Source organism: Hyaena hyaena, unplaced genomic scaffold (assembly GCF_003009895.1).
Source record: "Hyaena hyaena isolate Hyena2069 unplaced genomic scaffold, ASM300989v1 scaffold_98, whole genome shotgun sequence".
Taxonomy (NCBI): Eukaryota; Metazoa; Chordata; class Mammalia; order Carnivora; family Hyaenidae; genus Hyaena; species Hyaena hyaena.
Window position 1 is genome coordinate 734,372 of NW_024080730.1, and position 121,896 is coordinate 856,267.

General features: G+C 55.2%; 5 protein-coding genes across 22 annotated transcripts; 3 read left to right on the plus strand and 2 right to left on the minus strand.

Annotated features, from left to right (window-relative positions):
• Positions 1-5,076: 5,076 nt before the first annotated feature.
• UNC93B1 (unc-93 homolog B1, TLR signaling regulator) lies at positions 5,077-14,971 on the minus strand. 2 transcript variants are annotated; one of them, XM_039235490.1, is made up of 11 exons: positions 14,811-14,971; positions 14,511-14,652; positions 13,812-13,965; positions 11,480-11,641; positions 11,170-11,302; positions 10,751-10,844; positions 10,048-10,172; positions 8,950-9,132; positions 8,367-8,640; positions 6,423-6,541; positions 5,077-5,731 (listed from the first exon to the last, which is right to left on the minus strand). In XM_039235490.1, the coding sequence occupies exons 1-11, from the start codon at positions 14,904-14,906 to the stop codon at positions 5,384-5,386; spliced, it is 1,830 nt and encodes a 609-aa protein (XP_039091421.1). In that variant the 5' UTR covers positions 14,907-14,971; the 3' UTR covers positions 5,077-5,383. The 2 variants fall into 2 exon arrangements, with proteins under 2 accessions (XP_039091421.1, XP_039091419.1); XM_039235488.1 differs by having other exon boundaries at positions 14,784-14,971.
• Positions 14,972-22,042: 7,071 nt separating this feature from the next.
• On the plus strand, positions 22,043-38,917 carry ALDH3B1 (aldehyde dehydrogenase 3 family member B1). 9 transcript variants are annotated; one of them, XM_039235440.1, is made up of 12 exons: positions 23,691-25,541; positions 25,958-26,511; positions 27,465-27,627; positions 29,961-30,035; positions 30,537-30,647; positions 30,769-30,889; positions 31,153-31,238; positions 31,630-31,711; positions 33,219-33,605; positions 33,888-34,054; positions 36,517-36,616; positions 38,215-38,917. In XM_039235440.1, exons 2-12 carry the CDS (start codon positions 26,444-26,446, stop codon positions 38,403-38,405), a joined length of 1,551 nt encoding a protein of 516 aa, XP_039091371.1. In that variant the 5' UTR covers positions 23,691-25,541; positions 25,958-26,443; the 3' UTR covers positions 38,406-38,917. The 9 variants fall into 9 exon arrangements, with proteins under 9 accessions (XP_039091364.1, XP_039091367.1, XP_039091363.1 ...); XM_039235436.1 differs by lacking the exons at positions 25,958-26,511; positions 29,961-30,035 and adding an exon at positions 22,103-22,229 and having other exon boundaries at positions 25,406-25,541; XM_039235437.1 differs by lacking the exons at positions 25,958-26,511; positions 29,961-30,035 and adding an exon at positions 23,235-23,277 and having other exon boundaries at positions 25,406-25,541.
• A 1,216-nt stretch (positions 38,918-40,133) lies between these two features.
• NDUFS8 (NADH:ubiquinone oxidoreductase core subunit S8) lies at positions 40,134-44,132 on the plus strand. 3 transcript variants are annotated; one of them, XM_039235518.1, is made up of 7 exons: positions 40,134-40,220; positions 41,293-41,350; positions 41,442-41,492; positions 42,319-42,408; positions 42,502-42,674; positions 43,752-43,880; positions 43,957-44,132. In XM_039235518.1, the coding sequence occupies exons 2-7, from the start codon at positions 41,293-41,295 to the stop codon at positions 44,086-44,088; spliced, it is 633 nt and encodes a 210-aa protein (XP_039091449.1). In that variant the 5' UTR covers positions 40,134-40,220; the 3' UTR covers positions 44,089-44,132. The 3 variants fall into 3 exon arrangements, with proteins under 3 accessions (XP_039091449.1, XP_039091450.1, XP_039091451.1); XM_039235519.1 differs by lacking the exon at positions 40,134-40,220 and adding an exon at positions 40,577-40,645; XM_039235520.1 differs by lacking the exon at positions 40,134-40,220 and adding an exon at positions 40,680-40,938.
• A 2,483-nt stretch (positions 44,133-46,615) lies between these two features.
• TCIRG1 (T cell immune regulator 1, ATPase H+ transporting V0 subunit a3) lies at positions 46,616-57,628 on the plus strand. 3 transcript variants are annotated; one of them, XM_039235467.1, is made up of 22 exons: positions 46,616-46,683; positions 47,802-47,866; positions 48,037-48,170; positions 49,073-49,193; positions 49,589-49,667; positions 50,473-50,693; positions 50,801-50,886; positions 51,220-51,346; positions 51,434-51,516; positions 51,653-51,746; positions 51,825-52,037; positions 52,526-52,670; positions 54,660-54,799; positions 54,872-55,029; positions 55,116-55,206; positions 55,778-55,896; positions 56,004-56,217; positions 56,446-56,574; positions 56,707-56,811; positions 56,891-57,008; positions 57,214-57,391; positions 57,478-57,628. In XM_039235467.1, exons 4-22 carry the CDS (start codon positions 49,077-49,079, stop codon positions 57,554-57,556), a joined length of 2,496 nt encoding a protein of 831 aa, XP_039091398.1. In that variant the 5' UTR covers positions 46,616-46,683; positions 47,802-47,866; positions 48,037-48,170; positions 49,073-49,076; the 3' UTR covers positions 57,557-57,628. The 3 variants fall into 3 exon arrangements, with proteins under 3 accessions (XP_039091398.1, XP_039091395.1, XP_039091397.1); XM_039235464.1 differs by lacking the exon at positions 48,037-48,170; XM_039235466.1 differs by lacking the exons at positions 46,616-46,683; positions 48,037-48,170 and adding an exon at positions 46,701-46,831.
• A 2,541-nt stretch (positions 57,629-60,169) lies between these two features.
• On the minus strand, positions 60,170-118,970 carry CHKA (choline kinase alpha). Of its 5 annotated transcripts, XM_039235403.1 has the most exons (13): positions 118,468-118,966; positions 95,914-96,025; positions 84,851-84,880; positions 83,793-83,846; positions 76,252-76,365; positions 73,264-73,397; positions 72,902-73,006; positions 72,183-72,241; positions 70,105-70,192; positions 69,286-69,394; positions 66,426-66,532; positions 64,981-65,062; positions 60,170-60,355 (listed from the first exon to the last, which is right to left on the minus strand). In XM_039235403.1, exons 1-13 carry the CDS (start codon positions 118,812-118,814, stop codon positions 60,296-60,298), a joined length of 1,401 nt encoding a protein of 466 aa, XP_039091334.1. In that variant the 5' UTR covers positions 118,815-118,966; the 3' UTR covers positions 60,170-60,295. The 5 variants fall into 5 exon arrangements, with proteins under 5 accessions (XP_039091334.1, XP_039091331.1, XP_039091333.1 ...); XM_039235400.1 differs by lacking the exon at positions 84,851-84,880 and having other exon boundaries at positions 118,468-118,965; XM_039235399.1 differs by lacking the exons at positions 60,170-60,355; positions 84,851-84,880 and adding an exon at positions 65,149-65,338 and having other exon boundaries at positions 64,982-65,062; positions 118,468-118,970.
• Positions 118,971-121,896: the final 2,926 nt, after the last annotated feature.

Consider the following 121,896-nt stretch of genomic DNA (forward strand, 5'->3'; position numbering starts at 1 on the left):
ACTTGAGAAATCTTGGGTTTCTGGGCCTCAGGGAACCATCAGAGAGGCTTTCCGAGTGGTTTTCCCCAGGGCCCTGGGGACGCTACCAGACCACAACTATTTTAGTGTTAATTTCTCAGCGTTGGGCTCCTGGGCCATACGGATGGGGTGATTCTTTGGTAGGCACTCCAGGCTTCCAGGAAACATGCCTGAAAACACAAAGCTCTCAAGGGGAAACTCCCTGCCCCTTCCCCCCCCCCCCCACAGAGCCCAAAGTTCCTTATGTCTTTCTGTGTCCGTCTTCCACCCCTTTCCCTTAAAGTGTTGCTTTTCCATGGTCCAGCTTTCTGTGTGGCCTTCACACCAGCCCCTGCCTGGTAAGGGTGGTGGCCCTCAGTGTGTGGCCCGGGCTGTCAGAGCCCAGCCTCCCCCTCCTCGGGCTGCTGATCCAGGGTCTCTTCTCCCTGATCTGGGTTCCAGTTCTTCAGTGTGGGCCCTGGACAACCTTGCTTACTTTCTTGAGAGCTCAGCTATGGATTCAAAAAGGTTATTTCCTGACCAGAGTTTTTAGGTGTTTCCAAGAATGAGAATTTCAGGCTATCTCACCTGCTACCAAGAAATTAAAGAGAATCCGGATCTCAGACTATAGATTCTTAGAGTCATTTAATTTAAAAACCTTCCTGGTGCGGATCGACAAAATCACAGAACTGCTTTGGGGGGTGGTGATGATGGCACTGGTGATCTTCCTTCTACTCAGGGGCCCAGAAACTGCACCCCCTCACTTTACCCGGAAGTGATAGAGACGAGGGGAGATGGTACCGATGTCAATGTCATACGTCACGGCCAGATCTGGAGCTGCCAAGGCATTCACAGGTCACGGCTCACTTAGCCCAGCCTGCTGGGGGCTGCGGCCACGAGCAGTTTCACTGCCTGTCCTGGGGGCACTGTGTCTTTCTTGTCTTGTGTGTTGCCTGTCACATGGCGGGGGCTGGCGGGGGGGAATCCTCCAAGTGTTGGGAGCAGAGAGGGGGTGAGTGAAGTCTCCTCACGGGGAACCCACATGGCACAAGAAATGTGATCAGAAGCCACGCCCCCCTCCAAGTGGTTGCTGCATTTTCCTGGGCCACCTCCCAACCTGTTCCAATCACAGCCGTTGTCTTAGTACTGAGACAGCTGTTAGAAATGACTTTGGGACGGGGCGCCTGGGGGGCTCAGTCGGTTAAGCGTCCGACTTCGGCTCAGGTCATGATCTCACAGCTCGTGGGTTTGAGCCCCGTGTCAGGCTCTGTGCTGACAGCTCGGAGCCTGGGCCTGTTTCAGATTTTGTGTCTCCCTCTCTCTCTGTCTCTCCCTTGTTCGTGCTCTGTCTCTCTCTTTCTCTCTCAAGAATAAATAAATATTAAAAAAAATTTAATAAAAAGTAAAGAAATGACTTTGGGGAAATTAAAAATAGATCTGCCCTATGACCCAGCAATTGCATTACTAGGTATTTATCCACAGAATACAAAAATGTTGATTTGAAGGGGCACACGCACTCCAATGTGTATAGCAGCACTACAGACAATAGCCGAAGTATGGAAAGAGCCCAAATGTCCATTGACTGATGAATGGATAAAGACGATGTGGTGTACATATATACATTGGAATATTACTGGGCGATCAAAAAGAATACAATCTTGCCATTTGCGACAACGTGGATGGAAAGAGCGTGTATTATGCTAAGCAAAATTAGTCTGAGAAAGGTAAATATCCTATGATTTCACTCATATGTGAAATTTAAGAAACAAAACAGATGCACACAGGGGAAGGGAAGCAAAAATAAGATTAAAAACAGAGAGGGGGACAAACCATAAGAGACTCTTTTTTAAAAATATTTTTTAACGTTTCTTATTTATTTCTGAGAGAGAGAGAGACAGACAGACAGCATGAGCAGGGGAGGGTCAGAGAGAGGAGACAGAATCTGAAACAGGCTCCAGGCTCTGAGCTGTCTGCACAGAGCCCAACGGGGGGCTCAAACCCACAAATCGTGAGATCATGACCTGAGCCGAAGTCGGCTGCCCAACTGACTGAGCCCCCCAGGCGCCCCCATAAAAGACTCTTAAAAACAGAGAACAAATGGCAGGTTGCTGGAGGGGATGGGCTAAATGGGTGATGGACATTAAGGAGGACCCTTGTTGGGATGAGCATTGGGTGTTGTATGTAAGTGATGAATCCCTAAATTCTGTTCCTGAAATCATTAAAAAAAAAAAAAAAAAAGATGCCTTTGGGGGCACCTGGGTGGCTCAGTCGCTTAAGCATCCAACTCTTGATTTCAGCTCAGGTCATGGCCTCAGGGTTCGTGACTTCGAGCCCAGCATCAGGCTCTGCACTGACAGTGTGGAGCCTGTGTGGGATTCTCTCTCTCTCCCTCTTCCTCTACCTCTCCCCTGCTCACAATGTCTCTGTGTCTCTCAAAATAAATAAATAAGCTTTAGAAAGAAAGAGAGAAAGAGAGAAGGAAAGGAAGGAAGGAAGGAAGGAAGGAAGGGAATGACTTTGAACTGTGACAGCTGTAGACCTATTCTCGCCCCCTCTCTAGCCTTGCCCGACACACACAGGGGTCCACATTCCTCCGAAAACACCCAACCCTGCATTCAGAGGCTCGGATTGCCCAGATCTGACGGGGGTTTAGCTGCAACCCTACCCGGACGATGTTGTCATGTCTGCTGCCAAGAGAGCTTCCCTTTCCACACAGATGCTGACGGGGGACTGGAAGGGCGGAGCGATGGTGTTCACCTGGACTGCGGGTCACACGATGGGACCCTTTCTGGGTCTGCTCGTCAGTGAAAGTCTGAGCTTCCGGCCCTTCACCTGCCTGCATGTGCAGGCCCCCTAGTAGGGAGGCTAGGGTGGGGGTGGGGGTGGGGGGCGACCTATGGCCCTCACTATAGCTGTCGCCTTCCCTGCCCTCCATGCCGGCAGGACCCCGGAATCTGCCAAAGACACCTGGTAACTGGATTATGTTGGGGGGTGGCGGGGAGGGGGTGATGGGGGTAACTCCTTTGTCAGGAGTCACAGATCAGAGATTTAATCACCTTCCCGAGTACTAGGCCCAGAGAGGAGGCAGCCAGTCCTCCGGGCAAGCCGTGCTACAGGGTCCAGTGAGGGACTTACTGGGGGTGCAGAATAGCTGAGGTTTGTTGAGAGCTTCCTCTGTGTCAGCGCTGTGCCAAACGTTCTCGATGCCTGGCTCCCTTGGTAATTTTCCACAGTGCTCCCAGGCCAAAAGAAATAGCTAACATCTAATAGCTATTTACCAATTATTTTAGGTCCAAATAACTTTAACATATTTGCGTTCTAATAACTTAGTGGTCATTTAGGGAATAGAATACGCATAAATAGGAAGAAAAAACAATACTTTTATTTCATTCTTTAATAATAACCACTACTTGGGGTTCCTGGGTGACTCAGTCGGTTAAGCGTCTGACTTCGGCTCCGGTCATGATCTCACGTTCGTGAGTTCGAGTCCCACATTAGACTCTGACAGCTCAGAGCCTGGAGCTGCTTCGGATTCTGTGTCTCCCTCTCTCTCTGCCCCTCCTCTGCTTACACTCTGTCTCTCTGTCTCGAAAATAAATAAACATTAAAAAAAAAAAATAGCTACCACTACGTACTAATTGGCTGTGTGCACTGGCCAGCTTCTCGCACCCCCAGCCTCATTTCCTGGCCCATAGTGACTTTCACTTCTTATCCCCAAAACCACAGGAAACCCAGCGCTCAGAGATACAAAATGAAGGGAATGCCATGATCTAACGTTGAACTTGGGAATCACCTGGATCTATTAGTTTGCTTGGGAGAGAAAGACGTACAGTATTGCTGTTTCCCTCCAACATTTAGAAAATGTAAGATATTCTCTGCACCCTTGTGAGTTTCCTACGGGGCTTGGGTACCTTGGAGCCACTATGCTGAGGCGTTTCAAACACGCTTCCTTGTTTACAGACACAGACTTAACCAAGGACTGTGTGGCTCAGACGGGTCAGGCCCTTGCCTGAGGTCACAGAGCCTGGCTCCGGGGCCCCCTGGAGGTTCGGGCAGTGGAGGGCAGAGAAGAGAGCGTAGAGCCATGGCTTATGTGGGCTGTCCAAGAGACCTGATGCTGAAGCGGGCGTGGACACGGTCTGGCCTTCACGGGTGGAGGGCATGTGGGGGGTGGGGAATGGTGTGGCCTCAGCAGAGGCTCTGTTGGGGTGCAACCAGGGCTTCATGACCCTCATGTGGCCCCCTTAACTGTCCTCACCCAGGCGTTCAAAGCCCTTTCCAGTGGGGGGGGGGTGTCTCAGTCCCTCCCATGGGGGTTGTGGAGAAAGGGGTGCCCTCAGGCTGTAGGGGGGTCTGTGGCTCTCATGGGCCCCGGGCAGCTGAGGTCATAGCTGGGACAGGGCCGTGGCCAAGTTCACCTGGGCTCAGACAACCGTTCCCCCTGCCCAGACCAGCGGGAGCGCCCCTGGCACGGCTCAGAAGTGGACCTGGCTCCCAAAGGAGTCCCTTGGGGGAGCTGCAGGCAGAAACACCCCAATACACAGAAAAAGGATGAGGGCGGGTGGGGGAGCTGGGGGTGCTTATGGGGGCTGCAGGGGGAGCGGTGGGACTTGGGCCTTCGTTGTCTGTCGCGCCCTCTAGACCCACGAGGGACCGGCAGCCCCCTCACACGCTGCCGCGGTCCCTGCAGGCCAAGCGGGGGCTTCTCTCTCGCGGGTGGACGCGGTGGGACCTGCAATAACAGGTGCTGGTGGGGAGGGGCGGGGCTTCGGGAGGGAGGCGTGGCGGGCGGGCGGGGCTTAGGGGGTCCGCCCCCTCGTCGGCAGTCGAGAGGTAGATCATCTCGCCCCAGCAGGGTCCGCTGGGCACGCGCCCCGGGGGCGCCCTCCGTCCCCCCGCAGCTCCAGACTCCCAGTCAGGGCAATACAAAACCTCTTTATTTCGCATTTTCTAGAAAAAGTCGCGCCTCTTCACGGACCACGGCGGTATGATGTGCAAAGCACGGGTACCCTCGGCGGAGGACCGCAGCCCAGAACTGAGCTGGGGCAGGACCGGGGCGGGGGCGGGGGGGGGGGGGGGGGGGGGGGGGGGGGGGGGGGGGGGCGGCGGCAGGAGGACCCCGTCCCTTCTCGAGCCCGGGGAGGGGTTGTGGGGAGCGGCCCCTGGGCTGTCTCTCCAGCCCTAGGCCTGGCCCAGGGGTCTCAAAGCTCCGTCTCATCTAAGAGGGGCTGCGGGGCGGGCCCCCGCTGCAGGTGGCGGGGGGTGGGGGGAGCTCAGGACGGCCGTTCCGGAACACGGGGTTGGGGGACCTTCCTGGTGAAGGCGCAGTCACAGGGGCCGCGACCTGAGACGCGGTGAACCGAGGCCGGGGAGCAGGCTGGGCCCCTCACTGCTCCTCGGGCCCGTCGCCTCCCAGGGCCTGTTCGTAGGGGCAGGGCCGGCGGCAGAGGCCGGCCGGCTCCGGGCCGGGCCCGGGACCCGCGAGAGGCGCCTCCTCCTCCACGCCGTCCCCCGGGCCGCCGCCGCCGCCGCCGCCGCTGCCGCCGCTGCACTCGCCCTCCCCGTCGCTCTCGTCCGAGTTGTCCTCCTCCAGGTACCGGTAGCCGCGCACCTTGTGCTGGGGCCGCGGGATGCGGGGCTGGCGCGGGACCACCCCCTGCCGCAGCTTCTGCTCCATCCACAGGTACGAGGCCACGGCCGCCACCAGTGTCAGCAGCAGGACGGCCAGCTTAGCCTGTGCGCACAGAGAGGGATGCTGGGGACCCGCGGGCGCCCGCGCCTTCCGCCCCAGTTAGCCGCTCGGACAGGAGCGCTGAGCACCCTGCTGCGGGCCAGGCTCGGGGCCAGTCTCGGGGCCCGCTCGGCTCCTCCCTGGAGCTTAGGCTCCTGTGTCCCTTGCGCGCAGGGACCATAAGAAATGTCTCTCAGACGTTTCTGGCGTAACCCACAGCCAAACGTAATTCCCCATCACACCAGTCCATACACACATATAACCCGCATATTCCTAATCTCATCTATTCTATTTCATTTTTTTCCCCAAATGTTGGGTCTAGATGGTGGAAACTGACCCACCAGTAGGTGGGAGCAGAGCCCCAGGAGCCCTGCTCCCCGAAGGCCATGACCGACCCTCCACAACCTGCTCAGAGCTGACACCTGGTGAACAGGGCATCAGACTCGCCACAGGTGTCTGGGATGAACGCACAAGGAGAGAGAAAACCGTGAACCCCTTCAGAGACAGGTAAACTGAGGACCATGAGAGGTGAGGCAGAAAGTGGGTCCTGGGTTTGGAGCCGCTCAGTGGGCTTGACCCGGCCCTTGGGGAGTAGTGCCCGTTCGGGCTGTGAGGCTAGGGTGGGTGCGCAGAAAGGCTCTGTTGCCTGGGGGATGGCCTGTAGAGACCCTCCTCCTACCATGCCCAGGCTCACCTTCATGGGCAGGCTTGAACCCAGGTACACGGTGAAGATGGCCACCGCCTGCCACCAGTGGTAGATGGTGAAGATGAAGTCTTGCCTTTCTTTGTCCTCGTACAGGATTCCCAAGAGTGCTACAGGTGGGCAGGGCAGGAAGGGGAGAGGGGTCAGCCGGGACCAGAATGCCTGATCTCCCACCTGTGACCCCCCTCCAGCCAGCACTGGGTTGGTCTCTGCGCTTGGCCTTGGCACACCTAGAAAGCCCTTGTGAACCGGTCCTGGCCTGCCCCCTGGCGGAAGCCGTTGTTATTACACTGCCTGGGAGAGCTGAGCAGAGGCAGGAACAGGTGAACTTTGCTGGGGGTACAGTGTGGGCCTCACTCTGGAGCACATGTGTGGTCTCAAAAGTGGAAAGCTCTATACGCGGTCATATCCTGTCCTCTCTCGAACCCCAGGTGCATAATGCCAGGCCTTTGGAGGCTGTTTGTCCTCACCCTGGTCTCGGGGCGGGGAGGGGGGGGGTGGACAAATTGCTTGTAGCAACAAGCTTTCTGCAAATCAAGCGTGAAGTTGGGAGGTTTGGACTTATTTTTCAAGGAAGTGGGCTGGGAAGAAAGACCACTGGGCAGGGAGTCAGGAGACTCCGACTTTACTCTCAGGACTGTGCAGTGGAGAGAATTAGTACAGAAAGGAGGATTCAAAAGTTAGGTCTATGGGGTGACTCAGGGTAAGTTAACTCCCCATGGCCAGTTTGTAAAATGAGATGATACATATTATATGTTGCGATCTGAGGTTTTAATGTGAGAAAGGCCACACAGCACCTAGCAAATTGTACCCTCGCCTGCCACTCAGGACATTAACATCCCTGCCCTAAGGCCCGGCAGTGTGACTGCTCCCCTCGGGGCTGCTGTGGAAAGCCATGGAGCCCCCAGGGGTCACAAGGAGGAGGCAGGAAGCAGAACTGGGCAGGCAGAAGAGGAGGCCAGGACTGGGTCCAAATCCAGCCATATCATGGAGCTCAAGGTACCCAGCGTGGAATGCTGCCCAGAGCCGGCGGTTTCTGAGCAATAACCAGGAGAGTGTGGCCCCGAATGTGGGGCTCCATGCTCTGCAACAGATGCAGATGCCTGACTCTCTGATTGAGGGTGCAAGGGCCGCCTGAGGCAGCCCCTACCCTGCCGACAGCAGGCATGACCTCTGCCACATCACACCGCCATGGGTGACATTCAAAACCGTTAATAGCACTGGCCCATCACAGCAGAGGCTGATGTGGAAGGCCCAAATGACTGCATCTGTGTGTCATGGGCAGGACATGGGCATATGCCCACCTGTGGGCAGAGAGCATCACACAGCTGAACTCTGACCCCTCGGCCTTTCAGCCCAGGCTCAGGGCCTGGACCCTGCTCCTCTGTAGCCTGGTGCTGGGGCTTCATGCCTGCTCCCGGCTCTTCTCCATAAAAAGGCCACATGTGCACCTGCTCCCTGGAGTATGCACATGGCCACCTGCTGCTTCCCAGGCTCCCGAGAGCACGGACCGGCCCTGTCCTCTGGTAGGAAAGCCAAGTATCCCAAGTGTGGTTTGCCACACTGTCCCTCAGGGGTGCCCGCAGAGCCCTGCACCTACTCCACGTAGCCACAAGATCTCACACTAACCACCCCCCCCCCGGGTCCACAGGGCCCCAAGCCCACCCTGGGGTGTGGACAGGATGTCCATGGCATGCGACTCCCATACCTGTCCCCGGTGTGTCCACAGCCCTCCCCCTCTGTCCCTGCAGCCCATGGAACTTCCACTCCTGGGAGGGTCCACAGGGATCCTCACTCGCCTCTGCCATAACGGATCCTCAGTGCATCCACGGGACCCCATGTCTGTCCCTGGGATGTCTGTGTTCTTCCTCCACCACCCAGAGGTAGTCACAGGGTCCCCTGCCCAGCCATCCCAGCGCCCATGGCTGTACTCACTGCTGAGCCCCGTCTTATTGAGGGCACTGCCCACACCCCAGAGGATAGCTGCTATGTAGAGGATCCAAATGTGTTGCAGGACTCGAGGTGCGGGGGCCCAGAAAAAGAGGCTGAGAGTGAGGAGCAGGTGCACTGCAGCCCCAGCCACCAGGGGCACGGGGCGCGGCAGCCACAGCCACAGCAGGCCTAGGACCGAGGCGGCGGAGGCGCCCAGGCTATAAGCCACGAGGAGGTAGGCCAGACGTTCCAGCCCCACCGAGCACACACCATAGCCCTGGGGGGACAAGGGTGGGTGTCAGAGGTCAGCCCGCCCAGGCTCTGGCCCTCCCCACTTGAGGTCTTCGGGCTGCACCCTGTCCCCTCTGGACCACAGCAGGGCTGTCTCCCGCTGAGGTTCATGGAAGCTTCTGAGGGCACAGGCAGGGCAAAAGGCTTGAACAGTGTCCTCAGACACCAGGGCTGTGCCCTGCATGGAACTATGCACTTTATGGGTGTTCGAAACTTATTTTGTCCTTTAGCCAAAATACAAATTTAACCCGAAGACCTGTATTTTATCTGACAACGCCATGCAAGCTGTACTTGCCAGAGCGAGACCAGTGCAGGCAAAGAGCACCTCGAAGCCGCTGTAGATAAAGAAGGGCACGAGGTGCCGCAGGCGGAAGTCGCGCACGTGCTTGAAGGGCAGTTGGAAGATGTTGCCCCAGCCCACGCTGCGCAGGTCGATCTCCTCAGTCGGCCGGTAGGCGGCGCCGCACAGGCCCAGAACCTGCGGACCCACGGGCTAAGGGGGCGGGCGGCCAGGCACTCAGGCCTCAGGCCCGCCCCCTAGACACACCCACAGACCTCGGCCTGGCCTCCGGGTCCCGCGCCCCGCCCCACCTGCCGTTGACCTCAGCCCCGCCTCCCGGGTCCCGCCCCCTAGACACACCCACAGACCTCGGCCCCACCTCTCAGTCCTTGGCCCTGCCCCCTGACACCCCGTAGACTTTGGACCCGCTTCCCAGCCCCGGGCCCCGCCTCCAAATTAACCAAAAGACCTCAGTCCCTCCTCCCAGTCTGAGCCCCGCCCCCAGACGCACCCACAGACCTCAGTCCCGCCTCCCGGGCCTGGGCCCCGGCCCCAGACACACCCACAGACCGCGGCCTCGCCTCCCAGCCCCGGGCCCGCCTCCCAGCCCCGGACCCCGCCCCCAGACCCACCCGCAGACATCGGCTCCGCCTCCCAGCAGGGAGACACCCCCCCCAGACGCCCCGCCTAAGCCCCGCCAGACCTAAGCCCCGCCTCTCCGCCTCGGGTCCTGTCCCCAAATTCACAGGGACCTCGGCCTTGCTTCCCAGCCCCGCCTCCAGGAAGAAGGCACGCCCAGGCCACGCCCCCAACACCCTACTTCTGCCTCGGTTCGGCCTCCAGCCCAGTCCTCTGGGACCCTGTCTCCAGCTCCACCCCAGACCAAGCTTGGTTCCCCTTTCCTTGTTCTCTGGGATTCCAGGTCCAGGTTCGGTCCCGAGCCTCTAGCCAGGCTCCTAGGTTCAGGCCTCCTCCCCAGGATTCAGACCTGGCTCCCAACTCAGACCAGGACCTTGCCCAGGCTGCCTGGCAGCAACGTACCCACATAGCATCCGTTTCTCCCGCCTCAGCCCCCAGACTATTGCCTCCGCCCCACCCCATCCCGGGGCGCACCAGCAGCATGGCCAGGAAGGCCACGGCCATGAGCACGCTCTCCACCACTATGAGGTTTCGGCTCCGTGGTAACGTCTTCAGAACGGTCTTGTTGAAGCCACTGAGGATGCCCTGGCTGTTAGTACCTGGAGAGAGGGCGGGACACAGCGAGGACAGCACACTGTCAACCACAAAGAAATGGAGCAAGGACGGAGGGCGCAGGGCAGAGCTAGAGGTGGGGGGTGCAGTTCTTGCAAAGCCAAGGTTCATTTGGGGAGCGGTTTGGAGGAGCGTCCACTGGGGCTGGAGGGGCCGCAAGGAGAGGAGCACCTTGCCCCTCTTCCTGCCCTAGTGCCTGGAGGCTGGAGGTGGGGACCAGTCCACCCCCCTACCCCCCACTCCAGACATTCACCCTGCAGTGACTGAGCTCTGAGGGTGTGTGTGGCCCTGAGAGATATCCCCGGAAGCCTCAGCCCAGATGGTATCTCCTCCAGGCAGCCTTCCCTGATTCACCCTGACCCCACCAGGCCGGGTCAGATATCCTAACTGCATACTCCTACAGGGTCCTTTGCCTTGCCCATGAGAGCTGTGGACCACCAGGCTCTCAGCCCTGGACCTGTGGGCCAGGGCATCCTCCCTGGGCACTCTCGAGAGCCCAGTGTCTGCTGGATGACTCAGTAGGGGGCGTGAACAGGCCTGGGGATCCCACCCCACGAAGACTAACCGCAGCTCTGCACGTTGTAGAGTGTGTGGTTCAGGTCATACAGGTAGTGGTTCAGGAAGTAGATCATGGGCAGCTGGGCACAGGCGAAGCTCAGCTGTGGGCAGGAGGGCAGCTTGGGCTGGGCTCAGACCCAGGCAGGGGGCGCAGGCATGATCTGAAAGGGGTCTGGGCACAGCCTTGGCAGAACAGGAGCCCTCCCACCTCTGGGGGCGGCCTGGTGGCAGGAGGGAGTGCCCAATGCAGCGGGACTTTCTCCTCAACAAGGAGAGAATGAGGTCTGCCAGTAGAGGTAAGTAAGCAGAGGTTGGCTCAGGAAAGGACAGTGGGGCCAGAGGGCTGAAGAGACTGTGGGATGGGCTCCAATGTGTGGGCTCCAGGCTTGGAACACCCTCCCCCGTGGCCCCGGATGTGGCACTCACATGGAAGAAGCCATAGAAGATGGCTTGGAAGACCAGGAGATACGGTGCGTGGGAGCCCCGCGGCGGGCGCTTCTGGGGGCCCTGATCATCCTGCTCCTTATAATGGGAGTACTCGTAGTACTTCTGAGCCATCCTGGGCCACAAAGGAGAGAAAACCTCCCCCAGTTCAACCTTCACCAGGTGTCTCTGCTTCCTGCACCCAGGGCTACGGGCTATGTCTCATGGATGGGGAAACTGAGACCCCAAAGGCAGAAAGTACTCCCCCGGCTTCAGGTCTCCAGCCTCCCGCCCTGCGGCCCCCCAGGCTCACCTGGTGATGTAATTGCCCATGGAGGCCCACAGAGGCACAATGGCCATGCCCAGGGCCACAGCTGAGGGCACTAGTGTGTAGTAGCGCTCCCAGTAGTTGGTGGAGACAAAGAGGGCATAGATGCCCACAGCCAGGAACATCATCCACTTGGTGCCAAAAAACCTGTGGGCGGTAGGAGGGGTGCTGGCACCAGAGCCGGCCCAGACCACTGTGGCCTGAACCCAGAGTGGCCACGGGCCCAGGACGCAGCTCATGAGGCAGTGTGAGGTGGGGAGCAATCCCTGGCCTTGGAGTCAGGCTCTAAGACCGAGCAGCAGAGACGAGGATTTGCTGTGGTTCCAGGCGAGCCCTGCGTCCCCACACTTCAGTTTCCACAGCTTAAGGCAGGGGGCACGGAGCCCAAGCCACAAGCCTCTCGTGGCCGCTGCAAGGATGGGGGGAGACGGGGAGGTGTCACCCTCTGTGCCCACCCAGCCCCCATTTGTGTTCTGGGCTCGCTCGCAAATCCCCCTTCTCCGTCCAAGCTCACGTCCAAGGTCAAGGTGGCTTCAGGGCCCAGAGACACAAGTCAAACTCGGTGGAGGAAACTTAGGACCGGAGAGAGGTCAGAGGTCAGAAAAGGCCACACTGTGCTTAAGGGTGGCTGGCCACTGACAGGGTAAGGGTCCGCTCGGGGCACGGAGGCTACACAGGCTAGAAGCCACTACCAGGAGCTTTGGGGTGTTTTTGGGTTTTGTGCTCATTAGTTCCTTTCCTTGCCTTGGTTTCCAGGAAGCTCAAAGCCAAATGACTCTAATTTTCCGATACAATTACTTTCTCTATTACAGGGCCTCTTCTTTTAGTACCCTTATTTTGCCATATCATAAATAGGCAGCCCACTCTGATCTACTGGGGACGGTGGGGGGGGGGTAGGGGAGTCACATTTGGAGGGAGTAAATGAGCAAAAAGTAAAAAGATTAGCACTCAGCACTCACTGCCGGTGAGGCTGTGGCTTAAAAAATGATGCACACAGCCTGAGGTCACACAAGTTGGCACAGCCCTCTAGGAAATCAGCCTGATCGTCTGGGCAAGGGGCAAGCTTAGCGGGGGCGATTCAAACTTTCAGACTGCCAGGTGCTACCTGTCGATCCGGGCAAGCCGCTGAATGCCTCAGTTTCTCCATGTCAGAGCACCTGCCTGGGACTGTAGGCAATGAGGCAGCACTCACAAAGTGCCCGGCACATTGGAAATCAAACAAGAGTTAGCTGTTATTAACAGCGGTGTGTTTTCAGAGCCATAATGCCTCTGATCTGCTAGAGGCACCGCTAGAAATGTAGAATTTTTTTTTTTTAATTTTAAGAAGGAAAGAGCTACAAGCACAAAGTGAGCATGAAAAAAAAAGGAGGGGAGGGGCCGGGTGTCCGACTCTGAGCCACGGTTGGGTGCTCCCATCTCTGCAGAAGATGCTACCATCAGAGTCCTCAGTGTGGAGCAGGCCGAGATATGTGCAGTGAAAAGAAAGCAAGCGAAAGTGAACTTGGCACACGCTCTGGTGACAAGGACGTAAACGTTATCCCTGCCTCGTGCTAGGACAACACAGATAGCTGATTTACTGGGGGGCTTGGGACGGTTTTCTTTTTTCTGGTTTTGGTTATGATCCTAATGATCTTTGTACAATGATGTTAAAGGAGTTTTGGGTTTCTTGGGCTTGGGGTTTTTTGTTTGTTTCTTGTTTGGTTGGTTTGGGTCTTCTTTTTTTTTTAAGAGAGAGGAACTAAAACCCATCTAATTTGTCCGCTAGACTCTGGGTCTCATCTGAGCAGAGAGCCACCTCCTGGTGGGGAGGGTGCATGTGGAGGGGGGTTTTGCACTGGCCAGGAGGCTGGACCAGATGCTTCCAAGGCTCAGATCCAGGGTGGATCTTCCGGCACTCGCCGTGCCACGTCTTTCCAGTGAGAAATGTCCCTTAATACGGGCCGCAGAGCTGATCGGGCTGGGCTTGGTGCTGGGCCTTAGGGCTGATCAGATCCTCTACAGAGATTTCACAGCCCTGGTCTTGGAAAGGTCCCTATAGCTCCAAACCACAGAGGAGGGCACAAACACAGTGCCACATGGGGCAGGGGCAAGCTGAGGGAAGGAGCAGGCGTGAGTTTCTGTTGTGGGAAAGGTGCCCTGGGGTCAAGCTCCTGCTTCCTTCCCAAAACGTGGGTCCTCTCCTTCCTTCTCACCCCTCCAGGTAGGCACCCTCCCCCCAAGAACACCGGGGCAGGCGGAGACCCCATGGGCCAAGGGCCCTTGCACCCTTCAGTATCTGAGTGACAGTCCCGCCCTGTTGGGGACAGCAGCGTCGCACCTGATGAGCACAGGTGTGTAGAGCAAAGCAGCGATGGGCGTCACGTTGATGCCCATCAGCATCTTGCTGTCGATGTCAGGCAGCCCCATGTTGCCATACTTCACCTCGCGGTAGGTCTCGTCATAGTGCAGGATCAGCTGCATCTGCAGGAGACCTGGGGACAGGGAGAGGGCACAGAGGGGACAGCCTAACTCCGGCCGAAACGCGACAGGGACCAGCGCACAAGCCTGAAGGGAGCACCAGTCACCGAAGGGGTCCCCGATTCCAATGCCCATGAGGACAGAGAGGGATGCCCAGGCTGGGCCAGGCCACCCGACAGCCGGCGGCAGCGTGGCCACTTGAATCCATGCCCTCCTCCCTCACCCCTGCTCCCCGTCCCCGCTTCCACCCCAGCCTCCCACGTCCAGCGCTCCAGATCTGGAAGGCGGCAGACCCGCCCAGGGCGCCCAGACCCTGGCCACACACCACCCCCCGCCCCGAAGGTTCTGGCTGGGAATCCAGAACACCGCACCTGCCCCCACCTCCATGTGGCGAGGCCACAGCTGCGGCTGCTGGCGCGGCAGACGAGGAAGTGAAAGAGGAAGGGAAGCCAGCGGGCCCCTAAGTTTCCCTTTCCCTGCTCGGGGCCGGGAAGGGGGGCCGCGGGGAAGCTTCTAGCGCGGGAGCCCGGCCGGGATGCGCGCGCGGCGGGCCGCCTACCCAGGTAGACGCCGTAGGTGAGCATGCCGCCCGCGCTGGCCGCCAGCACGTTCTTGAGCACGCCGAGCCGCTTGCGCCGGTAGTAGCGGCGCTCCTCCTCCTCCTCGTTGTAGTTGGGGTACGCGCCCACCAGCTCGTCCAGCTGCGGGGCACGCAGGGCGCTCGCACGCGGGCTGGGGGTCCCCGCGGCCCGGTCCCCGGCGCCCCCCACCCCCACCACAGCCGTCCCGGGGGCTGCACCCCACCCCCGCCGGGGACACCCGGTCCTCGCACCTCCTCACAGACCCCGTCCCCGCTCACCGGAGCCCCCGGCCCGTCGGGGACCCCGAGCCGGTCCTCATCGCCCTGCGGCCCCGCGGCCCCCGCCACGCGGTAGAGCGGCGGCGCCGCCTCCATGGCCCGTCCCCGCCGGAGCACTGGCGGCGGCCGCCCGGGGTGGCCGAGCAGCGGGCCGGACACTTCCTCCCCGCGGCCGGGACCTGCCCCCGCCCCGCCCCGGCCCCGCCCCGCGGGCCGCCCCGGCCCCGCCCCGGCCCCCGCCCCGGCCCCGCCCCGCCCCGCCCCGCCCCCCGCCCCGGCCCCGCCCCGCCCCCCGCCCCGCGGGCCGCCCCGGCCCCGCCGCGGTCCTCGCCCCACCTTGCGCGCCGCACCCCTCTCCCGGGCGAGGGGCGGGTGTAAGGTGCCCGCGGGGGCGGGGATTGCAGTGAGGGGCGTGGCCGGGTGGCTCCTGCCGCCAGGACCTGGCCTCAGAGACTGGAGGTGCAAGTTCGAATCTTCGCTCAGCCACTTCCTGGCTTTGTAACTTTGGGAATTAACTCCCCTTCTCTGTGTCTCCGTTTTCTTACTCGCACTGCTTCCCAGGGCTGTTCCGGATTGCTAAATGAATGCAAAGCCTTAGAAAAGTGCCAGGCCGTAGTAGGCACTCCTACCCCGCTGCAGGTCAGCAAAGGGCCCCCCACAGCGGGGTGGAGGGGGCGGGGGTACGGAAGCGGCCTTGCTCAGGGTACATACCTAGAGCTGGAATAAATAAATCCTAGAGGGGGCGCCTGGGTGGCTCAGTCGGTTGCGCGTCCGACGTTGGCTCAGGTGTTGATCTCACAGTTCGTGGGTTCGAGCCCCCCCATCCCTCCCCCTCCCCCCCTCCCGCTTCCTCCCACCCTGTCACGCTCTGTGCTGACAGCTCAGAGCCTGAAGCCTGCTTTGGATTCTGTGTCTCCCTCTCTCTGACCCTCCCTGGCTCACACTCTGTCTGTCCCTCAAAAATAAACATTAAAAAAAATGTTTTTAAAAGAACTCCTATAAAATACAATAAAATAAATCCTAGAGATGTAACACACAGAACAGAGAGTACAGACAACAAAACTGCATGATAAACAATATATTTGCTGAGACTAGATCTCAATTATTCACCCAGCCGGAAGAAATGATTATGTGATAGAGGTGTTAGCTGGCAATCATATTGCAACAATGTGTCAAATCAATATGCTGTACATCTTAATCTTACACAAGGTTATATGTCAATTATATCTCACTTTTCAAAAGTATCCAGTTTCCCTCGCTCCGCCCACTTTGCCCATACTGTTCCTCCTGGTTGGAGCACCCTTCCTCCTCCCCCCACCCAGGTGTCCTTCCTACCGTCAGCTCTCAGAATAAGAAGCCACCTGTGGCAGGTACGACCCCCACCGTTATTTCCCTTATGGTTTTTCCTGGTTTAAGGGTCCCTCCCGACTTCCTGGGCAAATCCTCACCACGTACCCCTCATGCGGAGGATTGCACCTGCCCTGAGTAGGTTCTCAATAAATGTGAGTGGATAGGGGGCGCCTGGGTGGCTCAGTCGGTTGAGCATCTGGCTTCTGCTCAGGTTGTGATCTCATGGTTCGTGGGCCCGAGCCCCGCGTCGGGCTCTGTGCAGGCAGCTCAGAGCCTGGAGCCTGTCTTCAGATTCTGTGTCTCCCTCTCTCTCTCTGACCCTCCCCTGCTCATACTGTCTCTCTCTCTCTCTCAAAAATAAATAAAACATTTAAAAAATGTGAGTGGGTGGATAACTGAGTGAATGGTGATGAATACCCATCCCAGAACGGTTGTTGGGCAGGCGGAGAGCTGGGGGTGTGAAGGGCATGAATCTGCGGAGGCTTCGGGCTACGATTTCTCTCCAGACCACACCCAGGCGCAGAGGCGTGGAGGGGAGACAGGTGGAGCCGCCCAGAAGTAAGAGCTACAACAGCGGTGGGCGGGCTCAAGGTCCAGGGGCAGGAAGAGACAGGGCACGGCCCGGGTGCAGCGCGTGGCCAGAGAACGGTCGCTGGGGTTCATTACGTTGGGCGATGACCAAGTCCTGAGTGTGGCAGTGGTGCAGGGTGAGAAGGGAAGAGGAGGTGGAGGTCATGGGGCTGGTAGGGGGGACTTTACCACCCCCAGGAGCATGCAGTCTTGTAGAATTCAGTGGGTGAGCCGGGGACGTGGCGGAGAGCAGGAAAGATGGCTGCCTGAGGGAGCGTGATGCCAGAAACGAACCCTTACCCCTTCCAAAGCCATATTGGGCCTGGGGAGAGCCTCGATCTGTGGTCTATAAAGCCCTCCTTCCCTTGTGGCCTCTAAGGAGAGAAAGAACTCAGCCAAGTGGATTGTGCCGGCAGCATGTCTCCTCCAGCCCCAATGACCAAGAACTCAGCACAAGCCAGGAAGGAGAAGGTTGGGGGAAGGGCCCTGTCTCCCCGAAGTGGGGTCCCCAGGCCATCCCCTCGCCAGCCTAGTGCCCGGTCTTCTCTGGCATGAGCGTGGGAAAACCCAGCCCCCACCTTACGCAGATCCCCGTACTCCCACACGTGCAAACCAGGAATAAGCAGAAAAGGGCATCTGCCCACTAAAAGCAGAATGGAGGGGGCCAGGAGGAACAGAAGCCTTGGGGGCGGGAGAGAGGGGGTGTCCCAGGTCAGATGGCTCTTGTGGAGACAGACAGGATGGGAGATGTTTAGTTGTCAGTGCATCAGAAAGAAGGCAGGCCCCCGAGAGTCTTATGAATGAAGAGAGGGAAGATGAGTGACCTCTGAAGGGACCGGGAAACTCTGAGATGCAGCCTTTTGCAGCTGTGGTCCCCAAGAGCCCACCATCTGTCTTGGGCTGGGAGTGGGCTGAGGACAGGCCACACGGCCCTGGGCAAGGCAAGGGAGGCACTCACAGGCTGTGCGGGCACATTTCACGGTGACCAGGTATTTCCGTACCCTAAGTGCATGTGTGTCATCCAAGGGTAAGGGTCTCCAGGGTGGGCTTGTCTGCTCGGGGGGAGAAGGGTCAAGGCTTGCTGAACACCCAGCATCTCCGGTGAACTCAGAAAGCCCCGATGTGTTATCTCCTGCCGGAAGGTCCCCGAGACGGAATCCAGCAGAGTGTGTTTTAAGAAACAACCAGTGAATAGGGGTGCCTGGGTGGCTCAGTCGGTTAAGCATCTGACTTCAGTTCAGGACATGATCTCAGGGTCTGTGCTGACAGCTCAGAGCCTGGAACCTGCTTCAGATTCTGTGTCTCCCTCTCTCTCTGACCCACCCCTGCTAACGCTGTCTCTCTTTCTCAGAAATGAATAAAACATTAAAAAAATTGTTTTTAAAGAAACAACCAGGGAGCAAAGAAAAGGTGGCCAGGGGAGCAGAAACATTCCAGAAGGTGGGCCGTCTACCCTGTAAAGAAAAAGCCAAGCAGACATGCACAGTGTTCTCGACCACACGCGCAGCAGTGCGACTTAGATGCTGACTTAGGAGAGTGCACGCTTTCCCTGGGGTCACAGTCCACACCTCTAAAAGAGGCTACTGTACAGTTTTGGGTCCCTGGAGTATTTAACTAAAGTCCTTGTTACACATGGAACTCCTGTGGCCTATTGGTGACTTTTAATTTCATTTCATTATTTTTTAAGGTTTATTATTTTGAGAGAGAGAAAGCGAGAGAGCGGGGGAGGAGCAGGGAGACAGGGAGACAGAGGATCCCAAGCAGGCTCCTCACTGTCAGCACAGAGCCTGATGTGGGTCTTGATCTCATGAGCTGTGAGATCATGACTGGAGCCGAAATCAAGAGTCGGATGCTTAACCCACTGAGCCGCGAGGGTACCCCTAATTTTAAACTGCTTTACAGTTGCCTGCATGGCTCAGTGGGTTAAGCATCTGACTTTGGCTCAGGGCATTGATCTCATGGTTCATGAGTTCAAGCCCCGCGTCAGGGCTCTCTGTGCCGACAGGTCAGAGCCTGGAGCCTGCTTCTGATTCTGTGTCTCCCTCTCTCTCTCTGCCCCTTCCCTGCTTGTATATTTGTTTTTGTATCTTTATTTAAAGGTTCAGCAACAAGATGAAGTCATAGAAAGGAATTTCTTACAATGGGAGGCCTTTTGTGATAACAGTAGAATTATTCCGACCAAGGAAATAACAGAATGTTCTTAGTGAAAAATAGGATAACATATAGGTCAAATTCTATATAGATAAGCTAGGAGTATTTTGTCTGGCTCTCAAGAGGATGAATGTTTCTGAATTCATCAGGAAGGGACTGTTATGTTTCACCAATTAGCAAAGATATATGTGGTAACTATGTTTTGCTCTTAACCCCAAAATAGGGGGCCTTGGTTTCAGGGCCAGGCTCAATTGTAATTCTTGTGTTCTTAACCCCGTAAGTCTCGGATCTGCAAGGCCCATAGGAAGAGCCTTTTGACAATCACCCACAGAGCTTTCATCTAAAATCTCTTTTGTAAAGGCAGGAATATGCTTTTCCTTATGAGGTATCTGTATTCAGAATATGGGTCTAATATGGAATATTGTGAGGCCTGGTCAATACCAGTAGGCTTATATCCAACATGAGCCAATAGTAGCAGAAGGAGATATCAGTTTTCATTTCTCATGGCTGGAGCTGCAAACATTGTCACTTCTTGCTGTGATTGCCATCCAGAGAGGCTGGTGCGGCTCCCAGCACCTGCTCACACTCTGTCTCTCTCTCAAAAATAAATAAACATTAAAAAGAATTTTAATGTTTAAACAAATTTAAAAACCACTGCTTTATTAAAATTGATTCATTTCAGAATATTTGGGGGGGGTCCTAGTAGCTTGGTTCAAAACCTGAGATTACAGCACCCAGTAATCCCAGTAATATTAGAATGATACTATTCTAACCTTAAGAACAAAAAGGGAATATATTTACATTTAAATGACCCAAAAAATCGATTCATTAAAAAGAAAGACAACGAATACACATATAAATACCCCAAGCTGAGAAATGAGTAATTTTGTCTTGTTAGCATTCCTACGGGGTGACACCAGAAGAATGTGAGAAGCAGGCACTTTGGGCCCCAGGGCTCCTTGAAGTCTGCTGATGCTCAGAAACTAGCAGGAAAATCGTCCCTGGCTCGGTCCGGGTGTGGGTTTGGATGTGACTGGCAAACTGGCCCTGGAGACAAGAGCTCTCAAATACTTGAGCAAGAGGCTCCCTGATGAGTTTCGGCCAACGGGAAGTGCGAGCAGGAGATCAGGGTGGGGAGAAGGAGAGAGGCCAGGGTATTTCTCCCCAGGGAAGCTCGGGGGCAGCGGCTTGGCTCTGCCAGGATCCCAGCACCCAGAGAGTGGGCCGGCTTTCCCTGGGTGACCTTGGCCCTCTGGGGGCTGATGACATCGCTTCCTCCCTCCCACCCTCAAGCCTGCTAGACTGGCATGGGGGCGGGGCCAGGGTGGCCTACAGGACAGAGAGCTGAGCAGGCCAGCCCTCCCTCCCTCCCCCACAGAGGCCTCACTCACTCACTGTCAAGTCCCCAGAATGAGCAGCCATATCCCCCCCATTTTCAAATTATTCTCTCTATAATAAGTCTTCTTGTTTCTTCTCATTACGATAGAATAGCTGTTCCTTATGGAAAAGCAAACAGGAGAGAGAAATATTGCTCTCGATCCGGACACCCTGAAACCTCTCCTGAGATACTGTTGGGCAGTAACTGTATGTCCTCTGCATTGGGTCCCAGAGAGGGTCACGTCTGGCCCGCAACTCACTCACCTAACACCACTTCCCTGGCACTGGCATTGAGTCGACCCTATCATTTTTTAAACTAAAAATTGGGGGTGGCAATCACCACAGATGTCCCCAAGCTGAGATGTGCCAAGGACCCTGCCCAGGGCCGGGCGGAGCGGATGTCCAAGGAACGGTGGCTGCTGCTTTCAGCCAAGAGATGAGGCTCCCAGGAGCGAGGGCAACTCCCATCAGTTCCTAAGCAAGGACTGGGGGCCACTCTGGAAACGCTGTGGGCCAGGGAGACAGGCCAGGCTGGGCTGGAGTCCCCCTCAGTCACTCTTGCTGTGTGAGCCTGCGCTGGTCACTGTACCTCTCTGAGCCCGTTGTCTCTCCTGCAAAGCCAGGACCAATGTCTGAGACTTACACGAGACTTTGTGTTGAGCACCCGGCGCAGGGCTTAGCATGCTGCAGGTGCTTGCTTGGTCTAGGTTTGCAGAGTGCGTGTCGGTTCTTGGCAACAAGTTAGCACCAGTGGCTTCTAACTCCGCCCCTGGAATGGGTCCCGCTGGTCTCTGAGGGGAGGCTGGTGGGGGGCGGGGGGAGCCAGGGTGGTCTCGCCTCTAAAGCAGAGACAAGAAAGGGAGGGCAGGGCCTCAGGGACAAAAACAGGGTGGCCGCTGCCTCAGGTGAGTGAGAAAGGGGCAGAAGGGCATCTGTGCCTATTGAGCACCTACTGTATACCAGGTGTCTGAGGGAGGGAGGGAGAGAATGAACGAGTGAATTAATGAGTCTGCCTGATGCCACCACCTCCCGTGGCCAGCCCCCCCCCCCCACCTCTCTACCCTGGAGAAGGAGGCCAGAAGTGACAATGATGAAGGTCATTTCATCCGAGTCTCCAAACCAAAACCTTTGGCAGAGGAGTTGCCAAAAGGAAGGGCCGAGGTAAATGTGGGGGAGTGAGGGCCTCTGTGTCCCCTCTTCCAGCCTCTGTGCTCCCCCAACATCCACCCCACCTGACTGACCTGGGTCCTCGGCAGAGCCTGTCTGTCACCCACCGGAGCTGGCCCTAAGCGCGCCCCTCAGTGGCACCCCACGCAGACCTCTCCCCATTCATCTCGAGGTTTCCACAACAGGGACATAACCTCCAGACCCCACTGAGCCCCTGAACTTCGAGGACCAGTAGAGGCATCCAACCCAGAGAGGGGAGAGAGCTGGTACCTCCCCGGAACCTCGAGGTTCCTCCCTGAGGGGCAGTGCCAGTTCAGGCTCCCAGGCCAGGTTAGGCCCCCTGTGCCAGGAAGTCAGGCCTCTGTGGAGACGACCCAGGCTGTTCCTGAACTCATGAAAAGTTCACGGGTAGCCCCTGCAAGGCGATCCGCGGCCAGGGAGGGGGCCTTCGGGATCCTACAACACCCATCTCACCCACCAGTACCTCCCCATGTTGGTCCCTGATTTGCTGTGTAGCCTTAGGCCAGTGGCTGCCCCTCTCTGGGCCCGGTTCCTGACTCAGGGCTGTCAGGCTCAGCCCCAGCCCAGCCCCGCCTGGTGTCAGCTCTGCCTCTGCCTTTGCCTGGCTCAGCTCCAGACAGCAGGGCAGGGCTGTCACATGCTGAGCCACGTGACAGGCAGCGGCTGGGGGCTCCATCCCACGCAGAGGACGGGGGCTCTGCGGCCCCTCGCCCCCGTCCCAGCTGGCTGAAGCCTCCAGGGACCGGAGCAGGCGTGGGCCGGGAGACCTCTCCTGCCCCCCAGGTAGGCAGGGGTAGTGGGGAGGGCCGCGGCGGTGAGGAATACCTCCCAGGTGCCGGGTCGGCCCAGAGGCCCCAAGTCACCAAGGCAGAGGGGCGGCGGCAGGCACGGGGCCGTGGCACAAAAGATGCTCCTGCCCCCGCACCTGTAACCTAATCACCTGGCTGTCTGACACCAACAGCCGCTCGGGGACCATCCCCCTCCGTGCCGGCTCTGACAGGTGTGCCCGGGGCGGGAGGGCAGGCCCCCTTGGCACAGCTCGGGCACCAGGGGACCAGGGTCCCAAGAACCACCACGGCGACCCATCATGACAGCTGTCCTCGAGGGCAGAGGGGGGCGCTCTTCCCTAAGGAGGTGTTAGGGGACATCTGGGCACGACACGGCCCCTCGGCTCCAGTGTGGGTCCCAGCCCTGTGGGCAAGTCCTGTCCCCTCTCAGGGCCTCTGTTTTCTCACTGTAAGCTGTCAGGCTGCATGCTCTGTGTTGCATGGCGGTGGTGATGGACATGATGCGGGCAGAGCCAGGGAACGGACGGGTCAGCGGGCGTGGGCCCTGAGATCGCCGTTTTGGGCTCCAGCCATCTTTGGCTCTGATCTCTTCATTTTGCATGTGGAAAAGCTGAGGTTCACAGGGGTCGGGGGTGGGGGGTGTGGGGGCAGGGCTTTCCCTGCGATCCCAGACTGCCGGACCCCACCCACCTCCTCCTCCTGGGCCTGGGTCCCTGCTCGCCAGACCTTGGGCTGGACCCGTCGGCTCAGAGCTGCCTACAGCACGGCTGTGTGGCCCTGGCCTCACACTGGCCTTCCTGGGCCCGGGCTCCTTCTCTGTGGTCCAGGAGAGAATCCGGAGGCTCCTGACGGAAGAGGTGGTGAAATCTCTGGCTGCGGTTTCCAGCCGGCCCAGAGCCAAGGTCAGGCAGGAGGCCAGGGCAGCCCCGCCCCAGGGGCTGGCCCAGCCTTGGACATTTCATAACGACTCCTGACTCATAAACGACAGGGCAGCGGGAAAGAGCAGGGACGGCCAGGAGGAAGGGCAGCTTGCAGGGCCGCAGGTACGATGTCCCAGGGAGGTGGGGCCGGAGCGGTCAGCAGCCGGGGCCAGGGACCTGGCCGGGGGGCTTGCTTGGCTCCGAGTCTGGCTGCCGGGGCAGGCTGGCCACTCAGGGCCACATGACACAGGCTGGCTTTGTCTTCCTGCCTGCCTGGGGAGAAAGGGGAAGGAGGGACGAGGGGGAGAGGGAGGGACTGAAGGGAGGTGCTGGGGTTCCTGAGGCTGGTGGCCAGCAGGCAGCCTCACTCTGTGGGAGCCGGGCCACCGTCCCCCTTTCACTGGTGTTACTGCACATGTCGTAGGGGTCCAAGGGTCCAGCTCTGGAAGGAGCCCCAGGAGGAAAGGCGCTCCCATCCCGGGGGGGGGCGGTGAAGAGGGAGGGGGTGGCAGGGGCCAAGCATCCACCTGGCAACACAGCAGTGCCCGGTGTCTGCCAGAGTCCAGGAAGTGGGGACTAGGCGGACCAGACCCACCCTGTCTAGAGAAGGGACCGATCCCTGGGGGGACATGGCCAGCATCAGGGGACCGGGCGGCCCAGTCTCTGTAGGGTGGGGCTGGGGTTGACTCAGTCCACAGGCCAAGGGTTGCTCCCCAGTTCCCTCGGTCCCCACGATCAGGAGGTCCCCACGCTTTGACTCTGCCAAAGCGTCTGGACAACCCATGAAAATCCAGTTCAGGCGACTGGGGGAGATCAGATTGAAGACCCTGGAACATCAGGACCTTTGGCCAGTTCCGTATCCCTGACCGAGCCTGGCCCACGGTCTCCTCGGGCTCCTCCCCAGCGCCTCCTTCCTGAAGGGCCCTTGGAACAGGGGTCCTTCACAGTCTGAATGACGATCGGGCTCAGCCTCACAGGGCTCGGCCCTGCGCGGGACGCTGCACGCCTGATTCTCCCCACAGCACTGTCCCCATTTCACAGATGGGGAAGGTGAGCCACAGAGAAGCCGGCAACCCACCCCAGGACTCCTAGCCAACAACCAGGGCTGCCAGGATCTAGCCCCAGGGCATCGGGCCCTGAAACATTGTACCAAAAGGATGCCCTTAGAAGGCCTCTGGGGCGGCTGGGGAAACTGAGGCAGCAAGACCGACAGAGTGGGCAGAGGCTGGGGTGGGAGGAGAGTTCGGTCAGCACCGAGGCTCGCTCAGCAGCAGGACCGGCCATGATGCAGGGGGTGGGGGCAGGGCAGTAGATTCCCAAGGATGCTCGGAGGCAGCAGACCCAGGTGTGCCCCCTTATTCACCCCTCCCTGACTCCATGCGACCTCTCTGAGCCTCAGCTGGCTTCAGGGTCACCATGACAACCCCCACACCACACCACCCAGGGCACCCCGGCTGGCACACTGCCATCAGGGCCTGCTTATTACGCTGGGTAGAGGAGCCCCAGGCCCACGGCCTTGAGGAGTCGTGGCGTGTCCTCCCCTGGCCTCCAAGCCATCAACTGATTAATGTCGTCACCAACTGATTTAGCAACCCTCCCCCACCACCAGCACCCCCCCAGAAGCACCGGGTCAGGAAGAGATGCGGCCCAGTGGGCAGTTGAAAGCGGGGTCCCCTGGCCCCAAGGCCCTCAGCACTGAGCCTGAGGAGGCCAGAAGGGGAAGCAGGGTGGGGGCTGACAGGAATAGCGAGGAGGAGGGGAACAGGTGCAAACAGCCCACCTGCTCACCCTCGACGGCCCCTCCAGAGCCCAGCCACACCCCCCACCTGCCTGGCCCTGCTTCTGCAGTTCAGGCCAGCTGCTGAGGTCCCCTTTCCCCAGGAGTTGGGCTGACCTGCTCCCCACCCAGCCATGTCGGGGATGAAGGGTGGACGGTGGGCAGCCCTGCATTCCTCTGGATTCCTCTGGATCCTGGTTTCCAGTGTAAAGAAGCTGGGTGGTCTTGGGCCACCTCCTTGCTGTCTCTGGGCCCAAGTATCCCTCTCCTTGTGGGGGAGAAGATCAGTGCCCTCCGCAGCCTGTCGTGGTGGTCAGATGAGTCACACAGGCATAGGAGATGCAATTCAGCATCCTTATGAGCCGCCATGGCATCAGATGTACCCCGGGGGTGAGGGCTGGGGGGTGGAAGTGGGCTCAGAGACCCCAGTCCAGCCTGATACAAAAACTCCCTCATCTGTGTCTCCTTTGTGAGGTCACAGGCCCAGGGTCTCCCGGATCCCAGGCAGAAGGTGGTCGGGGCTTCTTTGCACACCTCCTTTGCCCAGCTTCCCATCCCCCAACGGGCACCCCTCAGTCCAGAGTGACCGACCCGCAGGGGACAATATCAGGTGAGCTGACCTCAGTGTTGCCAAGAGAGGCTGCCGGAATGTTCCATCCAGACCTGCACCGCCCAGAGCTCCCTGCCCCTCACTTGCCCAGACCTATGGCATTCTGGTTATGTGCCTTACATTTTTGTGGCTTCTTTAGACACTGTTATGAAAAGGCAAAGTGGGGGGGAGGCAGGTAGGGTGGCTGCGCTTGGCCCTCGACACCCGTCAGCAGGGGTCTGAAGGTGTGAGGGAGGCAGAGGAAGGAGTGGCGGGGGGGTGGAGAGAAAGAAATATGTGATGGGTACTTAGTAACCATAAACACTGCTGACCTTTCTCGAGCGTGCGGCCTGCGTCCGGGGGCCAGGGCCTACGTGGCATGATGCCACTTAATCATCAGGACGCTGGTAAGTGCCATTATCGTCCCTACTTTACAGACAGGGAAGCTGAGGCAGAGAGATGAGTTACCTGCCCGAGGTCACAAGGCCAGGGTGCGTCTGAGCCAGAGGACATGCCCAGATGGCAGGCAGGTCTCCCGGGTCTCGGCAGTGACCAGCGCCTCTTCCTCCAAGACGGAGGGTGGGGCCTGGGGGCCAGGTTGAGGCCGAGAGGGACTCTGAGAATGTCCCCTTTCTGCTGCACTGTCACCCTCTCTGGGGGCCATGGGGCCTGCCTTGTGCCCCGGGCAACGGCTCGGTTCATCCCAACCAGAGCTGGAGGCCTGTGGGGTCCGCCTGGCTCCCCCCACCATCATGCCTAACGCCCTAGGGGCTGGGGCAAGCTCAGTTCTCAGGACCATGGAGCATTCCAGAAAACTGAGGGCCGTGGCGTAGCCCCTTAACCAGAGCTGGCAGCCTTGGGTGCACGGATGTCCAGCCCTGGGCTCAGAACTGGACAGCACGGTCTTATCCTTGCAAAGCACCATGTCAGCTGGCGGGCGCTCTCATACCCCCGACAGACGAGGGGACTGGGGCGCCAAGACCTCTCTCAGGTGGGCAGGCAAAGAGGGGCCAGTGGGAGGAGAGAGGCTGAAACCCGCTCTTTGTGTGAAGGAGTAATCAGGGCAGGCTGCCCAGAGGAGGCATTAGCCAAGCTGAGACCTGAAGGGAAGGGAGTCAGGGCAGGAGGGAAGGGTCCCCACGGGTCCTTGGCACCAGGGCAAGAATTGAGTGCGTCACCATGTGCCTCTGATGAGCTCCAGTAAACAGGCGGGGGCCCAGGGGAATGCGGCTGTCATTCATGGAGGCGTCACTGCCCCTCAGCCCTTGCCCCCCACTGTTCCCCGCTCTTCCAGCCCTGGGGCTGGGGACAGGGCACAGAACCGGCCACTGCCCAGGGCGCTCAGCCCCCTGACCACCACCAGCCAGCCTGGCCTCCCCAGGCAGCGCCCCCAGGCTAGGGGCAGGAGGGGACCGTGTATTCTGTGTCCGGACTGGCCACAGTAGTGGTCATGGTGGCCACGGTGACCGTCCCTCTACTTATCAAACTCCTCCTGGTTACTCCATGCAGGCCTGGCGGGGATGAGGGCTGGCCGGTCTCCAGGAGGGGCGCCAGGGTGGGTGGAGGCGCGGCTCAGGGGCTAACTTCCGTGTGGCAGGAAGGAGCGAGGGCCCCTGGCTGCCTACCCCCCCTTAGGGGCTGCGGGTGGCCGTTCCCGAGCCCACGCCCTGTCCTGCACCCACTTCCAGGTCCAGGTCTCTCCTGCTCGCTGGCCAAAGGGAGGGGCTGTGAGTCTGTTGGTGTGTGTGAGTGTACGTGTGTACGTGTGAGTGTGCCCTGTGTGGTGTGTGCCCAGGGGCAGCCCTGGCGCCCTGGGGTCACACGCGAGTCCCTGCAGGAGTAGATCGTGAGCCCTGATGGGTGGCGGCCGGGGGCTGGGAGAGGAGGGGGAGAGACCGCCCGTGGGGGTGGGGAGCCCCGGCCCACGCCGCCCCCTCCCTGCAGGATGGACCCTTTCGCGGACACGCTGCAGCGGCTGCGGGAGGCCTTCAGCGCGGGGCGGACGCGGCCGGCCGAGTTCCGGGCGGCGCAGCTCCAGGGCCTGGGCCGCTTCCTGCGGGACCACAAGCAGCTTCTGCAGGAGGCGCTGGCGCAAGACCTGCACAAGGTGGGGGGCAGGGGGCAGGGTTGGGGCGGGGGGGGCAGGGCTGGGGAGGCCAGGACGAATGGGAGGGGTAGCGGCATCCTCCAGGCCCCCAGGAAGGGAAAAAGAAAGCCCATCAAACCCACCCCCTTCCCTGTGCCTCGCCGGCCTCTTCCGCAGGCATCCATTCGCTCATTTCTTCATCCACTCCACAACCATTCACTGAGGACCTACTATGTGCCAGGTGTGCTGTTCTAGGCCCTGGGGTGCAGCAGGGAGAACAACAAAGTCCCTCTGCCCCCGGAGCTGACCTTCTGGAGAAAGGCACAGAACGCCGATAAATAAATACTTCAACAGCATGTTGGATGGTTGCAAGCGCCACGGAGGAACCTTCCCCGGTGAAGGGGGCAGGGGACGACCAGGAATCAGGGTGCTGTCTTCTATGCGGGCTCGGGGACGGTTGTCCCTGAGGAGATGGCATTTGAACAGAGACATGAAGAGGAATAGTGCCTTGCGGCCTCCGGGGTCATGGATCAGGGCACCCCCGTCCTTTGGGGACAGCAAAGTGTGGCCACAAGGACCTGTGTTGAGGGTGTGGACTGGCGATGCCTGCTCCCTTTCTCAGTGTCCCCAAACCTGCCATTAACCACAACACCCTGGGACTGTAGCCAGGTGAGGCCCGGGCTTCCTTGTCGGCCATTTCTGGAATCATCTGTCTTCCAGTTTAGGAGGCCAGGCTGCCTGGCCAACTCGCCTTTGTGCTCCCTTGCCTGAGGGGCCCAGCTTGGCCTTGTGTGGGGACTGCCCCACTCACCGGGGCTGGTCCAGGACAGAGGGGCCCACATCTCCCACCCCTAAGAGCTGCCACCACTGCCCCCCACCCTGCTGGCATGGCCTGGGCGCCTCTGCGAGACCTGAGCTGTCTGTCTGGTCCCTTTTCTCCCTTGGGCTCAGATTTTACCTGCTGCCTCTCATTCCAACTCCTCAAGGCTCCAGGGGCGCAGAAAATCCAATCCTGTCCCTGACCCTTCTGGAAGGCAGCACCTGCCCTGCCTTTCCTGAACTAATTCTCTCAGTTCACCCCCAACAGCCCTTCCCGGTAGGGACAGTCAGGCACCCCCAGAGGAGGCTCAGAGAAAGCATGTTCTTGCCTATGGGCACACAGCCCTGAATCAAAACAGCCTCCTCTTCCAAGGTTCAGCTGGGCCCAGACTGTCCATAAGCTGGTCCAAACCTCACTCGGGTCAAGGGCAACCGTGCCGGGCAGGCACATGCCCTTGGTTTTTTTTGTTTTTGTTTTTTTATGTCTTTTTTATTTTATTTTTTGAGAGAGACAGAGAATGAATGGGGGAGGGGCAGAGAGAGGGAGACACAGAATCCGAAGCAGCTCCAGGCTCTAAGCTGTCAGCACAGAGCCCGACGCGGGGCTCGAACCCACAGACTGCAAGATCATGGCCTGAGCCAAAGTTGGAAGCTTAACCGATTGAGCCACCCAGGTGCCCCAGGCACGTGCACTTTGGACACAGGCTTAGCAGAAGACACACCTGACCGGGCTCGGCTCCTAGAGGTGCTGGTGCGTGTGGTTCTTTCTCCCAAAGTCCCTCCTCAAGGCTCAGCTCTGGCCCTGGCCCTGCCCCTGGACAGGCTTCAGCTCACCTTCCGGACTGTCCCGGCACACCTGAGGCCCGCTGCTCTCCGATCTGGGGGGGAGAGCGTGCACTCTAACAGCCGAGGCTCAGGTATCAGGACAGCCCGGCTCTGGTCCCCGTGGCCACGGGCCTCTGGCTCCTATAACCCTCGGCTGGGTCCCTTCTCCCCGGCGGGAGTGGAGCAGACATACCCACAGGCAGAAATCAGGATGATTTCCCTATTGATATTTGCCTCTTTCTCACTCCTGCCCTGTCCCTTGGGCCGTAGGAACTGCCCACAATTACCCAGAGACATCTGTCCCCAGTGTCCCAGGGTAAACTGATATCCACACAGCAGGCCACAGCAGGGCCACACCGACAGTATGTTTACAAGTTAAGTTAGAGTGGGGCGCCTGGGTCGCTCAGTCAGTTAAGCATTAGACTTCAGCTCAGGTCATGGTCTCATGGTTGGTGGGTTCGAGCCCCGTGTCGGGCTCTGTGCTGACAGCTTGGAGCCTGGAGCCTGCTTTGGATTCTGAGTTTCCTCTCTCTGCCCATCCACCCCCCAAACACTCATGCTCTGTCTCTGTATCTCTCACTCTCTCTCTCAAAAATAAAATAAACAGGAACAACAAAAGTTAAGTTAGATCTTGTCCCTGCTCTGCTCGACAGTCCTCACCCCTGTTGCCTGGCCCCACCACCTCACCCACTCTGTTCCCTGTTTATCAGGAACATAGTAAGCCTGCACCCGCCTCAGGGACTTTGCACAAGCTGTGCCCTTTGCCTGGAAGATCCTGCCTCCAGGTATCTACGGGCTCCCTTCCTCCCTATCTTTGCCATTCAAATGTCACCTCATCCCAGAGGCCAGCACTGATTATCTGGTATAAACCAAAGCAAACACACATACTTGCACACACAGGCACACACACGTGCACTTGCACATGCACGCTCGTGCACAGTGCCCCCCATAACCACCCACACACATATGCTCCAGGTCTCTCTCCCTCTTACCGTGTTTCACCTTCCATTGCTCGTCATGTCACTGTCCTCATTAGCATGTCGGCTGTCCCCTGCAACATCGGCTCTGTCTGTGTCATCAGGCCGTGTGTGCATTCAGTCCCAGCTCTGTTCCTGGCACAGGAGGGCCACCTCAGCACTGTACGCGTCCACTGCACGTGGAGTGAATGAATGAATGAGCAACTAAGAGGAGGGCTTGCCTGGAGGAGGCTGCACCCTCCACAGGGCTCTGGTCACCTGCTGGCACTGGTCCCCCGGCCCGAGCCCCGCCCCTGCCTCTCCCTGCAGTCAGCTTTCGAGTCAGAGGTGTCTGAGATCAGCATCAGCCAGAGCGAGATCAACTTGGCCCTCAGGAATCTGAGGTCATGGATGAAGGATGAGAAAGTGCCCAAGAACCTGGTGAGCCGGCCTGGGGGTCAGGGCGGGCGGGCTGCCTCTCCACGTGGAGGGTGGCGCTGAGCGGCTGGGGGGCTCCACGCCTCACCACTCACCCCCCTGCCCCCCCTCCCCCGGGGCCCAGGCCACGCAGCTGGACTCGGCGTTCATCAGGAAGGAGCCCTTCGGCCTGGTGCTCATCATCGCCCCCTGGAACTACCCCGTGAACCTGATCCTGGTGCCGCTGGTGGGCGCCCTCGCAGCAGGTGAGAGTGGCTTCCACCTTCCTGCTTTCCACGGTCCCCGCCCTCGGGCCTCACGGTGCCCACAGAGCCAGTGAGCAGGGAGCTGGCAGTAAGTGGCCAAGAAAACCTGCTTCCCACCTGCCCCCCTCCCCCGCCGTGGGCTGTAGGGCCTTGGGCCTGTCAGTCACCTCTCTGAGCCAGATTCCTCACCTGAAAGGAGAGTGAGACGAGGCGGGAGGGGATGCCCCCTCCCAGCGCTCCCCCTGCCCTGCCCTGGCCTGCAGGGAACTGCGTGGTGTTGAAGCCATCGGAGTTCAGCAGAAGCACCGAGAAGGTCCTGGCCGACGTGCTGCCCCGATACCTAGACCAGGTGAGCAGGGCCGGGCAGGCCCCCGCGGTGTGTGGTCAGACTGGGTCCCCGCCCCCGCAGCCTCTTTCCCTCTGGGTGAAACAGGGGTGGGGATCACAGAGTCCCCTGTCCCCTGGGGAGCCCCGCCTGTCATCGGGTCAGCCCTGCGTGCCCCGCCCAGGCGTCCCTCCCCCAGACCCCAGCGGGGCTCTCACCGCACACCTGCGGGGCCGGGGCTGGCAGGTGCCCCGCGCCCCCCCGGGCGGCTCCCCGCCCCCACCTCACTCCAGTCTGGAGCCCCAGCAGCTGAGAATGAGGCCAGGCAGGGGGGGCAGCCCCACACAGGCGGGTCCCCCTCGGGGTTCCCCAGGCCGGGGTCCCAGGGGGCTCCCTCTGCCATCCCGCCCCACAGAGCTGCTTTGCCGTGGTGCTGGGCGGGCCTCAGGAGACGGGGCAGCTGCTGCAGCACAAGTTCGACTACATCTTCTTCACGGGTGAGGCTGACCCCTCAGGCCCCTCGGGAGGGCTGGGTCCCACCCCCTGGCATGGGCCCCTTGACCGGTCACAATCCCACGGATGACGGCGTCTGGCCCTGCTGAGCTCCCACGGTGCCAGGGGCCCCAGGACCGTCTGTACCACCCACTGGCTCCAGGACCCTGTGTGTGACCCCACAGGCCCAGGGTGCTTGTGGAGGGTTGGGCAGATGAGGGATTGGAGGCCGGGTGACAAAGAGAGGAGGCACCCGGGCTGGGTCACCACCCCCCTCCCCCGGGGCCAGGACGGGGGAGGCCGGGTTTTCCCTCCAGGCCCACAGGTTGTTCTCAGAGGCCACCTGCTGTCCCCCTGTCGTGTGCCACGAGGCCCAGATGCCACCGGGCTTCGAGAGGCCAGGAAGGAGTCTCTATCAGGGTGATAGAGCCCAGGAGGCCAGTGGCCATCTTACCCGGCCAAGGTTCTGGAAGCGAGAGAGTCCTGCTCACTGGCCTCCTGCCTTGCACACTGTGTCCACCCCAGAGCAGGGAGAGCGTGGTCTCTGCTTCACTGCCCCCCAGACCCGCCGCAAGCCCGGGACCACCTTGCCTATCAGGGGGCGTGACCACAGAAGCAGGGGGCGGGGTCCTCAGCTGGTCCCCGAAGGTTCCCAGTGGGCGGAGGAGCAGCAGGCAGCTGGGAGGAGGCAGTCACCTTCTAGAATCCCGGCCGGCGGCTCGGTGGGCTCGGGGCCTCGGGCCCCCGTGACTGTGGCCAGGAACCCGGACAGCGTGCACAGGGGCCTGGCACACTGACCCGAACAGACTCTGCCACAGCCTCGTGGCCTTTCGTATCTGACGGCGGTCACAGGTCTGTGTCCAGGACATGCGAACTCATGGGAGCCTTTGTCCCAGCACGTGGCCTGGGGACGTGTTCACTCACTTGCTCACTGCATTCTGAGAGCGCGCGCAGTGTCCAGACTCTGTGGTGTCATAACGAGGGGACAGGGGACAGAGGGAGGGCCTCACAGACAAGAGACGGTTTTGAAAGACAGGAGGACCTGAGGGAGGAATGGATGGGCCTGGAGGGGGGAGGGGAGGTAGGTGGGCCTGGAGGGGTAGGGGTGGGGGCAGGGACACCTTGAGGACCAGGGGACTTAAGGTCGGCGGGAGGGGGGGAGGGGTCTGTGAGCCCCTGGAGATCAAGCACGTGGCCACTTCAGCCGGGTCAGGAGCGGAGGGAAGGGTGGGTGGTGAGGGGGGCAAGACAGGCTGGTCAGAGAGAGGCTCAGATGGCGGCCCCTGGAGCTGGACTCTGGTGTCGGGCCAGAGCGGTCACTGTCAGTGCTCGAGGGGCCTGGGGACGGGGGGAGGGGTGCAGGGTCCGGCTGGTCCGGTGGAGGACGCGATCGGGGCCCTGGTGCATTTCCCCAGGGAGCGGACCCCCCTCGAGGGCTCCCGATTCCCAGGCTGAGGCCATCCCGTCTGGCCGAGGTGACCGAGGGCCACTCTGGTTTCTTTCCGCGACCAGGGAGCCCTCGAGTGGGCAGGATCGTCATGTCCGCCGCCGCCAAGCACCTGACGCCCGTCACGCTGGAGCTGGGGGGCAAGAACCCCTGCTACGTGGACGACGACTGTGATGCCCAGACCGTGGCCAACCGCGTGGCCTGGTTCCGCTACTTCAACACCGGCCAGACCTGCGTGGCCCCCGACTACGTGCTGTGCAGCCCTGACACGCAGGCGCGGCTGCTGCCCGCCCTGCAGAGCGCCATCACCCGCTTCTACGGCGACGACCCGCGGGGCTCCCCGAACCTGGGCCGCATCATCAGCCAGAAGCACTTCCGGCGGCTCCAAGGCCTGCTGGGCTGCGGCCGCGTGGCCATTGGCGGCCAGAGCGATGAGGGCGAGCGCTACATCGGTGAGCCGCCCTCCCGCCACGACCCCCGGGGAAGGCCTGTCCATGATGCGGTCCCGCCTGGGCCGCGAGTCTGGGCCGCGAGGCTCCCACGGCTGCACCGGCCGAGCCCAGCCTGGGCCCCGGCTCCGGGAAGACCGTTCGGAGATGCTGGCGCTCCACCTCGGCCCCGGCCGGCCTCCCGGTCCTTCCCGGGGGCTGTGGGGACACCGTCTTCCCCAGAAGGTCCCTGAGCCCTGCCCGAGGGCCCCCTCCCCAGGGCTGAGCCGCCCCCTGCGCCCGCAGCCCCCACGGTGCTGGTGGACGTGGCGGAGACGGAGCCGGTGATGCAGGAGGAGATCTTCGGACCCATCCTGCCCATCGTGAACGTGAGGAGCCTGGACGAGGCCATCGACTTCATCAACCGTCGGGAGAAGCCCCTGGCCCTGTACGCCTTCTCCAACAGCAAACAGGTGGGGGCTCGGGCGGCGCTGGACAGAGGTAGGGGCAGAGGCCAGCGGTGGATGGTGGGGTGGTGACCACAGAGCGGAGGTGGCTCCAGGTCTGGAGTGGACCAAGGGGCCTGGAGGGAGGGCGAGAGGTCTTGTTTCTCCAGGACAGTCACGGGAGTTCTGAGATGGTGGCCCTCTTGGTGGTCACTGTCCTTTCTCCCTGGGGCAGCCGCGCCTCCTCTCCTCCCATGTAAGCCACCGTCTCCTGGCCCTCAGTGGGCAGCCCCCAGGGTCTCCCCCTGGTTCAGTGTCTCTCTGCTCCGTCAGTCCCCACCTCCGTCTTCCTCATCATCTGGGCTGGTGGACAAGGGTCCCCTTGCAGTGCATGGCTCTTTGAAGGCACACATGGCATGGGGTGGGATGACCAGGAGAGGGTGAAGGACCAGAACATGCAGGCAGGACAACAAGCCCCTGCCCCCGCCCTGCCCACCCCCTGCGGGCAGCCTGAGAACCTCCGGGGCACAGGGCGGGTGTCCTCAGCTCAGGGCACACCTTCCCCCTCACCCAGCCCCCACCAGATCCCTTGTAGGTTGGACAGTGCTTTTTTTCAACAAACTTATTTTGAAATAATTTCAGATTTACAGAAGATAAAAGCCGGTCCAGGGAGCCCCTACCCTACTCTACCCCACAAACTGTTGCCCTTATTTAAGGGTGCCTATGTTGGTCCAAACTAAGAAACTGAGGCTGGTGCATTACCGTTAACTATACTTCGTATTTGATACGGGTTTTACCAGTTTTCCTTCCAGCCCCAAGATCCACGCTAGGGTCCCACGTTGCGTTTAATTGTCATGGCTCCTCTGGCCTGTGGGGAGGTGCAGACAAGCCTCCGGAACAATGTCCCCACTTTCTGGGGTCTATGGTGTTGATCACGAAACAATCGCCACGGAGGCAAGGGCTGGCCTCTGACACCCTATCAGGGAGCCACACATCACTGGTGAGGTTGACCTTCACCGCTTGGCCAAGGTCCTGTCCGCCCAGGGTCTCCACCTAGAGAAAAGTCCAGCCCACCTTCCATGGGAGGGGTGTGATTAAGCTCCACTTGATGGAAGCGAAACTGTACACAGATCACCCGGAATATGTAAGAAAGCTCTGGCTCTGGAATCACTTTGTACCAGCACGAACTCGCGGGCCTCTGCTCTATCCTCTGCGTTACAGGTGACACCTGATTTGTTTCCTTGCTCACGTCGTCCTGCTTCGGGCAGTGGGAGCTGCTCTGTCCCTCAGATCTTCCCACACTCTGTCTTCGGACCATTTCCTTCCTCTCAGGGTCTATAAGATGCTTTGGCTCACCTGTACTCCCCCTGCCCAGCCCTAGAATCAGCCATTCCTTGAAGGAGCTTTACTTTATCTGGATAGGATTAACTTTAGGGGGGGGTACCTGGGTGGCTCAGTCGCTTAAGCATCCAACTTCAGCTCAGGTCATGATCTCATGGGTTCATGAGTTCGAGCCCCGCTGTCGGGTAAGCTCAAGCCCTGCTCTGGGCTCCAAACTCTCTCCCTCTCTGCACCTCGTGGGATTCTCTCTCTGCCCCTGGTTCGCTCATGTGTGCTCTCTCAATAAATAAGATAAAAACTAAAATAAAGTAAAAAGATTCACTTGAGAAAATGCAACCCGGGTTTTCCGGAGAGGGGCCATCTGGCATAGTGACTTTCAAGCTTTTCTGGATGACCCACACTGCCAGGGAGAGAGTCACACCCGTGAGGCTCGGCCGCCCCCGTGACTTGCCCTTATTCCCCGAGAAGCACCATGACACTTCTGCCCCATCTTGTCGTGGTCGGTGCTGGCCTCCGGGTGATTTCTGAGCCCCTGATGGGGTGGGGGTGGGGGGTTGCTCTACCCACCATCTAGAGGATCCGCTAGCTGAGGATCATGTGTTGTAACCAAATATGGCCAAGTTTTCGGCACCGACTATGTAGCGTTCACTAATCTTCTTTCCCTCCCGTCCTTCAAATATACCTATAGGTTAAAGAAAGTCTTCCTTTTAGTCACGCAAGGGCCAAGTTAATGTTTTTAAAATACCAGTCTGGCTGCGTCGCCCCACGTCAATGTCCTCCCTGTGCTGCACAGCATGGGCCGGTCCCTGGGTCTCTGCACCTGCCCCTCACTCTGCCTGGGGGGGGCCCTTTCCCCCTGAGATGCCGCAGGTGCATCTCATCCCTCCTCTGGGACGCCTCCCTGACTACCTGGCGTTTCACCTTGAACTCTCTGCGTCCCCAGACGATGGCTGCCTCCCTCTCGGCTCTAAGTCTGGGTCCCCAGCAGGGGCGGCGCTTGAGCTGGCACTCAGGAGACATGTCCCGAGTTGGGGGCTCGGTGTCGGCTGCCACGCGACCACACCCCCTGCGACTCACGCGGTGGCCTGACTCTTCCTGGTAGCCTGCTACTGCCCGGCCACGGGGCCTCACTGCTGCCTCCCTTGCAGGTGGTCAAGCGAGTGCTGGCCGAGACCAGCAGCGGGAGCTTCTGCGGGAACGACGGCTTCATGCACTTGACCCTCTCCAGTCTGCCTTTTGGAGGAGTGGGTAGGTGCCGCCAGAGCCCCGCCTTCCCTCGCTGTTACTGGACTGGATGGCACCCCCACATCGCCATCCTGAAGGAACCTTCCAGACCCGTCCCTGCATGTACACGTGTGGGTGGGCCACTGAGACACCATTCAGGGTTTGAGCACCACTGTGGTCGCTGTCCCTGCGCTTCTCACCAACAGCGCGGCTCTGAGTCTGCCCACCAGCTCCCATGGGTGGCCTCCTGTGTCCCCTCCATCCCATGGTGAGGCTACCACATGCCCCTTTAGCCTGTCCTGTGTCCCCTCAGTCCAGCACCCGGTGTGTCACCCCCACGTCCCACCCCAGGAGACAGGGGCTGTTCCCTGTCCGAGGGAAGCCGGGTGAGTGGGGGTCCCCGGCCCCAGAAGCCCTGTAACCACTGCAAAGTCCTGGCCTCTGAGGCAGGAAACCTTCGGGCTGGTCCCCGCAAGCCCACTGTGCTGTGTGACCTGGGGCAACCACATCCCCTCTCTGAGCCCACCTCCTCCTCAGGGAAATAAATGGGAGGGCTAGACACTGGCACTGACATCTGTCTACACTAGGCACCTGGGCAAATGACTGGCAGGGCCTGGCAAGCTGTCCGGGCGGGTGGGGACACTCCCTGGGAGCGGCTGGTGCCACGGAAGCACACGGCGGGCTGAGGGCCGACACCGTGGCTTCCCCCCGCCCCCCCCCCCATCCTGGAGTCCCCACCTGGCCCGCCTGTCTCCAGTCCCAGCCCCTCAGCCCCTCCTCCCCAGGGAAGAGTGGCAGCCTGTCTGGGGGCCAATCTGATCCTACACCTCCCCCCAGGATTGAGCAAGGCCCTGACTCACAGCTTCCTGAGGCCCAGCTCTTCCTGGCCTGGTGGCGGGTTGTGCTCCGACCTCCTCTCCCCACTCCCCTGCCTGCTGCCCCAGCCACTCGGAGCCCTGCCCCGGTCCCTGCGTGCCGCGGGCCACCCACCTCCAAGGCTCTCTGAGTTGTCCCCGAGCCTGGGCCCCTCTTGCCCACACTGAGGCCTGCCTTTTCATCTGGTCAACTGTACGTCCCTCAGATCACACTCCCGCCAGGAAGCCCTCCGTCACTGCCACCACTCCACCCATCCTGGGTCTCCTGGACTTGCAGTGCGGAAGCCCGGGCCTCGATGGCCTACCTAGCTAGCTACGTCAGACTCCCAACACACTGCAGGCCTCACTTCGTCCGTGGGTCTGGACACCCTCCTGACCCCCACAGCTCTAGGAAGTGGGTGCCACGGTCATCCGATGTCACAGACAAGGAGACTGAGGCCAAGTCAACTGCCCAAAGTGACAGAAGGAATTTTGAGCTGGGATTCGACTCTGGGCAGTCATTCCAGAATCCACACCCTTGACCACTGTCCACCCATCTTGCCCCAGCACCTGGTGTCTCCGACATTTACTGAGCTGTTGCTGGTGCAGGCTCGGGGCTGAGCCCATTTCACAGAGGGGGAAACTGAGGCTTGGAGGTGCGGTAACCTTCCCAGGTCATACTGTGTGTGACCAGCAGGGCCCACGTCCGTCTGGCACGCATCGGCTGGCCAGGGAGGGGCTGACTGCTGTCTCCCCTCCACTGTACAGGTGCCAGTGGGATGGGCAACTACCACGGCAAGTTCTCCTTTGACACCTTCTCCCACCACCGCGCCTGCCTGCTGCGCCGCCCTGGGATGGAGAAGATCTACTCCATCCGCTACCCCCCCTACTCACCTCGCAAGCTGAGGATGCTGCTGGTGGCCATGGAGGCCCGTGGCTGCAGCTGCACCCTGCTCTGAGCCCGCCTCGGGCACCCGGGCACCGGGCGCTGCTCCGGCCTTCATCTGTGAGTGCGCTGCCCCTGCCACCTGGGGCTCGTGGAGACGTGGCCTGGGCTCCACACGCAAGGAGGAAAAGACCTCGGCCCGGACCGGTCTTGCCCTCCTCGCTCCCAGGGCTTTTCTTTTCCAGCCCTCAGCCTCTTCCCTCGGCCGCCTCCCAGCTAGGACGGGGCCAAGGTGAGGGAGCCTGGGAAACAAGGCAGTGACCCGCCCTCTCCCGCCTCCCATCTAGCCACCCGTGTCCTGGGAGAGGCTGGCAGGCAGGGATACCTCTGAGCCACCCCCCTTCCTGTGGAGGGCCCAGAAGGGGCCACACTGCAGACCTGCAGCGGCCCAGGCCCCGGGAAGAAATCCCTGCGCTCCCTGAGGTTTTTTTTCTATCTGCACAGCAGAGGTGATGTCTTGGCACCTCTGGAGATGGTCACGAGGATTAGATTTTTGCAGTTTAATAAATTAATTGTTGACCCCAAGTTCCAGGCATCTGGTCTCCTCCTTTGCGTGGAGTCAGTCTGTCTCCCCTCAGCCTCTTGGGAGATCTGAGCACAGTCCCGTCCCGTCCCGTCCCCGGAATGGCTGGCCCTGGGTGTCTTCCCCTCCGATTGCACATCAGACTCACCCTCTTCCCTGTCCTGCTCACCCTCCTGGGCCCTGATGCCATGGAACAGGTTGCTCATTTGTTCACCCGCCAAACTAAACCCTGGGGACCCCCCGATCAACTCCCAAGTCCCATCTTTGAGGAAGTCCTGGTGGTTGTACGATGCTATAGAACCTGCCAATCCACACTGATCACCAGGCCCGGGGCCATCTAACAGCTCCCCTTTCCCCATGCACCTGACCTCAGGGCACCCGAGGATCTTCCCAAGGCTCACTGGCCCATGCCACCCCTCCCTCAGCCTGAGCCCCTTCAGTGGCTCCCTGTGGCCTGAGTCAGGACCCACAGGGGTCCTTGGGGGGCTCCGCCATGGCCCTGTGCCCCCACACTTGGCCTGTGCTCCTTTTCAAGGGGGCCTCCGCACACGCGCCGGCCCGCGCGCTCTGTCCTTGGCCTGTCCTACTCCTCCTCGTAGTCAGCCTGGACATCACATCATTCAAGCAGCCTTCCATGACCTCCTCCCATTCCCCCCATAACACACAGGGCCTTCTCGGTGCCCGAAACCTCCGGGGGCCTCTGGCACACAATCAATCCACTGGGAGGAAACAGGTTTGGTGGCTGCTGCGGGACAAGGATCCCGAGTCACACAGATCCAGGTGGGATTCAGGCGGCTGCACTTTGCAGCCCGTGCCTCATCCCCCATCTGTAAAGCGAGAATAATCCTCCACACAGGGCTCCTGGGTAAAGGTTTAGCGCCGAGCAGGCACGGCTCCTGCGGAATCACTGCCGGCCACAAGTCAGCACCGTTATCACAGTCAACGAGCTGCGGCGGTGAGCCAGCCTCCAGCACAGGGCGCCAGGTCAGACCCGGAGCCACTTCCTAAGCCACGCCCCGGATGTCCCGCCTACGGCGGTCGGGAGTCCTCGCTTATTGGCTTCTCCAACCCAACATGGCGGCGCCCTATGGAACTTCAAGTGCCTGCTCCCCCCTTGCCAATCAAAGGAAAGCTACTTCTGGATCCCGCCTCTTTCGGCTGCACCATTAGCCAATCAGACTACACCGTACAAGATGAGCGCGGAAAAGGTGAAAGCAGCCGGCCCAATGGCAGCGTCTCAGAGTGTAGGCTCCGCCTCTCGGCGGATAGGCCGCTCAGCGAGGGAAGGAGAGGCAGCGCTTCAAGGTGGGTGTTCAGGGGTCAGCTTTAGAAGCCGGGTCTCGGCGGCGCGGCGGCGGGGGGAGTGCGGTGCCCTCGTCGGCCTCGCGGGCTCTGTGCCCGGCTTCATCTCGGCCTGCTCAGGACCCGCGGCCCTGGTGCCCTTCAGCGCGCCGCGAGCCGACCCGTGACCCGGCACCGTCGAGGCGCATGCCCCGCCCGCGCCTGTGGGGTCAGAGGTCACGGCGAAGGTCGGGGCAGATGTCGGGCTGGGCGCCTGGCACTGGAGTCAGCGGTCCTGAGAGATGGGCCCGTGAGAAGCCACCGGGCACGAGAGGGGCACTTTCGAGCTTCGGCTAAATGTCAGGCTCTGGGCATGTAGCCCTCTCTTCGTTCTCGTGACCCCCATTTCACAGATGAGAAAACACGCCAAATGACCTCCCCCGGCCAAGGTCACCCGGCAGGCTGGGAGACCGGTCCAGAAGGAAACCTTGATGTTGGGGAAAGGAATTTGATCCCTTAAAAGGGTTTCCAGCGGGCGTGGGCTGGGGGTGTACAGGGGTTCCATACAGGTTCCCTCCATCCCCTAACCCCCCCGACTGTGACTTTGGACAAGCTGAGCCTCAGCTTCTGTGTGCCTTTCATGAGGGGTCCTTGTAAGGACCACATGACAGTGTGTGACCCCTAGCACAGTGCCTGACACAGTGAGCTGTCAGTGCTGGTGACTGCTGACACTGTGACTTAGGTCAGCACTGGGGGGGGGGGGGGACGCACAGGGCGGGGGAGAGATGGGAGGCAGGAGCACCGGCCGCGGAAGAGAGGTGGGATGGATTTGAAAAATTTCTTAGAAGAGGAGATAGGTAGAACTTGGGTCCACAGATACTCCCTGAGTCTTAGCGGAGCTGGGGCAGGTTTGAAGGGCTCGGAGGGGCCACTCCTGGGGACAGGGAGGCCTTGTGTGCCTCTGACTGGAACCGGGGGAATAGGAGACCAGGCGACACCGTGGCACTGGGGTCAGGGCTCCTGCAGAGCCAGACTTCCCGCGGGGACAGGGCCGGGACCCACCTGCGCCTCCCTCCCTCCGTTTTCACGCCTGCAGATGCACTGCCTGACGACAGCGAGGCTGCTTCGGGCCCTGGCCCAGGCCACACGTGCAGGTAGGACCAGGGGAGCCTTTCCTGGGGCGTGGGGGGGCCCAGCCCCCCGGTGTGAGGCTGCCGCCGCACAGCGTCATCCCTATCCTTCCAGGGCACCCCGGTGGCCGGAGCCTCCACAGCAGCACAGTGGCAGCGACCTACAGTGAGTCTGGGGGCACCTTGAGCCTCATTTCTGATCAAGAACTTGCCAGAGGCAGGGGAGGAAGTCTGGGATCTAGTCCTGGCTTTGCCGGCCCCTCCCCTCCCCCTCTCTGAGCCTCCGATTCTACTCTGTAATGATGATCAAGACTGACTGGTTCACTGAATGGTTCACGGGGACAGGGTCTGGGAGTCAGGGGGTGGGGAGCTCTCCCTGTGGCCGCACTGGGGGATCTCAGAGCTACCCTGCGTGGGACTGGGGGAGCAGCTGCCAGCTGTGAGCCTTGGGTGGCCATCCTCTTCACCGGGACCCCACCACCCAAGCCCCTTCAGTCCCCTTCAACTCCCTGGCTCAGATGGCTGCCCAGACACCGCGAGAGGTGGGCAAGGATTGCCCAGAGCCAGGCCTCTGGGCGCTCGCTGAGGTGGGAAGTTTTGGTGAGCGAACAAGCCCTTGGGGGTGGTCCAGCTGGAAGGAAGACCAGGCCTTTACTTTATTTTTTTAAATTTTTTTAACGTTTATTTATTTTTGAGAGAGAGAGAGAGAGAGAGAGAGAGAGCTGGAGTGGGGGAGGGGCAAAGAGAGAGGGAGACACAGAATTCAAGACAGGTTCCAGGCTCCTAGCTGTCCTCACAGAGCCCGATACGGGGCTTGAACTCCCGAACTGCGAGACTGTGACCTGAGCCAGAGTCAGATGCCTAACTGACTGAGCCACCCAGGCGCCCCCTGACCAGGACTCTTCTCCTTGAGTTGGCTTCCTAGGGGACTTGGGCATGTGGGGCTGTGAGAAGCCCCATCATGACAGCCCCTCTGCCCACCTCCCCTGCAGAGTTCGTGAACATGCGGGAGCCCTCGATGGACATGAAGTCGGTGACCGACCGGGCGGCTCAGACCCTGCTGTGGACTGAGCTCATCCGAGGTGGGCCCCAGGGAGAGGGGCCGCACAGGTGGGGCAGGGGCACAGATTGTTAGGGAGGAGGGGCCCCCCACCCACCCACCATGCCGCCCATAGGCCTGGGCATGACCCTGAGCTACCTGTTCCGGGAGCCGGCCACCATCAACTACCCATTCGAGAAGGGCCCGCTGAGCCCGCGCTTTCGGGGGGAGCATGCGCTGCGCCGCTACCCATCGGGAGAGGAGCGCTGTATCGCCTGCAAGCTGTGTGAGGCCGTCTGCCCTGCCCAGGTGAGCCCCGGGCCGAACTCTGGTCCCCCTGCTGGGTGTGTCCCCAGGAACCCCCCTCTCCCTCTCTGAGCCGTGTCGCCAGGCCAGCTTAGCGTCAGTGGGTCATCAGAGGCAGGCTCGCAGCCCTGAGCAGGCCACGTGGCACACGTGGGTCCTGTACTTGGGGGTCTGGTCAGGGGCGTGCAGACCTTCAGAAGCCCCCGAAGGTCTCCGCTTATGCCCTGAACGCAGCAGCGGTTTTAGGGGCTCAGCCCCGAGGACACACGTGCCACGGCTGAAGCCCTCCCTGCCCTCGGCTCCAGGTTCTGTTGGAGGGTCTCACGTGGACCACCCGGGGTCAGGGCTGTTCGTGTAGAAACAGATGCAGCCAAGGCTGTTGGGCGGACCTGTGGGCGTGCCCAGCAGGGGTCCCGACGGGCACCGTGGGTACGTCAACTGTGGGATGCAAAGGTGATCCTCCCCGTTTTTAGAGATGAGGAAACTGAGGCACAAAGAAACAAGGCTACCAGGCTAGGGTCCCACCGAATGGGGGGCATTACACTCCTGGGGACCCGTGAGGGCCTTTGAAGGTCCTTCCCAGCTGTGAGAGGTCCCAGGCCTTTTCCCTGCTGGCACAAAGCACAGGAGCTGAGGGTTAAGGACCTACCTTCGGGTCTGGGCTTTCACCTTCACTTGCTGTGTGGCTTTGGGAAGCTCCTCGACTTCTCTGAGCTTCAATTTTCTCATCCCTTAAAGGGGGATAAGTCGACATAAATGGGAGAGTTTGATTTACAGCCAGCAGCAATCGGGCTGTTCCTGGGACCCCCTCGGGGCTAAGGTGCTTCAGTGAACGGAGCAGGCAACCGCCCTCCCCTCCTCGGACTTAGGAGATAGCGGCAGTTAACAAACAAGAAAAATGTCAGTCAGGACACGTGCTGGGGTGGTGTGACCTGGGCCTGTGGGAGAGGCGGCAGGGAGGGCACATCGGGCTGAGAGGGGGTGGCAGGGCTCGTCCCGTGGCCCCGGGTGGCCCCTCCGGGACAGGACAGACATGGGGCGGGAATGAACGGTAAGGGGTGCGCCGTGCCCCTCCCCCAGGCCATCACCATCGAGGCCGAGCCGCGGGCCGACGGCAGCCGCCGCACCACGCGCTATGACATCGACATGACCAAGTGCATCTACTGCGGCTTCTGCCAGGAGGCTTGCCCTGTGGACGCCATCGTCGAGGTGAGTGGCCCGGGGTTGGGTGAGGCCGGGGCAGAGGCGCCTGGGGGAGACCTAACACGGCGGCCCCCGCCTGCAGGGCCCCAACTTCGAGTTCTCCACGGAGACGCACGAGGAGCTGCTGTATAACAAGGAGAAACTGCTCAACAACGGCGACAAGTGGGAGGCCGAGATCGCCGCCAACATCCAGGCGGACTACCTGTACCGCTGACCCCCGGCCACCCTGCGGCCCAATAAAGCAGCTCTGCCCTCCCACACCGCCTCTGTCCTGAGTTCAGCCATCGGGGCCGGGCCACGCGGCCTGTGGGCTCCTCCCCGGGACAGGCCCTTCAGTGGGGCCACCAGAGGTAGCCTGGCCTCCCCGTGGGAGTCTAGGGCCCGTTGGGGCCTCCCTGCCGCGCACACATCTTCCGAGGTGATGCCTCTAGGCTTGGCCTGGGTCCCCCGTTCCCATAATCCTGGATGCCCAAAGGGTGGGGGCTGGGCCTGCCCTCACCCGAGGGCCACCCACGCCTCCAACCCTGCGGAGCAGAAGTTCATCGAGGGGCAGAAACTCAGGCCAGGGCGGCCTCCCTGGGGACAGGGAGGGGCCTGCTGGGCAACGGTCACTGTCACGAGGAGGTGACACAGACCCCACTGTGCCTGAGCTGGCCTTGCCTCATTTCCAGCCACATCCCCTTTCCTCCCCAAGTTCCCCAGACTGGGCTGCTGGCTGGGCTTCTGCTCCGAACTTCCTGCTTTGCAATCCCGGCAGCAGCGTGGTTCCCGTGGGGCCATAATCTTCAGAAACCGCTCCCTCGAACTCAGTGCCAGGGCCTGTGGAAGAACTTCAGTATATTCTCAGCTGGGAGCAAACCAGCTCAGAGAGGTGACGTGACCTGCTAAGAATCACACAGCATGTGTCTGATGAAAACTAACCTGGTCAGAGATCTGAGTCCCCCTTCTCCATCGTTTACGAAAGTATTTTTTATAAAACGCTAACCTCCCACGATGGAAAGAAGGGAGAGAAGGGTGTTCTGTGAACCAGTCAGTGCGGGCAGTGCCTAAGTGCGCTCTCGGATAGGCTGTGTGTGTGACCGTATTCAAGGCTCTGAGAAGGCCTGTAGCAAAGAACCGTAGCCTTTCCCCAGCTCATTCCCCAAGAAATCCCTTTTCTCCTCACTGCTGCCAGCCAGGCTCTCTCGTACTGAAGTGGCCTGGACCTGCTTGTGCCCCCACAGCCCGAGGAACAAGGTGCAGAGCCGGGAAGTGAGTGCAGGCCCAGAAGGGAAGACCAGAACCCGGGAAGGATCTGTGCGCCCAGAGCTCTGCAGTCATGAACAGGCTCGAAAATCCCAAGTCACCTCTGGTTTCTTTTCCCAGGTAGAACCAGCATTAGGTAATTGTCATGGAGCCTCTATTTGTACACAGATAAATAGAAATGTCTAAAAGTGGATCGGGGGTGCCCGGGTGGCTCATTGAATTGAGCATCCAATCTTGATTTCGGCTCAGGTCATGATCCTGGGGTCATGGGATTGAGCCCCGTGTCAGGCTCCGTGTTAAGCGCAAAGCCTCCTTGAGATTCTCTCTCTGCCCCCTCCTCCTCTCTGTAAAATTAAAAGAAAAAAAAAAAAGTTAAAACTGGGTCAGGCTCTCCAGCTCCTGACTGGATCCTTCCGTCTTCTGACTTGTCAAACTGTGTGTGTGTGTGTGTGTGTGTGTGTGTGTGTGTCTGGATCCTTCCGTCTTCTGACTTGTCAAACTGTGTGTGTGTGTGTGTGTGTGTGTGTAGTCACCTTTAATGCCATTTTGTAAAAGGGTTCTGGTTTCCCCTGCATCAGGTATTGACTGAAGGCCCCTACAGGTGCTTTTTGGTTAAGGGTCCCTTCCCCCCCCCCACTGGAAATGGACCTAAAAGGCCCCAGAAGGGGTCCCCCACTTTCCTGAGGACATTGGCCTTGGCTGTAACTTTCCACCCCAGCTCTGGGGCTCCGACCGCCCACGGCTCCATCCCCACCCCTCAGAGGACCTTGCTGTGTGGGATTGAAGGATCGCTAGAGTTGAGGGGCCCCTTGTGCCTCCTGGCCCCGGTGGGTATGGTCCTGGCCTGTCCAAAGTACAGGCAGCTGGGTAGTCGTGAACCTCAGTTTAGAGGGTGCTGGGGCAGGACCGACTGCCCCGAGCGACACCCCCATCCGCGACAGCTAACATTGGGTGCCCAGCCCCGAGTGGAACGACACAACGTGGCCTGGCCCTCCATGTCCTGCTGCCATTGAGCAAACAGGCCCAGAGGGGATGAGCACCCACCCAAGGGCACAGAGCACTGGGCCTGGAGCTTAGGCGCCCGCCCCGGGCGGTCAGAGGCAGGAAGGTGTAAGGACCTGGTGCAACCGTGGCCTCAGGAAACGGGCGGGAGTCCCAGAGGTGAGGGAGCGTGTTGGGGTCCGTTCAGCCACAGGCCCAGCGAGTCCTCTAGATGGGGGTGGGAGGGGTCCCATCCCCTATCCCCGGACGCCTCCCCGCATCCCGGCCACGTGGGCGTGCGCGGTCGGCGCCGGTCTGTGTCCCCGCTCGGGTCTCCGGGGTCCTCGGCACACGCCCCCATTGGACCTCCAGGAAGTGAGGGCGGGCGGGGTCGCAGCCGGAGCTCGGCAACCCTCCGGGCGGCTCACGGGACTCCGGGCCGGGCCGGGCCGGGGCGGGGCTTCCGTGGTCCCGCCCCTCGCGGCCCCGCCCGCCGAGGAAAGTGAGTTGCGTGGGCGCCGCGGCCCCGAGCGCGGAGTCCGGAACGCAGAGTGGAGCGGCGCCGAGTGCTGCTGGCCCGGGGGTGAGTGCCCCAGCAGGGGTCTGCCGAGCCCGCAGCCCCGTCTGCCACCCTCGCTTCGCCCTGCGCCCGAAAGCGGATCTTGGAACCCCCACCCAGCTGGATCAGTGGATGAGACTCAGTCTGCCGGCCCGCCGGGTGTCAGGCCTTGGTGGGGGCCATGGTGGCGACGAGGCGGAGGAGGAGGGGGGGAAAGGGAAAAGGAAGAGGAAGATGGGGAGTTAACAGCCGCTAACTACTGAGCACAGCTCTGCTGGGCCTGGTGGCGCTCTGGTGGCGCCCAGAGCTAGCTCTGTGACATCTTTCTCGGAGGGCGGGACCCATTCTACAGATGAGGAGATTAAGGCCCACTCAACTAGAAAGAGGCAGACCTAGAGGCAAGTAGGATCAGTCCAGCTCCAGAGCCTACTGGTCTGGAATCAAGAGGCCTCGGGCCCTCCCCTCCAGTCCAGCTGGTCATCCCTGGGTCAGGGGCTTAGAGGAGCTCTGGTGGGTTCCTGGAGCTAGCCTTAGCCTCAGTCCCTGAGGGACCAGGAGGAGGGGGAATAGAGTGAGGAGAGGGCTGCAGCCTGGACCCTGAAGGCCGCAGCACGGAGGAAGCTTTGTTTGCTCCATTAAAGGGACTGGGGTGGCCCCTGGCTTGGGTAGGGGCCAGGGAGGATGGGGGAAGGGGAGAGCCAGTGAGGTCCTAAAATGTGGGGGAGGGATCTGACCAGCCCCCTACACTCTGAGCCCACCCCAGCTTGTCCCACGCAAGGGAGTTGCCCAGGGTGAGGCCCTGTGAGTGAAGGGTACAGCTTGGGGCTCCTGTACCCTCTGGATCCCCAGACCTGGTTCCCTACAAGCCCCCAGCCTTTCAGGGTGCCCAGGGCAGACGATGTCCTCTCCTGAGCACAGTCGTGCGCCGGGACTCCCAGCCCCGCAGCCCCAGGGCCGGGCTCCTGCCTGACTTGGCCACCTGCTGACCACCTGATCCCCGACCTCAACTCTCCAAGTGCATATTGGCTGGTCTGTAAAACAGGCCCGCAGGGTCCTCTAACCCCCAGGATTGCTGTTAGCTTTAAAGGAGGGAGAAGGGATTGCTTGGAGACTCTCCTTATTTTTGTCATCTCCCTACCCAGGTCCTGTCTCTCCTGGGGGTGGCCAAGTCCCATTTACCCAGAGAGGAAGTGAAGGTCCAGAGAAGGTGAGAGACTCCCCCAAGGTCACACAGCCAGTCAAGTTTGGGCGGGGCTCTGAACCCTGCTCCCTGGTCTTCTGGGGAGGGAACCTAGCCGCTCCTGCCCACCCCTCCCTGTCCGGGGCCCAGTGCTTCTGCAGCCTCGGGCTGCCTCTCAGCCTTTTCTCCTCTTCCAGGCTGGGGCCGGGGCTGCATTCCCTAATTAGACTGAAGTAACCCATGTCCGGGGGCAGAAGTGACCGGCTGGGCTGGCCCTAGCTGGCCCAGACAGCAGGCAGGGCACTTTGGTGCCTGATGTTCACCCTCTCAGGTGGGGACCTCCCTTGTGTCTGTCCCGTTCCCCCACAATTTGAGGAAACTGAGTCCCACAGAGGGGAAGTGGCTGGCCCTGGGCCCCGAGAGCAGCGGCCACGGGGTCCTGGCTTGTGGGCCGGGGCATCTGTAGGCCTCCTCCCGCGGCATTGGGGCCCAGCGGGGGGGCCAGCGGGGCCCTTCCTGCCCGTGTCAGTTTCCAGTTTCATTTTGTGAGTTTCGACACCTGGAAGCCTGTTCCCGCCCCTGTGCAGACAGCGGCTGCCAACAGCCCGGGCCTCACGGGCACGTCTGCCGCCAGGCCTCTCTGCCCTCGGTGAGGGAGGCCCGCGGGGACCCCACCCCCTCAGCACACACACAGACACCTCAGGGAGGGAGCAGGGCTCCAGCTGCCCGTGGGGACAGACCCAGCCTCGGTGCTCACTCCCTGGTGTCGAAGGACAGGGGCTCATGGCCAGCGAGGGCTGTGGCCGTCAGGAGGCCGGCTGCTGGAGGTGGCCCTTGGCCTGGGGCCCCGACGACGATTAGGATCCAAGGTGGGAGCAGGTCACAGAGGAGGGACAGTGGGAGCAGAGGTCAGGCGTGAGAAGAGCCAGTGCCACCGGCAGTCAGGGGTGGGCGCCTGGGACAGGCAGGGCAGAGCCCGCTGGGAAAGGGCTGGAGCGAGGTTGGGCGGTGGGGTCAGCGGGGCAGGCTCCCCTCCCAGTTGCACACTTACTTCCTGTGTGACCTCAGCCCCCCTTTGAGGCTCCCCAGGCCTCAGTCTCCCCATCTGTGAGATGGGGTTGGTAGTAGGATCTTCCGTGGATTATGTGGGCTGCAGTGGACAGAATCCCTACTCGACGGGGAGTGGTCCGTGGTCCACCCCGGCTGAGCGCTCACCCCCCGGCCACCCCACAGGACCATGGGCTCCATGTTCCGGAGCGAGGAGGTGGCGCTGGTGCAGCTCTTCTTGCCCACCTCCGCTGCCTATACGTGTGTGAGCCAGCTTGGCGAGCTGGGTCTCGTGGAGTTCAGAGACGTGAGTGGGGCCGGACCCGCGTGGGTGGGGGAGGCTTGTCCTTAGGCATCCCGGATGGCGCACTGCCACCCCCCAAGCGGCCCCTGGCTGTCCTCGAATCCAGGCAGCCTCAGCCGTAGATACTCTGCTCTCTGGAAGGCCAGCCTCACTCGCGGCCAAGGCCGTCTTGCCTCCTGGGCCCTGTCACATATTACCTGCCCCCCCGCCCCAGAGCAGGCAAAGCCTGGTCTGTCCCCAGCTGGGCATCTGGAGGTTCATGGTGTCCTCAGCACCTTTTGGTAGGTGGGGCGGGGAGCAGGCAGCTGTGGCCTTTAAAGAGTCACGCCAGGGCCCTTGGGTGGGGACCTCCCTGGGCTCCTCCCCAGAGAACTGACCCCTGTGTGCGGCAACCACAGCTCAACGCCTCTGTGAGCGCCTTCCAGAGACGCTTCGTGGGGGATGTTCGACGCTGCGAAGAGTTGGAGAAAACCTTCTGTGAGTTGGCTCCCGGCCCACATCCCAGACGGGCTTCCTGGAGGAGGTGTCAGTGGAGCTTGGCCTGAAAGGAAGAGTCCTGGTGCCCCAGGTGGAAGGCAGAGAAGAGAGGTCCAGGCCAGGCCCTGCAGAGCCAGGATAGGGCAGCTGGGGTCTGTGGGGCGTCCTTGACCATGGGACTTGCTTGGAAGAAGCTTCGAATACTGTGTGAGGGCCTAGGAATTCATCCAGTGGATGCCGGGAGCCCCCGTGGTTTCCAAGCAGGGGAGGGGCACAGACAGAGCTTTCTCTGCCACAGATGGACCGGGATCGGCAGAGGCCAGTATCCAGGGTCAGATGCCCCGAGGAGCAGACAAGAGGGACCCCTGCCCTGGATCCCACTCTCGCAACCCTCCCAGGAGAGCCTGCAGGCTGGGAGGGCAGAGCACATTTAAGAGTTTGCTAGGCTGACTGATAGCTTTGAGGGAATCGGGCAGGTAGAAAGGGGGCCTCTGCCACGCTCTCGGCCCGGGCCCTGCCGAGCTGGGGCGCACCTGCCCGGCCCACCACTGGGGGACGCTGGGCCTGGGCGGGGCCGTGGCCAGGGGACCGGAAGGGCGAGCAGCCCACACAAGCTCAGGAGGAGGAGAGCGGACCTTCAGGGATGCAGGTTTGGCCGGGGGGGGGGGGGGGGTTCTGGGGGTCTTGGATTCAGTGGATCAATTAGCTGGTGGCCCGCAGAGTCTGGGCCGGCATCTGGGACCCCCTGGGCCATCAGGCAGCCCTTGGCTAACAGCGGCATTGACGCTTGTGCCTCCCCACCCAGTGTTCCTGCAGGAGGAGGTGCGGCGGGCCGGGCAGGTGCTGGCCCCACCCGAAGGGCGGCTGCCGGCGCCCCCACCCCGGGACCTGCTGCGCATCCAGGAGGAGACCGACCGCCTGGCACAGGAGCTCCGGGACGTGCGGGGCAACCAGCAGTCGCTGCGGAGCCAGCTGCACCAGCTGCGGCTCCACTCGGCCGTGCTGGGCCAGGGCCACAGCCCTCCGGTCAGCTCCAGCCCGGGGCGGGGGCGGGGGGGGCCGGGCGGGGCCGCGGGCGCCGGGCCCCCATCAGCGAGCGCTGCGCAGGGCTCACGGTGCCTCTCGGCTCCCAGGTGACAGCCACCCACACAGATGGGCCCTCGGAAAGGAGCCCCCTGCTCCAGCCCCCGGGGGGCCCACACCAGGACCTGAGAATCAAGTGAGTGAGGGGTCGGAAACCCCGACCCGCTTGTCCGATGCTCTCCTGGCCCACCCTCAGATCGCCCTTCTGCCCCCTCCTTCGGGCCCAGAATCTCTCTTGCTGGTGGCGGGTTCTCTTCTGGGCCCAGCCAGGGGGGTGGGGGTGGGGGAGGGCCCAGCCAGAGGTGGGGTGGGGAGGGCCCGCCTTCTCCCCCAGGAGCAGGACCACCGTGCCGGGTGACGGTCCTGGATGGGGAGGGGGGTGCACCGTGCCGGGTGACGGTCCTGGATGGGGAGGGGGGTGGCCGGGGCGAGGCAGGGGGAGCTGGAGCCCGGCCCTGCCGCCCGGCAGCTTTGTGGCAGGTGCCGTGGAGCCGTCCAAGGCCGCCGCCCTGGAGCGCCTGCTCTGGAGGGCCTGCCGCGGCTTCCTCATCGCCAGCTTCCGGGAGACGGAGCAGCAGCTGGAAGACCCCGTGACGGTGAGGGGGCGGGGGGGGGGCGCCCGGGCTGGGGGCGCGTCCCGGGCGGAGCGGGGACCGCGGGTAAAGTGGGCCCCGCTCCTGCAGGGTGAGCCCGCTACGTGGATGACCTTCCTCATCTCCTACTGGGGCGAGCAGATAGGGCAGAAGATCCGCAAGATCACCGACTGGTGAGCCCCGTGGGGGGGCCGCCCGCCCGCCGCCCTGGTGCCCAGGCCGCTGCACGGCGCCACCCTGTCCCCCTCTGCCCCTGTAGCAGCTCCGGGCCTCACCTGGCGTCGCCCCTCCCTCCCTCCCCCCTGCCAGCTTCCACTGCCCCGTCTTCCCGTACGCGGAGCAGGAGGAGGCCCGCCTCGCGGCCCTGCAGCAGCTGCAGCAGCAGAGCCACGAGCTGCAGGAGGTGGGTGCTGGGGGCCGGGCTGGACGCCCCGCCCGCCGCACCCCTGCTCGTCCTAACCCAGTCCCGCTCTGGCCTCAGGTCCTGGGGGAGACGGAGCGCTTCCTGAGCCAAGTGCTGGCCCGGGTGCAGCGGCTGCTGCCGCCCTGGCAGGTGCAGGTCCGCAAGATGAAGGCCGTGTACTTGGCCCTCAACCAGTGCAGCGTGAGCGCCACGCACAAGTGCCTCATCGCCGAGGGCTGGTGCGCCGCGCGCGACCTGCCCGCCGTGCAGCAGGCGCTGCAGGACAGCTCGGTGAGCGTGGCGGGAGCCCCTCTCTCCCCGGCAGCTGCCTGTTCCCGCTGCCAGGCCTGGGCCGGGACCCCCTTCCTCCAGGGGGCCTGCCCCTTCCCGAGGTCGTGGAAGCCCTGGCGTGGGCAGGGGCCCTGGAGGCCAGCTCAACGCGCGCCGACGCTGATCTGGGGCCACTGGGGGGAGCCTCAGGCTACTTCATCCGTGAAATGGGTGTGATGACCGTCTGCCGGTGCCTGGTCAGCTCTCACGTGTGGCAAGGGGGCTCCCTGTCCTGGGTCCCCTCCTCCCGGCGTCTCCCGAACGCTCCCAGAGTGGGGCAGGTGGAGTTTGGCCATCCCGTTCCACAGAGCGGGGAGGGGCCGTCCTCAGTCTCCCAGGCGCCCCAGGGAGCCCCACGTCTCCAGCTGGGTCTGGCTGGGGGTGTCCAAGGGTCCCGGAAGGTCCCCGCCCTCAGTCTCCTCCCTCTGTCTGTCCGTCGGGTGCCCCAGAGCGAGGCAGGTGTGAGTGCCGTGGTTCACCGCATCCCCTGCCGGGACGTGCCCCCCACGCTTATCCGCACGAACCGCTTCACGGCGAGCTTCCAAGGGATCGTGGACGCCTACGGTGTGGGCCGCTACCAGGAGGTCAATCCCGGTGAGAGCCACGGAGCCCGCGGTGTCTCCGCCCCGGGGCCCATCCCCCCCTCCCAGCCAGGCTTACAGGGGGTCCCGTACCGGCGGTGTGCAAAGAACAGGTGTGGCCGTAGAAACAGCTCAGTTGAGGGCCAACTCACGTGACTTGGTACATTTCTTAGTGTCTCTGAGCCTCAGTTTCTGCATCTGTAAAATGGACTCATAGTGCAGCCCTAGAGCAGTGCTGGGCAGGGCGCCCAGAGGCCACGGTCAGCCAGCCTGCGGGTGGGCTTTGCAGCTGCACCGAGTTTGTGAGAAGTTGGACTTGGGTGCTGTCGGGCCCTCCCAGGAGCACACCCTGACGGGGGGACTCTGGGGGTCCTGGGAGGGACCAGTCAGGGACCACGGGGCCTGAGGGAGCAGGCAGGGGCGGGGGAGAAACTGAGGGCGGAGGGGTGGGGGGGCTACAGGGGGCTGGCTCTCCTCCCTCCCCAGCCCCCCACCCCTGCACTCTTGAGGCCTGGGGCGCCTGCTCTGTCACCTGCCTGGCTCTCCCTGCAGCAGGCTGGCTGCAGCGTAGCCACTGGCCCCGTGGCCCCCGTGTCACTGAGGGGGGGACCAGGGTGGGTCTCTGAACCCAAAGAGTGGGTGTCGGAGGTGAACCATGGCGGGGCCAGCCTGTTTTTGGAGAGGACTTAGCGACTGGCCAAGGAAGGGTCCTGGCCCAGGCAGGGGGCTAGAGGCAGGGTTCCGGGACCCCCCCCACCCCGCCGAGGTGGTGCGGGCGGGACGTGAGGGTGTGTCCTGCAGGGTCAGCATCTCGGAGCCTGACCTGGGGCCCCCTCCCCCCTCACGTGCCCGTAGCTCCTCCACGTTGGCAGAGGCCGGTCCGGTTAGAGCAGGCCTGACCCCCGCACGGCCTGGCGGTCATCTGCCGCCGGCTCTCAAAGCAGTGACTTTGGGGAGATACTAGTCAGCTAGGGCTCGTGCAACTGAGCACCCCAGGTGGGGGGAGGGGCGCTTAAACAACGGGTACGTCTTGTCTCCCGGCCCAGAGGCTGGACGTCCGAGATCTCCGTGTCAGCGGGGCGGCTTCCTTCTGACGGAGGCTCCGTTCCAGGCAGACTTCTGTGTTTGGCTTGAAGACGGCCACCTTCACGTTGAAGTGGCCCTCTCCCACGGAACGTGTCTGTGTCCAAATTTCTCCCCCTTTTTAAAAGTTTATTCACGTGTTTTGAAAGACAGAGAGCATGAGCATGAGCAGGGGAGGGGCAGAGGGAGAGAGAGAGGATCCCAAGCAGACTCCATGCTGTCAGCAAAGACCCAGACGCGGGGCTCGAACTCACACAACGTGAGATCATGACTTGAGCCGAAATCCAGAGTCGGACGCTTACCCGGCTGAGCCACCGGGGCGCCCCCAAATTTCCCTTTTTATCAGGACACGGTTCTTAGCGGGGTAGGGTCCATTCTGATCTCCTTTTCACTTAGTCACGTTGTAAAGATCCTACATTCAAATCAAGGTCACTTTCTGAGGTATTGGGGGTTAGGACTCCAATGTATCTTTTTGGAAGGGACACAACTCAACTCCTAACAGGGATGTGCGTTGAGGTCCTTGTAACGCCCACTAGGGATTTTTCCCATTTCCCTGGAGGGAAAGTGAGACCTCAGAGGTCAAGAGACCAGCTGGGCCTTCTGGAACTTGCCGTGTGCCAGTCAGGACTGCCACTGGGCTCTCTGTTCTTCCTCAGCTTCTGCTTACGGCTTTTAGCAACAGCAGGACCTTGTTTAGCTCTATGAAGCAGCAGTATTGAAATCTCCAGTTTACAGATGCGGAAACAGAGAGGTTAAGTCACTAGCCCACGGTCACACAGCTAGGGCTCCGGAAGACGGACACATGGTGTGGCGTTCCTGCCTCACCAGCACCCCCTCCACGTCTCCTGGGGTCCCAGAGCCTGGGCTCAGCGCCTGTCCTTGGGGGTCCTGGCTGACCGCCTGGCCCCTCTGCCCGCAGCACCCTACACCATCATCACCTTCCCCTTCCTCTTTGCCGTCATGTTCGGCGACGTGGGCCATGGGCTGCTCATGTTCCTCTTCGCCTTGGCCATGGTGCTCACGGAGAACCGGCCGGCCGTAAAGGCGGCACAGAATGAGGTGAGGGCCGGCCCGGGGACCGGGTGGAGCAGGGGGCCGGGGCTGTACCTCACGCCCCCCCCCCGCCCCCAGATCTGGCAGACCTTCTTCAGTGGCCGCTACCTGCTTCTGCTCATGGGCCTGTTTTCCATCTACACCGGCTTCATTTACAACGAGTGCTTCAGCCGTGCCACCACCATCTTCTCCTCTGGCTGGAGTGTGGCAGCCATGGCCACCCAGTCGGACTGGAGGTGAGGCCCGGCCGCGGCCCCGCAGCCCCCCACAACCCCTGCAGCCCCTGCCTGCGGGCCCTGACCACCCTGCACTGTTGCCACAGCGACGCGTTCCTGGCCCAGCACCCGCTGCTCGCCCTGGACCCCAATGTCACTGGCGTCTTCCTGGGACCCTACCCCTTCGGCATTGACCCCGTGAGTCCCTGCCGCTTGCCACGGAGTGGGGGGGAGGGTGCAGGCAGGAGGGAGGGCCGAGCCAGGGCTCCTCTGCTAACTCTGACCCAACCTTGACCCTGACCTTAACCCGAACTGCTCTGTTCAGCCATGCTCGCTGAGCCCCTCCTGAGTGCCCGGCCTGGTGCTGGGTGCGGGAGGTGCGGGGGGCCAGAGGGACGGGGCACCCACCTTGCTTCACAAAGTGGAGAAGCTGTGGGAGGAAGGGGCAACCCTCAGCTTGTTCTTGGCCTGCTGTGCTGGGAGCTGTCCCGTGCCCTTGAGGTGACGTGACGGGATATTCAGTCCTCGTGACAACCCCGTGAGGTACCCAGTAGTGCTGTTCCCATCGTACGGACGAGGAAGCAGAGGCCCCGGAGGCCCCGGGCTCAGCGTCACCTAGCTAGGAAGAGCCGGGCTTTGGGCCCGGGTTTCCCCCTCTGCTGCCCCACAGCGGGCAGGTGGGGGGCAGATGTGCCAGGGGGCAGTTGGGCTGCCACGAGGCTTGGGCGGGAAGCCCCCTGTGTGGTACCCACCCCTCCTGCCGCCCCAGATCTGGAGCCTGGCTGTCAACCACCTGAGCTTCCTCAACTCCTTCAAGATGAAGATGTCCGTCATCCTAGGGGTCACCCACATGACCTTTGGGGTGGTCCTGGGAGTCTTCAACCACGTGTGAGGGCCCGGGCTCCGGGGGGCTGGGGGGTGAGGGGGGGCACCGGGGCAGGCAGGGCCCGGGCGGCCCGGCCGGTGACCTGGTGCCCCGGCCCGTCCCGGTGCAGGCACTTCGGCCAGTGGCACCGGCTGCTCCTGGAGACGCTGCCGGAGCTGGTCTTCCTGCTGGGGCTGTTCGGCTACCTGGTCTTCCTGATCGTCTTCAAGTGGCTGTGGGTCTCGGCCGCCAGCCCCACCCCCGCCCCCAGCATCCTCATCCACTTCATCAACATGTTCCTCTTCTCCCAGAGCCCCACGAACGGGCTGCTCTTCCGCGGGCAGGTGGGCTGGCGCGGGGGCGCTGCTCACACCCACTCGGGGCCGCCGGGCCACCCGGAGCCGAGAACCGGGGACGCCCCCCCTGGGGCTGGCCGTGGGTGCTGGAAGCTTCTCTGGTCCAAGGACTCCTCACCAGGCCTCCGCCCTGCTTAGTGAGGGGCCCTGGGGGAGGGGCCGGCCGCAGGGCTTGCCGGGTGCACCTGACTGGGCCCCCCCGCCCCCCCCCCGCAGGAAGCGGTGCAGTCTGCCCTGGTGGTCGTGGCCCTGGTCATGGTGCCCATCCTGCTGCTCGGCACGCCGCTGTTCCTGCGCTGGCAGCACCGGGGCCGCTCGCGGAGGAAGCCCGCTGGCCGACAGCCGGTAGAGGCCGGAGCGGGGCGTGAGGGCTGGCGGGAGGTCTGACCCCCCACCCTGGCCGCGTCCCGGCCTCCGAAGGGCTGTGAGCGGGCAGCGGCGGGGGCCCTGCTGACGCCCCCTGCTCCCCACCCCCAGGAGGAGGACAAGTCCGGGATCCTGGACTCCTCCGACGCTTCCGTGGCCGGCTGGGGCTCTGATGAGGAGAAAGCTGGGTGCCCAGGGGACGGAGCGGAGGCGGAGGTGGGTGTGGCCTCCCCGGGTGTGCGTGGGGGGTGCTGGCTGCCGCCCGGCCTGCCCCTCACGACCACCCGCCCCTCAGTTTGTCCTGTCCGAGGTGCTCATGCACCAGGCCATCCACACCATCGAGTTCTGCCTGGGCTGCATCTCCAACACGGCCTCTTACCTGCGCCTCTGGGCCCTGAGCTTGGCCCACGCCCGTGAGTGACGGGCACAGCCGGCGGGCTGGCCGCGCGTGGGGTCCTGGCTGGGTTGCCCGGGCGGGTCACTTCTCCGGGCCTAGGTGCCCCCTCTATAAAGTGAGGGTGTTGGAGACCCCCCCCCTCCGCCGGCCCCACAGGAAGGTGGGCTGCGGGCTGCCGTGGGGGCTGGGCAGACACCCCCGTGGCCTCCCTGACCCCCCAGAGCTGTCGGAGGTCCTGTGGGCCATGGTGATGCGCTCGGGCCTGGGCCTGGGCCGCAAGCTGGGCGTGGCAGCCGTGGTGCTGGTCCCCGTCTTCGCCGCCTTCGCCGTGTTGACCGTGGCCATCCTGCTGGTGATGGAGGGGCTCTCGGCCTTTCTGCACGCGCTGCGGCTGCACTGGTGAGCGGCCCGCCTGGCCGGCCCGGGGTGGGGGCAGCGGGGGGCCGGGGCCCTCCCCTCACCGGCTCGCCCCTGCTCACCCCCAGGGTGGAGTTCCAGAACAAGTTCTACGCAGGCACTGGCTACAAGCTGAGCCCCTTCACTTTCGCTTCGGAGGAGGGCTAGTGCCCGCCGCGGCCGCACCCCAGTCCCTGCCCTTAGCTCCGGTGACAGGAAATAAAGATGAAAGCCTGGGAACCATGGCTCGGTCCTGTCTGTGGCGCCGGCGGCAGGGGAGGCAGGGCCGGGCTCTGGGCGTGGGCTGCTCCCACCCCGCGGGCCTCCTGGTCTCGTGGGCTCCGTTACCCTGCTTTATGCTCATCTCCCTCACTCTCCTCTGCAGCTGAGGTTGGTGCAGGGTGCAGGGGGGCGGGGGGAGGCCTTGGTGTAGGATCTGGGGCCTTGAGAAGTTGGGGAGAGGCCCCTCGGCACATCTGCAGTGATCCCAGAGCCTTGGGGTGAAATAGGGGCAGAACTAGGACCCAGGAGAGATGTTTCCAGCACATTCTAGTTCAGAATGAGTCTCTTCCCAGGCTGAGCTGGCAGGGAGTGGGCTCCTCATTCTTAGGGATGGGCAAACTGGCTGTAAGAGAATGTTTGGGTTCCTCTGGGCATGAAGGGTGGTGTGTGGCACAGATGGGCTGATATTTCCCCCTGTGCCCTGGTACCAGCACCACCCCACCCACTCATGATGGTCTGAAGTGAGGAGCAGCCTGGGACAGCAGAGCCCGAGCGAGCCCTCCACACACGCACCCCACATGGGGCAGTGATCTCACACACACACTGCACATGGGGCAGTGATCTCTCTCTCTCACTCACTCACACACACACACACACACACACACACAGCACATGGGGCAGTGATCTCTCACACACACACACACGCACGCACGTGCACGTCCTGCAGGAAAGGCAGCGCCAGTCCAGGGCCCCGAGGATGAGGCCAAACTGGACACCAGGTCCCGCCGCCCCTTTAGGGGAGGCTGCGGTCCCTCCCATCCCTCCCTGGGTGACCAGTCCTGCTCCCCGAGGCCATCCTCCGGCCGGTGGGGGGACGACGGCATTTCGCATGTCTTTCTGGCCCGGGTCCCACCAGCGGCTAGGAGGCAGCGCCAGTGCTTCTCAGAGGCCTTGCTTTCCCGGGCTGAAGAGCCGCAAAGTGGTTCTTTCGGCAGGAGGCCCCAGGAACAAAGGCCGCTCTGAGGCCAGCCATGCCCTGGGCACAGCAAGCGGGGTGGCCTGGCTCTCTTCTGGCCAGCTGCCGGGAGGAGCCCGTCCCCTGGGCCCAGGACTGCCCTGCTCGGAGCCCCCCAGACACGGTGGGGAGGGTGCGGCTGGCGGGGCCACACGGCCGAGCCTGGGCGGGCACAGGAAGGAGGGGGGGCATAGCTCTGGGTGAGACATGCAGGAAGCCAGGACGGTGTGCAGCTCGGGGACCAAACGCGCTCACCCAGTTAAAATTTTAAGTGTCTCGAAGGGCGATTAACAGAAAATCTCCCTCCTGCCTTGGCCAAGCCAGCTGTTCAGTTTCTTCCGGGAGGTAGCACCGCTCCTAGTTTCTGCGTACTTCTAGAGGTCTCTACGGGGACAGGGGTGGGTTGGGAGCCTTGCCTGAGACTTAGGACACACCCAAGGGAGACAGCAGCGAGGACCGGTTTGCATGTTTGCATGTTTTTATTGTCTGTGTAGTACAATCTCTGGTAGCAGAAATGTATGCACAAAAAACAATTCAAATAAGAGTTCAGAGTAAAAAAAAAAAAAAGTCATCCCAAAGGACATTTAATAGAGATGGGCTTCCAGCTGACCATCCACGCCCCCAAATGCCACACACCGACTGCTCTTTCCCACCAGAATGACCCTGCCAGGGACACGGGGAGCAGTGGGGTGAGGGGACCCGGCTGGGGGCCAGGGCTGGGCCTCCTTCTCCCTGCCGGGCACCCCCCCAGCCCCGGCCCCCAGCAGAGGGAGGAGTCCCAGGGCAGGACGCCAGGGCAGCCGGTCCCGTCCCAGGAGGAGGAAGAGAAAAGGCTGCAGGCGGCGGGGCGAACCCCGCTTTCCACAGGAAGGCAGGCAGGAGGCATGTGTGTCCCCAGGTCCCCACGCTGCTCCCCGGCCAGCCGCTGGCACCTGTCGCCACGGCCGCCTGCCCGCCCCGAAGCTGGGGGGCTGGCGAAGCGCAGGAGGAGGGCAGGGTGGGGGGTACATCTGGCTGGGGGGCGACGCGCCGGCGCGACAGCTCCCGAGGGGCTACATTCACGGGCCGCAGACAGCAGCTCACCCCCCTCCCGCGCCTCCGCGGTCCTGGGTGCAGCCGCCACGTGGACTGGACGGCGAAGGAGCAGCTCTGGAGACTCGGGGCCAGGCTGCAGAGCGATGTCGGTTGGTCCTGGCTCACGCATCGCCCTTAGGGGTGAGCCGCGTCTACACACGTTGTTACCAGGGAGCCCGGCCGCCGGGTTCACCAGCGCGTTAGTTCACATCCTTGAAAAAAATCAACATTAACCAAGAAAAGTACCCGCAGAGACACAGCTTCCTCTTGCCGTCTGCCACAGCTGACGGCAACCTCCAGGCCCCCAACAGATGCCTTCTCTAGACGGAAGGGATTCTGGGATATTGCGCTATTGCACTATTGTACTATATTCCTGCCTCCCGAGCTCATCGCAGAATCCTAGTGAAATCGTAAACAAGATATGAAATAAATGTTACTCAATTTTAATACAGTCTTTCGTATCATACACATCTGCGCTGGGCAGCGGGACATTGGAGCCTTCTTGCCGCAGCAATGGCAGTCCAAGCGGCGAGGGCCCCTCCGGCCCGGCCACCCCCTGCACGGTCCAGGGATGAAGCGGATGGCGCTTCCCACACTCACACCCCAAGCTTCCTCTTCTGGTCAAAATAGGCATCAAACCTCGCCTGGGCATAGTCCTAGGAGACATAAGGAAGAGCGGCCTCACCAACGACTCCCGCCCAAAGCTGCCCACGTCCCCTCTGCAGGGCAGGGCCCCAACCACCAAGGGCACAGAACAGAACAGCTCTGGCTGCCCAGGAGCCCAGACACCGAGCTCAGTCACCCTGTTCCCCCTGGCCCTGTAATCCAGACAGGACTTCCGCCTACACATTTGGCACCGCCCTGGTTCACCATCTTGTCTACCCGCAATGCTGCAGACACTGACGGAAACAAAGGCTCCTCTCTCAAAGGAAAAGGGCCCCGGAGACGTCAGCAAGCAGAGGACAGAGGTGCAGGAAAGGACGCACCATCAGTTTTCTGGAAGCCCCCCAAAGCATTACTGCCCAGAATGCGAGAGGGAAGTAAGAAAAGCTGGTCTCAAGTTCTGGGCATTCGAGAACGAGAATGGTCCAGCCACCATGTGTTTCTGGGCCTGCTCCCCCACCCATCCGTCAGGGTGGACAATGAGATCTCTTAAGCACCTGCTCCAAACTGAAAATGGTGTGGCGCTAACTGCCAGGAGACCACAGTACCACGGTTTAGAACTCCATGTTGGGGTGGAACTTCTATGCCGCAAAACTTAACTCCTTCGTGCTCACAGTTGGATGGTTTTCACAAATGAATACATCCAGTTCAGCATCACAATCACGATAAAGAATATTCCAGCACACTCAAGTTTCCACGGGCCCCACCCCTCCGCCTGGCCACAGGCAGCCCCAGAACCGATTTCGATCAGTAGGGATTGCTAATAGGAAGCTTTTCCATAAATGCAGTCATCCAGGATGTACCCTTTCATCTGGCTTGTTTCACTCAGCCTAGTGTTTCTGGGGCTCATTCTGGTTTACCGCGGGGTACTTCCCCATCACATGAATCTAACACGGCCTATTTATCCATTCATCTGGTTGGCATGGAAGGTGTTTCCAGCTCGGAGCTGGCACATGTAAAGCCGCTAGGGGCATCTGGGCACCAGCTCCACTTTCATCTCTCCTGGATCATGACTGCAGTAGCAGACTGCTGGGCTGCGCGCTCACACCGTCTGCCTGACTTGTTAGAGCCTCACCACGCCCCTCGCCAATGTATGCGAGTTCCGGCTGCTCCATGGTCTTGCTAACATTTGATATTGTCAGTGTCTTAAAGTTTTAGCCATCATCAGGGGTGTGCAGAGAATCACACTGGAGATTTAATTTGCATTTCCTTTTATGACTAATTCCATTACGCAGGCAAAAAGGTGTGTACTGGCCATTTGTTTATCTTCCCATGAAGCGTCCAAATCTCTTGTCTGTTTATAAAGGAGGTTTGGTTTCTTGCTAAGTTGTGTTCTTTCTACATTCTAAACACAAGTCCTTGTCAGATATAAACTTACATTTTCTCCTAGTCGGTGCTTGCCTATTTTCCTAAGGATGTCATTCAAAGAGCCAAAGTTTTAAATTTTGATTAGGCTCAACTTACTTACTTACTTTTATGGTCAGTGCTTTATGTAATAACCTAAGAAATCTGCCTTGGTCAGAAAGCTTCTGGGGCGCCTGGGTGGTTCAGTCGGTTAAGTGTCCGACTTCAGCTCAGGTCATGATCTCACAGTTTGTGGGTTCGAGCCCCGCGTTGGGCTCTGTGCTGACAGCAAGCTCAGAGCCTGGAGCCTGTTTCAGATTCTGTGTCTCCCTCTCTATCTGACCCTCCCCTGCTCACGCTCTCTCTCAGAAATAAATAAAACATTAAAAAAAAAAAAAAAAAGCTTCTCTCTTGTGTTTCCCAGACACGTGGTAGTCTGAGCTTTTACATTTACATCCACTACCACTTTCAAGTTAATTTTGGCATATGGCAGGAGATCAAGGTTCAGTATTTTTTCCATATGACTATTTAGTTGTTCCCACATCAGTTTTGAAAACATAACCCTTTCTCCAGTGAATTATGGCTCTTCTGTCGACTATCAGTTGGCTATGTGAGTGTGTTTCTTGGCCGTAGACTCCGCTCCTTTTGACCGATGTCCATCTTTCCACCAATGCCACACTGTCTCAATAAATCTCACAATCAGGCAGAATGAGTCTTCCAACTTGGTTCATTAGTTTTAGTTTCACATAGATTTTAGAATCAGCTTATCAGTTTCTGCCTAAAGGCCTGTGGGGGTTTTGGCTGGGATCATGGAGACTCTGGAGATCAGTCTGGGAAGAACAGACTTTTTTTTTTTTTTTTTTTTTTTTTCAAATTTCTGAGAGAGAGAGAGAGAGAGAGAGAGAGAGAGAGAGAGAGAGAGAGACAGTGTGAGCAGGAGAGGGGCAGAGAGAGAGGGAGACACAGAATCTGAAACAGACTCCAGGCTCCGAGGTAGCTGTCAGCATAGAGCCCAATGTGGGGCTTGAACCCACGAACCTCGAGATCATGACCTGATCCAAAGTTGGACGCTTAACTGACAGCCTAACCCCAGGCGCCCCAAGAACAGACTCTTAATACTGAGTCTTCTGAAGCCATAGATGTGGTCTCTCTCTCCATTTAGTTTCTTTTAGCAATGTTTTACAGCCTCCAGTGTAGAGATCATGCACATATTTCACAAATCTTATCCATAAGTATTTCATGCTTTTATGCCATTGTGAATACGGTGAAATTTCATTTGTAACTATTTCTACCATACAGAAATGTAGCCGGTTTTGGTACACTGCCCTTGTATCCTGTATTCTCGATAAACTCACTGCACAGTTTAACTAGCTTTTCTGTTGATTCTTTTATATTTTCTCATGTACACGATCATATCACCTATAAAATGAAGGCAGTTTTTTGTCTTCCTTTCTGATTATGAATTGAATTTATTCAATAGATATATGATCACTTGTTATGTCAGTTTTGGTCATTTGTATCTTCCAAGAAATCTGCACATGTGCACTGTCAATCTGTTGGCATGGAGTTATTCATAATCTTCTCTTACCCTTTTAACATCCATAGGATCTATAGGGATGTCTTCTTTATACCTGATATCGGTCATGTGTCTTCTACTTGTTCAATACAGCCAAAAATTTATAAATACTATTGAACTATTCAAAGAACCAACTTTTGGTTTCACGGATTTTCTTTTTTCCCCATCCATTTTCTATTTCAATGATTTCTGCTCTTATTTTTATTTAGTTCTGCTGACTTTGGGCTTAAGCTGGTTTTTCTCTTTCTAGTTTCTTAATGTCACTGGTTTGAAAACTTTCCTACCTAATACAAATGGGTAACCTTCAAAGCCATGAGTTTCTAAACACTATTTTTATCTCATAAATTCTGATATGTTTTCATTATAATTTGGCTCAAAATATTTTCTAACGGTTTCATTTCTTCTTTGATCCAGGGTTTATTTAGATGTACTGTTTAATTTTCAAGTAATTAAGAAGTTTCAAGACTTTGCTGTTGTTGATATCCCATTAAATTCCACCGGGGTGGGGTCAGAGAATATTCTCTGTATTTCAATTCTCTCCCACTTAAGACCTGTTTTCTAACGCCCAGCATATGGTCCACCCTGATGAACGTTCCATATTCAGTGAGCAAGAAGGTACCCTCGGCAGGTGGGCATCAAGACCTCAGGCCAGGCGAGTGCTGTCCCCTCCTCCGTCCCTCCTGCTGCTGTGTTTCTGGCTCTGCTGTTGCCAAGGGAGGGGGAGGTGTGCTCTGTGGGTCTGCCTCTCTCTCCGGAAGTCTTCTCAGGTTTTGCTTTACAGTCTTTTGAAGCAACACAGGTATGGACACATCTATGATTTTCTTAATGTCTTCTGGATTCATTGATCCCTTTATTATTACAAAATTATTCTTTATCTTTGGTAATATACTTTGATGTCTACTTTGTCTTACAATAATCACTTGACCATGACTCTAAATCTGCTTTAAAAATCCACATTCCCCCTTCTTTTGCCTAACGCCATCTGTGCATTACCAAACCTCCCGCCTGCAAGCAGAAGTCACCCTCATACAGGACCAGGGGAGGAGAGGAACTAGTCACTCCACCTCCTGTCCCGAAGCCAGGTGCTCACTACAGACTTAGTGTGCCCCTGCCCTGGGACGCGCTCCCAGCACTCACTTAGCAGCAGAGGCAGCAGAGGGCTTAGCTCGAGGGCTAAGTGTCTATGTCAAGGACGATTCCTAAAGTCAGAAGAAAACGACAGCCTGGCTTGTCAAACTGGCCTGCAGCGACCAGGGCGCCTCACTCACTCGGCGCCGGCCTGGAGAGCGGAGCCGGGACGGCCGAGGGAAGCGCTTCAGGGCACAGCCAGACACCATCATGCTCCTTCACTCGCTGGCCCTCGTGTGCGAAGGGACTGAGGTCAAGGGCTGGTCCTCTAGGGTCCGGTTTCTACACCCCCCAGGGGACCCAGAGGACCGCACAGCACTTCTCCGAGGCGGGGAAGGTGCAGCCACCTCCCTTTGCAGGTGCGGAGCCGGTGAGCATGGGTTAAATTACGCCGCCTCTAACCCCCGGCTTCTCGGGCTGAGCCTGCTGTCCCGGTGCCACGTGGCCTCATTCAGAACTTGCAGGGGTTCGGGGAGCCCTCTGCAAAGGACGCTCATTCATCACCAAGCGTTCACAAACATTGTTAACTTCCTTTCTGGAGACAGAAGAGAAAACCACCCCCAAACATACCATGTACCCAAATTCAATGGATGAAATCTTGGCCTGTACGATGGACCAAAGTCCCCAGAAGAAATGGGACGCGAGGGCAAACCTGTAATCACAAAAGCAGGAGACGCACGTGAGACGTGGCACCGGCCACAGGCCCGCTGACGGAATTTCCTGCAGGGGGCGCTTTACCTCATCTGGATGCAAACTGGGTCTGCCCTGGCCAGCTCGCTGGGGTTACATGCCACAGGGACCGAAGAGCGGGGGGCGCCGCTGCCGGCCTCTGCCCACCTCTGGCGGGGGCGTGCACGAGCCGTGTGGAACAGCCACAGTCACGGACTCACACGGAGGCCCGGGGGCCATGCAGGCGGCACGGGCTATGCTGGGAAAGAAACACTCTCTGCCACACGTGCGAGCCCACAGCGCCAGCAACCCTGAGCTCGCGTTATGCAGCAAGAGGAGGAAAACGCAGGCCTTTGAGTAATTCCCCGCCCTTCCTGGGGGGGATAGGATGCCGCCTCACCCTCACCCCTGCTCTCGCACAGCAGTGAAACAGAGGAGGGTGTGACAGTCCCCATCTCTACGCTGCCCCGCGGCCTCAGTCACTGTGAACCCATGCGGCCCCTCACAACAGTGCCGGTGGGCTTCACTGAATGCTCTAGGGTAGCCTCCTCACACCTGACCACTTGTGCTCTGACCCTCTACACGTCCCTTGGGGCTACCCTTCCTGTCTGGCTCGCCTCCATTTTTCTATTTTCTGCCCATTCCCAAACCAGAGAGGGAAGCTCCGTGCTGCGGGGGGAGCCCTCGGGACGGCAAGGGTGGCTGCGTGCTCGGCAATAGGGGTGTGGACACTTCTGAAGACCAGGAAGATGTGATCTGTGCTAAGTGGGCTGGAAAGAACAAGGTGGCCCCAGGTACGGAGACATTTTTACCAAAGAATCTCCTACGAGATCCCAAAGAATGGGAGTAATTCAGGCCTCTGGGTCTAAGAGGTGAGTGTGTATGATAAACAGGTTTCTGAACCTTTACAAAATCTAGAAGTTTCTCAGCCCTGCTTTGAGAAGTGTTGAAACAAAGTTTAAAAAGCAAGACTCAGAACCAAAGCTCACAATTTGTAATTATCTTTTAGAAGAAACATAGTAACGGATGGTGCCCACCACTTCAGGAGCATCAGGCGGCAAGAGGGTACAGGCCCCCAGGTGGCACGGCCTTGTACCGCGGGGTCTTATGCGCGGACTACAGTCCGGGGCACCCCCAAGCATCCTGACCTCATGCACTGACCCTGCTCTCTGCACCTGCTGAAATCTGGAGATGTGTCAAATGTTCCATTTTTGCCAAAGCACAAGTCCTAGAGAAGTACGTTTATGAAGAAGCTCCTAAAATACACATGCTCGTAAGCAATCATCCCAATTATGCTCTATAAACAGGATAGCTGTCTTTATCCATCAACGAAAGAAAAGAATTACCTATTGACTTCAAGCAACATTTCTTCTTCTATAATGCACTTTTCTTCATTACTGAGGTTTTCGAATTCATTTTGGAATGCAGCCAAGTAATTGGAAATAAAGTGGAGCTTTAAAAAAAAGTAATTACATTAGAGTTAGTGATGGTTAGACAGATGGTGTCAAGAGCTATCAGGAAGCACTACACGCCCCCGGGGGCAGCCCGCGTCGCCAGAGATGCCTGGAGGAGGCCCAGCCGAGCCCAAGCAGCTCCGCGCCAGGCGTGGCGAGTGTGGAAGCTCGCTGATCCAGCAGTGAGCGCCAGGCTGCTGTCAGAGTTTTAAGGGACCCCATGCCATGACCAGTACAGGAGATTACGACGACTTTCAGAGAAAACAGGCAGAATCTAATTGACACTCCTGTCTCCCATGGTCTGGTCGCAAAGCCCACATCTCGTGTCTCCCCAGACTGGCTGGCATTCCGTGTGGGGCCACCGCAGGAAGCCAGGCTGCAGGTGCCAGGGAACCCAAAGGTGTGGGCAGGTGCCCCCGAGGGTGAGAGCTGACCAGTCCATGTGGAAGGGCCTTCCCGCCCTGAGGTGCCATGATGATTTAGGCATCCTTGCCCGTCCGTTGGCCACGTCTAATTTTGGTTTGGAGAAGAGGGTCTGCTGAGCCCCACACGTAGTCCACACTTGCATTAGGATTTAGGAGATTCCCCGGTCCCTCGGTATTTCATACTATACAGAACACAGCAAACTACCACTTGCTTTCTTTAATAAATAAGGAAAGAGCCATTAGCTACTTGACCTAGAAGAATGCCAGGAACTGATTACCTTCTTGGAACGCCAACACTGCCTCTCTACCTGCTCTGGCCTCTCCCTTCTCCAAAACTGCTTCCACCCACTGCACCCCCTCCCACCAGAAGGCACCCTTCCGGCCCGGGCAGGGGGTTCCGGAAGGAGTGAACCTGCACAGAAAAGGTGACCGCTGGCCCCTAGTAAATTCTACGCAGCAGGCACTATTCTGAGCATTTGTGTCTGCCTATTACCTCGCGCCTGACAGTAACACCATAATTTCTGCAGAGGAAACGCAAAAGCACAGACACAGCGGCGACAGTGGAGTCAGCAGCAGATCGGGATGCGAATGGCACACTAGTAGTTCCTAAAACCCATGCTTGAACCACCACAGGCTCCAGCCTGCAGATAGAATCTGAATAGATCAACACCCTGAGAGATGGGGTCACCGTTCACGACCTTCCCCCCCAAAAGTTCTAGGCCCGCGTTTTCCTACAGGCAAGGTCTACCGAATCTTCAAAGAACATCGCGTTTAAATTTGCTCCAGAAAATGAAAAAGGGACACCCAACTCATTTTATTAGACTAGTCTTTTATTCCAAAGGCAGCTATGAATAATGAGTTTTAAATGAACATGAAGCGCCCATTCCGCAGATGTACGCAGGAGCCAAACTCCCAAATAAGAGACTGCTTAACGAGATCCAAGAGAGCACTCCAAAATAACACACTTCATGCAAGTGGTTTATTTTAGAAATCCCAAGATGGTGTAACATTTTTTTTTTTTTATAAATAGTTTATTGTCAAGTTGGATGGTGTAACATTTTAAAACCTGTCATTAACGGGCCACAGAGAGACAAAGGTGAGAGCGCCTGGGCAGTGCAGAGAGGGGATCCAATAAAGACCCGTAACTGCATCTCCACTGCTGCGCAGCTCTGCTGTCCGTTCACAGGAAATCTGCCTTCTTACTGAACCCTCTTCCTGGCTTCGAGTTCTCACCTTTAGGGCCGCCCAGTCTTTACAAAGGTCTGCTTTCTTTTCAGTGAAGCAAAAATTCAAATTCCTAAAAACTGCTGTTTCCTCTTCCTCAGGCTAAATGGCCTATTCTTCCTTACCCTTCCTTCTCACACAGCATGACCTTGAGGTCCAGAACCAACCTGGTCAACTGGTACTCAAGTTCATCACAGCTGGCCCCACAATGTGGCCAGAAGAGGGCAACACAGCTCTGGTCCCACAGCAGGTCAACATGTAGACGGCCACCCCTGGCGAGAGGGCCAACTACCTGAGACGCTGTCCCATGCCTGGCGCAGGGGAGTGTCCAAGGGACACCTCCTGAGCGAGTCACGGCAGCAGCTGAGCGCATCCCTGTCCCTGCACCGCCCTGACCGCTCTGAAATGCTGCTCGTCTGGCAGGGGTTCCACGGGAAGAGCGGTTCTGTAGCAGGGGGTCGCGAAGGGTGCCGAGCTGCCAGCCTGCACAAGCTCAGGGAGGCAGGCCTGGGACAGCCTCTCTGCTACCTGGATGCCTCCATGTCGCTCCCCACTTCTCCTCAACCGTTCCAGCAGCGGGCTGAAGAACGGAGTAGGGGCTCCCAAGGGGGAGATTCCCCCAGGGAGATTCTGCATGCAGCCCATCTGCCCTCATGCTCAGGACAGCACCCCTACTCATATCCCCACAGCAGCCTACTAAGTCATGGTGCCCAAAAGATTACTTCTCTCTGCAGGGAGGGAAACACACACAGGAAACACCATGATCCCCAAAAAGGCGGCCAGAAAGCAGAACGGAGGCTGGCGTTTTTTGGAAAAAACTAGAAGGAACTACAATCTTAGTATATGTGCTGCCGAAGCGAGCGTGAGAAGGAAGTACAAAGGAGACTACTCTCTAACTGAATACAGGTTATCTCTGGCACAGGGATTAAAATGTCAAGTTTGTTTCTTGACACAAAATCATGTTTTAGACCAAAACGGTTTGCTGAACCTTCCTGCAACTTACAAAGGGTGTTGTCAAACCCGAAGAAGTAATCAATTCCAACTGCATGAAACGGACTCACGGAACGTGCCTCCTATCGAGCCTACACCCGGGAGTCTCCTACCTGCTGCTCCTTGGTGGGGTACTTCAGGATGTCGGCTCTGAAGAAAGGGTACTTTCCATAGCTGTAGTCATACATCCATTCGCAGAAATGATTCCCGATGTCGAATCCCCTGAGAGAGAAGGAAGAGACGCTGCAAACAGGGCACCCGGCCACGCATGAGGCTCCCTGGTCAGAGGAGGACGAAGGCCGAGTTGTGAGCACCCCTCCCGGCAACAAGCTGTCCTTCCTGAGGTCCCCCGGGGGTGGCAGTGTCAGTGACAGGGAGGACCAACAAGGCAGGGCGGTTACTCGAACCACAGGCAACTGAAGCTACGAAAGCGCCACCCCACCCACAACTCAAGGGGCGCCTGGGGGGCTCAGTCAATCAAGCATCTGACTCTTGATTTCAGCTCAGGTCATGATCTCACAGTTTGCGGGATCGAGCCCTGTGTCAGGTTCTGCGCTGACAGTGCAAGGCCTGCTTGAGACCCTCTCTCTCTCTCTGCCCCTCCCCCAGTTGCACACACATGTACGCTCTCTTCTCTCAAAATAAAAGAGCAATCGTTCAAGAGCATTCTCCTGCACTCAGTACTCTGACCTCTCACACCAACAAGATACCAAATTCTGCATTTGGCTTCTCATACCACTGCTCCCCAGTAAGCACGGAGAACAGGCCTGGGCTACCTCATGCACCACTGCATGCTACTGCGACAAAATGCACCAGCTTCCATTGTGTTCTGGTGGCATTACTGCCTATTTTCTCCTATAATTGTTTCCTACATGTATCATTAACCTAATAGGACAATACCGAAATAAAGACATTTTCCTGTGACGTGTTACCTGTAATTATAACTGCTGTATTCAAAGTCGATGAGCATCAATTTCTGCTTCTCAGAATTCTCTCTGCCTTCCAACATTAAGATGTTACCTGCAAAAAGGTTTAGATACCATGCCGTTTGCTGTGGGCATGCTTCACAGCCGCAGGCACAAGCCCCCTGAACAGCAGGGCCACGAGTGGTTCTGTCCTCGCCGGGAATCCTAACCACGCAAGTGACCGCAGGCCGCAGGGCGGCAGGAGCAGCACTGGCCCCCCGCCCCAGCGGAAGGCCTGAGCCACGCGGACACAAGAGCCCCGGTTCACAGCAGCCCAGGAACAACACGGCCCCAGGCTCAGCCTGGAGCAAGGACGGCTCCCCCTCGGCTTGCCGGGGCAGCACACCCCAAACTTTTCACACAGGGGCGCGAAGGAAGCCGCCGGATGGGCATGCCAGAGCTCTGGCGGGCCCCACGTCCCCAGCAGCGCTGAGGCGGGCCAGCGGACGCGCTGGCTGTGGCCCCCCAGCTTGGGAGCTGTGCCCTGGTGTCCCCACGATGAGGATGTCACAGGCGAGCGCAGCTACGGTGGGGCTCCCGCGGCCATACCTGGCCCCACCGCTTCGCCGCACCTGCTTCTCCTCCCAAGGAGGAGGCCACAGGCGGCGCTCCTTCTGCCACACCCCTGTGCGGCCCAGCTCTGGGCCAGAAGTGAACCGGCTGTCAGACCGGCTCTGCAGGCGCTCGTTCCGAGTCCCCTGCTCCACACACCGCTCAGTGTCTGGTACTACAGGGTCGGGGAGGGAGCACCAGAGAGCCGGGCTTTGCTAGGTTTTTGGCCACACTCTCTCCAGGGTTTCTGCAGGAGGTATGCTTTCTAGGCTTTCCAGCATCCACCTTCTGTTTCCGGTGGCCATCAGAGGAGGCTTGGAGGCAGATGCCCAAAGCGGCAGGAGAAAGTAAATGGCCTTTCTGCACGTCGACCATCACTCGTACTCTGGGTGACGGCTGTGCCGCTACCGCCTGCTACCACACAAACCTGTGCCCGACACGTCCACACCTACTTGATGTGGCCAGCAATGATCAGCTCGTTAGTAAAAGGTATTTTGGCTCAAACTAACGTCTTATTGATCACTGACCCTCCACACGGACCGCTGTTAAAATAAAAAAGGAACTGCTGAGCCTGGCAAAGGACCCGGGGGTGGAGCGTAAGCCTGCAGCGATGGAGAGGCCAAGGACGGCGGGGCAGAGAGCACCCCCGCCCCGCCCCGATCCCGGCACAGCAGCAGCAGCAGCGGGAGCTGCCCAGCCAGACTGGGCCTCTGTTTGAAGTCATGGTGGGCAAAGTTTGCTCACAGTGAGGGGTGTCCGGCGTTGTAATTTCCCGAAGGCAGAGAAACTCAAGGCCATGGCAGAGTGAACTGGTCTCGAGAGCAGATGACCTCTCTTAGCCGCGAGGCGCTGCCCGGTGCAGGGCACCAGGGCGGTCGTCTCCTACCGTGCCCTCGGATTACCCAGGTCCTGTGTCCACCAGAGTAAACACTGAACGAGCATGTGACTTCGGAAGTTTCGGTGCTTCATCCTCCCAGGTCAGTGAATATTCTCACTGCTGCTTCTGTGAATTTATTTCTTATAAAAGTAGGAGGACACCCCACGTCACCACGTGTTTTTCTAAAACTTGCTTTTTTTTCTCTTAACGCATCCTGGAGATTTTCTGTTGGTCTGTATAAACACTCAACCTCATTCAATAGTTACATGGCACTCCATCGTGCGGCCCTGCCCTTACCCCACGTGGCTACCCCCTCTCCGCGGCCCTGGCACTCATCACACACACTGGACAGACAGACAGACACACACACACACACACACACACACACACACACACACACGCTTCTAAGTGGACACGCAAAGCCAGCTCCACGTAACTGGCAGCGATCCTTATCTTCATGGCACTCATCACACACACCAGACACACATACACGCGCGTGTGCGCGGACACACACACACACACACACACACACACACACACACACCGGGGACACACACACACGGGCTTCTAAGCAGACACGAAAAGCCAGCTCCACATAACAGGCAGCGATCCTTACCTTCCTGACAGTCGTTATGACAAAACACAACTGGAGAAGGGGTGGCTTCCAGCAGTGACCTGGAAGAGGAAGGTTTTGTTGTCACTCAGCACACTGTGGGTCAGACGCAGAGCGCTGCTGCCCCCGTGCCTGGCGCTGGCCAGGCACTTTGCACTGCCTCTCGGACTCCATGCAGTGCCTTTCTCGTGACCTCTGGGAGCTCTGTTGTCAAGTGATGACAGCTCTGTGGCAGCTCAACCCAGAGACCCTGCTGAGCCCCCGTGTGCGCCCAGCTCTTCCCGGGTGGGCCCCTACTGGAGGTCACGCGGCTACAGGTCCTGGCCTGTGGCACCCCTCCTGCCCCCCCCACAGCATGACCCTCCTCGTCAGTCAGCCTCTGGTCTCCATTCCACCTCTTCCCACGACTTGACATTGCAGGACATGTGTGCCGGACTCTATTTCCTAATAAAACACACGCGCCTTGGAGAACACCCTGCTCACCACTTGCTGGGCCCCACGTGCACACGCGAGGGACGAACGCCGGAGGCTTGCACCACTGCACCTCAAAGACTGCAGGGAAGCCCCCGCTCAGAGCCTGGCCAGCGCCAAAACTCCTGCTCCACATCCCCCCAGAGCTTGAGGGGAACAGTTCCCCTCCTCTGCAGACACCGCCCAGCCTGCTGCCCCCTGACCTCTGTTCCAGAAGAAACCCTGCGTCCTCGCCACAGACCCAGTCTCACCTCAGGTTCTCCAGCTCCAAAGGCAGGTTGTAGCGGAGGAGTCTGTGGAGCTGCTTGACTCTGGGCTCCCCGGCAAACTTGACCCTCAGCACCTGATTCAGATACCTTGCAGGGGAGGGGAGAACAGAAACCACCGCTCAGTCCACCATGGCCTCCTCCTGGAGCTCCCATGAAGCATAGCCACAGAATGTGGGAGGGAGGGGGAGGCCCAGGCTCTCTGGGAAGCTTGTGTCCTGCCCGCCCACCCATCTGGCAGACCAGAGGAAGGCCTCCGACCACTGCGGCAAACAGGTACTCACGCTGGCACCTCTGGGAGCCGCTAACGCAAAACTGAGTCAGAGCCAAGCGGTTGGGCCACTTACTTTTCCATTGTTCCAAAAAGCCATTTTGGTTCCTTATTGAATGGCATTTTCATACCATGAAATGTGGCCATTTTCTCAGCTATTTCTGCAGAAATATCTGGCAAACTTAATTCTTCAGTGTCTAATCGCCGGCTCTGGAATAAAAAAGGGAGTTAGAAAACAGCATTTGTTTGGGGAACCTGGAGGTGTGCGATCACACAGGCCTAAGAACTAGGAGTCAGTTCTGTAGGACGTCTAAGTCTCCTCCAGCACACAAGGTCCCGTTGGGATGGGCACCGGGCCCTGAAGACGGTGACCTGGCAATCGCGGTGGCATTTCTCAGCAAGGGGGAGGGGCCCCCTCCACAAGCCAGTACCCTTTTAATTGTGAGATGGTCCCTCCCACATGTAAGCGTTTAAGCAGACTCGGCGCTCTATGCCCTCTACCTGCCACAGGAGCACGCCCTCTTCCCTGGTAAAAGCTCCAGGTTGTCACCGGTTTGTTACACGAGCCCGTGTCTAACTCCTTCAGCCACTTGGACGCCCCACCAACGCATCGCAGGCAAGAGGTGGTCCTAATCAGAAGCACTGCCAGGAGCTCGAGGCGAGCCACAGCCCTTCATCCACGGAGGCATCCACAGCCCCCGCCTGGCACGGAGTGGGCTCTCAGAGTGCAAAGCTGAACGAAGGAACAGAGGTGCCCAGCTCCCACTACTGCTGCCCGTCCCAGCTCCTCACAAGGAAAGCACAGGCCACCAGACCCGTCCGTCTCTCCCACATGCACTGCTCCCCTACAGAAGCTCAGAGGCATTCCTCTGAACCCGCAGAGCAGCACAGCACAGGGGTGAACAGGGGGTGTCTCCCAGTTAGAGAAAACCCAGCTCGAACCCCGGCTTTAATCCTCATTTAAGAGGCACATGGCCAAAGGCACACTGCTCAGACCTCATTTCCTGGTTTCTACAAAATGAGAAGTCCATCGAGTCCCTGGCGGGGCTCCTCGGAACGAGGGCAGACACTGCACGCAGGGGCCCTGGGGCCAGCATCCAGCCGACGGTGGGAGCCTGGTTACGAGAGGTCAGAGCTCTCTGGAAGCAGCAGGCCCAACCTACCCTTCCTCCTGCACCTGAAGAACACCCCCCCCCCCACCGCCGCCCCAGTGTATCGAGCAGCTGGGCCAAGGTAAAGGCAGGGGATTTGGCTCCATGCAGCAGCTCGCTCGGCATTCCCTTGGCTATGCCAGTGATCTGTTTGGCACCATGGAAAGCGTAAGGCTAACCGTGCTCAAAAATGAGCTCATTTCAGGGTCCTAAGCTCCTTTCCCAACACAGGGAAAGAGCAACAGGGGACCAGCGTTCGCAGAGGTCACCACCCTCCTGTGCCCTCTGGAACGTGGAAGGGGTGGGATGCACGCAGGTGTCCAGAGTAAACCGGGAGGTAACACGTGCCATCGGGCCGAGCCACGTGCAATCAACATTTCTGGGGTCAAAAACAGTTGGTTATTGGTAGTTCCATGTGGCTCGGCCTAGTATTGTAACAGAATTTTAAAAAATCCTCACTACATAGTAAACATCAAATATAAAGAGACTAGAACTTCAGAACTAAAACAGCATCAATCCCACGGACAACTATAACCCGCGCATCCTGATCCAGGACAGGATGGCCCCACTATTCTGGAGCTGTGGTCACTGGCCCTTCCCGACAAGGAGTTGTTTCACCACACGGGTGCACTTTAAACAACTTCCAGCTTGCTTCCGGGGCGTTAGAATGGCATATACTAACTGGTCTTGTCACTCAGTGTTCTCTTCCTCAGATGCGTCCGTGTCACCACTCGTAACCACAGGAACTGCTTTAGATTTTCAGTTCTCTCAAAGAGTGAGTTTATGATATCATCTGACGCTCGTGCCAGCCAGGTGTGACTGTCTTTACCGGGGCAGTTATAAATAAAGCCACCGCCAGGGGGCAAGCCAGGTGCAGGGCTGGAGAGCAAGGTCTGCCGGCTGGTGGCCACATGTACTGATGGCGCACTGCATAAACTAGAAGACGGTCCCCTCTTGGGAGTCAGGTCGCAAGGAGGCTCCTATTCCTGGGCTGTGGGGAACGAGACCATCAGCACCCCTTCCCCCAGCCTCTCGCCGAGCACAGGCCGTGTCCTGGCAAGCGGGGCGTCCCTTCAGCCAGGCACCCTGTGCTCAACCTCCCGCCCAGCTGTACAGGTGGCCACGTGAGGCAGGGCAGGATAAGGCAGCCATCCGTGACCCTGCTCCTCCAGGGGCCCCGCAGGTGAAGAGGGACACTTCACCACACCTGTGAGCCTGGCTGTGAGCGGGAAGGCAGGCCAGCCAGGCTCAGCAACTCCACCCACACGGCCGGTCGAAAGGCCCAGAGCCGCCCCAGGCTCACTCTAACATGAGCCCTTGAGGCCTGGAGCCCTCTGCAGGCTTACTCACACGTAACCCTAAGGGGGACACACTGGCGGGTGTTACAGCAACATTAAAACTGCCTCAGGACAGCAAGAAAGGCCAAACAGTTCCGACTCTGGGAAATGGGACTGGAGCTCGGCCCTCAAGAGGAACTTGACAGGCACATGGGAGCTGGGGAGACTCAAACAGAGGCAGTGAAGCAGGAGACGAGGCAGAGAGCAGTGGTGGCCCTATGGGATGAAGACCCGAGTGCGGCACAGGGTGGCCAGGGCCATGGGGAACCGCAGCGAGCCTCTAAAGGAGGCCCAGAAATCAAGAGGACCAAGGTGAAGGGCAAAGTGTCAGGGTTAGCAGCTTCAGGGGCAGAGGAACGCTAGGCTTCCTAGAAGTTTTTCATGCGGATGAACATCTTTGCAGAAAGACAGAGGTTCTAACGTAAACTCAGTAGGAATTTGTTTTTGCTTTATTTCTGGCACTTTAATAACAGAAGTCACATCTGCTGCGCCAGAGCATGACACGCAGGCGCCTGCAGCAAGACCGAGAGTCCATCTTCTGTCCGCGGCCGGCTGCCCGGGGGGAGCACATCTTACCGGGATAAACTGCTCCAGGCGGCCTTGAGGGAAGATGCCGTAGAGCTTGGGCCCGAGCGACCTCTCGGCGAGAATGGCAAACATGACGCTCTCCAGGACCATGGCCTCGGCGCCCTGAAACAGACAGCGACACAGCACACATTTCCTGAGGGCTGACTCTCCACGGGGGGGGGGGGGGGGGGGGGGGCCGGGGGGGGGGGGGGGTAGCGCCATCACCCCCATCAACTCTACGACCGGGCTGGGCGTCAGGACTGCCACTTTAAATACAAAGACCCAGAGATCAACATCCTGTAATGTGCGGGGTCCATGCTTGCAAGCGTCACACTCTGTTAGTAAGATTTAAAAACTCAAGTTTAACTGAATCGCTGATTCCAAAAGCAGAGCATCTGTTGGTATGTTAGTGCTCGTATCTTAAAACGTCTATGAATCCCACCCAGGGCATCTTCTCAAAGGCCACCACGATGCCGTCCACTCTGGAGAGGGCAGGGCGGCCTGCTTCTCAGCCGTGAGTATGGGGCAGGCCCGCTGCCACCCAACTTGATCCTTCAAGACACCTGACAGACCTGGGCCTGTCTTTCCGTCCCAAGGGCGCCCTGGAGTGGAGCACCCCCGGCTCCCGTGCCCTTCTCTTACCCTCAGTCTTCACTGCCCATTTAACATCTGTCTCTTGTCAAAATCCTATGATACTCCTATGCGGTCTCCAGTCCTCGTGACTCAGGTGGGATCTGTAATCATCCCACCTAAAAAAAACATCATTTGGGGGCGCCTGGGTGGCTCAGTCGGGTAAGCATCGGACTGGCTCAGGTTATGATCTCACGGTGCGTGGGTTCTAGCCCCACGTCGAGCTCTGTGCTGACAGCCAGCTCAGAGCCTGGAGCCTGCTTCAGATTCTGTGTCTCCCTCTCTCTCTGCCCCTCCCCTGCTCAAGCTGCCTCTCTCGCTCTCTCAGAAATAAGTAAAACATTAAAAAAAAAAAAAGATATTAAAAAAAACACCATCTTTTGGCCTCAGTTCAAATTCACTCCTTAGTCCTCTGCCATTAAACAGCAAAGTAACCTCTAAGCCACTGTGTCTGAGGACAGGCTAGCAGGTGTGGGGGGGATGCTTTCAGAGGATTCTTATTCCCCCTTGAGCAAGAAATGTGCCGTGGGGAGTGTGATCCTGCACAAACACCGAGCACGGCGAGGTAGCTCTGTCCACTCGGGTTACAAACACACACATGCAACAGGACCAGCTCAGGCAATGGCAGGGTGGCTGACATCACGGAGAAGAAAACAGAGAAGCTACTTTTCCAAAGCACACGGAACCACAATGGAATAAACAGTGATCACTTTCACATTTTGGGGAGCAAACGGATTTGTGCTCCCCCATAATTCTAGTTTAGCCACCATCTCATGTGTGTTACCCCCACGACTGTGGTCTGACCATCTTGTGGGACCCAATCTTTACTCACTTGCGGTCTTGTGTCTACGGCTGCTATGAACGATACTGCGTCCTCCCCAAATTCACATGCCGAAGCGACCCCAGTGTGACGGCGTGTAGGGACGGGCCTCTGGGAGGTGGAGGGGCACAGTCGAGGTCACGAGTGCAGGGCGCCCATGCCATCAGTGTCCTTATACGAAGAGACACCAGAGAACCCGCTATGTCTCCCTCTGTCCCTCCGTCCCTCTGTCATGTGAGGGTGCGCAGGCCAGAAGAGGGCTCCGCCAGAACCCAGCCGTGCCGGCACCCTGATCTAAGCCACCTGGCCCGCAGCACTGAGAAATAAATGTGTGCCGCTGGCACCTCCATGAGGCGGTTACGGCAACCTGAGCAGACGCAGACGAAAGCACACAGTGCCGCCCTGTGAGGTCAACAGAGTGGAGAGCAGGGATCAAAATCAGACAGGTTCTATTTCTGAACCCCTTGAAGGAGGTGAGGGTCACTGCTGGCGTGACCCACACCAGAGACACACCCCACAGGAAAGCGTGTGCCAGGCCTGCGAGGTGTCTCTCAAACCCTCGCGGGCACTGGCGTAGGGTGAAATGCCGAGGTGCAAGCAGGTCGGGCACCGCAGGACAGAGGGTGCAGACGCGGGCAGCCCTCCGCCTCTGCACACCCTCCTGTCTCACCAAGTCAAAAAGTTCCTCAGGGTTTCTTCCATCTAGGTACCCAGATTTTGTCAGAATTAAAATTTGTTTTCTGGTTTCCCTCTATGTGGAGTGACTAAGGGCATTAGGGTTGGTGCCGTATAAAACATCCATGTGCCTGATCCCGGACAGGACTTCAAGTTTGAAGCTGCAAACTTTGCATTGAGTTAAGACTCTCTGTGTCACCCCAGCGGCCTTAGCATTTTGTGCATCATGTCCACTCAGCACAAAGGCCATGGGGGACTGACCTCATAGGCTGCGCTGTCACTGGCACTTAGGCTGAACACACACTGTCCAGAATCCTCTAGACCCGAGTCAACCTGTTGCCAGGATGGAGAGAAGATGGAAAGAGACTTAAGACCTTTGCAGTTCTCTCTCGCATTGCTCCAAACACCGTAAATAAGAAATCTCTTCACTCGTACGTAGTATCGCAGTTCAAGATTTATTGCCGGTAGGGAGAAAGCGGAGCTGGTGCGTGGAGGGAAGCATCTGGAGAAAGAACTGAAGGAGAACACCTAATCGCAAGCAAGAAAAATGGATAGGTTAAGAAGGATCGTAGGTAGTACGCCCGCGTGGCTCAGTCAGTTAAGCGTCTGACTCTTGATCTCAGCTCAGGTCTTGATCTCAGGGTCTTGAGTTCAAGCCCCACACTGGGCTCATGCAGGACATGGAGCCTACTCAAAAAAAAATCCCAAAAAACGGTAGCAGGTCATCTTAGAATGAGCCTGTCACCTTGTGCAAGCCTTGTAACCGCCAGGTCTCCAAACACCTCCCCGCTCGCCACTTAAGGAAGCGAGCACAGTGAAGAACAGGATGGACCCAACACAACCCCGCTCACTGCCCCAGCACTGGCTCAGGCGCAGCCAACTGGCCATCCAGCCACTGCCCCTACGCTCTTAGGACAGAAGGTCCTACTTCCGCTTGAAACCATTTACTTTGGCTTCAGAAACATTCATACACATTCACTCCAAAAAGATCTGCTGGACGTGCACCACGTGCCTGGCACAGGTAAGCCCCAGGGAAGCAGGAACACGCCTGCAGGGACCGTATCCCAGAGAGAGAAGCAGGCGACAAACACAGGCCCAGCGGCAGGCTCAGCCGGGAAAACCGCAGGGCCGGGCCAGGCCGGGGCGGCTGCTTCCAGGAAATGACAAGGACACCTGGGAGGTGAGAAGCGGGCAAGGAGGCCCTGAGGCGGGAGTGACTCCAGCACGTTCAAGGAACTGGGAGGGGCCCACGCCGGGGAGCACAGCAGCCAGGGGAGAAGAAACACAAGAGCCAGAGACGCCGGGAGGTGGGGGCCGGCTGTGAGGGGCCTGAGAACTCAGGGCGACTGTCCCCACAGTGAGGAGTACATTTGGACAGGAAGCAATCAAACACCCACTCAATCCTTAAAACAAACCTTATATGCCCACAACTGTGCCAGACTTTCTAGCATTTTCTAACATATTTCCTTTTACCAAGCAACAAAAATGCTGACATTTTGTGTGTGTGACCGACTGAGACGGGGGCGGCAGGAGGGAGGCGGCGAGGGCAAAGCTGCGTGACGCTGTGGTGGCGAGAGTGGCGTGTGGCGTTCCGGGGCGGCTGCTGAGGGCAAACTCGGGGGAGGAACAAAGTGGCCACTGGATTCAGCCACGTGGAAGCTGTTGGTGACCAGAACAAGAACGGTTCTAGGGGAGCGAGGGGGACAGGTGACAGAGGGGCAGAGGGCTGGTGGGGCAGAGGTGTCTAGACGGACTTTTCATTTTATCTATACAGTTTCATTTCTTTTACAAGATTAAAATCCACAGGGCGCCTGGGTGGCTCAGTCAGCTAAGCATCCAACCCTAGATTTTGGTTCAGGTCCTGATCTTAAAAACAATATAGTAAAAGAAATTAAAATCCAGTAGTAAGAATACCATAATTATGGCCTTGTTGAGAAGACACAACAGCCTTTCTGTGGTATTCTTGCCAAAAACACAGAACCTCATTCTAGTCATGAGAAAAGATGAGACAAACCGTGTTACACCCGAGGGGACGTTCTACCAAATCACTGACCGGCGAGCACTGGGGCCGTGAGTGACACGGACACGGGGGGAACAGCCGGCAAGTGCAGTGCTGGGGTCCCAGCTACATCCCGGAACAGAACAAGAGAAAACATCGGTGGAAAAGCCTGGGGAATCCGAGTTGGTGTGACTGTGCCCGTGTTGGGTTTCCATGGATGTGTTAGGGGTTCACATCAGGGGAAGCTGGGGAAGGGGCGAATGGGAGCTCTCTGTGCTAGTTTGGCAAACTTCTGTCATGTCTGCAATTAGTTTGAAATAAAAAGTTAAAAGTAAATATATGCACATAGAAAAGACTGCACTCAGATGGTGCCTGGGTGGCTCAGTTGGTTCAGCTGACTCCTTATTTCAGCTCAAGTCACGATCTCACAGTCTGTGAGTTCGAGCCTCACGTGGGGTCTGTGCTGACAGTGGGGAGCCCGCTTGGGATTCTCTCTCTACCACGCTCTCTGCCCCTCCTCTGCTTGTGCACATGCTCTCTCAAAATATATTTAAAAAACAGACTGAAATCAGCAATACGACAAAATCAGCTACTAATTTGTGCAGTAGCATAAAGGTGTTCATTACATTATTCTGTGCTGTTCCACATACTCAAAACTTTTTTCAAAAAAAAAAAAAAGGTTGATCAGGAAGTGAGAAACAGAGAGTGTAAATACTCAAGAAATCCTGCTATAAGGGGGAGCAGACTCAGGCAAGGCCAGCATCTCTGTCCGCCACAAGGGACAGCAGCAACGCGCCTGCGGACAGGGCAGGAGACAATGGGAGTCTGGAGCCCAAGGGAAGGACCAGCCCGTGGCAAGGGCAGGTGCAAACACAGACAGTTCACATGCGTGGGAGCAGACGATGAGGGCCAAGAGCACAGCGGCCATCAAAGGCAGGGGCTCTGCGGGGCCGTCCTCCCCAGCCGGGTGCTTTGCCGCTGAGGATGCTGCTCGAGCCTGGGCCTAGAGAAGGCGAGGTGGCCGGTCCAAAGACCGAGCCAGACATGGAAATCTTCGGCAGACCAGGGCAGCTCCCCAGAGGGTTTTCAACAGAGAAATGGTTTGGAAGCAGGAACGAGGAAGAAACGAGAAGACAGCCCCCCACACCAGTTGCCTGGAGAGGGGGGCTGGGGAGCAGTCTCTGGGACCACGAGGCGGTAGAGAGGCCAGTTAGTGGAGGAAATGTTCAGAAGAGAGGGGACAAGACTACAGACAGAGGCCAGCCATCCAAAAGGGCTCCAAGAAGCAAAACTACCTTCCCCATTCCCACAGGCAAATCCATACTTTGTGACCCAAAGAAGTGATACAATCAGAGCACCTGCTGTTTTCTGCTGGGCTCTGAGTGGAAATCCAGCAGGCACAGGAGGGGGAAGTGTGGCGGTGACCGACGGGTTGCCTGAGTCAAGGGGCGAAAGGTTCCAGAGCTGTCCACTGGCGCCAGCTGCAGCCAGCACTGGACAATTCTGTACTGTGCCTGGCGGTACACCAGGCATGACAGGCGCGGCGAGAACGCAAGAAGAGCCAAGGTGCTGCCCCAAGTCTAGAATCTCACGAGAATAGGAGGCAGATGTGAATCGCATCACACTGAAAACTCCCAGCCTGATAAGGTGCAGAGGAGAGGCATATGGTGATCTGGATGCGGGCACGAAACAGAGGCGCACACCTAGTCCAGAGAGCAGGAGGGCTCCCCGGGGGAGCAACCCCGAGGGAGGTCCTATCACATGCAGAAGTGGGGGCGGGAAATGGGCGCAGCAGGGAGCACTGCAGCCAGAGGTGCTGCGTCTGCGAAGGGCTGTGGCTGCGGCACGAATGCGGATGTAGGATGAAGGGGAGAATGGAAGGGCCAGCAAGGTCGGATGACAGGGACCTGCTGGGATACAGCTCAACCCGACTGGGGAGGAATGAGCACTGAAGGATGTCAGGCAAGAGGCTGACCTGACCAGAGGAGCAGTTCGAGCGTTAGTGGGAAGTGGGGCCCTGAGAGGAGACGCTGGGAGCTTGGACTCCGGAAGTGGGCGGTTCTGGAGACAGGCACACAGACCCTCGGTAGAGCTCCGACGAAAACAACAGACTCGGGGTTCGGGTACAGGGCGAGGGAGGAGAGAAGGGTATATCGGAGGTGACTCCCGGCCCTGTGTGCAGAGAAAGACGAAACTGAGGTTCCACTGACGGGGTGGGGTGGGGGGAGCCCCTGCGTTCGTCTTGGGCCTGGTGAGACCACCGGGAGCCAGCGGTGGGTGGCGTGACCCCAGGCAGGGGTAGGCCGGGGAGAGACCCAGGGTCGAGGGGCAGCATGGGAGGAGGTCCTCGGGCACTAGAAGGCCAGGCCTAGAAAGGGCCGAGGAGGGAAGAAAGCACTGAGAAAGGGCAGGGGGCTGCCAAGGGCTGCAGAGAAGGGGAGGCCGACAGGTCTGGAGAAGCAGGGCGCATGTGCTGTCACGGAGGCTCCAGGGACCCAGCCTTTTCGACCGCCAGCACACACGGAGGTCTACACACAGAGGTCTACACGTGAAGGACTCAGAATGGCTGCAAACTCACTGTCCATCATCTCCAGCCCAAGGGCGTGTCTGTCAGCGTCCCCCAGAGAGCACAAGTTCCAGATCCGCTGGACGAGGGTCTCCAGGGAAGGGTGCGCGAGCAAAGTACCAGTACTTCATTTCTTTATGACCTCACCTCTTCGCAATTTCTATTTCGAGACCATTTTAGTAATCAGTGTACAGTGAGTAAAGCCAGTGTACTTATGTGCGCGTGGGTAGGTGTAGGTTTTCTGTCTGTGTTGTGTGTGTGGGGGGGTGTATACTTATATACAAACTTGCGTCTCTTGGGACAGTATGCTCAGAAGGTGTTTACTCCCTGGAATGTGGAGCTCACTCTCCAGACTGCCCACTTCTGAGCGCACAGTGGGGGCCAAGTGGACACATCAGTGCTCTCCACCTCAGGCTCTTCTCTGAATATGAGTGTTTTGGGGAGCAGGGTCATCTTCATCGGGAAGCAGCTTTTTGGAGTGGGGTGCCACATGGGCAAAAGGCACTCCTTGCGCCAGGCGGTGCCTGCCTCACAACGTGGCGTGTGACCGGAACAGAGGTCAGGGGCACAGCGCACAAGCCTATCATGCACACCCGTCTCCCCGAACCGTCCTGTCTCAGCACCCCAACTACCGCTCAGATTTACCACAAGGACACCACATGCCCACTGCTGACACTCCGGAGGGACTAGAAATACCTGCTGCGCTCTCGGGTCTCAACCCCAATACAGCAAGAGCCCGAGACAGACAGACAGAGCAGGGCCGTCAGGGGTGGGAAAGAGGCCCCGCAAGCCCGGAGTGCTGACGTGGGCTAACACGGGGTCATACCTCACACAGACGCAGAACGGACTTAATTACTTACTTGAAATTCATTTTCTTTCTGAGCTTGTTCGGATCCCTCTTTATTACAGGACCTCTACGAATGAGAAAAAGCAAAACACTTCCGGTAAGATGGGGAACACCAGACAGACACTAACTTTGCAACCACCAGAACAGGCAGGGTTCACAAACCATCAAAGATCTTTAATCAAGGTTTCTTGACCCCCTGAAGCCACCAGAGGCAGTCTGAGATGCCCCACCACTGTCCACACTTGGACCGACACCCAAGAAATTGCTTCATTTCTTAACAGGAAAAGGAATGTGCTGTCGACATCCAACAGCCTTGTACCTTTTCACAATTTCATTGTCCGAGGAAAGTCAATAGGGGGCGCTCTTCCAATCAGGCCTTCCCAAGACCAACAGTCACGTGGTCTCCCCAATTTAGCTAGGCAGTTCCTTCAAGGCAACACTGTCCTAAGGAAGCCTCCTTCCTGCAAGAACGGGCAGTGTACACATTCCCACGGCAAGTCATGGGCAGCACAGAACTGGGACAGAGAAGGAAGCCCCGTGCAGGCAGGAAACGTGGCACCGAACGTGGGCGATGAGCCTGCCAACGTGGTACGTTCACAGACTGGCCCTGCTCGCTCCACCCGTCCCTGGCTCCATCTGAACTCTTCCTCCACCAGAAAGAAGGTCGATCAAATTTAATAAAGTCCCTGAACTTATCTCATGGCTTAAGGGATCCTTTTCTATCACTTTCCTCAATGAAATTGCAAATTATCAAGTAACAACTAGATCACTAACCCCCTTAAACAACTCTCTGGCTACACTCTTTCTTTAAGGCACAGATCATATCTTTCAAAAGCACCCCCCCTCCTCCCTCCCAAGTGCTTTAGAAGCCTTTAATAAGAGGATGGAGAAAAGCAAGTCAGAAATTTGAGGACTGTGTCAAAATTTTATACTCAAAAATCACCTCCAGAAATGTTATTTGTTAAAATTAAACTACGTCGGCTTAAGCCAGACACAGAAGGGAGCCATTAAAGGGAGCTTTTTAAAAATTTTAAGGTAAAAGATTCTTGAACATCCCACGAAAAAACATACCTTTCCATTCCACAGCTTTATCAAAAATACCTGTACCAAGGGTGGAAAGTGTGGACAGGGGAAAAAAAATGCCATGTTAAGCAACACCAGCTACCCTAGCGCCATTCAAAGACCGTAGCGATTTAAAGCAGTGCCCCCGCCCCCCCGCCCCGTGACACACGGAAACAGCGCACGACTGCACGTGTGCCAGCTTACTCAATATAAAAGTAAACATGTTCATGAGGCTATCTGCAAAAACCCTGCACTTGTACATATTCAATAACATCTTTAGCGTCCAGTTAAGTTCATTTTGCACAAAGTACAGAAAAATACAAATGGGGGATATATATTTTCATTTGTGCAATCGCGTTTCTCTGATGAAAAGATGCTGCAGGTGAAATCCCGTTACCATGAAAACTACAAAAATGAAAACACTACAGAAATACCTTCAGCTGTTTGTCGACAGCTTGGCGTATGGTATGATGGACTCTAGCAAGGAGTAACTGAGTACCATTAAAGCCTTCCTCCTTCCCTAACTCCAAAATACCTCCCCCTTAGTGACCTGTTACCTTAGACTCTGACTTTAGTGTCTCCTCTCTGGCCAGGGGCCTACAAGTTCCTAATGAACAGGGACTCCATCCTCTACTGACTGTCAGTCCTCCCCCAAAGCATCAGTCGGGGCGCTCACTACACCTTCGGCACTGTGACGGAAGGCTGCGCCCGTGCTGTGAGGCTCAAGGCGTAGCCTCCAAGCCGGAGCCCACGGGCACTGGGCAAACTCGTATCCAGGATCCGAGCAGTGGGGAAACTGGCTACTGATCAGGATGCCGAATGAGGCCAAATGCCCCCAAATGTTAATTCCTGTGCTTACTCTTTCCAAGGAAAGTTAAGAACAAAAAAAAGTTCTGTAACATGATACATCGTATATTAGTACTTTGTCAAAAAGACAAATATGGAATGTGGATATCCTACTGAAATCTGTTGTAACGGGATTTGACCTGTACAATATTCTAAATGATTACGGTTATTCCTACACTGTTATTATTCAAACTGTATCTTCTTAGAGAGATACAGTTAATGGGTTATTTGGCCAACAGAAGTCTCTTTTCCCTTGTCCAATGGTGCTCTCAAAAGCGAGTCACTCCTCAAAGTTACAAATTGCCTTAGTTCCCACGGCCATTCCTTTTTAATACTTGTTACCATTAAGTGGAAATCAATTCTGTTAATATTATTTCCCCGCCCCTGCCCACTCCATTCCACCCCCAATGAATGCATTACTTATACCAGAAGAGCACCATCATGTGGGCAGGATGGACTTCTGCCATATTCAACCCTCTGTTCTGTTTCCTCAGTACACAATGTTCAGGTTCCCTCAATCCTGTAAACAAGAAGAGTAAGAAAAAGACCAGGAAGTCTCAAACCAATCAGATATTCAAGAAAAGTGGGAGAAGAGGCCTCCTCCTGGTGAGCCACAGAGAGACAGATTCACTGCCAAAACAGAGGGCAGAGAATCTTTTTTCATGCAGGAAAAGGGGAAGTAAAATAGATCTTGGAATCCGTGGGATTTGACTTCGGAGGCACAAATTTATTTGAAGCAGATATTAAAATATCTTGTATAAATATTTAACATGACCCCAAATTTTCTGCCAACTTTCATGTTAATAAAAACTAGCTTTCGTATATAAAACTACAGTTTTTAGACTAGAACTTTGACTACTGGTTAACATCAAGTAATTACTAAAATCTGTTGATGTAAACATTATTATGGTCATTAAAAAAAAATCTTCTTAGGTCAATATAGCCTGAATCATTCCCAGAAGCACTAACACGATGTCCGGAGTGTGCTTCATAACAGCCCCGCAGAAGGCACGGGGGTGAAGACAAAGGGCTGGTCAGAAGGGAGACACACACTGGGCACCTGGGTTCATTATACTCCTCTGCTCTACTTTTTTATGTGTCTGAAATTCCCCATAATAAAAAGTCCTTTTTTAAAATAAACACAGACATTTCAGGACCTGAGAAGTCAGAATGCATCAAATACGTTTTAGGATTCTCAAAACCATTAAACTGTACACTCTAAATCGGTGAACTGCAGGACATAAAGACATTACAAAAACAAAAAACACCCAAAGATAATTTAAAATATACCGCCACTGGCTTCCCATCTTCCTCGCTCTTTTCTTCCTATCTTGGGTTTGTTTTTCAAGAGAATCTAAAAGTATTCATTATAGTCCACATATCCTTTAGACTGTGATATAAGAAATAAAATTGGCCTTAAGGGGGTAGCAGTAGTGACGGGGCTATGGTTTGTATTTTGTTTTAGAGTTATGCAAGATTTTGAAAACTGAATCAGATTTTCGATGGGCCCAGAACTCCTAAATATCAGAAAAATTAACACTGATATTACAAGTTATTAGGTTTTTTTAATGTTTTATTATACGCTTTGAAAATAAAATGAAAGTCAACAGACACTAAGACAAACTATCACTTGACTGAATTTTGTCTGAAATAACTTTAGGATTCAAAAACATTCCATGTAAAGTTACCCAAGGGGCGCCTAGGTGGCTCAGTTAGTTAAGCATCTGACTTCAGCTCAGATCATGATCTCGCAGTTTGTGAGTTCGAGCCCCACACCGAGCTCTCTGCTGTCAGAACAGAGCCCGTTTTGGGTCCTCTGTTCCCCTCTGCCCCTCCTCCACTCATTCCTCCCCCCTCTCAAAAATGAATAAACCCCTCTTATAAAAAAATAAATCTTAAAAATTATACAAATGAAAAACAAATGTACCCCATGCTCCACAAGGTTTATTTCTTTAAATGTGTCTAAGCTCTTGGGCAGAATAAACTCTTATTTGGCCAGTTCTTAATGACAGATTCCTCTAATGATGAGGGAGCTAGTGTTACAACTGAACTACTTTAAGAAAACCCCGCTGGTGCAACGAAACAAAGCATACCTCGCTTTCCCTAAAGCCTGCGTATGTGAGGCTATGCATGTAAATAAATCAGTCAAAGTGGTATAAAGAAAGTGGTATAAAGTGGCATCCAGCTATTTAAATGTCATCTGTAAGACTGAAACATTTGTCTTTAAAGTATCTTTAGGGGAGCCTGGGTGGCTCAAGCTGGTTAAGCTCTGATTTTGGCTCATGGTCATGATCTCTTCAAGCCCCGCATCTGGCTCTGTGCTGACAGCTCATAGCCTGGAAGCCTGCTTTGGATTCTGTGTCTCCCTCTTTCTCTGCCCATTCCGTATGCGTTCTCTCTCTCTCTCTCTCTCTCAAAAATAAACATTAAAAAAAAAAAAAGTATCTTTAAAAGCCCAGCACGGCATGGGCTAGCTTGCCAGTGGGTCAAGCTGGGGAAAGCATTAAATCAGATACAAAGAATGACATGTCATCAACAATATAATCAACTGGAAACGCCACTTAAGAAATCAAATCATTGTCAATTATAGATACTGTTATAAGGAAGAAGGAGCCACAGAAATAAAAAGATTCAAAAAAGGAGTATTTTATAGAAACACAGAGGACACCTCTTCTTCCTACTAGTCGTTCTCCACCAGAAAAGGAAACACAAAAAACTACACAGAGCACTCAGCTGGCTCTTTTGTTTTTATTTGTTTGTTTGTTTATTTTCAGCTGACTCTTTTAAAGGTTCTGTACAAAAGAGTAAGTTGATTATGGCCTTTTATTAACACTTTGGGACTCATACATAAGAGACTGAGAAAGAATGATTCAGGGATGCCTGGGTGGCTCAGTCGGTTAAGTGTAGGACTCTTGATTTTGACTCAGGTCACAATCTCACAGTTCATGAGCCTGCTTGGGATTCTCTCTCTCCCTCTCTGTCTGCCCCTCCCCTGCTCGTGCTGTCTCTCAAAATAAACATTTTTATAATATCCTTAAATTTATAAATATTTTTATATAAATTTATACACATTTTTCTAAATAAACAAAAATATTTATAAATGAATAAAGTCCTTAAAATTTTTTTTAATATTTTATTTATTTCTGAGAGACAGAGATGAGACAGCATGAGCAGGGGAGGGTCAGAGAGAGAGGGAGACACAGAATCCGAAGAAGACTTCAGGCTCTGAGCTGTCAGCACAGAGGCCGATACGGGGCTTGAACCCACAAACCGTGAGATCATGACCTGAGCCAAAATCGGACGCTTAACCGACTGAGCCACCCAGGCGCCCCCAATAAATGAATAAAATCTTTAAAGCAAATAAAGTATAGCTTATGTGACTATCTACTGAGCACGTGTGAATTATGAGAACTTAAAGAGACGAGCGATTTTTAACATTTTATGTTCTTCTCTAGAGCACCTTCAATTACCCTGAGAAACATCCTAAAAGAATTTGATCCTCTGACCTTTGCAAACTGGGAGGGCTTGAAGGATATCTGTTGGAGTCGAGACCCTCTAAAAGGCTCTAGGAAGACATAAGCCAAAAGACAGGTAAGGGAAGACCACATAAGGCAGGCTCCTTCCAGGACCTCCTCAAAACCTCCTTTTGGGACAGCTACCATATGTTTGCACGTATAGGAGGATTAGGAGGAACTTAACGGAGGACCGTGGGGGAGAAGAAGGGGGGAAATAGTGGGGGAGAGGGAGGGAGGCAAACCATGAGAGACTCTTGAATGCTGGGAACAAACTGGGGACTGATGGGGGTGGAGGGGGGAGGGGAGATGGGCATGAAGGAGGGCACTTGTGGGGATGAGCACTGGGTGTTATATGGAAACCAACTTGACAATAAACTATTAAAAAATAAAAATAAAAAACTTCCTTCTGATGCGGGGAACCTGCTGTCCCCGGGGCCCCCAGGCTTCCGAGTGCATTAGGCAAAAGCACCCCAAAGGCTGTCCTGAAGCAACATGCTCCCAGGAAGGGCGCCCTCGCTTCCCTAGCCTGAGGGTATTTCCGCAGGGGCCCAGAACCACTGATCTTTGTAAAAGTATGGGGGGGGGGGGGGCGGGGATACGGACTGATGATACGGGCGAAGAAGAAAATCTGTTTCTAACTCTGACCAAAATATCAATAGAACATGGTCCTTCCTTAAGGCCAAAAGTAGTATGAAGGAAGGAAGGAGCAGCTAAATACATGAAGTGAATTTTCAAGTTGAGGCCCCTAAATTTCTAAAATTACCAAATCATTTTCTACTGAGGAAACAGAAGAAAGGCTGTGGATTTGCCTCGGACAAAACCAAAATAACCCCGCCACCCCCACAAGAAACAAAGGTGATATATCTAATACATAACACTGAAATCTTAATTACCGCACTGCTCTTAGCCCAGCACAAACTGTAGCTGGTGCTACTTAACAAAAGCATCACAATTTTCTTTTTAAAAGGCATTTCTTGAAACCAAGAACTCAAAGAGGGAAATTAAAGCTGTAGAGAATGCTCCAGCTTTCAGAGGACTCGTACCATACCGTGGCTCGGGTCTGTCACCTGGGAAGCAGACTGCTCCAGGCACGGTCGCATGGGCAGCCTGCGGCAGAGAACACACATGCACAGACAGCTCAAGTGGTACGTTACCCCACGCGCCCCTCATGCCGCCCAGCACGCACATTCCTTCCCCGGACGCGTGTGCCGCACTCACACCGGCGTGCCAGGGGCCAGAAATCGGCACCGGCTTCATGCTATAAATCCCAAACATTTAAGACCAGCAAGACAAAGACACTTTGCATATGTCAAAATTAGACACAGTAGTCTGTGGTTTCTTTAGTTATCAAAAGAAGGCACCAAGGCAGGTATGGAAGGGTGACAGACAGTGATGCGTCAACGGTCCCCTAAGTACTAACTGAAGAAATACTAGGTGAATCACATGGGAACACGCACCACTGGAAAAATGGACTTTTCAGAGGGAAGTCTGACTACCTTAGGGATAAGTAAAATCATACCACAAAGTCCGAGGAGATTTTTCAAAAGCAGAGTAAAAACAACTCAAACTCATGATAATCCTGATATAATGAGAAAAAAACAGGGTGTTCACAGTATTCAGTTACCGGGGACCCGCGTTCTCAGTCTCTCGGGACAAGCAGGGCTCTCCGTGAGGGAGCGTGAGTCACACGGTCCTTGTACGCTGTGACCCTTGTTCCGGGGAGAAATGTTTGCGAGCAATTTCTCAGTCGCCAATAGTTGACTATGAACTATTTACGGGCTGTTCCCATATTGGTTCTTTCCCATATTCTATTGTGGCTTAATTTCTGTGTAAACTGGGATTAAGGGAAGATGACAGTTTGCTCTCTGGGTTTAAAACAGCCCGTGTCCCAGATCGCACTCTCTGGCATCATTAATGCATATCTGCGTTGTGCCTTGATGCCTTTCATTTTATTACGGTTAGTTCTCAAACAAGCACTAATAATAGCCTTCGATCACTCAAAGAACACACAAAAACATTTTCCCAGACAATGCTCGAGAGATCTCTGATGTGTATTACAGACGTTCATGCCTGTGTGACCGTTCAAACCGGTGCAGCCAAGTCTCTCATTCATGCGCAGAAGGAACCGGCTCAACACAGGGTCACTGTTCTGACAGAGGAAGGGACAAAGCGATCCTCTGAGGCTTCCGCCAACTGGCACAGGTTACACTGAATGAACAATATGTACTGACATTTGTGTCTTCCCACAATTCGTGATAAATAAGCAAACGGGTTATTTGTAACCAGCCAAACTTGCTGCTTTGAAAAGGCTGCTACTGGACGTTGCAGGGCTCACTTTCCTTCCCAGCATCAGAAAGGAAAAACACCAAGTTACATTTCTAGGCTGGGTTACCATGTCAAGCCCCCTTCTCTTTCCACAATGGCAACGGCTGAACTAGCCCTTCTCCCCAGCTTCTGTGAAACCATCCTACTTTTTTGCTTAGGGGTAATTTTACACTGGAATCTGGTTTTCACCGTCCGTGCCACTGAGGAAACCTCCCTGTGAAAGGCAAAGCTAGGCCGTGTGACACAGACCCTGGATTATATCGATTACATTGACAGGTGCTATTTTAAGATCAGACTGCAACTTTTATGCTCAGTGTCTATGTTACAGAAGTGGGGGCTGGGAGAGAATGGTGTGTGGGGACGGAAACGGTAGGCTTTCTGCCCTTAACCCCCCCGTGAGCTGCACCAACGGGCAGTCACGGCGCTGCTACGATCTCAGACGTTCTGTGGCGGCCAGATGAAGAAAAATGGAAACGCTGAGCAACATCAAATTGTTTTAAACCAAGTCACTTATAAATGATAGTCAAGTGTAAATCAAAGAAATACTTCTACTTAATGTTTGATTCGCAGAGGTAAAAAACTCCAAAATGTAAAAGGAGGAGGAGAAAGGGAAGGAAGGGACACGCTCGACTCCCCTGGCCCAGGGTGTCATTAAACAAGACAGCAGGACGGTCTGAGGAAACACACAGGTCCCTCATTGCCTGCGGCTGTCAGTTAACATTTCCGAAGGAAGGGGCTTATCAGAACCTGCCTCCCAGGAGGCCGCAACTGCATTCACAGGCGGCATCAGGGGCCCTGGTTTACTTGCACGCTGCACGTCCACGCCGAGGCACGCGCGTGCTTCCCCTGTAGGCAGCGTACGGGCGGGGAGAGCGTGACCCTGGAGTTGGATGACATTTCTGTCTTTAATCCCTACACTTACGAAAGTGATGGTGTTCGTTACTCAGGAGGGCTCAATATTTGCTCGGCCACATCTCTAAATCCGTGTAAGTCGTGACAAATCGCTATCAATTCTGGCAACTGCCTTGCTGTCGTGGGACCGGGAGCCTCATGGTAAGACTCCACCTATCTGTCCTTCCACGACAGGGCCAGGTTCATTTCGAAGAGCTGATGGGCGATAGGGCTGAACTCACACCCCAGCAACAAAACAAATAAAGATGCTTCACATCGGAGCTGAAAATACTGGAAAAGGTAGTGAGGTCTGTGGTGAAGTCCCCGGCACGGCGTGGTGCCAGCACAGCGTCTGCGGCCCTGGCACCCAGCAGTTGCTGCCCGGCTCGGGCCCCCCGGGCTTGGGCTCTGCCTCCACCACCTTCTCTCTTGGGGCCCCTGGATTTGGTTCCCCCTGTTGTCAAGGTATTCAAATGACCAACACTTTAACAATGGCCGTTAATGTCTAAAACTGCGCCTGGCCGCCAGTGCCCCTGCCAAACACTGAAGAACTTGGGAACCAAAAATATTTATATTTGAGGCTGTAGGTTTAATATTTTGACTAAGCTTGAACTTCAACCAAAAAAGTGTCCTTGAAGTAAGGTCTCAACCAAAGGAGTATTTATACTGAAAGTGGATTCTCTCCTATAATGTGAAGGAACAGCGTTTTTTCCAACAAAAATGAGATTATTGTCTCATAAGTCAATTGTGAGACTGGAAACACACGTTTCGCTCCCCTCTGGGTACAGCCTCTGCCCTGCACGACAGATGTAGCTTTGAGAACAGCAACTGACATTTGCTGATAAGCATCAAGAAGCTAAAGGTAGAGCGTCCCCAGAAATTCAAATTATATGTAAAACATACTCCATTCTGTTAGTTTGGGAAGGATTAACTCCACTTTGAGTAGCTCTAACTATTCTATTTATTTTTGAGTTACCTAATAGGCTTTTTACTTGTTTCTTAAAAACAAATAGAAAAAGAGAATTGTTTAAACAAATTCTATTTCCAGGGGCACCTGGGTGGATCTGTTGATTGGGTGCCCGACTTCAGCTCAGGTCATGATCTCACAGTAGTGGGTTCGAGCCCCGCGTAGGGCTCTGTCTGTGCTGACAGCTCGGAGCTTTGGGCCTGCTTCGGATCCTCTGTCCCCCCCTCTCTCTCTGCTCCTCCCCTGCTCAACTGCTCTCTCTCTCTCTCCCTCTCTCTCTCAAAAACAAACATTCAAAAAAATTCTATTTCCAGACATTTTATAACATTTAAGTACTATAAGGCAGTAATTCTAGACTGCTAAAACTTCAAACAGGGGAAAATATTAATTACTGACAGTGAATGTTTATTAGTGGGGAGAGAGAACTCCTTAGTCCCAGGCTGTGCTGTTGGCGGCTTTTATTAAGTTACCCACCAGGTTAGAGCTGCACCATCCAACATGGCAGCCACCAGCTACATACCCATGACCATTGTAATTTTATTAAAATTTAAAATTCCAAGCCTTGGTCACACTTGCCACCCTTCACATGTTTGATAGCCACATGTGGCCAGTACCAGCAACCTAAACAGCACAGATCCAGAGCATTCCCTTACCCCCATCATCGAACTGTGGCTCCAGACAGAGCACAAAACCTGGCACCTGGCTTAGCACCTGGAGGAATGCACAGCACACATTTAAAACATCATTATTTAAGTTATAAACACAAATAAAAGCTTCATAAATCAGAATTAAACAAGAGTCTATATCATATACAATTCTAGCAGTTGGTTATTAAAGTATTTTAGGGGCACCTAGGTGGCTCAGTCAGTTAAGCATCCAACTCTTGATTTGGGCTCAGGTCATGATCTCACAGTTCATGGGATCAAGCCGTGAGTCGGGCTCCCGGCTGACAGCACGGAGCCTGCTTGAGAGTCTCTCTCTCCCTTCTCTTTCTGCCCCTCACCCACTTATTCCCTCTTTCTCTCAAAACAATAAATAAACATTTTTAAAATATATATATACATATTTAAAGTATTTTAAAAGTGTTACTTAAATGGAAGCACACAAATGAGCAGAAATGGGACATAATGGTTAGAAAATGTAAAAGTTCTCAAAGAAAAAAAATGGCTAAAAATTGATTTCTTTTAAAAGTACCAAAAGGGGTACACCTGGGTGGTTCAGTCGGTTGAACTCCTGACTTTGGCTCAGGTCATGATCTCCTGGCTCGTGAGATTAAGCCCCACACTGGGCTCGTGCTGACAGCTCAGAGCCTGGAGCCTGCTCCAGATTCTGCGTCTCCCTCTCTCTCTGTCCCTCTCAGCTCATGCTCTGTCTCTCTCTCAAAAATAAACAAACATGAAGAACTAAAAAAATACAAGTACCAAAAGGACATTAATTGGGTTTTTCAAAAACTGTGCTTTGAAAGAACACCTTGATTAAATAAAAAACCCAACTGGGTGGTCCACACTAGACCCCTGCAGCCTGTGGATCCTCAGCAAGGGGCGGGGGTCAGCGGCGTGCTCTATCACAGAGCGGCCTCACATCTCCTCTGCGGAGTGCACACGACTCGGATGTATCAGCTGGCTTCCAACTCTCAAATCCTCAGCACTGCACAGCTTGAAAAGGCTGAGGAAAAACTATCCAACGAAAAGGCTCGGTTACATTATGACACAGAGTGCCGATTTTAACTGTAATATTTCTGAAGATTACAAGCGAATTATTGTAGGCATGGACATAATCTGCTTATCAGATTGAATGGAGACTAGTCTCTTAAAACAATGAGAAGATTATTCTCCATTTTACGATAATCAAAATGGGCCTTTTCAGAGAAGATTTAAATGGATATCAAAATTCTACCACCGAAATATAGCAAACAAACATTTGTACAAATGGTAAATTCAGGGTATAAATAGTTAAAAAAAAAAAATCCAGACATTTGACATCTCCTGTAATTGGTTAGGACAATTCAATAAGGCACTTTAATTGAAAATTAGATTCAATTCAGTAATATAAAAATTTAGAAAGATTATGAGTCTAACAAATTCAAAGTTTTAAAGAAAGCTCAAAGGGAGGTAGTTAAAATCAGCTCCACTGAGCTCATACCTTCTCCACCGAACTCCCCGCACCCTGTAAAACCTTTCTGATTATGTGATTTAAAACAATACCTTTTCCACATTGGAATTTCTGAGCTAAAAATTTCAATGTGTGGAAAACCCAAGCATTATAACCACGACTAAAGATTTAACCAACATCATATTTTCTCTGGATATAAAGCTGAGAATATTTGTACTAGCAAAAACAGGAAATCAGAACATAACAGGATATAAGCAAAAAACCCAGTTGTGCAGCCCAATTAAAATAAAAGCAGTACATTAAAAACTAGTTTGAATAATACCATTCAAGTGTTTAAAATCTCTTCCCAGGCAAGAGGAGGAAAACTCGTCACAGGGCCTCCCCACCCCCCATCCCCACGCAGCCTACGAACTCACCATCTTTAAAATCGCCCCGTACAGCCGCAGGAGCACTTTCCGAGGCTCGTCACCAACGGTGGCCACGGTGTCGGGTAAGGAGCACTGGAACAGCATGTTACTGAGGCCACCTCTGTTGGAAGGAAGAGGCCAGAAAGCATCAGTATTTTCAAGGTCAGCTAAGCCTTCCTGGGCAACTACAGATGAGAAATCAGGGCCCCATGGGAACAGTTCTCATCGCAATCTCCATCAACGCTTGGGATACGTGCGGTATAAAAGACGGGCTCCACAGGTTTTAGATCAATTGAGGCATATTAAAAACAGGCAAATTCCCAAGTCTTTCTTCTTAGATCAGTGCTGGGGGGGGACTTTTGTTTAAATAGCATGTGTGTACCCGCACGTGGCATGTGCCTCTAGAGAATGACCTGGATGGAAGAGAACCCTGTGCAGCACTGGGAGTAGAGGAAATCCCAGATGCATTTCTTCAGGCCCATGTTCTTCCATGATCCAAAATTTCCATTCTATTCCCACAATGACCAGGCTAAAATCTCGGGACAATACTTAAACCACCTCCCCCGAGGCCTTCCACTTGAAGTATATGTAGTTCCACGTTCTTAAAAATGTCTCAACGGGGGCACTCAGTTGAGCGTCCAACTTTTGATTTCGGCTCAGGTCATGATCTCACAGTTCATGAGTTCAAGTCCCGCATCAGGCTCTGTGCTGACAGCTCAGAACCTGGAGCCTGCTTGGGATTCTGTGTCTCCTTCTCTCTCTGCCCCTCTCCTGCTTGAGCTCTGTCCCTCTCTCTCTCTCTCAAAAATAAATAAATGTTAAAAAAAAAATTTTTTTTAATTGCAACATTAATTGGTCCTTGGAGCGCTCAGCGGAAATGGGAGATCTCAGTACCCTGAACCTTGCACTCTGACTATGAGAGAGACAAGAAACAAGTTACAGGGGTCATTTAAAATAGGAAAATAATTACCTTTGGGACAACATACCTACCCGGGTTCGACATGATTGGGTAGAGAAGGTGGTTAGTTAATGCAGGAATCAAGTTCAATGAAGGAATACAAAATACAAGAAGCAACTCAACTGCAGTAGGCTTCAGAGTCCCTCAGTCCTAATCGTATCTACCTGGCAAACCTTTTTTTTTTAAATTTTTAATGTTTTATATATTTCTGAGAGAGAGAGAGAGAGAGAGGCAGCATGAGCAGGGGAGGGGCAGAGGGAGAGGGAGACACAGAATCAGAAGCAGGCTCCAGGCTCTGAGCTGTCAGCACAGAGCCCGACCTGGGACTCGAACCCACGAACTGTGAGATCTTGACCTGAGCCAAAGTCAGACGCTTAGCCAACTGGGCCACCCAGGTGCCCCAGGTCCACCAGGCAAATCTTAACTATTACATAAGCAAAGCACTATGCTGGAAGCATAGAGAGAGAGCGCGAGCTTCTCAGGCTACAGTGTTCAGCAGGTGAGCTCAGCCCTCTCCGCAGTCCTGCAGGGTGGATGCCAATAGTGACTCCCGCCTATAGATGCGGAGAACAAACAGAGCAGGGGAGCAGCAGGTATCATGCTAAGCACATAGTAGGTGCTGTGCCAGCCACACAATCACAAGAGCCTTACCTCAGGACTAGTCTGTACAAACTTGCGTGAAACAAAGGTCTTTGTCTCCTGTGGCTGCTGTAACGTACGACCACAAACTTCATGGCTTAAAACAACACAAACTTATCTTACATTTCTGGAGTTCAGACGCCAGGAAATAGGTCTTATGTGGCTAAAATCAAGATGTCGGCAGGGCTGAATATCAAAGGGATACACCACATTCCAGGAAACAGACACAAAATGACTAAAAACGGATTGACAGATGGGGCGCCAGGGTGGCTTAGTCGGTTAAGCGTCCGACTTTCGCTTAGGTCATGATCTCGCGGTTTGCGGGTTCGAGCCCCGCGTCGGGCTCTGTGCTGACTGCCAGCTCAGAGCCTGGAGCCTGTTTCAGTCTGTGACTCCCTCTCTCTCTGACCCTCCCCTGCTCATGCTGTCTCTCTCTCTCTCTCTCTCTCTCCTAGAAATAAATAAAACATAAAAAAAAAAAATTAAAAAAAAAAAAAAAACGGATTGACAGAGCTCATTGAATTTCAAAGGGTAGTGCTTCCTGGGGGAAATGAGGAACTGGGTGTTTAACAGGGACAGACTTTCAGACCAGGAAGATGAAAGTGTCCCCGAGATGGATGGTGGGGACGGCTGCACAACCATGTGAGCATCCTTAATGCCACTGACACACACAATTAAAAATGGTTAAAACTAGTACATTTCATGCTGTGACTATTTCATCACAATATTTCTTTAATTTTTTAAAGTTTAATTTCTCCATCCAACGTGGGGCTCAAACTCACAACCCCGAGTCAAGAGTTGCATGCTCTTCTGACTGAGCCAGCCAGGCACCCCTTGCAAAGTTTTTAAAAAGGAATGAAGTGTTGACACCTGCTATGACATAAATGAATCTTAAAAACATTATGCTCGGTGAAGGGTGCCTGAGTGGCTCAGTCAGTTGAGCGTCCGACTTTGGCTCAGGCCATAATCTTGCAGTTCATGAGTTCAAGCCCCGCATCAGGCTCTGTGCCGACAGCTCAGAGCCTGGAGTCCACTTTGGATTCTGTGTCTCCCTCTCTCTCTGCCCCGCCTCCCTGGCGTGCACTTGGTCTCTTTCAAAATAAATAAACATTTGAAAAAAACAAAATCATTATGCTAGTTGAAAGAAACTAGTCACAATATTATGTGATTCCCTTCATATGAAATATCCAGAACCAGGGAATCTATAGACAGAAAGTAGGTCAGTGAGTGACTAGGGCTGAAGGGGCCAGCGTTTCATTCCAAGATGATGGAAAATGTTCTAAAACTGACTGTGGAAGCGGCACCTGGGTGGCTTAGTCGGTAGAGCACCTGACTTCGACTCAGGTCATGATCTCGTGGTTCATGAGTTCAAGCCCCACATTAGGTGCACTGCTGTCAGCAGAGAGCCCACTTAGGATCCTCTATCCCTCTCTCTGTGCGCTTCCCCCCCCACCCCGCTTGCATTCTCTCAAAAATACATAAAACATTTAAAAAAATGTTTTAATGTTTATTCATTTCAGAGAGAGGGAGAGAGACAGACAGAATCCAAAGCATGCTTCAGGCTCCAAGCTGTCACCACAGAGCCGGATACAGGGCTCGAACCAATGAACTGGGAGATCATGACCTGAGCCAGAGTCAGATGCTTAATCAATTGAGCTACCCAGGTGTACCAAACAATTTTTTAAAAAGACAGCTATTTTTAAAAAAAGGACTATGGGATGACAGTTGCCCTACCAGTGAATATACTAAAAACCAGCAGATACATACACTTTAAATGGGCGAACTGTATGGTATGTGAACTATATCTCAATAAAGCAGTTTTTAAAAAAGAAAAATGACTTTTTTCCTATGTAATGATTTTTTCTTAACCAATTAAGAAAACTTAACCCCAACTGAGCCTGGAAGCACACGGGAAGGTGTGGAGAGGACTCAGGGAGCCTTGACCTTCCTTCTCCGCGCAGGGCAACGCCTCTGCTGGGCAGCTTATCAGAATCACCCTGCCACACACCCCTGGCTCCCAGGCGACAGAACAGGCATTCCATCAGTTAAAAGCCCTCGTTCTCCTTCCTGTCACACACTCGTGAGAGTTCAGTCAACAGCGGGAGCAAACAGATGAGCTACTGTTCTAAATTGTGTAACGCCATTCAGAGTTTAATCCCGTACTCCTAGGGGAGGCAGGCCGGCTAGCTTGGCCAGAAACAAGCCCACAACCTGGAAACCCTTCGCCTCCTGAATTATCTGTAGCCCTTGTTGCTCAATAGGCTGTAGCGGCAGGAAGTAAACCGTTGATTTTTTTTTAGTGACAAGCAAGATAAAGGAAACAAGGCCATTACCATGGATGACCCAAACTGTGAGAAACCACCAGGACAAAAACCCAGTTACCAATGGAGCCAAGCAACACGACAAGGAACGAGAAGAGATGTTGGGAAGAGGCGCCCCAGACGTGGTAGCAAAACTACAGCAGCCCAACTGCCACATGATCTGTCAAGCTATGCTCCACAGCAAAAGCCCAGAAACTCTCAAGGACTCACACGAGTGGCAGAACTGCTTTATAATAAACATGTGTCACAGTCAAGCTCTGCAGACACGAGACACTCAAGTAAGTAAAAATATCAAATAAAACGAAACGAACACAATTATTTCACAATCAACCCACGGAAGCCACCCGCCGCAGGTGGGCAAGCCCCAAGGCGCCACTGGCAGGCACCCTCACCAGGCCGAGAGTGCGTCACCCACCCTGTGCACAGGCCTCTAACACAGAGCCAATGGACTAAGGGGCCGAACGAAGAGCTTCAATCAGATGTTAAAATGATCATTTCGATTTCTCTTGATATAGAGCTAATCAGGAATTAACTTAAAATGAAGAACAATGACTCCTCTAATGGAGCACACGTAGAAACAAAAAGGCAACATGCAGAAGAATGAAAGTAGACCATTTTCTCATACCATACACAAAAATAAACTCAAAATGGATAAAGGACCTGAATGTGAGACAGGAAACCATCAAAACCCTAGAGGAGAAAGCAGGAAACAACCTCCTTAACCTCAACCGCAGCAATTTCTTACTTGACACATCCCCAAAGGCAAGGGAATCAAGAGCAAAAATGAACTATTGGGACCTCATCAAGATTAAAAGCTTCTGCCCGGCAAAGGGAACAATCCATAAAACTAATAGGCAACCACAGAATGGGAAAAGATAGCTGCAAATGACAAATCAGATAAAGGACTAGTATCCAAAATCTATAAGGTACTCACCAAACTCCACACCCGAAAAACAAACAACCCACCGAAGTAATGGGCAGAAGATATGAACAGACACTTCTCCAAAGAGGACATCCAGATGGCCAACAGACACATGAAACGATGCTCAGCGTCCCTCCTCATCAGGCAAATACAAATCAAAACCACACTAAGATACCACCTCACGCCGCTCAGAGTGGCTAAAATGAGCAAATCAGAGGACTCTAGATGCTGGCGAGGATGTGGAGAAACGGGCACCCTCCTACACTGTTGGTGGGAATGTAAACTGGTGCAGCCCCTCTGGAAAAGAGTGTGGAGGTTCCTCAAAAAACTAACAACAGAACTCCCCTATGACCCAGCAATAGCACTGCTAGGAATGTACCCAAGGGATACAGGAGTGCTGATGCATAGGGGCACATGGACCCCAATGTTCACAGCAGCACTCTCCACAATAGCCAAACCATGGAAAGGACCTAAGTGTCCATCAACAGATGAATGGATCAAGAAGATGTGGTTTATCTATACCATGGAATACTACATGGCAATGAGAAAGAATGAAATCTGGCCATGTGTAGCAACATGGATGGACCTTGAGGCTGTTATGCTGAGCGAAATAAGTCAGGCAGAGAAGGACAAATACCATATGTTTGCACGTATAGGAGGATTAGGAGGAACTTAACGGAGGACCGTAGGGGAGAAGAAGGGGGGAAATGGTGGGGAGAGGGAGGGTGGCAAACCATGACAGACTCTTGAATGCGGAGCACAAACTGAGGGAAGATGGGGTTGGGGGGGAGGGGAAGGGGGTGATGGGCATGGAGGAGGGCACTTGTGGGGATGAACACTGGGTATTATATGGAAACCAATTTGACAATAAACTATTTTAAAAAAAAAAAAGGCTACCGTGGCAGAACAAAGCAAAGACCCCCAGGCTGAAGACCTATGGCTGACGAGTTTCTGAGCTAAAGAAGGTGGTGTGTTAAAATGAAGGCACAGAGCAACCCCAGGGCCACCGTGCTGCCTTCATCACATTCGCTCGGAAGGGCGACCCCCCACCACAAGCAATGAAGTCCGGTGACCTGGGCATGTTTTTAAAGACTCGGGTTTTATCCGTTTTACTAGAACAACTAAAGTAGGCTCCTTATGACGTGCAGTAAATTGTTGGCCTTTCAGATTTCAGAATTCACGTTCCAAAAAATCTGGTTAATACGGATCTTAAAGACGCCCAAAATAAAAAATATAACAAGCTACCCAAAGTCTATCATTTGAACATAACAACTTTGAACACTCTGGGTTGCTGTTTTGTGCTGTTTTGTTTTTTAAGTAGGCTCCATGCCCAACATGGGGCATGAACGCATGATCCTGAGATCAAGAGTCACATGCTCTATGCACTGAGCCAGGCAGGCGCCCCTACATATTCTGGGTTTTTTATTTGTCATTTTCCTAAGCTCCTCTTTTCCTACTTCTTTCTTGTTAATGAAAATTAGAATCATCCTATAATGTTCCTTTTCTCTTTATATTATGAGCATTTCCCACCAACTCAGCATTAAAAACACAATTTTTAATCATGCATACAATTTCATCTTAAAGACTGAGCATGGTTTATTTAGCCAAGAGCTGACTGCTGCAGACAGTGGACTTCTCCATAACTGTTTACTTCTAGCCATAACTCTGTGGTATGGACACCTGAGCATCAACCTTTACGCACAATCTGATGACACCCTTTGGTTACAGCTGGTTTTTCTGGGTCGAAGGACACTAACATTTTAAAATTCTTGCTGCCCATTGCCAAAGTATCCTACACACAAGCCACTCCCTCCTCGCCTGTCAGCAACATCACAACTCCTGCCTCGTATACTTGACTGACTCATCAGTGGAGAATCAACATACCAAATATTATTTTCTAGAACATCAAATTGCTAGTAAGGATAACTAATAATAAAAAACTTGCACAGGACATATCTGTAGGTACATCAATACAGAAAAAAATAGTTATTAAATAAACTATAAAACATGCTTAGAGCTAGCAGCTTTATTTAAATGACTTCTTGGCAACAAGCATCAATGATTTTCCCCCAAGCTGATAAATGTCAATCCATTACTCTCCCCAGAAAGCCATAAAATTAATTGCACTAACCACTAAGAGGAGAAGAGAAAATTAGAAAATGTAAAGTACCAGTTAATCTAAAAATTCAGTTGACTCAGAAATGGGTCAAAGATACTATGTCACAGAAGGCAACATACTAATCGACAATTATTTCTTTTTATCAACGATTATCAAAAAGAACCTTGAGAAACCCCACAAAACCATTTCAAAACAAAAACTGCTCCATGTAACACTAAGATCTGGTATCTGACACTACTTGCTCTCAAAGTTCCTTATGGCAAAACCCTTCAACCACACAGACACAGAACCCAGCACCTCTCTCGTCCCCAGGGTTCCACTGTCCCAGCACCCTGGGCATCGTAAAGACTGTCAGGAGAAACATTCCAGAATAAAGTCCAGAGAAGGGAAGCTTGCTAACCCCCGCCTCTTGCCCTTTGCCCTCCTCCCACAAGACGCCCTTCCATGCTGTCCACACTCTCCCGGCTTTTCAAAGTCTTTTCACTTCTGCTTTAGCAGCTACGGCTCTCTCCCCACGAGGGGGCTTCCGCAGGGCCTCATCCTGAATTCCGCCACTGAGCCGACAGGCCAAAGGCAGGAAAAGGAAGAGAGTCAGACAGAAAGACTCAGAAAAGACGGCATTTTCAATAGCTCATGGGCAGGAGAAAGCAGTCCACTTCCAACCATTCCTTCAGGCACGGGTTGCCTCCCCAGTGACCGTACACACCCCCTACAGAACCCTAGGCTTCCTTAGTCACAATCCACAAGTGGACAAAGGGCCACTCATACACCAGATCTGCCTGCAGTTCTCATTAGTGACGTGGGGTCCCTGAAAAAGGTCAGAGACACCTGCAAGATTCTTGGGTTTCTCCACATGACCCTGCTCTCGATGTCCCCTGGTCCTGGACTGCGACGGGATGTATTCTGCACAGAGTTCCAATGCACAGGCATATCCGACTGGATTTGAGGGTAGGAATGTCTCTGGACTACTACCGATCTCAAACACAGGACTGAGCAACACACTCGGAGTCATCCAGAATCCTTGTGCACATACCTGACAAGCAATAGGTACTGTTATAAAGAGCCACTCCTCACAAAAAATCTGGGCAAAAATAGGGACAGGAGAACACAATCTCCTGCCAAAACTGACGTGTATATCTGAGTGAATATTAGAAATAACCATCACACTGTAGGAACCGCAATGGAAAGGAGACTAGAAGATCAGACAGGAGGCTGATTATTAACACTATTAACATTTTAATTTCCAGCAAACTATTCTACTTCTCCGGGCCTCCGGGGCTAAGAACACCTCTCTCCTTAGGACCGCTACCCAGATTAACTGAGATGAACGTGATCAATATAGTATCTAGCAATAGCAAGCACTTAATAAATGCAATATTTTATTAGAGTGATTACCTTAGAAAACAGAAGTTCTAGTATTTAAACTATCATGAAACGATCAAAATCATATTTAAGTTAAAATATAAAATCACATACCTACTTAAAAGAACACAGCAGCTCAATAAATACCAATATAAAACAATCTGAGATATAGTGTTGCTTTTAGCACCAAAAAAAAAGGTGCTCTATTGTAAGAGCACCTTTAACTTTTTTTTTCAATTGGAAGTTTTAAAGAAGAGGAGGTAGCTACATGTTCTTAGCCCTGCACACTGCCTGATACATGGTAGCTCTCAGTATTTGTTGAAGGAATGAATACACCCAAATATACTAATACAGGCAAAGCATCTCTCTGGAAGAATGTTCAAGAACCTAAGAACATTGCTTGCCTCTAGAGAGGGGCACTGGGGTCAGAGGTGACAGAAAGATTTATGGTATATCCTTTCATAATGTTTGAATTTGAAAACCAGTACAGATTACCTATTAAAAATATTTTTATTTTTTTAATTTATTTATTTTTTTTTATATTTTTATTTATTTCTAGGAGAGAGAGAGAGACAGCATGAGCAGGGGAGGGTCAGAGAGAGGGAGTCACAGACTGAAACAGGCTCCAGGCTCTGAGCTGGCAGTCAGCACAGAGCCCGACGCGGGGCTCGAACCCACGAACCGCGAGATCATGACCTAAGCGAAAGTCGGACGCCCAACCGACTAAGCCACCCAGGCGCCCCAAAAATTGTTTAAACAAAATGAACAAAAATAACCCTTGTTTTTCCCCAACTGTCTTCTGTAATCACTTTACAAATAAAAGGAATGCTCCAGGAGGGAGCTGGCCCACTTGACTGAATTTCCTGGTTAATCATCCAGTAGGTGTGAAGAAGCATCATCCTAACTGCAAGACAATTACAGGTTAACAAAGAAAATATTCTTGTTGAAAATCTAAAATTCCTTCATACCTCCCTCCACTCCTGCATTAAATCTAACTTGCAAATATGATGTGTCTGTTAATGATCTGAGCCCCTTGATGATCTGAACATGAAATATCACCACAGAACTATGGAGGCAAGAAAGACATCACAAAAAGGAACTCAGATTTGAGTGGCTTCCAAAGCACAACAAGGAATGTTTTTAATTCTTAGATAATCCTGGGGCGCCTGGGTGGCTTAGTCGGTTAAGCGTCCGACTTTCGCTTAGGTCATGATCTCGCGGTTCGTGGGTTCGAGCCCTGCGTCGGGCTCTGTGCTGATTGCCAGCTCAGAGCCTGGAGCTTGTTTCAGTCTGTGACTCCCTCTCTCCTGACCCTCCCTGCTCACGCTGTCTCTCTCTCTCCTAGAAATAAATAAAACATTTAAAAAAATTAAAAAAAAAAAAGACTATCCTATGCACGCTAGCAAGAAAACACCAGATAAATTTAAAAATATTCTTTTCATTAAAATTATAAAGAGCGATGGATGCTCTTACTCTTAATGAACTACACTCTTCAGAGGAGCAAGTCCCTCATAGGTGAGCAAAGAATGGCCGTCANTTCAGTCTGTGACTCCCTCTCTCTCTGACCCTCCCCTGCTCACGCTCTCTCTCTCTCTCTCTCTCCTAGAAATAAATAAAACATAAAAAAAAAAATTCTTAGATAATCCTGCATCTTATTTTTACATTTTAAGAGAATAAAATAAGTCACAGAGATGAAAAGTGCAACATAGAGTATACAGTCAATAATGACAACATTTTTTAGTGACAGATGTAGGCCACGCTCATCATGGTAAGCACTGAATAATGTGCAGAATTGTTGAACCTCATGTTGTACCTGACACTAATATAACCCTGTGTGTTAATTATACTTCGATAAGAAAATAATTTTTAATTAAAAAAAAAAAAGAGTCTTAAAACAGAAGAACCCAGAGATACCACTTAAACCATGACTTCTCAAACTCTCCCATCAAAGTGTTTCAAATGCCAGGTTAGAAATATGCTTGCTCTCTCATAAATATATATACATATCCAGGCAGTATCTTCTCTTCTACTCCATAATATACCAGTTTTCTGTTTTAACAAACACAGCTGGTCAATGCAAACTACTCTCTGAATCTGTGAATACAATTAGCTTTCTGGCGAGATTTATAAGATTACATTGTGGCCGGAGTACTAATATAGGTATTCTAGTTTGATAAGCACAAATCTAACCCTTTACTTGATTTTATGGACAAGGGAGTGGTTAAAAAAAAAAAAAAAAAAAGAACAAGGAAAATTTTTAGTAAACTGGGCCCCAGTTCATTGGGCCTTTTACTGCCAATTTCCTGCCTCAAATCACATAACAGATAATATTCTAGGTACTTTTCAGGTCTCCTTTTTAGCCCTGCATTTCTTGATAGTTTTAAAACTGCCTAAATGAATTTTATCCATTATCAATCTATAATAAAGGCTCATCTGCTTCTGGATGAATTTTCCAACTCTCAACTTCAGAGAACTAGACTTTTTTCTCCCCCAACTTGTCTCTCTCTACATCAGCTCCATCCATTGTTCCAAAGCTGCCAGCACATCCCTTTCCAACAGAAGTCTAAGATGCTAGACAGGAAAGCAGCTCAGGGAAATGTACATGTTACCTATACCTGAGACAAATCCACAAAATCCCCAAACCTGGCAGCGCACAAAATAAATCAAGCTCCTCTTAATTTGCTACTAGATCATCACCATTCAAACAGGCTACTCTAACATGTAGCCATAAAGTACAATTAATTCCCAGACATAACAGCAATGGGTAGATTTTCAAGGAAGGGGAAGGTAAAATGGACACTTCTCCCCTACATGGTAAATGAGACAATGCCACCGACTTTGGTCACCTTTTAGGGCACGGCTGTTCTTCACCTGAAGGCCAGCAGTGGCTGAAGTGCTCCCCTTTGAAACACAGAGAACAAGTCACTTGAAGTGACCCAACCATAAAGAGAGGAAGCAAAGGAAGGTGGCTACTGCTGCCACAGCTGGACAAGCCACCTCTCTACTTTCAACAGTTCAGACTGTCACGTGGGACAGCACAGTGCTGCCCGTAAACCCCTCACCCCCTCTCCAGGAATTAAGTCGCAGGAACAAGCTGTCATCTTAGGTCCACAGCACATACAGAGGAAACAAAGGCCACTTCACAAATCCATCCAAACTTTCCACCCACCTTACCAAAAACTCTGAATGCTACCATCAAGTGCTGGCCATGAAAACTTATTCAATTTTGTTGCTCTGTAAAGTTCACATAGCTTGTAAATACACTCCATGCATGAAAGAAAGTCAAAGGACACCTGGCTGGCTCAGCTGGTACAGCACGTAATTTATGTCAGGATTGTGAGCTGGAGCCCCACACTGGGTGTAGAAATTACGTAAAATAATATTTGAAAGAAAGGAAGAAAGGAAGGAAGAAAGGAAGAAAGAAAGGGGCACCTGGTGGCTCAGTTGGTTAAGCATCTGACTCTTGGTGTGGTTCAGGTCATAATCTCACAGTTCATGGGTTTAAGCCCTGTGTCGGGCTCTGTGCTAACAGTGTGGAGACTGCTTGGGATCCTCTCTCTCTGCCCCTCCCCTGCTCCTGCTCACTCACTCTTTCTCAAAATAAATAAGTAAATGTTTTTAAAAAAGAAATTATAAACAAAAAAAAAATAGTTAACAATAAAAATAAATAAATAACAGGAAGACAAACTGGAGTTGATGAGATCATCAAAACCTTCTTAGCCCCGGGGAAAAAAGCTTAACAGTCCAGTAGATGCGATTTATTTGAGCTGCCTCATGTGACCCACAACAGCATCAGGAAGCTGGCAGACACAGTATAGATCTTAGGCACTTATGAATGTCATATCCTGCGATTCAAGTACCGGTTTGTAGGTTAAGAAGCAGTGGGTGATTTTGTGGAAGAACAAGTTTTAACTACAAGTTATAAGGCAAACATACAGGAGAGAGCTTCTGAGCTAGTCTCTGCATTGGCGGCTAGGAGTGGCTTCAACGTTTTCAACTCTTTATGCTATAGAGTATATTTTTCTAAAGTTTTGGAGTATAATCACTTCTTTAGATAGGGTTTACTGTGTAATACAGCTTTTACTTTAGGAATACACATTTAAATAGCTTTAAAAATGGCTCTCAACCTTTATGTGTAGACTTAGCAGGTCTCAAAGAGGTCACTTAATTTCTATTTTATTCCACAGCATTCTAAGCAGGAAAACTCCATGCTATCGTGATACAACTTAGTGGAGTGCCCAAAGTCCTGCTGAAGTCTGACATTCCTAATGTCAAACAGCTACATACATTTTCTCCCCAATTTTTCAACAGCCACTTTTTAAGTTTGTTTTATTTATTTATTTATTCATTTTTAAAGTAGGCTCCAAGCCCAGCATGGAGACAAAACGGGGCTCGAACTCATGCCTGTGAGATTAAGAGTTGGCCTGAGATCAAGAGTTGGATGCTTAACCTTACTGAGCCGCCTAGGGGCCCCTTTTTTCTTCTTCATTTTCTTCTTCATTGTTTTTAGTCACCTCTACATTCAACGTGGGGCTTGAACTTACAACCCCACCATCAAGAGCCAGCCAGGCGCCCCTCTTTTTTTTTCCAATCTTTAAATTGTGATAAAATACACATGACAACTTACCACCTCAACCATCTTTGAGTGCACAGCTCAGTGGCATTAAGTATATTCACACTGTTTTGCAACCACCACCAGAAAGTCTCTAGAACTCTCTGTATCTTGCAAAACTGAAACTGAGCCCATTAAGCACAGACTCTCCATTCTCCCCTCCCCCAGCCTCTGGCAACCACCATCTACTTGGTCTTTAGGATGTGACTCCGCTAGAGATCTCACACAAGTCAAATCACAGGTCTTTCTAAGACTGGCAATTATTTCACTTAGCACGGCCTCAAGGTTCATCCACGTGGTAGCATGTGTCAGAATCTTCTGCTTTCAGGGGCGCCTGGGGAGCTCAGTCAGTTGAGCGTCCGACTCTTGATTTAGGCTCAGGTCATGAACTCAGCGTCATGGGACCAAGCCGAGCATGGAGCCTGTTGAAGCTTTCTCTCTCTCCTCTCTCTCTCTCTCTCTCTCTGTATCTCTCCCTCTGCCCTTCTCCCAGACAGGCTCGAGGGCGTTCTCTCTCTCAAAGTTAAAAAAAAAGAAAAAAGACTCTCCTTTTTAGGGTTAAAAAATATTCCACTGGAAAAGGATTCATAACTAGGTGCATCTGCTCAGTGTTGAGGGAATGATAAACCCAAGAACTTGCCTGCTCCAGAGAAATCTTTAACAGAAGATTTGCACCTGCTACACTAAGATGGGGACTTATCTGGTCTGCACCTAACTAACCGTATTCTGCTAAAAAAGCAAAAAAAGCCCCCTGAAACATCTGCAAATTGCCCACAAGTAACGGCGTGTCAAGTCCAGCACACAAAGGACTCAGTCTCCCCGGGGCTCACTGCCTGGAACCAAAAGGTTTCACTTTTTCTCAAAGTCAAATGACTAGGAGGGAAAAAACCCAATTCAAACATAACCACTATCTCCATAGAGAAGGGACTGGCAAGAACAAAGGACTGGATGCATAGAAAGTACGAGACCCTGAAATACCAAAATAGCCAATGAATTTGGAAAACAAAAGAAATAAGGAAGGGAAAAGTCGATCTTTGCAAAATTTCTTCTAACCATCTACAACTCAACTTGAAATAATCCTGGCTCAGGAGGGAGGGCTGGGGGGAGAAGGGCACACTGAGGAAAACGGCAGCATCGGTGTGTGGTAATCAGGAACAGGTGCCCTAACCCCAAGCCTGGAGGCAGAATTAAGAGAAACAGCCTTTGACCTTGGTGAGCTGGCTCCCACAGACAGCTGCGTGGCCTTGGGCAAGTTACTGATGCCTTTTAAGCCCGTCTTCTCACCATGAAATAACGCGTGTCTGGCAGGGGCTCTGTGGCGATCCCGTGAGGTACCACCAGCTGCTCATCAGGAGCAACGGCGAAGCGAAGGTTCGTCTGTTCAGAGTGGGCCAGACGGATGAAAGGGTAAAGCGGGACCTGAGTCCCGTATCCCAAGGGCTGCTCAACCCTGGCACTGTTGACACTCGGGGCCTGAGAGTTCTCTGCTGGAGGAAGGGGAGGGGCTGTCCTTTGTACCGTAAGATGGTTAGCGGTTTCCTTGCCCTCCACCCACTAGATGCCAGTAGTGCCACCACCACAATCACCACCCATTCGTGACAATCAAAATGTCCCACAGAAAAGGTTCCTAAAATACGCATTTCTTTTTTTTTTTTTTTTTTTAGTTTATTTCTTTATTGGGAGAAAGAGAGCAAACAGAGGAGGGGCAGAGAGAAAGGGAAAGACAGAGAATCCCAAGCAGGCTCCATACTGTCAGTGCAGAACCCGACACAGGGCTCAAACTCACAAACCATGAGATCATTACCCGAGCGAAAACCAAGAGTCGGATGCTTAACTGACTGAGCTCCCCAGGCGCCCCCCTAAAATACCCATTTCAAGCGATAGTCTTAGCATCTTTGGAAAGTAGCAAGCTGCTGCCTGCTCTTTTCACCGGAGAGGTTCCTCCACCTTTCAGAGTTCAGGGTTACTGCCACTGTCTTCACAAAGTGCTCCCACACCACTCCTAGCTCACATGGACCTCCCAGACCTTATTTTTCTTACTGTTTCATCATCAGCCCCTGGGTTACTGGGACACTCATAAAAAGTACCAGGCACAGTGAGATGTGTAAATATGTTATGAAAGACACAGAGTGGTGCCTGGCTGGCTCGGTCAGTAGGACATGCAACTCTGACCTCGGGGGTTGTGAGTTTAAGCTCCAGGTTGGGTACAGAGCTTGCTTACATATATACATACATCCCTTGTGAAAGACACGTACAGTACAACCTTGTTGTGGACACAAAACAGACTCCTGAAAAGCTACAGACAAGGGCTGTCCAAGGGCAAGACAAGATTCTCTGCCAGCTAATAGAGGATGGTGAGAGTGGAGGGGGTGAGGCTGGCTGCCAGGGCTCCACTGCAAGGAAAAACCCAGAAGAACACGGGCATTGGTATCAGAGCTGGACAAGCTAAGAGACTGGACTGGAAAAAAAAAATCCTGGAACTAATAAGAATTACAGCAAGGTTGCAGGATACAGAGTTAACATAAAAGTCCATCACTTTCCCCTATACTAGCAATGAACAAGTACAAGTTAAAGTTAAAAATATATTACCATGTATATCAGCAACCAAAAAATGAAAATTTAAGTTTAAATGTCACAAAATACGTACAAGATCTGTAAGAAAAAAATACAAAACTCTACTGAAAGATAGCAGAGAACTAAATAATATGAAGAAATAGTCCATGTCCATGGACAGGAAGACTCAATACTGCCCAGATGTCAATTCTGCCCTTGATGTGTAGATTCAACAAATCCCAATCAAAATCCCAGTATTGGCAAACTGACTCGAGTTTACACAGAGGCCAAAACACCCAGAACAGCCAATTCGGTTTTAAAGGAGAAGAACAAAGCCAGAGGACTGACACGACCTGACTTCAAAACTTACTACAAAGCTGCCTAATCAGGACTGTGTGGTGTTGGCAAGAGATGGACAAACAGATCGATGGAACAGATTGCAGAGCCCAGAAATAGATCCACATAGATACAGTCCACAGATCTTGACAAAGAGCAAAGGCAATTTAGTAGAGAAAGGACAGCCTTAACAAATGGTGCTGGAATGACTAGACATTCACATTTAAAAAATGAAATCGGGACACAGACCTTGCATCCTTCACAAAAGTTAACCCCAAACGGATCCTAGGTGTAAATGTAAAATGCAAACCTACAAGCCAGACTATAACAGGCAATCTTCTAAATGACCTTGGTTACGGTGATTACATTTTAGATACCACACCAAAGGCAGGATCCATAAAAGAAATAATTGATAAGCTGGACTTCATTAAAATTTAAAACTTCTCCACAAATGATGTCATTCAAGAAAATAAGATGACAACCACAAACTGTAAGAAAAAAGACACAAAGAGCTCTGAGATCCTAACAGTAAGAAAATAAATAACTCGATTTAAAAAATGGGCAAAAAACCTAAACACACACCTCACCAAAGAAGATATGCATGCAGAAGGCAAGAAAGCATATAAAAAGATGCTCAACATCGTATGTCCTTAGGAAATCACAAATTAAAACAACGAGACACCAGGGGCGCCTGGGTAGCTCAGCCAGTTAAGTATCGGACTTCAGCTCAGGTTATGATCTCATGGTTGGTAAGTTCGAGCCCCAAGTCAGGCTCTGTGCTGACAGCTCAGAGCTTGGAGCCTGCTTTGGATTCTGCATCTCCCTCTCTCTCTCTGCCCCTCCCCGGCTCACACTCTGTCTCTCTCTCTCTCTCAAAAGTAAATACACATTAAAAATTTTTGTTTAAACGAGACACCCACACACACCTGTTAGAGTGGCCAAAATCTAGACCACTGACCCCGAATGCTGGCGAAGGTGTGGGGCCACCACAGCTCTCGCTCGCTGCTGGCGGGAACACAAGATGGTGCAGCCGCTCTGGAGGACAGACTGGTGGTTTCTTAACAAAACAAAACATGCTCTTACCACAGAATCCAGCAACTGCACACCTTCATATTTACTCAAAAAAGCCGAAAGCGTCTGTCCGCACAAGAAGCTGCACGGGGTTATTTACAGCAGCTTTATTCCGAACTGGCAAAACCAGGAGGCAGCCCAGAGGTCCTGCGGTAGGGAACGGGTGGACCGTGGCCCGTCCGTGTGGCATCGTGTTCAGTACTAAAACGAAATACACCACCAAGCCATGAGGAGACTTCTAAATGCATCCTGTTAAGTGAAAGAAGCCCTTCTGAAAAGGCTACACACTTCATGCTTCCCATCATGGGACATCTGAGGAGAGGAGTTGGGAGGAGAGAGGGATAAACAGCAAGACAGAGGGCGTTCAGGGCAGAGAAGCTACTCCGCAGGTTGCTACGATGGTGGAAATGTGTCATCAAACACTTCTCCAAACCCACAGAATGCACAGCACTGGAAGTGACCCTTAGTGTAAATCTCAGACTTTGCGTGATGGTAATGTGTTGACGTAAGCTCACTGATTTTAACAAATGGACCGCTCTGGTGGTGGGGGGGCGGGGGGGTTCAACAGTGCTGCAGGCTGTGGTAGGGCAGGGGGCATATAGGAGCTCTCGGTACTTTCTGCTCAATTTGGCTGTGAACCTGAAACCATTCTAAAAAAATTAAGTTTATTTTTTCTAAGTAAACTCTATGCCCAATATGGCGCTCGAACTCAAGACCCGGAGACCAAGAGTCACGTGCTCCACTAAGCCAGCCGGATGCCCTGAGTTTATTAAATTTTTTTTTTAAAAGTAAGGCCACTTAAGGGACCCAGTTTTCACACTAATTAGTAAAAACAAAATGTAAATGAAATATCTTGGAAAATGAAACTAAAAGTTATTTATAACAGAACTTAAGTTATAATGCAACTGTGCCCATAAGGGAATTTTGGCATAATTTTATCCAAAACTTAATGATGACCCCACAAACCATAATTCACTCCCTGTTTGACTTTTATTGCATCATTCTGCAAATATATCTATGGACTTGGCCAGTCTTTTCAAGGGCTTCTCTGTTTTTTTGATGTTTAAATGATTCTATTGTGAAGGGCTCATGGTATCATCTCACCATCAATTTTCAGCTGTTAGTGGGTCTGTGGGATATAATGTGTCAACAGGTACGTGTGAAACTTTAACAGCTCTCAAACCATTCTTCCATCAAACTTCAGGAAATCTGGCCAAGATCTGCAATTTCATTTCACAACTGATTGTGACTATTCTCAATCAGCAATAAGAGCGATAACAAACATTTGACTTGATGGGCCTGGACAGAAGTTAGGGTACAGCTGTGACGGCTGGGCATGGGCAAAATTTTCAAGCGGTCGGTTTGCTGATGACAATTTCTATGTTACGGTGATTCTTCTCTTTCCCTATACCACTCCCAGCTAAAAGACTCAGGCAAACAAGTCAGATTACAGAGACCCCTGCCATCAATCACATTGAAAGGATAGCAAGTAGGCCAATTTAAGCTAAAATCCAGCGCCAACCACGAGTCAGGCACTAATTCCGTTGCTGGAGACACGAGGAAATGCCCTCCAGGAATTCAATCTAACATGGGAGTCAAAGAATAAACAGACAGATGTGGTAAAGTGCTGTTGCCGTGAAGGTGCGTATGTTTATGAAACGCTATGGAAGACACATACATGGGGAGAAGTAAATTCTGCTTCTCCCTAAGTGAGGCCTCAAAGGAGGAAGTTTAAAAGCAGACACCAGGCTGCCAAGCAGAGTATAAGAGCTAAGAAAGGCATGGAGCCTGAAAACACAAAGCTCATTCAGGAAATGCAGGGTCCAGTGCAACTGGCTCACTGTTCCTTGCTGCTGGTAAAGAGGGAAGAGCGATTTTTAAACAACAGCAACAAGAGCAAGAAAGCGCCACTCTACAAAGGAAGGCTGGGGCACAAGCTGACAGCATATACACAAGTTTGGATTTTCATCTCCAGCTACAGGAAGCCGCGGTAAACTTTCAGAACTAGAGTAACAGGGGCGCCTGGGGGGCTGTCGGTTAAGCGTCCGACTTTGGCTCAGGTCAGGATCTCATGGCTCATGAGTTTGAGCCCCACATCGGGCTCTGTGCTGCCAACTCAGAGCCCGGAGCCTGCATCGGATTCTGTGTCTCCCTTTCTCTCTGCCCCTCAGATGCTCACGTTCTGTCTCTCTCTCTCTCTCAAAAACAAACATTAAAAAAATTTTTTTAAATAAGAGTAACAATATTTGAGAAATACCTGGCAACAAGCTCTACAGTGGATTAGAGGTGGGGGGACCCAAAGCTCCAGGACTCCCACTGGTGCCTCCAGTTACAGGGTCTAAGCAAGGGCAAAGGCCTGGGTTCCTGGCCTCAGAAACAGCAAAGCCAAGAGACAGTGGGTGTGACCAGGTGTCAGCTGTCACTGCAAGCAGAGGAGGGGCCTCTGGGGGAGTGCAAAGGTGGCAGCGGTCCCGCGGCTTCGGCCAGCTGCTGTTACGACTCCGAGACAGAAGGCAACAAAAGCACCTTCCAGGGTGGGAAGGAGCAGAAGGGTTAAATGTGGAGCAGACTAGACGGACTGAGTCGAGGCGATGAGGCCTGATAAACCGCCGCGCGCAGACCAGCACTCAGTAAACAGCTGAGAGACGGCAAAGTGTCAATAACACACGACAGCCAGAGACACGGGAACCACCACCTGCCTGTGGAGGGCCACTGTATCTCAGCCCAGAGGACCCCCTTCCTCACTCTGAACTGTCTCTTTTGCTCCCCGCCTTTTTTTGAGAGAAAGAGAGACAGAGGGCACAAGTGAGCGAGGGGCAGAGAGAGAGAGAGAGAGAATCCTACAAGGGGCAGGAGGTGAGGGGTGAAAGAGGGAGGGAGAGGAAGAGAGAGAGAAGAGAGAGCGGGGTTCATCAGAAATGGGGCTCGAGCTCAAGAACCAAGAGATGATGACCTGAGCCAAAGTCAGATGCTTAACTGACTGAACCACCCAGGAGCCCACCTCTTTTGCCCCTTTTTAAAGCTGAGCATCACCCATTTCCCATCTCCTAAAGCACCACTGTTCGCTTTATGAAACCCATTCCAGAATTACATTCTATTCCAGAAAACAGGACTAAGAAGTCATGTATACCACAGTTTTAAAACGTTCTCCAGGGGCGCCTGGGGGGCTCAGTCAGTTAAACATCTGACTTCGGCTCAGGTCATGGTCTCACGGTTCGTGGGTTCGAGCCTCACGTTGGGCTCTGTGCTGACAGCTCAGAGCCTGGAGCTGCTTCAGATTCTGGATCTCCCTCTCTCTCTGACCCTCCCCTGTTCACGCTGTGTCTGTCTGTCTGTCTGTCTCTCTCTCTCAGAAATAAATAAAAAACATTAATAAAAAAACTTAAAAAAATAAAAAGTCCTCCAGGGGCGCCTGGGTGGCTTAGTGGGTTAAGCGTCCGACTTTTGCTTAGGTCATGATCTCGCGGTTCGTGGGTTCGAGCCCCGCGTCGGGCTCTGTGCTGACTGCCAGCTCAGAGCCTGGAGCCTGTTTCAGTCTGTGATTCCCTCTCTCTCTGACCCTCCCCTGCTCACGCTGTCTCTCTCTCCTAGAAATACATAAAACATTAAAAAAATAAAAATAAAAAATATAAAGTCCTCCAAACAAAAAGGAAAGCTTCCAAGACTACTTCTAAGAGTACCAATTCCTAGAGAAAAGAAAGAAAACCTCTTCAATGCTCCTACAATGACAGGGTTTAAAAAAATTTTTTTTAATGTTTATTTTTGAAGAAGAGAGACAGAACAAACATGAGCAGAGAGAGAGGGAGACACAGAATCTAAAGCAAGTTCCAGGCTGAGCTGTCAGCACAGAGCCCGACGAGGGGCTCAAACCCACGAACGTTGAGATCATGACCTGAACCGAAGTCAGACACTTAAGCCACCCAGGCGCCCCTTCAATGACAGTGTTAAGCAAAACACAATGGTTTACCTGACCAGTGACAGTCCCCTGAAGGGGCCACAAGAGAATGTGTTAAGGCCGGGTCCAGGCTGTCCCAACACCCTCACGGGCAATAAGCAAGAGCACTGGAGCAGGAGGGGCGGGTAGCAGGGACTTGGCTCAGACTCTGACCTCGAGCCCCTCTAGTCTCTCATTTTACAGACTCATGATTACACGGCCTACGACGACCTCTATCACCCTTTTCTTTGAGAATTTTCAGGCCCACCTGAATGAGGTAGTTTTGGAGACACTTCCATTAAAAAATAAATAAACAGGGGCGCCTGGGGGCTCAGTTGGTTAAGCATCTGACTTCAGCTCAGGTCACGATCTCACCGTCCGTGGGTTCGAGCCCCGCGTCGGGCTCTGTGCTGACTGCCAGCTCAGAGCCTGGAGCCTGTCTTCCGATTCTGTGTCTCCCTCTCTCTCTGACCTTCCCCTGCTCACACTGTCTCTCTCTCTCTCAGAAATAAATAAAACATTAAAATTTTTTTTTAAATTTTTAATAAGCAAAATGAAAATATAAAGAAAATTCACTGGGCAATTGAGAAATTATCTAAACACCTTTGGTCTTCTCTCATTCCCAGCTTCTGATTCTTACTGCTCACACGCAAATCTGTAAGAGGGGCCAGAGGCACAAGGAAGTGAAGCTCAGTTATTTTGCCGCATTGGCAGCGCTGCTGCAGGACTGAGCAGGAAAAAGGAATCAAATGACTAAAATTGGAGTTGGGGATTATCGGTGGCGGCAGGCCAATTTCTAGATACTACGCTCTACCTGGTCAACCAGTTAAAAGAAAACAGCAGAGAAAGACACGCATGTTTAAAGGTCTCGCATGTTTAAAGGTCTCGGCGCGCCTGGGGAGCTCGGGTCATATCTCCAGGTTCGTGAGTTCGAGCCCCAGGGCGGCTCACTGCTGTCCGCGCAGAGCCCGCTTCAGATCCTCTGTCCCCTCCCTCTGCCCCTCCCCCACTTACGCTCTCTAAAAAATAAACACATTAAAATCAATAAATAAAGGACTAAATAGGACACACACTAGATGTTAAACGGTCATCTCCGGGGACCAGAGTGACAACAAAAATCAAGGCAGTCTCTCTTCCTGTTAGGTCTGAATATATACACACATAGTTGTTTTGTTGGGGTTTTTTTCGGGGGGGGGGGGGTAATGTTTTTAGCTTTAAAAAAGGGGCGGGCGGCCCTTTCTACCTTGCTCCTCGTCGTTTCTGGAGCCACATCTCCTAAACTCTGCCCTCGAATACACCCCTGTCTGAACCGTGTCAGCGGGGAATGAACGAATGTGACCCCTCGGACGCGAACGCAAGTGAATTTCAGACGGGGGAGGGGGCGGGGAGCATGTCACGGACTCGAGGAACTGGAAGTAAAGTTCCCAAGTGACTTCTTTCAAAGCCAGTCACAACATCCCTCCGCGTTCAAGGCCGCGAACCCCCCGGGAGGGCCTGCGCGGGCACACTGTAACCGGCTTCGGTGCCAAACGCACTTTGTCATCAACGGTATTGTTCTGCTTAGGGGAGACCTGCCTTCGCATGAAACCGGGGTCTGCTCAACGGCCGGGCTTCTGGGAGGTCTTGGGAGGTTTGGATTTCCCACGGGATCGAGCAAGGGGTCCGCCCCCCCGTCCCCCCCCCCCGACCCCCGCGTCCGCCCTGCGCGCCCACCCCGGCGGGGCGCCGCCACCGACCTGATGACACTGATGTGGAACTGGTCCTCGCGAAGGCCCCGCCAGGCGCCGGGCAGGAACTCCTTGCACCACAGATAGGCCCTGCGCCGCGTCCGAGGCTCGGGCTGCTCGTCGGCCGGCGGCGGCGGCGGCGGCGGCGGCGGGGGCAGCGGCAGCGGCGGCGGCGGCGGCGGCGGCAGCGCGAGCGGCGGCTGCGGGCCGCCCAGCTGCTTGGGCTCGAGGTCGCTGGCGGCGTCGCGCTGCTGCCCCACGCCGGGCGCCGGGGCCGCGCTGCCGCCGCCGCAGCTCAGGAGCAGCCCGAGCGGCGAGGGCTCCGCCTCGCCCCCGTTGCAGAACTTGGTCTTCATGCCGGGCAGGCGGCCGAGGAGGCGCGGACGGCCGCAGCGCGAGAGAGCGAAGCTCAGGGTCCGGCCGGACGCCCCCCTCCCGGAGGCCGGGCGCGGAGGCGGCTCGCCGGCTCGCTGACGGGCCGGCCGGGGGCGCGGGCGGCGGTTGGGGGGCGCGCCGGGCGGGCGCGGGGCGGCGGCGCAGAGGAAGCGGGCGGCCGGCAGCGGCGGCGGCGGCGGCGGCGGCGGCGGCTGAGGCGCTCGGCTGGCCCTGCTGGCGCGGCGCGCGCTCCTATACCGCCGCCGCACGAGGAGCGCCGCTCGCGTCACAGCCCGCCCTCGCGCCCGCCGCTGATTGGCCGCGGGCCGCCGCCGATCGGCCTCACAACCGCCGCGGCCCTCGCCACGCCACCTCCCTATTGGCTGCGGTGCCGCCCGCACCCCCTCCGGCCCCGGGCGCGGCCGGCGCGGGGGGCGGGGCCCGCGCGGGGGGCGGGGCGTCGAGCCGGAGCCGGGGGTCGCGGGGTTGGCGAGCTGCAATCGAGGCGCCGGGGCGCCGGGAGAGCCGCGGCGGGGGTGGGGAGCTGGCGGCAGCCTCCGGCCCCTGAGCCTCGGGCAGCCGGGGCTTGGCTTTGGGAGCCGAAACTTTGCTCGGACCCCTGGGAACCCCAAGACATCAGACGCCGGGGCCTGGCAGGATGCAGGCAGGAAGCTGGTGCCCGCAGGCTGGCTTCTCTTTCTGCATGACCTTGGGGCAAGGCACCTCCTTCTGCTGCTCCGAGGGTGTGTTTCTAGAACGTTTCCCAGCGCCGGCTCGGCTCCTTGCGAGGCGCAGCCACGTTCGGAACGTCCAGAGCCGGAGGAGTTACTGTCCCCGGGTCCGAAAAGAGGGCAGAAGCGTTTGGTTCAAGGCCGCACAGGTTGACCCCGCCCTCCCGTTGGGGGCCGGGGGGGCCCTCCCGCAGCCTCAGTTTCCCTGTCCTTGGTGCTGAGGACGCCTGGAGCTGGATGGAGGCTCGGGGCGGGCAGAGCGGCATCCCGCAGCCGGGCCGCCGCAGCCACGTGGACCGCGGGCCAAAGGTGAGTGCCACCGGGCTGCTGGCTTTGTGGACGCGCCCCGCCCGCCCCCGCGCAGGAGGCAGCCGCGTGACCGTGACTAACGCACCTTTGCCCGCGGAGGGGGACGAGGGCCCCGTCTCCCACTGGCCACACCGGCCTGTGTCCCTCACTCCTGTTTGACCCCGCCGCCCCAGTCCTTTCTGGAACGGGGTTATAGCTAAATATAAAAATTACAGATCCTATTTTACGGGACATGAGCTGGGACAAGAGGTTTCCCAGGCTGCGTAGGAAATTAAGCGCCTGGATTACAGAAAATGGCTTCTGTGTGGGATTTCACAGTCGGCCGGAAGCAAACATCTCTTTTTTTAGATCCGTGTGTGCTTGGCTGAACTTGCTCCAAGAAAAATGGTCTTTTCGAAAAAAGTGTTACAATGAAAAGGGGCCTTTGACGAGCCAGCCGTAGAGGGGGGCCTGTGCACTGAACTGAGGACCCCAGAGTAGCCTAGGCATTTAGAAGGGAAGCAGGGTGGGAGTCCTATTGGATGTTTGTAAAAGCTGAGAATTCAAGGTCTCCAGTCAGGCCATTTAGATAAGGTAGCCGAGGACTTTGTCTAAAAATACCACTGGAGAGGCGGGGCCATGTCCATGGCCTACGCAGGTGACAGACCTTTCGTCCCCTGTCCCCTGGCACCCGCCTAGTAATCTCGGGAATGCCAGAAACCTGACGGAGAGGAAAGGGCAGTAGAAGTAAGGGTTGGGTCTCTGCCGGTTTGAGCTATTAGAACCCACAGGTGCCTTTATGGGATTACAGCTCCCTGTGGGAGGAAAATGATGGCTTATTAAAGGTGTTGGAAAGGGACGCCTGGGTGGCTCAGTTGGTTAAGCATCCGATCAGCTCGGGTCATGATCTCACGGTTCATGGGTTCGAGCCCCGCGTCGGGCTCTTGTGCTGACAGCTAGCTCAGAGCCCGGAGCCTGTTTCGGATTCTGTGTCTCCCTCTCTCTCTGACCCTCCCCTGCTCACGCTGTCTCTCTCTCTCTCTCTCTCTCTCTCTCTCTCTCTCTCTCTCTCAGAAATAAATAAAACATTAAAAAAGACATTTTTTTAAAAAGGTGTTGGAAAAGTTTGGTCTATCGCTGCTTCCATTTATAGACGTGGAGACTGAGGCCTGCAGTGTCTCAGCTGAAGTCCGCCGGCTAAGATGAGAGGCAAGGGCAGGTGTCCTGGCTCCTTTGTGTGAAGAGCATTACTCCCAAGAGGATACAAAACTTCCCTCCCCTGCAGGCGAGTTCAAGTCCTGAATGTAGCTCTCATTACTCATCCTTGCCTCGGCCACTCAGCGCCCACCCTCAGTGCTGGGGCGAAATTACCAGGGCAGAGAGACCCAGGAAGCCTGGCATAGAGTAATGCTAAAATAACAGGTCTTACAATGAAAAAGACCCAACTCCTAGAAGCTGGGGAAGCCTGCCCAGGGAGTGTGTGAGCAAGGCTTTAGAGGGCTGAGAAGGCATTTACCAGGCAGTCAGTCCACTCTCCAGGGTTCTCTATGAGGATGTATAGTGAAGACGGGGCCCAGCGTGCAGTAGGTGCTCAGGAAGAGTGCCAGACCCATCGCCCTCCACAGGGAGAAACCCAGAGTGATAAATCTGCTCATGACCCTTGAGCCGGTAACCCCATTCCCGAGACTTTGTCCCAAGAAGTCATTCAAAGCATAAAGCCCCCATGCATCGTACTGTCTACTGCCTCACCATCTGTAACTGGAAAAAGCTGGAAATAACAATTGTCTGGCACCTGGACTGGGGCAGCAAAGATGCTGAGCCCAAGGGGCGCACCTGGCCGGCTCAGTCGGTACAGCGTGTACCTCTTGATCTCGGGGTTCAAGCCCCACGCTGGGCATAGAGTTTACTCAAAAAAAAAAAAAAAAACCCACAACTGTTGAGCCCACATGTCTGTGTATCAGACAGAAGTTAAACGTGACCAGGTTGAAGGTGGTCGGAAGATTTCATTTTCCATTTTTATCAAGTGCCTTCAGTGTGCCAGTCA

What these genes read in the sequence shown, in the direction of transcription:
- TCIRG1 (XM_039235467.1), top strand. Translation starts at nt 49,077, where the DNA reads ATGGGCTCCATGTTCCGGAGCGAGGAGGTGGCGCTGGTGCAGCTCTTC. An exon ending in GCCACCCAGTCGGACTGGAG is followed by an intron (nt 55,030 to 55,115) that starts GTGAGGCCCGGC and finishes CTGTTGCCACAG; the next exon opens with CGACGCGTTCCTGGCCCAGC. An exon ending in ACCCCTTCGGCATTGACCCC is followed by an intron (nt 55,207 to 55,777) that starts GTGAGTCCCTGC and finishes CTGCCGCCCCAG; the next exon opens with ATCTGGAGCCTGGCTGTCAA.
- UNC93B1 (XM_039235488.1), bottom strand. Translation starts at nt 14,906, where the DNA reads ATGGAGGCGGCGCCGCCGCTCTACCGCGTGGCGGGGGCCGCGGGGCCG. An exon ending in TCTTCTATGGCTTCTTCCAT is followed by an intron (nt 10,845 to 11,169) that starts GTGAGTGCCACA and finishes TCCTGCCCACAG; the next exon opens with CTGAGCTTCGCCTGTGCCCA. An exon ending in CAATAAGACGGGGCTCAGCA is followed by an intron (nt 6,542 to 8,366) that starts GTGAGTACAGCC and finishes GCCCACCTGTAG; the next exon opens with CACTCTTGGGAATCCTGTAC.
- NDUFS8 (XM_039235518.1), top strand. Translation starts at nt 41,293, where the DNA reads ATGCACTGCCTGACGACAGCGAGGCTGCTTCGGGCCCTGGCCCAGGCC. An exon ending in CACAGTGGCAGCGACCTACA is followed by an intron (nt 41,493 to 42,318) that starts GTGAGTCTGGGG and finishes CCTCCCCTGCAG; the next exon opens with AGTTCGTGAACATGCGGGAG. An exon ending in AGGCCGTCTGCCCTGCCCAG is followed by an intron (nt 42,675 to 43,751) that starts GTGAGCCCCGGG and finishes CCCCTCCCCCAG; the next exon opens with GCCATCACCATCGAGGCCGA.
- CHKA (XM_039235403.1), bottom strand. Translation starts at nt 118,814, where the DNA reads ATGAAGACCAAGTTCTGCAACGGGGGCGAGGCGGAGCCCTCGCCGCTC. An exon ending in TAAAGCTGTGGAATGGAAAG is followed by an intron (nt 83,847 to 84,850) that starts GTATGTTTTTTC and finishes TCTCATTCGTAG; the next exon opens with AGGTCCTGTAATAAAGAGGG. An exon ending in GCCTGGAGCAGTTTATCCCG is followed by an intron (nt 73,398 to 76,251) that starts GTAAGATGTGCT and finishes TTTTTATTCCAG; the next exon opens with AGCCGGCGATTAGACACTGA.
- ALDH3B1 (XM_039235440.1), top strand. Translation starts at nt 26,444, where the DNA reads ATGTCAGCTGGCGGGCGCTCTCATACCCCCGACAGACGAGGGGACTGG. An exon ending in GGTGGGCGCCCTCGCAGCAG is followed by an intron (nt 30,890 to 31,152) that starts GTGAGAGTGGCT and finishes CCTGGCCTGCAG; the next exon opens with GGAACTGCGTGGTGTTGAAG. An exon ending in TGCCCCGATACCTAGACCAG is followed by an intron (nt 31,239 to 31,629) that starts GTGAGCAGGGCC and finishes CCCGCCCCACAG; the next exon opens with AGCTGCTTTGCCGTGGTGCT.